We start from the raw sequence: 119,155 nt of genomic DNA, 5'->3' as shown, positions 1-119,155 counted from the left end.
TTCAATTAGGTTATTTGTTTTAAATATTTCTTTTGCAAACAGGATTGTTTACCTACTATTTGTGACAGTGTGTACAGAATACAGATTTGTACCCTTTCAAAACTCAGGCCTCTGGGCGCACTTTAGCTTTCAGAGAATTTTTAGCTGAAGACCATGGAACTGTTTGCATTACCTCACGCAGTGCCATGTGGACAGACTTTCCTCTGAAATGGGAAAGTGAAGGCTGGAGGTTGGGAACAGCAAGTTGAAAGGACGCCTGCTGCTCCCCTACTTGCTTCCTTGGAGGAGTAAAGAGGACCGGGGGAACTAGAGTATATGTCTGAAAGAGGAATATGGCACCTGCATGGGCCCAAAAAGGTAGATGGGCATGGGGATTAAAAAGCAAGAGGGCCTGGATGATATAGAGTGGCAGGCAAAGCATAACCAAAAAAGACATGGAAAGGACCAGAAAGCGGAGCAAATGGGATCGTTTCTCAGGAATAGTGTGGCTGAAAAGAGGCTTTTTTGGCTTACTGCACAGCAAGTCAAAGTAAATGGCCAGTAAGAACAGAAAGGGCAGGATGAAGACGGTCATTCCATGAACGTAGATGATGAACTGTGGGCTGAGGATAGCATCAGGAGCGCACACCCCCCAGTGGCTGCTGTGGATCTCTGCATAGGTGAAGTTGCTCATGTCCTCCACATAGAACTTTGACAAGAAACCTCCATATGGGAGGAACTTCCCAATTACCTCACGGTCATGAAAGTACCTTGGTACAGGAGTTGTTGTAAGAGGGGGTGAGGAGGTGGTCCAGTTGGATTTTAGCCCATGACTTTCGTTGCTGAGACCAGAGTCATCACTTCTGGAGGAGCTGAGGACATCTGAGCCTATGAACTGGGCGAAGGACGAGAGAACTGACCCCAACCAGCACAACAGGACCACACACAGAGCTCTCCGACGGGTCACCACTGAAGAGTATCTGCCAAGAAGTTATGAAAACATTAGAGTAAGTTCTGAAATTAGACTCTAGTCTATAATAAAGATATCTGGATGACTTGACTTGTGACTTGAAATAGCTCTAATGGCGTCAGTGTCAACAACTGACGTCTCAATTAATATGCAACATCCTTTAGGGGAGTGCATTGTAACTGTTCAAATAACTTGTGAAACGCAAACCATTTGGGCAAAACAAATGCTTAATTGTCCCCTAAAGAGAATTTCAGGAAGAGTTTCATTTTTGCCAATTTGTGTCATTTCCGGATCAGGGTGGACTTGCTACGAAACCATGGGGCAAATCCTCTGCAGGACAGTGCAAATCTTTGGCCATTTCTGTATGAGTTTCAGAACGACAGCACACACAGCAGCCTCTCATGCTCCAGGAAAACAATGTATATGCTTTTCTCTATGCACCATAACAGAGACAGCTTTTTCTGTCTGCTTTATATGGAGACAGGGTAGGCATTCAATTTTGCATAGAGGATTGTGGATGGCTTTGTGTGAAGGAGTGTGCTGTGTCGCCAAGTGCTGAGCAGGGCAACCCAGTTGGCCGAATTGACTGAGTGAAGACTGGCATAATCCAGGATTGTGCTTGAAGGAAAGCTGGGCAGCAGAGGTGTTTTCCTTGCATGGCTTAGAGCCGATCTGCTGGAAACAACAACATCTATGCTTTTCCTGCTAATGTTTGTCCTCTGGATAACTCGATGAATTATTCACAGCTGCAAATACACGAGCAGCATGTACGCCAGGATCGTAAGGCAAAGCTGTGTTTTTGTTTATGATTTCATAAAGATGGACATTTTTTTCCCCAACCTCTTTTGTACTGTTGTATTTTGAACACTTTGACTTTGGCACATGAGGCTTACAGTGATTTAGATGTTGTTCAAGGTCATTTTGTGACTTAGTGGATGAGATGTGCATTGGCTGGTCACTCCAGGGAAAATTCAGAGCTGTGAAATTGTTCTGCATTTATGGACAATGGTTCTTACTGTGGCACACTAGAGTCTCAGACTCTTAAAAATGGCTTGGTACCCCTTTACAGACTGATGGACAATAACTGTGTTTCTCACCTGTTCAGCGCCCAGTGTGTTCAATGTCAGACAGATTTGATTTAAGTGATTTCTTGATTCTACAGGTCTGGTAGTAATCAGGGCTGAGTGTGGCTGGTGAAGTAAAACAACAGTTTCATTAGTGCCTAATTAATGATTCAACAAAAGAGGTTGGGGATATAAAAGCTGCATTTTTATTTAGTCAGACTGTATTTATTTGAGGTTTGCGTGCTTAGCTGGGTCCTCTCCAGTCTAACAATATGTTAATTTGTTATTCTGAACTGCGTTTTGCCTCTCTTGCCCAATGATCGCTAGACACAGGCACTCATTTTGAATTATTAATGACACTGTCATGTCTGTTGGATTTTAGAGTAAAGTTTCTAATCTAAATCAAATTGATACAAGAGTACATCCAAAATGTTTGTCTTCATTTGTGTTGATTTATTTTGAACAGAGTTGTTGATGTTGGTACCTAGATTTTAAGCTTTTTCACACTAAGGAGAAGCACCACAACCCACTTGTTTGCTTCTTTAATGAGAATATTTCATGTGTAACATCTGACAATATGTGTAACATATTTTCCAATTTGGAAGTTTTTTATGCTCAGTTTTGACGTGAATTCTTCCACTTATCAGACTCACCTGTCTGCCAAATGATGCTGAAGGTGGGTGTCCAGTGTGAGCAGCATTAACAGGAACATGGTAAACTGTCGGATCAGCAAAGGGCAACACACAAGCGTCATGCATGTGTAGAGACAGTGGGGAGTTCGCAGGTTGAGCAGCAGAGTTACAGGAACTCCCACTGCTCCACCCACGGCCCCCACACAGCCCAGGCACAGCCGGAGACAGGATGAAACACTTCCAGGTTGTACCCCGCCACCCCGTGCTTCCTGGTGGACATCAGCCACAGCTCTGCTGCTGCTGACTGCCATGCACAATCTCACACTGACCACAATCAGAAATAAAGAAAGACTGCACTGGCAAAGGGAGTATAGCCAAATGAACTCCATTTCTGAAAGAAAATAAACGAAAAGAGAAAAAAAGGTTATTTAAAAGTCGAAAAATAGATTAGGAAAACTTTAAGTTTAAGAAAAAGTTAAGGAAATGTTTTTATATCAGTGCTTATGCAAATGCAGCTTTGTTTACTCCTACAGTAGCTGCTGGCAGCGCCCTGAGTTCCCGCAGAGGTCTTCCACAAGAATTGCTCAAGCAGCATAGACTGTTAAAAGAACGGTCAAACACAAATAGAAAGCCAAAGGAGAGAAGGAATATAAATGAGAAAAGAGTGACAAAGAGTTGAGGAAATACCGAGGTTAAGCACACTGGGTTCATGTGCAGAATACTTAAAACATCTGGCAAGAGTGCAGGAGAAAGTATTGAAAGATGCAAGTTTGGGCTCCCAACGCAAAGAGAGTAGATTTTTTGATAGGTATTGGAGAACTGGAAGCGTGCCCGGGGAGTGAAAAGGTCAGGCTGGACCACACTTGACAGAGCTTCTCCTCTGAGGATGTGAGCTCCATGCAAACATGCAACAACAAGCACCAAGCTGTGTGGCAACACAATGCCAACACTGCCTTTTCCATTTTCCTTTCTTTCATAGTGTTGACCTTGTTTCACTTCTCCTGTGCAGTGTAGCCATTCTTTCACTTACTATCTCTCAGACACAAATAGGCCCAAACATTTAAAGTGCCTTGCAAAAGTATTCATACAATACGAAGTTCTACACAATTCGTCTCACATTTTATCAAGCTATCTTCACAAAATCTTCCATGTGTTCCACTGATATTTCATGCAGTAGACCCACATAGTTGATAAGTTGAAGGAAAAGCACACAAGGTTTTCAAAATGTTTGACAAATCAAAGTGTAATTAACTCCTTTCACTCTGATACCCCTAAATAAAACACAGTAAGTCAATTTGCCTTCAGAAGGTTAGTGAGATAGCAACCTAATGAAGTCCAAGAGACACAGTCGACATTTCAGTTGGATATTTCTAAACTAACAAGCAGCCGGAGTGGAATGGAATATAAAAGTATTTTCAGGTGTTAGACCTAAAGTCCAGACCTAAACCAACTTCAGAATCTGTGGCAAGACTTGAAAACTGCTGTTAAGAGAAGCTCTCCATTGCAATCTGACTGTGTTTAAGGTAGTTTGCAAACAATCGTGGGAAGAAATGTCAGTCTTTTGACATGAAAAGCTTGAAGATATTTGTAGCATTAGAAGGAGCAAAAGGTAATTCAGTAACATATTATACATGGGGCATGGAACAGCACATCACCCTTTTCCCATGTATAATTTTCCTTCTACTTTACAATTATGTACAAATTTCACATACAGCAGAATCCCTCAAACATGCATTAACATTTGTGGTTGTTACAGAACAAAATGTGAAAAAGTCATGAGGTGGTGTGAGTACTTTTTAGGGTGCTGCATGCACAACAGTCAATTACACCAGTTCACTTCTCCACCTCGATAAGTAATTTTCAACATTCACAATGATTGGCAGCAAGGTTTAGTACAATTTCCAAACAAATGTTAAAGAAAAATAAAATAAAAAAAAGGCAAAGTGGAGGAAAATTCAAACAGCAGATTTGCTGCCTCGTTATGCGACCTGTCTGTTCAATGTAATTAGTTTGACCTTTTCGAAACATTTGCAGTTAGACATCACTTCAATAGTAGTCATGGTTCGAATAACTCCTATATTCCACTTCATAATCACTTTATACAGTCGTCTCCTGTCTCGCCATCTGAAGTGCTTGGGCAGAATTGATTTACAGACCTAATTATTAAGGTTTAATCCTCTTTGTCTGAATTTTCAATTCAAATTGTAAGTTGGAGTCTTGGAGTGTAATTAATTGTCTGCATTCGTCCATCGATCTCTTACAATTTATGGGGTCAAACTTTTCAGCAACTGGTTAAAAAGATATAAAAAGGTCATAGTTACCCAGATGTTTGTGTGATTTCAGGAAGGCAATCAGAAGAAAAAGAAAAGGACTATTACCTGTTTAAGGCCCTGTGATGAGGCTGATACAATATACAAGGCTCTTATCTGTCTTCTTTAAGTCTAAGCTGTCTTTTTTTATTTCCCTTCCTCACGCTGCCTGCACCCTCACTGACACAATGAACCTGATTTATAAACCTCCTGCTTATCAACCCGACTTCTATCTCTCTCCTGTCTCTGCAAACATATCAATTGTGTCAATGTTGGAGCACAGCTGCCCTTTCCATCTAAGATGTGCAAAGGGCAACAGCACCTCTGCCATCCAGACAACTATGCAAATAAAGAAGCACAGGCACCACACTAAAATAAGGTGAAGCAAAGAGAAGCCATAATCACTCAATTCTCACTCTTTTTTTTCTTTCTTAGTTTGGTTCAGTTTGTGTGGGATGGTGGAGATAAGAGCTCTTAATCAGTATGCCTTTTTGTAGGTGGAATGAATGAAGAATCAAATTAAGAACACCTATGCTGTATTCGGCAAAATCTGTCACATTGAAGAGGCTAGAAAATATGTTTGTGTGTTGTAATCCTGATCAAACTTTTGAAACTCATATTTCAATTTGCTGAATTAAAAAAAAACAACAAAAAAACAAAAGAGAAAACAAATACAGTACGAAATTTATTGAAAGTGACCATAAAACTCCAAACAGGCTGTTTATCAGATAACCGGAAGTTTTGCAATGACAAAAAAAAAAAAAAAAAGAACTAATAATGTTTAAAAAGACTCAGTTGTGAGTAGGACTGAGCTTTGTTTAAAGTGAGTGTTTCCACTGGCGGGAGCATTGCTCCATGTGAGGACGGCTTCAAGAACATCATCACTAGGTTGAAATTCTGTTAATGTAAATCTCCCCTCTCATTCGTCCCAAAAAAACTTCTATGAGTTTTTGAGGTGTTTCTTTAAGCACCTCTTTAATGGATACAGCCCCGTTTTTATTGGACAATCTTAGTGATCTAAGAGTCTAAATTTCACCTGTATCCAAATACACTTTTGAGGTTAGTGATCCTACATTTTTAATTGACTGATGAACAGCCTGTTTGAGTTTAAATGGTGTTTTCCATCATTTGACAACTTGCATATTTATCCTCTTTCTTCTTTTTGCATTATAAAACTACAAACAAAATTCAAAACATTGTAAATTCCTTAATTTCTAATTCCCCAGTCTCAAGATTTTCAGTAGTGTATTTCAAGAGGATAATTAACTGAAATCAACACTATAATTAATTCACACTTCACTTGCAGCAATCAGCCTAAACAAGAGGTAAATTTATTATAAATCACAGTAATATCCGCTTTGTAATAACTAATTAAGTAAAAGAAACACAATTATGTAAAAAAAAAAAAAAAGAAAGAAAGAAAAAAAAAATTATATTCTAAAACGAAGTAATGTCCAGCATAATGTAAAGAAAAACATTTGTCACAATCAAATCTCAAAAAGGTAAGCAGTCCTCTTTCACTTACTTTTCAAGCAAAATCCTCTTGGTGGATTCTAAGATTCATTTTTCATCTCCAGACTCTGCAGAGCTCCTGAAAGCAGCATGGACTGCATGAGACGTCTCACAGGACCGATCAACCAATCAGAAGTGGATTTGGAGAAATTTAAGAACTATGTCACATGAGACAGCCAAAAAAAAATGTCATTTTTATATATCTTGTTTAGACTAACAAACTAGCACTTTAGTTATAGTCCAATCTCATGACTAAGATCAATACGTAACAAATAATGATCAATTATTTTAAATGTTAAAAATATTCTAAATTACATTTATTAAAACTACTTTAACTTGTATTGACAGACATTCTGACAAAGCTTTTTGAAAATAAACATCTAGCAAGGCTATCTGCTCCTGAAATTTTCAGATCTCAGGTGTCCATTTATTTAAAACAAGGTTAATTTGATTATATCTAAATGAAGGGCATTTTTGAAAAGATTGAAGAAAAGCATTTCTTGTAGGTTGAAAGGATAACTCGAAAGTGTTCACATGCACTATAACTCTATGTAAGCACTTTAAATTATGGCAAATTAATCCATTAATCCACTGATTAATTCAGACAAATAATTTAAAAAAGCACCTTTAAAACAACAACTAAGGAATAAAGCCCGAAGCTATTGCAATTCTTTATTTATACTTTAGGAATGTTCATCTTTCATTTTAATGTAATGCAAATGATTTTTCTTGAACTGCAGAGTGAAGCCTTTAATGCTCAAAGCCCAAGTCTGTGCGCAAATTATTCTACCAACAGCACCATGCTCCAGGCAGGGGCACACTGACCTGAATCAACAAACTGCCTTTCACAAAAACACATATCCATCGTGGAAATGAGGTACAGAAATCAGAATCCTGATGGAGTCTTAAATGTAAGTACTGTTTATTTTGGAATTAGGTTCTAAAACGAGCCTTGTTGAAAAAATGTAATTTAATTTAATGAGCAGTAAAAATAACAATGAATTGTGTTTATAGACTTTCACTTTAAAGCCCTATAACGACAAGATGGAGCAACTAAATAAATAATCCCCTTTCAACTGTTTTTTTATTATTATTATTATTTGTTTATGCTCCTAACTGTGGTTGTTGACAGATTATATGTAATTGGTTTATGAAGTCAGAGATTACCGTACATAGAAATGAATTACATTTTGATGACATCTATTAAAGACTGCAACAACAATTAACAACTTTGCAACTAAACAGAAAATGAAAAACAAATTCAAATATTTAATATAAACTGCCTGGATATTATTATATTACAAACTAAAGGCTTGCAAGATGGAAAAAATAGTGTTCAACAAATAGAGGTGCACAGAATTATGAATCACAATGTCAATATGTACAGTGCCACATTTGCATGACAACCGGATGATGAGTTAATACTCTGCTTTTCTATATTTACATCTGGAAATCTTTGATTTAGCCTATTTTTCTTAGTTCAAACTGTGATTGGATGGTTAACAGTTACTTTCAAGTGTTGTAACACATTCTCATTTTAATTTCAGTCTATACTTTGACTGGGCCATTGTAGCACATCAGTATATTTTGAATTAAATACCACAATTCCACTGTAGTTCTGGCTAAGTGTTTAGTGAGCATCCATCCCAGCTTCAAGCCTTGCTGAAGAACGGAAAAGCATCTTGAAAAGCATCACCACCATGATTCACAGTGGAGGTGATGTGTTCATTTCACTATTTAGGTGAATATTGAAGACACGTTTACTCTATTTATTTCCATATCATAAACGGGATTGAACACAATAGGCATGGTAAATAAAGAAGAACAACTGTCAACTTTCCGTCTTTATGTGCCTATTTCACTTTCTGTTTTTTTTTTTCTTTTTATTTTATTAATTATATCTCAATTGTTACTTTATTTTATTTTTCGTAAACAGTTGCAACAGTTGCAAGAGGAAGCACTTAAGTCTCGCGAGAAAAAACAAGATTTGCCCGTTTCAACACGGGTGGGAAACCCCGTTCCTCCCTCTTCCCTCCGCTGTCCACAAGCGAGGTAAAGCGCTGTTTTTCTCTTATCACATTTATGTTCATAAATATCTTCAGAACTTATAAGTTTGATTTTCAGACGCACCTTACTGTGGTATAATGCCTATTTCATTTAAGTGTTTGGTCGTTGTCGTAAATAGTTGAATGTGACTCTTAGTTTTTAAGTATTTAAGAGCGCTGATTTTCAGTGTGGTGGTAGTAATGGCTGCCCCCATGCTGCCTCATTTGGCCTGCTACAGCATTTGACTATTTTATACTCTTAATATATTACGTGGTTACACTATATGGGTATCATAGCTTATTTGGTGAAGTATATTGGTTTATAAGCTTTACTGTATAGTGTTTTACGCCAAGTGTGGTAGTAAGCTAACATGCGACTTTGAAGCTAACATGCCGGCTACATCTGTTGGCTTCTGTAAGTGTACTAGATCTGACTTTGTGTATAGGCTATAATGCATCTTTGTTTTAAGTTCGCTTTTTAATTAAACTCATAAATATATTTCCCACACATGTGTCTAATACTGGATAAGCACAATAAAGGGACGTGATCGGCAAATTAGCCGGTAGCTATAAAGCTAATGCACAGATACTCGTAATATTGTGCGCTTTTTGTCCCTGGTGAAATAAAATTGAATTAAATATTACAATTAAAATCACACTATTCTTGTTGTTTTCCAGCATTCACGTGAAGATGATAAAAATTAATTTCACTGCAGTTGATGGCAGCACATGGAGCTTCTTGAACTGTGTATTCTGTTGAACCTTAATGGCTTCAGAAGATTGGACATAATCATTTAATGAAACATTTGAACTAAAAACAAAGAAATAACTTATTGAGCCAACTTCAGATTATAAATCTTATGATTTTTCTGTCATTTAAAAAATATCATCCTTAAGTCAGTTATGCATCTTGAACCTACATGAAATCACTTGCTATATTGTAATTCCATTGGTTGTCAAATATGCACACTTTTGTTGACCCTAATGCAAAAATTAAGAGCAGTGGAGTTGAGGTGGAATCAAGTAGGGGTAAAGTGTTTATATATATATTGTTGAATATTATTCTAGATTTTATATCACACAGCCATTGCCTTGTAGCTCCATGTCTAATTCACACCCTGAAGAACATTGCTAATGCATATATTGTGTGCAGTCTAGTGTTGCATGTGGATGGACCTTTGTTGTTCATAGCATTGTTTCAAATGTGATCACTAATGTACTTATGACTACTTACTATTTTCTTCTGCAGTTTGTGATATTCTCAAATTGCTTTTACATTTAATAATAGTCCTAATCGCTGTAAATAACATTTTATTGTATAGAAATGTTGATTTTTATTTTGTATGCTGTTTTTTTATTTGTGTTGAATGTATTGTCTGTGTCCTGTATTTTTGTGATACTGCTATCCGATTTCCTAATTCTTGGATAAAAGACATGCATATCTTATCCAGACTGATCTAACATTGTACTGTCATGTGTAATGCCGTGATGTTTAATCTCTTGCAGATGCCTGGTGTTACAGTGAAAGACGTCAACCAGCAGGAGTTTGTCCGTGCCCTTGCGGCTTTCCTGAAGAAGTCAGTATTATTTACCTGTTAATAAGATATGCTTATAGATTGTTACTAAATTGTATTTTGCATCTGTTTTTTATAACTTGTACAGTGTCTTTGTTCTTGTCTTCCTTCTATACTATCATTTGTGGGTTAATTTCCTCTGATTTCTTTGTATGTTTGAATTACTTGGGTTGTTGGAAACTGCTGATGTGAATTTTGAGTTGTTGGCTCCATTAAAAAGTAGATGTATCAGATTATTTGATCCTGATGTTTTTCTCCTCTCCAGGTCAGGAAAGCTGAAGGTGCCTGACTGGGTGGACCTGGTCAAGCTGGGTAAGCACAAGGAGCTTTCTCCCAGCGATGAGAACTGGTTCTACATCAGAGCTGGTAAGTCTGAATATCTTTTATGATTAAAATCATTTTCTGTACTGTAGGAGAGCAGTAATTTGCATGATTGCTTTTTATGCGGAACAACTTGACTTTTGTTTTAATTTGCCACTGCATGGGGCTAACAATACCTGATTTATTATTTTTAATCTTTCTCTGCAGCATCTACAGTTCGCCACCTGTATCTCAGAGGGGGTGCTGGTGTTGGCTCCATGACCAAGATTTATGGTGGTCGCAAGAGGAACGGTGTGTGCCCTGCCCACTACAGCGTTGGATCAAAAAATGTGGCTCGCAAGGTGCTGCAGTCTCTTGAGCTCCTCAAGATGATTGAGAAGGATCCCAATGGGTAAGTGATGTTATGCATCAGCTTCTCTTACAAAAATCTGTGAATAGGGAGTTCTATTCGGCCTTGGCTGCACCTGTCTGTATTTAACATTTTGAAGAGTTTGTGGATAAAAGGATAAGTGTTTTACGACGGGTTGTTCTGATCACTTTCAATGTGGAGTATTTATTTTTGCTTCAGGCAATATTTTAGTTCAAAGAGATGAAAGCGTAGATTATAGATCCTAAGCCTGTCCTAGGTTGCCTTAAAGTTTTGATTCCACATGATGTACAATTCTATGTAGGATGGATTTATTTTATTTTCACTTTTTGCAGTGAAAGGCACCATTTTCATCAATATATTATTGTAGCTTGGTTGACGTTATGGTGATGAGACACAGCCTCCAAATGTTTTTATTTTACAACATTTTGCTTGCTCTGCGTTGTTGACTTAGTTTCTCGGTAATTAAAGGACATTAGTCTAGTTTAAAACTTGAGCTGGTGTCTAAATGCTTAAATAACTTAAGATTACACCAAATATACTGATTAATTTTCCTCTGGAGATAATCCAGTGGATTCTCCATTTGCTGAGGTGAGACTTGGTCTCATTTTGTCAACTTGTATTTTTAACATTGAATCGACTTTCAAAAGTATTTATTCTGGCAACTAAACCAGTCCTGATGATGATTACGTTGACTTTGAAGATGCTTTTGCACTCTATGAAATTGAATTGAAAACCTCAGTATGTTATGAGCCAGACAGTTGCAAAACTAGGCTTCACAATAAGAGGAATAAATTAATAATAAAGGTTTATTTGGCTTCAAGCTTGCATATACATATTTGAATAAATATTTAATTGTTTATTGCAAATGTAGGTTTTAATTAAATGTACTAAGCCCTTGATTAAAACTGTTGGCATTTCAAACTAAAACAAAAGCCAAAAATGTCCAACAGTGTTGTTATTGTCATTCTCGGATGTGTGAAGTTTGGTGGCGAGGAAATGATTGGGTTGTTTTCAGTAGCTGGTGTCGGCCTCTTGGTTTCTGTGAATGAGCTCCTGATGATTTTCATTCACTCTGCCTCAGTATGTGGGAGCCGGGTCATGTTTTGTCACAGTGCTCCATAACTGCTGAAAAATAAAAAGACATAAAGTAAAAGGGGAAAATGACTTTTGCTTAAGATGAAATTGTGGATAAAATACTTCCAGTTTGACAGTATTTTGGACATTTAAAACAAAAGACTAATCCTGACATCAACTGACAGGAAATGCTCACATTGTGATACGTTTTTCACCCAGGCCTAGTTTGTATCTTCAAAGCTCCTTATAAATAAGCACTTGGGTTTTTTTCAGTTGTCTGCTTAATAACTGAACATTCTGTCAGTTTTTACAGCTCTCAGAAGAAGAAAAAATCTGTGAATTCAAAGGAAATGCTTTTTTTACTTTCCATTTCTGACTTTTGCTATATTGAGAAAGAATTCTTCAGCTTGGAACAGAGTTGCATTTTAGAGCAGCAAATGGGAACACAGATTACACATGAGCAAAACGCAGCTTGTTAACAAAACAGCCTTTGGTTAATGACTGTCTGGCTCTTGATGTTTTTTAATGAAAGCAAAACGGCTTGAAACGAGACGGTAAAAACCAACATTTTATTAATGACTCTGGAGGCAAGTGAAAACAAAATCTAGATTGGACGTCTTGGGGAAAACCCAGAATGCCTCTTCAAACATTTCTGTCCTAACAACCATTTCTCCTTTCCGTTGTGCCTTCATTGAAGCTAATGCTGCCCTCTGGAAACACTGTTGATGTTCTTTGACATAAACTGCCAGCTAACTGCCTGTTAAGCAGACACCAATTCTCATCCTTTCTCTTTGAAACTTTTTCTTTCAAAACGGTGATTAAAAACTGCTGTGTTTTTTTTTTTTTTTTTACTGCAGCACAGCAATTGAGATGTAATTACTCTGTAAAAACAAAACAATTGATTGTTGTTTGTTTTAAAGTGCACCTGAAGCATAATTGTAAATTAGCCTTTTGAGGTTTTTTGTTCCCTCCCTAGTTTTGCATCTCTTATTGGAGAATTGATCAGTAGTTTACTCGTGTCACTTGGTCTGTGGCGTATAAATAAATTCAGAGATTGATCATTCTTTTTCTTCCTGTTTAGTGGCCGAAGGCTGACCCCCCAGGGAACAAGAGACCTGGACAGAATTGCTGGCCAGGTGAGAAACAGTTTTCTGCATTAATTGTCCCGCAATTGACCAAACTCATAAAAAACAATCCAAGAACATAATTTGGTTTTTGTTTTATGCTAAAACTATAGTGATTGCATCTCTAATTTTACTTTTATAGCAGTAAAATGATTTTATTTTAGTTTTTTCTCTAATGCATTTTACTAAGTTTCTGGGGGGAAAATACATTTAAATCAAAATCAGAGCAGGAAACGTTTTCTGTAATAATTTCTATAAAATGACCTTCACACTAGGACTCCAGCTAATGATGTCGACTAATTTATCCAAAAATGTCTTCAATTAGTCAACAGTAATTTTAATCAAGCGCAGCTGTCTGTAGGTGAGAAATGTGTCAGAACCAGTCCTTGTATAACTGGACCTTCTCATGCCTGTACCACAGTGGATACATCACCCTGATGCTTCAGCATTACCATATAAATTAAAATTAGGCCACCAGATGCCCAGAGATCCTTTTTCTTGAACTAGCTCATTTTTGTTTTGATGATCTTCAGCACATCCACCAATAGAGAGAACCTATTGGTGTAAATTTACTCCAATCAGTTGTACTGCTGTTTAGATGCTCATTCATTGTAGTTGTGCTAGTGGTTAAAACCTTGTTGTCCAAACAACTTCCTGTTTTGCATCACACTTTCTGGAGTCTTTAAAATCTGGAACATATTGAATTTGCTTTTTTTCTGTCTGGTTAACTATGAGTAAAATAATTTTCACCTGGATTAACTCAGTTAGTGAAGAATGGAAATTTGTCAAATTTATTTAAATATTGAATGGACAGATATTAGAAATCAAAAATAGTCCATTTGGAAGCTTTCTAGCCTCCTTTAGACCAGGTTTTAAAACAGGTGCTTTGGCATTTAAATTGGGCCAAATTTAGATTTCAAAACAAATTCTGCTCACTCTGCAACAAATAAAAGGTCTCATATTATGAACTGTGCTTTAAAGAATCTGCTTCTAGTGAGGGATAATGTAATCCAGATTGAACAAGAGTGGAGAATTTTAAAAGGATTGATGTGAGTTGGTCCAGATGCCAACCAAGCAGTGAAAAGCCCGTTATCACACTGCATGACCCGAGGCCAACTTCACGGTGTGTGGTTTTATCTTATGTGCGACATGCAGACTATAAAGCTCAACAATCGTTTAGGCTCTAATGCCAAATATGTTATAAAACCAGCTATAGATGTGTAACATAGTTGATGGATCCAGTAGGAATTCTCATTTGCTTAAAATTTGATTTGGTTATGATTTCTCCAGATGTGACCTAGCCTGTGAGAGAACAATGTGTGTTATGGGTTTGCAAGTCAGACTCATTGCTGAAATAAAAAGCTTCAATCTTGAACTTCTAAGCATTTTAATGTTATTCCAACCTCAGTTTTTTCAGTAGCTCAATTTAGTGACAAACGGAGTGAAGCGTTAAGCTTTTGAAATCATCACAAGGTTGCTGTTGTGGCTTTGATGCTGCGTCGTGTCAACGGCAGGAAGACGCCAGCCCTCTGTGTCACTTTGACATGCAAAGCTTTTCTGGAGGCGCTTGTCCTGGGGCAGATTTTCTTCTGCAGCACGTTATTAGAATCGTTGCCCTTCGTTTAAAAACAAACCCTCACAGTTGGGCCTTGTCAAAAAATCAAGAGAAGCAGCAACGTCTTGACAAGCCAAGGGTAAAAAGGGGTAAACATGAGGAGGGAATTTCATGCTTGGCGAGTTTGCCGTATGGCACCAGTTTTCTCCTTGTTTACCCATACTAATGAGCAGTATGCAGATGAGCAGACCTGAGCCGCCCCGCCTTCCTGCCTGCTGCACTAAACTTGGCAAGATGTTGGCGCGGCTCAACTTAACTCTCGTTATGTAGCTTCTAATGGCTTATTCGTCCATCGCGACTCTTCTGCTCTGTATTATAGTATTAATGTTGATATTACCCACAACTGTGACAGAACGATTTCTTTTCCAAGATCTGTTCCTCTTAAATCCTTGTGAATTGATGGCAAGTCACTCCCATGTGTTGCAGGCGCTGTTTGAAACACTATTGCAGAAACTGAAATGGGTGAAAATTAGAAGTAAAAGATGAACAAATGGGAGATTAAGCAGATGGGAAGTTTGATTAGATTGGTGTTGAAGGAGATTAAATGGTTAGCCATTTGTACCAACCATATGCCCCACTTCTCCAAACTCACACATTTGTAGTAGCAGAGAACTGAAATTAAAAATCTAATAACATATTGTTTTCTTCTCCACAGGTTGCAGCTGCAAACAAAAAGTCTGTTTAATAAACATTTTTTTCTGCACAAAGTCAAAATTGGTGTGTGTATTATTTGAGAAAAAATGAGCCTTTTAAAATCATTCTCAGCATAGTTTTTTTTGTTTTTGTTTTTTTAAGCAGTAAGCTAAGTGCATGGCATGTCATTTTTGTGATCAAACATGAACCTTCACTCAAAAGCCTAATTGTGGGTGCTGTATTCATGAAATATTTAAGAAGTGAACAGAGAGCTGCTCCTTCGCTGAGCCACTGCAGGCTCCAGAAAATGGCCAGACATGATTGTTAAAGCGCCCTCCCTTTCTGTCACATCAGAGCTCTATTGTTGCCACTGTGTTCACGTGTTGCCTTTTTTCAGCTTGTAGAGATTTGGTTGTCATCCCATGATGAGCAAATGTTTTAAAAACGATAATGGCAGATGATTAGATTTTCAGTAGCAGCTCAGTTTATCTGCAAGTAAAATATACAGGGGACCACAGTGCCACCTGGAGGTTAAAATTACACTTAATTTATTTTAACAAAAGAAATAATTATTTGCTATGTTGGACTTGAAACTAATTTTATTTCAAATTTTCAAAAACATCTTTTATAGCAAACTTAAATCCATTTATTCATAAAACAGACATGAACATTTTAGCAGTAGAAAAGTTTTTATTTTTTTATATATATATATATCATTGCAATGTTTCCTTTTTGTTTTGGTTGAGCCATTGTCTGGGTTTGCTTAAGCGTCTGTCTGCACTGCTAATTAAAGCTTATTGAGACGAGACACCAGACGCTTAATTTAGCTGAGTGTCTACAATCCTGTAGAGGGTGCCAAAGCCTGCAGAATATGAATCATCTTGGACAGATGCCTCCATTTTCTTTTTAATTATAAAAGCTGTTACTCTTGAACCACATTTTTATGCAGTGGTTATTTATAAGGCTTTTTAAAAATTTGGAAACCAAAACTGGATTAAAAGTATAAAAGCTGTCAAGATTGGCTGAATATAATGGAAATGAACTGCAGCAGCTTCAAGGGGTGTGGGAAATGCACAAAGTACAGATGAATGTCAGCAAAAAGGTTGGTTTGGAAATTAAACTCTTACAGGAAATGAATTACTCTTGGTGCTCTATTTAGTTTGTTTGTGACTTGCAGCTATTTTAAAGTCGACTCAAATTTGAATAGAATTAGAATTTTAATGCTGAAAATTTAGCCAACTGAATACAACATCCTTGTATTATAGCGTATACACACATCTTGGTTGGGGCTTCTTTTTCATGAATTACATTAATGTGAAGAGGCATAAAGCAGCTTTTAGTTCATTGCATTGTTTTCTGACGGGTCTCCTTCACAATACTACATTGATTCTCTATTGGCTTCAGGTCTGGCAGTTTGCTAGTCCATCAAGCTTGGTGATAACAGCCATCTGCAACTCTTGGATGTCTCTAAGCCTGAACTAAATAATTAGGCAATTGATTGAACTCTGGAGAACTTGCCTGCATACTATGGAGGTAGTTTAGCCATTTGATTCAGGTGTGTTGAACCAGGGATGCATAGAAAAGTTGCAGGACAGCAGCCCCAGGTTCACACTGGTTGTGTGTCAAGGTTTCAATTATTTTGAAACCTTGACACAAAGTGTTTTTCCTTCCTCTCAATTTTTAGCTAATATTATTGGATAAAGCTTAAACATTTTTAAAGTAGTGAGCTTTAAAAAATAAACAGCCGAAATGCATCACTTGGTAATGAAAGCAAATCCTTGAAAACCCATTTCAATGTTTGAATTTAATTAGAATAACCAGGGTGAAGGTTGTTAAATTAGCATTTGGCATGTATTTATCATCACTAATCTTCCTCATCTGGACTTGAAGACGGAGTTGTAAAGCGCTAGTTTGCATGTGTATGTGGACGTAATGATCTTACAAACGGCTTATTTAGTTAATTTGAGTGAATTTTGGAGGATCTGTACTGTGAAGCTCAGCCCTCTGCTCACTCCGTCTGCAAAGCCAGTATTTTCTGACTCCTGTGTTTGGAAGATATTTTATTTGTTGACAGTAAGCCTCACTGTGTTTCCCAGTCTGTCAACTTCTCTATCAATGTGTGTACAGTACACAGTGCATTGTGTGCTGTCCTGCTGGACTGAGTGTACAGCTGTCTTTTTTTATTTTTTTTCCCCCTATATCAGTCATAACAGTCTCCAATTATTCTGCACTTCTCTGAGAATACATTGTAGTCTTTTCATGCTGCTATCCGAGCTCCCTCATCCTTCAATCTTCCCTTCTTTCGGGCCTCTGTCCGCCCACTCCCTGCTGTTTTTATTTGGAGAACAGCTGTTTCTAAACACCTGAACCCATCATTGCTTCCTACCTTGTCCATTCCCCCTCCTCTGGTTCTCGCTCCCCTGCCCCCCCCATCCTGATTGTGCTTTTTTTTCCCTTCTACCCTGTAATTTAGAGGAGAGAAGAAGCAACATGTCCTTGAGTGGAAGATAGAAATGTGTGGAATCTCGACACACTTATTTCTGTTTGCTCCACACTGTCCATGGATGTGGCTGTAGATTTTATCTATATATAGGGAGAGTATATTCCTTCTTTCCAGGCAATTTCCTTTGCAGTCAGTCAACTTGTTTGTGCACCATTTGTCATTATCAGCAGGCTTCGCTGCTGCTGAGCAATTACCACATTTAACAAATGCACACTCAAGTGGTTAGTCGGGGCCCTGCGCTGGTATGGGGGTGGCTGCACCTTCTCGCTCGCCCTCTCTCCCTCTCTCAGCCAGGTCTCTGGCAGCCGGGAGCCTGATCACTCCGGGAATGGATGCAGACCTGCCTCTCACCTCCTCGGGGCTGGAAGGTGTAGATAACTAAGAAATGCCTCGCTGCAGCTCAGGCCTCTCCAAATAGAACCACTATCAGGACAGCCTACACACACTGTCAGCCCACAGCTTCATGCCCTGTGGCATGTTTTCTCTGAAGACATGACATTCCCCAGAAAGTTTTCCCGGCATTCCCAGAGCCCTGTCACATTGAGTCAACGGAGCAGTGGGGGAATGCATATACAGCCCGCCCAGTAAGGATAACAACTATGCTTCCTGTTTGGGGAATGCGAGGTTTTCTCATAATCTGCATTGTTTTCATATTTGAAGAATGTTTCAATTTACTTAGTCGTTTGAAAAACAAATCATATTTGAGAAGAAAGATAAATCTTCCCCGTGCGCTTGATATTGAATCTTAAGCCGTTGGTGGTGATCTAATCTCGAATCGGCATGCTGTGTGTTTCATGCCGTCCGCAGTGGGTTTGACCTCGTTTGCTGGGCTGTGTACGGAAATTATGGGCTAAAAGGTCAAAGCTGTTTCACTGAAGAGGTGAGCTTCACTAAGAAAACATCCCATGTGGTAAAAGTAGGCAATGGTTGGCATGAAATTAAAAATTCAATAAAAAAAATATAGTCATACTTTGAAAGTGAAAATCAAGTATGTAATATGATCTAAATTGTTTACTTAAGAAATTATTTATTCCTACTGTGGCCAAAGTTATTTACAATTACTCCAGTTTGTTAGTTTATTTTTATTTTAGTTTTATGCAGAAATACACGTTTGTCTCAACCATAAAACCACTGATAATGTTAAATCAGTTCAAAAATTGAAACATTTAGATCCATTATATATATTTTAGGCATTTTCGATGGTTATGGCTCACAACTAACAAAAACCCAGCATTCACTTTACCAGATGATTTGATTACTAAATTAAACCAATTAAAGATGTTTAAAATAAAAATGTCATGTTGTGACCTAAACTTTATGGAGATTTCTGACTTGACAGCTGTTTGCCAAACATTCATTGACACTCACCACAAGAGGGGTTAGCTACAAAAGGTGATTAACAAATAAGGGGGCTTTTTCCAAAGCATGCTAAAGTTGGAAAGCTTTGTGGAAGGAAAAAAGAGTGGCAAAGAATACACAAGCCATAAGGAAACTAGTCCACAAGAGTTTGGAGGAGGATCGGATGGTTTGGACGGTGGCTGGAGGCGTTGCTTCAGGAATCACAGGACACAGTCTAGAAAACACAACTGTTGCTTCAATGTCACATTCCTTGTGTTGCGCCGTGACTGAGCTAGACATCAGAATGGTTTTACCTCCAAACTAAATTCTGCATTCCATTTGGAAAATCAATGTTTTACAGTCAAAAGAAAAAGTGGAGAAACGCCAGAATCCAGCTGGTCTGCTATGAAGCTACACTATGCTACTGTACATACAGCTGGAAAAAAAAAAAAACTCCAACAATTTTGAACCTTTTTCACTGCAAGAAAAGAACATTATAATTGTAAGAATGGTCCAGCAGAAAACTTTTGCTCCTCCACGCTGGCAACTTTTTCAAATCTTTACCTTGATATCAGTAACTGACCCCCTCCTGGACAGAAGTCAGGGTCACACACTCCTCTGCTGCTTCATTTAAGAGCAGCTGATAGATGGATGGTGTTTTATTTTGTGTGTGAAAGAAAGACTTGACAGTCAGAGGGTGCTATGTACATCTGTCTTCTATATGTGTGTTGCTGTTCATCTGTGTGCTGTCAACTCTAATTCCTCATCCTGTTTGGCCTGAGAGCAGGTGGTGTAAACATGCAACGTGCCGCTCAGTCTGCCTGGCACCACACGGCGCTGTTGCACGGCCCCTAGCAGGTGTGTTTGCACGCTTGTGTGTGTGTGTGTGTGTGTGTGTGTGTGTGTGTGTGTGTGTGGCTGCTTAGCTTTTGAGTCTGAATCCCCTCCACCTGTCACACAGGGTGGGGTACAAAGGGAGGATGACGGGGTGCAGAACAGATGCTGTCTGCTCAGCCAGCCGAACTGTCTCAATTGCACGGTGTGCACTATGTGCACGTGTGTATGTGGAAAGCCTGTATCATTTCTTCAACACGCTCAGAAGCTTAAAAGTCAGTCATACTTTGATGCCTTGGGTGCACGGCTTCTTCGGTGCAGAACAAAAGAGCGACAGAGAGAGACGGCGTGACACCGAACGGGTGTGGGGATACTGGACACTGCAGCTGAATGTTATGGAAGAAACTGTGTTTTTCCAGCCTTGCATTTCTCTACCACTTCCTCTATCTGTGTCTGTGGGTGAGATGGCATGTCTTCAAAGAAATGCCAAGTAAGTGTCAGAGAGTGTCCAAGTCTTTTAAGAACTCGGCCAACAGAGCAGCTTCCACCAGATTCCTGGATGCTCAGCCTAAAAACCCACACATCTCAGATCGAGGTCACTTAACTGGAAAAAGGAAGAAAAAAAAAAGGTTTAAAAATTGTGCGAATGTGAAGATGTTAGAGATACTCACTCCTTGGGATGAAACTGTCGACTCAACTTGCATTTTAAGACCCTCTGTTGAGATTGATTCCATGTGGAGTTTAGCATGAACATAAAACTTTTGCCTCACAAATTGCTCAATTTTTTTTGCAGAGATAAATTTAGGACAAAGAAAGCTTCCAATCTCTAACAAAATTAATGTTTTTTTTTCCTATTTGCCATTCAGAACTGGTTTGTGTGCTAGGTTAACATTCTTGATGGCTGCATAAATTTCAAAATCTCTTTTAAGTGATATGGTAATAACTAAGCAAGACCAGAAGCGGCACATAACTATTTTTGAAGGATATTATATTTCATACATTTTAAGAAATTATCACGGTTCTTAGGACTGGCTCTCTTTTGTATTAAATAAGCAAATAATCAAACCAATATAATCTACTAAAAGCACAATAAAAAAACTTAATCATAGCAAAATGTTACCATATCAGGGTCTGCTGTGTCCCTCTCCTGATTCTGTCTGGTATCATACAGCACTGCGCCACATGGACACATTTTTATTTTATTTTTTTTAATTGCCTGCATTCATTCTCACTAACATTATTCAGCCTGGGATTTGTGTCTTCCTTCTCACGTCTGTATCTTTACGAGAGGTTTTGCTTCTAAGGACGGCGGAGAATCCGGTGGGGATATTTAAAAAGATCCAGGTTGATAGCAAGCTCACTGCTGCTGCGTAGTGTCCGTCTCTAGGTAACCGTGACAACAGCGTTGGTCCGTAGCGTTCTGGGGTCCTTTAGCTCTTGCAACGAGAATTTAGCTGACCTTAATATTTCCTGTTTTATTTTGGTCATTATTGTTACACTTAGTAACAATGTGTGTGATAGGCATGTCTATCGGACATTTATATAAATACGGAACAAATCGCGTCCTGTATTGGTTCAATACGGGACGCAACATTTAACAGCCAAATACGGGATGATTTTAAGGGACAGGTGGCAACCCTACATGATGGACGTCGGAAGTGAGGGATTGGAGTATTGAACAGAGCGACGAATTGTTTTTCAAAGTTGTTTGGAGTTGGTGTGTTTTTTTTTTTAATTATGAAAAAAAAAATGAATAGCTATGATAGCTGCTCGAACGAGGTTTCCAGCAAAAAGGCGTGAAAATCTGTTAAGTATTTAGCGATTTATGATTAATTAAATGTGCTGATACTTGATTCTAACAGCACCGAGTGGAGCGGGCCACTCCAAGATGGCGGCTCTACATGATGTCAGCAACAATGGGCCAGAAGGGTCCATGAGGCGTCTATTCTTTATATATGCCCATAGTTTCTTTGCTAGCTCTTTGGACATTTTCTGCTCTATTATATAATGAACAGTGACACCGATGGTCTGCGGAAAAATAATTAGCACTTCGCTCAGTTTGCTTTCAAATACTTTGGCAGTTGTTTGTTAAAAAAATAAAAAAATACCTGGGTTTTAACAACTATGGGAAAATTAAGAAGGAAAAAGCTTTTTACCACTGCTATCAGTGGGTAAAACTGAAGCCCAGGTTGGTGATAGTTAGCCCACCAACCTGGGCTAATTCTGGTGAGAATTAGCTTTGTGTCTAATTCTCACCAACCATCTCCAGAGAAACTTCTGACTCTTGTTTTGCATTAAACCATTTGCAACTAATAACTGAACCAATTATGTTATGCACATTCAGAAACATTGTGATTGTATACTTCAAACAGTGCTGTTGCTGTGCCCATGGCCAGAAGGCACTGCATGTTAATATATTTAAATGAACATTTTTGAAGCATGTCAATAGATATAAGCAATACCCACCCAGCCCTGCCTCCGAGTCGACCATTCTGTTGTGTTTCAATCTTGTATTTAAAAAACATCTCGAGAAAGAGCGCTCAGAGCAGTTTTATATGCCGTCTTGTCATGGCTGGGAGGGTGAGTAGCAGGATGACATATATTTAAACAAATTTAAACAGAAGCAAAACATGAAAATCTGTAACTATAAAAGCAACCAAGACATGAGAAATGAAGTGTTCTGCTCCAAAATGACTTATTTTGAACAGCAGTCTTAGTCTGTTAACCTAAAAAATCACAAAACATTTGACTTTAAGGCACCCAAATGGTTATCAATGTTCCTGCCTGCATATAACAATCGTGGGAAAATTGAGAAACAGAAACCTTGTTAACCACTTGTTAGCCATCAAAGCTTCCTGTGTCTAATTGTCAACAACCATCTCTAGAGAAACTTCTGACTCTGTTTTTCATTTACAACATAAGCAATTTGCGTCAAATAACTGAACCATTTATGCAATAATATGATTATTTTTCAATAATAGGTGACCATCTCGGTTTTTTTTTTATTATTTTGCTTCTGGTTCTTTCTGGGACTAAATTGGGTTACATTTATATATCAGGAGGAACTAAAAATAAGATATGTGTTTGATTGCTGACAACAGTAGAAATTGTATTTTTCCCACTGTTGGAAATCCAAGCACTCCACAGAGACCAGTCTTCTAAGAGTGCATTTCATATTGCAGCCAGGTCCAGCTGGGTTTGATGCAACATTCAGCTAACACTGTGCGCTCGCCTTAGGGCCTGACCAAAGTGGGTGGCGTGTAATGCACATACAGCGTTTCGCCTGTCTGGCTTCTGTTTTCTCTGTTAAATTATTTCTCCCAAATACAGTTCTCTCACCATCTCGCTCAATATCGCCCTCCCTTTCTCCCCATCTGGCCGTTCCAGCTGAGGTTAACAAACGCCACTCCGCTGTGGCACCGGGACGCAGGAATCTCATGAATAGCAATGCAGCGCACCCGCAGGCCTCTGACATTTGAAAAGTGGGTGTTGAATTTAGATTCATTTCAATATTCAGATTGTAATCTGAAGAGGATCTGTCATTTTTTTTTGCTGCCAGTTCTGATAAAGCGCTGGATTTTCTGACGAACATTCGTATTTTCTGAGCTGACAGGAACCGCTCCCATTTTTTGACAACTCATTGTTAAAAATGTCCTGCAGTTTTGCAAATAACATTCAACTAAACTTTGCACATTTATCAGACAAGAGATGTGCATTTCTGTTTGGCAGTACACAGTGTTACCTACACACATGTACAAACTACAAACCAACCCTTTCAGAGATTGCATGTCTGCTCCTTCAGCTGCCCCGGTTCAAGGTCTGGCCATGTCTCAGGCCAGTCTAAGTTTGTTCACATGAATCTTGTCTCATCCATTAGACTGTGTGTGTGTGTGCATGAAGAGCACCTTTGTATCTGTATCAGACAGTGAGAGAAGTTCTTGATCTACTGTTTCAGTAGTTTAGGCATCGTCTGCATTCCCTCTCAATCTCCTTTTGGTGCTTAAGTTTCCAAAATTTCTCCCATAGTTATTACCTTTCTCTCTCTGCTGGGCTGGTTGTCAGTTGGGAGCCTGTGTATGTGTTTGAGGAGCATTGCTGTGCTTTCTCCCCTTCCCAATTTCCATTTCAATCCTTCATTCACAGCTGGAACCAAGATGCTCAGCATGCAGATGAGCAGGGGGTTTCTCTACATTCAGAGATGCGATTGGAAAGATAAAAAGGAGAAAGGGGGGGTGCCAAAGGCGCAAGAATGATCCTACGATAAAAAGAGAAATGTTACTGACAGATGGGAAATTCATTTAATTCAATCATTTAACCTTACATAAGCACAGAGAGGAAGCTGACATGTGTTGTGCGTTGCAGGCGTCCCTCTCAAAAGCCCAAAGGCTCATATAAAGGTTGTGATGCGGTAATGTATTCATTTAAATCTTGAGGTTGTGGCTCTATTTTATGGAAAATTAGCCACTTGACGTAATCGCTTGATGTTTGATAAGGTAATGCAGTCTAGAGCAAAGAGAAAAGGGTAGGGCCAAGGCCCCCACATACTCAGGCGTACTTCACAATGCAAATGTCCACATGCACTCAAAGCAGACGTCCAATGGACACATCCGCACAAAGGTAATTTTTTGCAATTGAAAACTTTGTGTTGCACAGTAAACTACTGAGGCTATCTGATGACATGGGAAAAACAAAAAACCAACTTGTGGCCACGACTTGTTAAGTTGTGGCCACAAGTAGTGAAGTTCTCAGGAGGGGGGGGGGATGTTCACATTGAACAGTTTTGTATGTGACACTATTGGCACAAGTGTGTCAGCCAGGCTGCCACTTTGTGCCACACCAACAGTGCACACTTCACAAATCTTGCAGTGACAGAAGAGGCACAAGAAGAAAACCATTGTTGATTTAACACCATTGGGGGTGAAGTTTAACCTAACACATGTAAGGGGGACAGAAAACATGTAGAAGAAGGAGCTCTGGTCAGATGAGACCAAAACTGAACTGTTTGGCCTTCATGTAAAACATATGTGGAAGAAAACTATCCCTGCACATCCTAATGAACAAACTGGTGACGTGTGGATGCTAAAAACAAGGCAATCATAGAAGAAAACAAGTTAAAGGCAGCAAAATGCAGATTGTATCAGAGTTTCACCAGCAGCTCCCCTGTGCTTCCTAATGACTCACCAAAGCAAAGCGTGCTCTCTGATCACGAGTCTATCAGCTTTCCCATTGTCCATTTCTGCATCAGCACTCCCCCTCCTCCCCCCACATTCTGAAAGTGATGACGAATGACCTCAAGGTCACGATGATACATGACGATAAAGACATTGCGAGTTCATTTCTCTTTATATGAGTCATGCTTAACTCACAAAGGAATGAGTATGGAGTATGGTTTTGCCTCGAATGAACTCAGAGGGCTCATGAACATGTGATCTGCCAGGAGTGTGAGCGGATGCAGAAACACCCACAGACACGGGCACTAATTGATGCTTTTGTTTTGGGCCGGGGCCTCAAATGCACTCTGCTTAAGTGGCACACAGCTGACCACTCATGTTTCAGCTGAATTCCTTACTAGCTGTAACCATCTGCTGCCAATTGATTACAGTAACAAGTATTGATTCAAACAGACAACCTTAGCCAACGGCGCCTTTAAGCAGCCACCCAGTACATATCGACTTCATTCCTTTTAAAATATATTGTTAAATTTACTAAACAAATCCCCTTTCTGCACAACGCTGCTTCTTTAGCTGCTCATGCAGCCGTCTCGTCTTGTGCTGCTAAAGCAGCGTGATGTACAGCTCAGCCACCAGTCACATTCCCACTGGCAGCTCGCTACAGAGTTGCATTAAATCTCATCATGCCAAGCATTCTGCCCAGCCCTTCAAGTCAAGCTAAACAAAGTACACAGACAGCCACAGGGAGCCCGTCGGCTTGCAAACACTCCCTCTTGCTTTTATTGACAGAAACCACCTCTTTCTGTTCTCTCTTCTTTTCCGGTCGTTCTCTCTATCTCCTGCCCCAAGTTGATTTGGCACTGTCTGAAATACATTAGTCTGCTTCTCTGTTTCCAGTCAGTCAATCCTTTCCTGTAGATGTACTGTTTATTCTTTTTTTTTTTATTATCATACTGTCTGCAGGAGTTACAACCCATTACATGAAGATAGTGTTTTTGTCCTTCTCGTTCTTCTACTTGCAATAATTAACTCTCCACACCAAATCGTATTTTACCCCAACCTATTCTGACTCCACCCAGCCCTAATGCCCCCCCGCAGTCGGCCTTAATGTATGATCAAGTGTTGCAGTTCCTCGGACCCCCGTTGTGGCTGTAATAAGGTAATTACCCCCACTTTATAGACAAGATGGGGAGAGATGGGAGTTGGTTTCAGCTGGAAAGAGAAAGTGACAGAATGCAGAATGAGATGGCAGAATCGATCAGGCGGTCCAGGTCGATTGAGCAGAGGGATGACTGGGAGAAAGTAAAGGGTGAAATATTTGACAGTCAGCATGATGTACAGGAGATCATCCAGTCTTTTTTTTTTGTGCTCAGTGTGTGTGTGTGTGTGTGTGCTCCGTGAGAAACACCGTCTGGAGCACCGTGTTTCAGAGGGGCATGCTTTTCTGCACCCTGTGGTGGGGGATGGGGGTGGGCACATCAATAAAGATGTTCAGGCTTCATTGGACACGCACAGATGGGGCCCTTTTGTTGGACCACAAAATGCACACATTGCCATGTAAAAGCTAACTGATATGGGCAGCCAATCATGATCTGCTGATTGAATTCTGATTATCAGTGGTTGGCAAAACCACGTCCGTCATTACATTTTTTTTTTATTTACTAATTATACACTCATGGGCCACTTTATTAGGTACATCTGTTCAGGTTCCTGTACACGAAAATGGCTTCCCATCACACGTTCCGTTATTGTAAAGCATCTGCTTGAATTTCAAATTACAGTTACACCCAGATAGATGGAAATTAAGTTAAAGTGTAATATCATACAAAAGTTAGGGTGTGAAAATGTTATTTGATCACACTTTTAGGTATGTTTGAGATTGTTTTAGACAATCACCTGAACCTGTCCTTCTTTGACTAGATTCAAGGTCTGGCGATCCGGCCGTCCGTAAATTAAACCCTTTACGGACGGCCGGATCGCCGGCTGAGTGTCCTAGAATTATCCCTCATCTGGGACAACAGATGAGGGATAATGAACTCCTAACTTATGGAGGTATTGTCATTCTGTAACTGGTGGATTGCTGGTTTGAACCCCTGCTTCATCTATCAGTCAGTGTGTCCTTGTTTCACTTCTGTCAGAGGTTGTGGCTGCAGTATAGTTTACCACCAACAGTGTGTGAATGACTAAGATAAGCCACAGACTAGCTGGGTGCTCTAAAAGTACAGACCATTTATCTTTAAGACTAAGGTTGCTCTGGCTGCTGTTTATAGCAGGTAAATGATGAGATCGCATGTTTTTGACCTAGTTGTTGCTCTTTAAAAGCTGACATCCACAGCAACTTTGACTCCACTGTTTACACAACCATTAGTGTGTCTTTTGGGGGATATTACCCATCAAAAGCGAATCAGAATGCTGCGTGTAATCATAGCAAGCCCACCCCCACCCCCCAAGAAGGTCTCAACATGCAAATAAGAATGTGTGCACATAAATACACCATTTAAGTTTGACAGAGGTGGGAACACTTTCATATTTCAGCTGTAACCGCTGGGGAGGACACAGATAAATTGCTCTTGCTTGCAATTCATTCAGAGGCAAAGGATGATTAATATTCCGGAAAATAGTTTATGAATTCCCATTGAAAGCCTGAGGGTCTGAATATGAGCACGACGCAAACGTTGAGTTGGTGTAGGGTTGATAAAGTCCACAAAGCCCAGCAGGCATGCCGGATTGTGAATGTGTGTTAATGCGCAACATAAAGTGCAGCGCTGGATGCGCTGGGGACTTTGAAGGCGAAAGAGCTGATTCCTAATTAATTTTCCTCTGAAAGCGACATTAACATCCTTTGCTAAAAACATTTCTGAAGGGAAGCCAGTTGTAGTTTTTGAGAATAAAAGCTGCTTAGAATTTACATTTGGAGTTTATGGAAAAGTCATATGTTCTTGTTTTCTCTCTATTCCCGCTTCTCTTTTTTCCTTTCAGCTTATTACTTTTCATGAAGGATGCAAGCTTTTTTTAAAAAATTGTTTATTTCGATTAGCCAAAATATACAAAGAATTAACAGACATCGTATTGGAAAACGGTCATAAGAGAAGACGTCATGTAATTTAATAATACAAAAGCCTGCTTGTTCACTTTATACTGAAATGGATTTATAGTAGCAAAATTAGATTTTATGCCATAACTCTACGTAGAGCATGCTCAATCACAAGTAATGATTTAAGTTTAGTTGTTGACAATATATGAGCACAAAAATAAAAAAAGGTTCCCCAGGCTTTTTGGATAATGTTTTATAGATGAGGAAGAAAACAAATGGTTGCTTTTCACATAAAAAAACTCACAAAACAATTATTTTTTCTCATTTCAAAGAGAGAAAGGGTTTTTAATACTCCATCAATAATGCTCAGAAAAGAATTAAAAAAATAACAAGATGATCCAAAACAGAAATTCATAGAATTAGAATTTCCCTATAGAGAGTGACTCATGTAAAGTTGAACAAAATAGATGCTGTTCTGAAGTTTATTCTTTGCACTGTGATGAAAATAATGTTTGGTGAGGCTTTGGACCATCTCTGTGGCACTGAACTATTCAGGGGGTTCAAAGTATTTGTGAGAGATTTATTTGAATGACACGTGGAGGTGAATCAAACCCGCTTTCCATATCCCAGTTTAATCACAAAGCTTCTTTTTGTAACGGTGCTGCAAAGGTATTTTCCTTTCTGTTCATAATGTTTGGAAATGACACCATAATGATCGTCCCCTGCTGCAGAGAGATTCTTTATAGACAAAGTGCAATTTGAATATGTTTTAGGTAAGGCTCTATTGGAAAATGCGGATGCAGAAATGCGTCTCGTTAAATTAGAATGTCAAAGGTTTGTTACTGTTTCATTCAAAAGGGAACATTATAGATTTATGTCATAGATGTTTTGAGTGCTTATTTTAGACTGTTGCATATAACCAATAATGCAGAAAAAAGTAATTGCTAAATTGCTTTAAAAGTTAAGTGAAAAGTTAGGTGGAAGAAAAAACTTTCGTAGAAAAACAATGCGGCAAACAAAACCCTATTTTCAAGAAGACTGTGATGCAAAGCCCTGTTGAGTTTAGGGAAGACCCAGAAGGTGTAGACTGTGTTGTTTAGGGCATGTAATCGCTTTTTGCTGTACCATAATGTTTTTTCAAGACTAAAGTCAGCACATCCATCCTCCAGGATATGTTTGAGAACTTCATGCTTTCCGACTCGTGATGCTGTACAGCAGGACTTGATAACTGACCACACTGCTAAAAGCACCAGCATCTGGTTTCATTAACGTGGTATCACTACGTTTGACTGGCTTGACCTAAATTCACCAGAAAATCTTTGGAGATTTGTCTTCAGGAAGATGAGACCCAAGAGCCAACTGTAAAGATGTGCTGAAGGCCACTATAGCAACCTGGGCTTCCATGCCACGCTGCTTAGAGACAGAAAGCCATGCAGCAGAAGCCCTTGCCAGGTATTAAGTATTGATATCCATTCTCTACGCAGTTCACGGCTGTGCAGGCTGACATTTCCAAATTAACACCCTTTTTGTTGGTCTCATGTAATGTTCTAATTTTCTAAGAAACGAGTATTAGTATTTTTATTAGCTGTAAGCCATAGTCATCAATAATTGCTCAGTTATATGCTTGCAATACATTCCTCTGTGCGCAACGAACGAGTTTCACTTTTTCAATTATACCGCTGAAATAAATCAATTTGTTGATGATATTTTAACAATTCCAAAGTACCCATGAATGAGAATCACTTTTCCACAAACATGACCTTAACCTGTAGGCTCAGAAGTGTCAGGGCAACTCCCATATTCTCCTGTATATTCCTCTCAGAGTGACAGATCCACCCAGGAAGCCACTCTGGGAGTGGGTGGCATCATGACAGGCTTACTGTCCTCTGTGACACTTTTCAGGAAACAAAGACAGCTATGTTGGCGCTCGGTTCCTGTCATTAAAACCTTTCTGTTGTTTCTTCCGTTTCACATCAAACCACATCGCATCTGGGATAAAAAAACAAAAAAACGATGCTGTGGTTAATCATATTAGGTTAATTTCAGTGACAACACTGCTGGCTGTACAGACCATCAACACCAGTTGGCAGGAAACCCAAGTAATACGACAAGAATGTGCGTGTAATGCTGAGTTCCCTGGGAATGGATTCTTCACAGCGCATTGTCCGTCATCGTGACTTAGGTTTCACGTGACTCACGGCCCACTGTGCATCAGTGCCCAGAAATCTGTAATGACTTTGTCTGTGGCCCTGCCAAAAAGTCAGCGAGAGTGGGGACATATAGGAGAGAAACAAAGGGTGAGATCAAAGCGTCATGAGGGAAACGAAGGATGGAGCCTCAGCATATCATTCTTTGCCACAACGTTGGGACATGAGAATTAATATGAGATTACAGCTACCTTCACTTTTCATCTTTCCTCTTCTTATTTCTCTGTGCTTTTATTCCCCGGGGCTACGTGTTACCCATCCTCTGACTTTGGAATTAAAGCTCTCTCCTCCTCTTCCTCTCCTAATCTGCTCTCTTCATTATTCTTTCATTACACATCCCTGTTCCCTTTGTAGCTCCCCCATGTCTCTATTTCTCTTTATCCTCTCGCTTTAGGGCCAGTGTGTCAAATATTCCCTCTGTCAGGTAACCTCATTTCTGACAAGGGGTGGGGGTGGAAATCATATTAAACAGGGGACTAAAAAATAGGCTGATTTGTAATTTTGACAGTCTAACACTCAACTTACACTCAGGTTCAACGCACGTCAAACCATGTTGACAACTCTGTGTTGGCAGAGCTGCCATGTAGTGTGATGTTCTGCATGTCATTGTTTTAGTGAAAGCAATTAAGATGAAGCACATCTCCTCTGAAAGGACGAGAGGTATAGAATGGATCTGTCAAAATATCATTCTGACAGGTTGCTCCATAAGCTCTACAGTGCGCATCTGTTGCACTATGGCTCGGCCACGCTGAAAAAAAAATTCTTATGTGCTGATGTGTTTACTTGAAAAAAAGAAACAAAACAAGGCTATGATTTGCAGCTTCCCTGAAATGGGCTCTAAAACCATTATGCATCTGCCTCATGTTGTTTTGGCCAGAGATTTACTCGTCATTGTCGTGAATGTCATATAAAATGTGGTCGGTCTCAAGGTGGAACGAGTGTTTGACGCACGGCTCTGGTGATTTTTAATAGCAAGAGTTGGGGAAGCAGTTTTATGAAATAATTACACATACAGGTGTAGTAAAACAAACACCCTCACTGAAATTTGGTTAGCAGTTTTTACAGCTACCAACAGTCTTGTGGCATAATTAGGGCTGATATTTGACCACTTTTCTTATAAATAATGATGGATGTCACTTAAATTGGCAGAGACCCAACATTAAAGTAACAGGGCGTAACTATTAACAGGACTGATATTGGACCCAGTTCACAAGCTAATTGTTTAAGATTGTTGTCTTCTTACAACATCAAGTTGTTTTAACCATCAGTGTTTAATTATAATGCTATCACAACATTAGCGTTGCAGGTTTACTGGAGTCCTCCAAACAGAACTCTAGTTATTGTTGCCAAACTGCTGAATCTCTTCTAATGATAAAACTTTTCCCCAGAAGCCATTTGGCTTGTTTAAGAGGGCAGCAGCAAATTCCAGTACTTTTTTTTTTGAACAAATGCTTCTTTCTTTGCTAGCAACCTCTCAGTCTCTGATTGTATCTAACTTGTAGTACTTAAAAACCATAAACAAATTCATTCACTCTGAGGGTGATGGTATTAATCAGATGCTTGGATGCAGCTGGTTGTTTTAACAGGAGAATGGTCCCAAACAAATCAAACATTATGCTTTGCTTGATATCCGACATCAGTCTTACTGGAAATGTGTAGATTATTCTGAAAAACTGCATCCATATCAACCTACTATTTGATTTAAATGTTCTTCACCAAAAATCCAGCCTGGATTATGCCAGATGTTTAACAGCTGCAACATATGTGGTTGAGGTGCGACTTGCCAAGACATTTGCTCAAATAATACTAAAGCTATATTAACATATTTAAGCCTGTATAATCATTCCAAACAGGAATGATGATGATTAAAAGCACAAATTAAATATATGCTCACCATGAGAATAAACTGCTGACTTAAACTGCAAACAAGTTAAGCTGAGAATCTCATTGACTTGAGTCTGGCTGCTTCAGAAAACTTGTAAGACTGTAGCTGAATGTGAAGCAACTGGGTGAAAACACCCTTAGAGCCCATTATGTATTTCTGAGAATTAGAGGATTTTCCCTCCTCGGCTTGGAAGCCCCCAGGAGAGGGAGATCAAATACCACATAGTCTTACTCATCACTGATGGGAAGATGAAGCCTGACATTTACGAGCAGGTTGTTGTGACTTCAGCGCTGATGCAATGCACCTGACTGTTGAACTGAAGCTAAAAGCAAAACTTTAAACCATTCAGCCGATCTGCATTCTGAACACGTCCTGTGCATAAGAACTCTGTAGAAAAACAACACGATCTACTAGCTCAACTGGGTCAAATTTATTTTAAAGAGAGACTAGCCTGAACATACATCACTCGGAGCAGGATAGATCCTTTTTCGCGTTAGAAGATGTAAGCTGCATAGACATGGGATTTCAAGTAGAATGCCCTCTGGATCTACCTCAACTGGAGATATTCAGGACATGTCTGTTTGAAGGAAACTGAGGTGATTAAACCCCACCTGCCCTGGGAACATACCAAGGCAGAGAGGCATGTGGAATGACTCGGTGTGGTACAGCTGCAGCCTGGTTCTGTGTCAGCAGAAGAGAAATGGATGGAATGAGGAGGAAAACAGAACTCAGGCAACTTTTAGAGACAAAGGCACCTGGTTAGATTTAAAAGGCAAGAAAGCAAGCAAAGCCAAAAGAAAGCAAGCAAACCAATGCACTTTGGTAGCAGTGTCAGTGGAAGAAAGTTACAATACAGATTTTTGTAGAATGCACATTGTGGTGTTAAATACTTTTGATCAAGATAAAAAGAATCAGTACCTTTAATTTGTACTTGTAGAAGTTCAACACTACAAAAAAACATCTTACAAAGTAGTTTTAATCTTCTGAAAATAGTGGCAATTAAATTCAGTTTCACAAATGTCATCTGCAGACGCTTTACATAGAAAAAAGTCAATTTAATCTAGTTATCAAACAATGCAGTCCAATTCAGTTTATTATTCAAATTGCTTAAAAACAGTTTTCCATCAAAGGAGACCTGGGAGATTGCATCGAGTCAAAAGTAGGAAGTTAGTGGTAGTGGTGGCTCCTTCAGTGGCTTCTTCTAGAAGAGAAACTCATCTTAACAGACTAACTAGTTACATTGACTGTTATATTTACTTGAGTAACTTTAAAAAAAAATATATATAGTTTTACTACACTGTACTTTTTAGTTTAGAGTATTATAATACTTGAGTAAAACCTCTTGATAATCTCCTGACTGTAAATAACTTCACTGAATGAGGAGCAAACATGTTTAAACCAAAAATGTACTTGTTCTAAACCTGGAGCTTAAATTAAAGTGAACTTTCTTGTTTGCACACAATCTTTGTTGTTCTAAAGCTATTTTCTGTCTGCTGAACCGGTTATACTGCCATGTGGAAGTGAATATACCGTAAACACTATACATTGTAACTGCAAGCACTTTACCCTTTTCTCATATATATCTATTACCTAGTGGAAGCTGTCGAAATGGGATAAATCTGGATAAATAAAGGTTATTATTGATATTCGTCATTGATTTGTATTCATTTTTTTCATTTTAGTCTATCCGACTTTGCACATAATTATGTTTTTGTCTGTTGACATTATAAAATATCAAATCAGATGTTATGATCATTTACTCAGTAGGGTTTTTTAAGAATACTCCTGAAGTACATTTATTTTACTTTGTGCTAGTCTCAACATAAACCCTCCAAAACTATGTTGAACTTTGTGTTTGCGAGATTTGGAGGTTGCAAATACTTTCACAAGGCCCTTTACACAGACAGCCGTTTCCCTGAAGAAGCATTCCCTCTGTGACATTATGAAATGCCGCATGACTAGCATAATTAAATTGTTAGCTTCTTCCTTTTGATGTCTTAACTTTGCTTCACGTGCCTCACCAGACAAGCCTGAGAAAGTGACTTGGAACGTCCGTGTTTACGTCCCTCTTTTAATCAGTCTGTGTCCTCTATTATCGTGTACATTTTCCCTTCATTTCTCCTTCGCTGTTACATCTACAATCCAATTCCATTCCCAGCTCTGTCCTCATCACTCCTCTCCACTACTGCAGATCCATTAGGTAATGAACCAGCTCAGTAAATCACTGCTACTGTACGTATGACTAAAAGCCTTACATAAAAAAACAAAAAAAAATCTCCCATGCTTGGCTAAATCAGCATTCTCCACAGCGATGCAGCATGATGCAGGGGTCTTACGTAAGGCAGAAAAAAAAGGACCATGCTGTGCTAAGTCCTTCACCACAGGACAGGACACTTGTTAGTGGATCTTATGTCTCAACAGCACGGAGAGATGATTATGAGTGGGTCAATATTAGGAATCACTGGCTGTATTGATGTTCGGAGGCTGCTGGGAAGACTTGCCTCTTTCTCCTGCTGTTAAATCCAAGAATAGATGGGATGAACAACTTTTAGAGAAAGAGAGGGCTTTAGATGCTCCTCTCGTCTATGTCCCAATAAACTCTCAGTAGATTTATACTCTCCTCCCAGTGTCCTCTATGTGAAGAGCAGCTGTGAGTGCACATTCTTGGGAGCTCAGCTAACAGATCCCATCCTAAGATGTGACTGCTGTGTGCGCTTGGTGACATGGAACAGGTTGCTGGTATAGCTTTTCTTCAAACAGGGCTGAGAAAATATTAACCAGCTGTTATGGGCCAGCTATGTTAGGAATGCATGTCTTTGAACGCAACTGCTCTTTGTAGGATTTTTATAACCTGAAGGCCACGTCGATGCTTTAGTGTGCCATAGCGTCCGGCTGACGGAAACTACAATGAGATATATATTTGCGTTGTCCACTGAAGTGTACGCTGGTTTTATTACACTGGGTGATGCTGGAATAATTGCCAGTTGTGTTGTCCAGTCTCAAGCTTATAGGATTTGCTGTGTCCAAGTACTGAGACATAAATGCAGCATTGTAAATAAGATAAACTAAGCTTGTTGGACCTTCTGGACACACCCTGTAAATACCCCAACAAATTCAGGGGGGATTACGTGTCTAGGAATGAATAGTATGTCAGACAATGACAGACAGCTTAACATGCTTTGAAGAGCTTTGTGTCCAGTTGATCCAACAATCTTTCTGAATAACATCTGGGGGAAAAAGGTTGATGTTGTTAAAAGTGTAACAAACGAGATTCCTTATTTTGTGGGATAAAATGATTGAAAATAAACAGATTATTTTGCCAAACATCATTTCTCTCTCTCTCTCTTTATATNACCCCCAAACTGGAGCAGTGGCTAAAACAGATCCCAGGAACAACATCAGACATCTCAGTCCAGAAATGTGCAGTTCTAGGCACAGCCAAGATACTGCGCAGAACCCTCAAGCTCCCAGRCCTCTGGTAGAGGACCCGAGCTCAGAGGATGAAACAGACCACCCACGGAGGGTGAGAAGGGAATTTTTTTTTTTTTTTGATCCCTCCAACAGTAAGAGTACCTGGAAAAATTCACTTTCCTCCAACCATTATTAGATGGAGATGATTTCCCATGTGTACACATGCAAAATGGTCTCTTTTCCAATTTCATACTTAATCAGCAGTTAATCGGCTCACATCTCCATATATAATTTGCAACAGTGTTTTTCACTTTACTGTCTCGCTATTACATAAATAACTTCCAAGTAAAACATATACTTCAAAATAATAAAACGATCAAAATATATTAATAGATAACAGTAATTAATAGAATTGTAGGCTCTTTGCAGCAGTACTGCATCATTATTAAACTCTGCAACAATATATTGCCGTGATATTGTCCTCTGTCTGACTCTTGGGAACTTAAGAGTTATCTTTTTAGCTAATATCATCACTTAAATGCTTTTTTTTATTATTATACCAAGTTGGTCCACCAGGCAGGCTTTATAAGATGAGTTACAATTTATGTTTTTAAAACAGCATTCATTATTGCTATACTTGAAACAAAGGCAAATGAAGTAAAAACACTTTCCAACATACTGTCAGTGGCTTCTATTCCCATGTTTGTAATAATAAAATAGCAACTAACTATTCTTTTCTATTTCATATTTTCTCAATGTGAAGGTAAAGTTGAGACTATGTTTATTGTTTGTATCTTCCATAAGACCGTAATGTGGTCCAGGTGAACGTGGGCTCCCTCCAACATGTTTTACACACAGATTCCAGAATTGCATGCTTTGCATATTTAGGAGGGGGCTTGCCCAGGGCGTCATTCACGCAAGAACCGCACTTATCTTCCACTTCTCAGTTCCATGAGTGCATTTAATGTGATGTTAAGATGTTAGCAGCAGCAGCGAACTAATTTCTGATTTACACAATCTAGATCTTCTCCGAGAAGCTTAGTTATTAATAATTTAAGCGCAGCTACAGTTCTGGGGTTTGCTATGAGTCACCCAGCCTCATGATAAAATCACTTTTAACTTTCTTTAAAGCAGTCCCGCGGGCCCCCAGCAGACCTACGCGATTAGTCAACCAAGTCTTTTCATTGCAACTGAGGTGGAGAGCCTGGCAGGGGAGGAGGCAGGGAGGAAAAGAGAGGAGGGGGCTGTATTTGGAGAAGAGGGGGTCACCTTTTGTGCAAATATATCAGCCAACTAGACTGCCACTCGAATCAGGTTTCTGAGAGGGAGAGAAACACAGAGAGAGAGAGAGAGGAGGAGAGAGAGAGAGGCGTTCATTTCGCAGGGAGAGAGAGATACGGAGAGGGAAAACATCGTTGGAGCATTGAAAGAAGCGAAAGACTTACTACTGGGTCAAATTTACAGATTCTTCATCTCCCCCAAAATAAATAAAAACAAAGTGAGGACTTTGTTCTAAAAAAAAAAAGTTGAAGACGCAGTCATGACCGGAATAAGGTTGGGACGCAGAACACCGCTGTGCACCTTGCTCCTCTGGATAATTCAAGGTAAGTCCGCTACTTAAAAAAAAACAACAAAAAAACATACACATAACTTTAACTTGCTGTGAACTGGTGCAGGTTGGATTTTCGTGCCTGCAGGCTGTAAGTTCCCCACTTCTCTGCTCCGCTGACTCCGACTTTGAGAGCCACACCGAACCTGTCTGCACACGCCGCGTTGCGTTTCGCCCGCGGTTTGTGGGCAACTTCTTTTCCACTCGCTGTGGTTTGGTTTGGTTTGGTTCGGTTCCCAGTTTTTTTCACCGTTAAACAACCTGTTCGGTTTTGGAGTTTATACAAAAGACAAAAAAGAACAAGTGGAGAAGCAGGCACATTTGGGCGTTGGACGGAACTTATTTATTTCAACTCGGAATTGGCAATAAAAAGTCGCTGCAGTTGCGCAGCCGCTGAGCGTGAAGTGATTGGTCGAAGTGTGAAAGGTGACTCTCGGTGGAAGTGCTTGGAGTTTTCACATGCTACTCCTGCTACTTCAGAGGGCTTCAGCTAAAGAACACCTAGTAGTGTCTAAATTAAAAATCATAATGTTGTATAAATGTTTTTTTTTTAAATCCCTCATAATTTTTAATTGCTAAAAAAAATACCACAAACCCATAAAGAAAATGCTCCCAAATCCTAAAATCTCCTCAGTAAACCTCTCCCTTCGGATTTAGGAGTCCCTTTCATTGTGAAGACCATACCTCTGGATCAAGATCAGGCTGTTTTCCAGCTCTTTGATGTCTGATCTTTGGGATTTATGTCTCCCTTGCTGGCACTGAGCCTCCACCCTCAGCTCTGCTTTGGTGCTGCCAGAAACACTTAGTTCTAAAATCTAACCTGTATTTCTCCTTATTTGATCCGTATTAAACACACTTTGGTCATGGCTTACCCATAGAGGACTATTTATATAGTGCGCTTGATGCTCATCTTTAATGGTCCAGTTGTTATTTTTTGTTGTCTTTTCATCCTGGGGAATATAATTTTATTTTTTAATCATCACAATAATCTAGAATCTTTGCATGCACATTGCTTAGTTCCATTTGTATGACATTGAAATATATGTAAACACACACACACACACACACATACAGAATCCTGGAAGTTGAGAATTACAGCTCTGCCTTTTACCTTTTTGGAGGGAGGGGGTGAAGGGTGGAGCCTGAGTCTCTTTCTGTGCTTTCCTTCCTTCACCAGCAGCTCTGTCTCACAGCAGACATTTAAACCTGAACTATGGTGCCTTGTGAAAGTATTCACACCCCATGACCTTTCACACGTATTGCAGCATTTGTTATTATTTAGTGTGATAGCTCAAATATCAATTAGCACATATTTATGGAGTAGTTTTCAACATTTTCACTTACAAATCTGAAAAGTGTGGTGTGTATTTAGACTTGCAGTTGTCAACTAGTACTTGGCATTTTCCTTATTCTCCATTGGATTTGTATGTAACTCCACCTATCTTTCCTTTTGACAAGCTGCCCTTTACTTACTGAAGAAAACAATCCCAAAGCATGATACTGCCACTACAGCAATAAAAAGGGCATATTAATGAGGGCTGTGTTTCACCTGGGAAAAGTTCCAGCTTCCAAGACAGAAATTGAATTCAACCTCAACAACCTGAGCTAATTGTGTCACTTTCAGTTCTTGTGAAAGTGACATGGTTCTTCCATTGTTTTTCTTTTTGTTGCTTCCTTTCTGTATCCACCTCAATGTTGCTTTTGGTTTTCTCAGTTCTCATTCTTTTTCATTCTAATATTTCTTTAAAATATCCTGGTTGGGTCTGTTGTTTGGAAGTGACAAAGTTATCATGCGCTGCTGTTTCCCTGGAGCTTACAGTCCAACCCATAATGTGTCCTGTAATTGATAGAACTGGGTGCAGTGTGCAGCATATCACACAGCTGCGCTGCGTTGATTAAAAGGCTCGGTTCCAGGTGCTAAGAGCTTATCTCCGCCCAATTCCCCCCCCCATCCCTCCCTCCATCCATGCTGCCCCACACCCTGGTAATGTTGCTCTAAAGAAGAAAAAAAAACAAAAAAACTTTGTCTTCTTCTTTTTGGGAGTCTCATATTTTTCAGTCTCCCTTGAGCGTCTTTTTGTTGTTGTCTAACAATAGCAGCTCTTGTTGACTTTCACAGGTTGCTGGTCTCATGCTTGCTGCTTCCAACTATGTCAATGTTGAGCACAGATGAGAAAAAATATACAAACACAGACCACCCAGATGTTTGCTGTCACTTAAGTGGGTTAAAAACTCTGTCAGTAGTTTGTGAAAGAAAGCTTTTACTACCTAGTCATTCTTGTTCATTAAAGCACCAACTACTGGCTGCTGAGCTCTGAGTCTTTAGCCATTATAAGATTAAAGTCCAAATAGGCATAAAATTCTTTTGGTATGAACAAAAAATACCACAGTACCTTAGTGTGTGCACTGAAATATAATGATGAAAAACTGACTTATTTAAGGTAAAAAAAAAGGTCTCTATTGCTGCTAAATAATTTATTGATATAATTCAACATATATTTCTTCCATTGATCAGCTCCTATCAGTGATCTGTCACATACAGTACTGAAAAAAATCCCCATTCTCTAGATCTAGACATTTTTGTAAAATGTGTAGTTCTGAAACTACATTTGTAAGAAAATAAAATTGCATATCATCTGCATAGCAGTGATAGTAGAGATTTTTAAAAGACAACAGTGAGGGACCAAATGGGAGCACATTAAGCAAAAACAACAATGGCTCCAAAACTGAACCCTGGGGAACTCCAAATTAAGCAAGATTTGAATTTGATTTGTAAGCATGTAGCCAGGAAGATTAATCTGTCATGCAAGTATGAGGACAACCATTTTAAAGCAAAACCTGAAACACCAGTAAATACTTTCGCCTTTTTAGCAGAGATGGGTGGTTAATAATATCAAAAGCAGAGGACTGAGGAAAATTTACCTGCGTTACTCTGCATCAAAATATCATTTGAGACTCTAAGAAGAAACATTTCAGTTGAATGGGATTTACAAAAACCTGCCTGAAAGTAGTCCAGAATACTACACTGATCAAGAGAAGCGGTTATCTACTTGACTAGAAGCGGTTATCTACTTGACTACAACCTTCTCTAAAATCTTGGCCAGGAAAGGAAGCTTTGATTTGGGTTTGTAACAGCTGAAAAGAGAAGAATCCAAACCAACATTGGGTGTAAAGAATCATTTTGACAAGGCTCCGTTCAGATCAAGGTGTCGGCCTCTGACACATAGAGTTGGCCTTTTTGTCTAAGGCTGCCTTAATTCCCCATACTCATTTCCTCACTGTTTAATTTCTGTTCCCCCTGCCAGCGACGCATCAGAAATGCACCCCCTGCAGCCGTGGGTAATTATTATGGTATTAGGCCAGAAAAAGAGTCATTTAAGCCAAAGGAAGATAAAATCCAGTGGACCTCCTTTAACAGCTGCCCTCGGGCACTTTGGGTCTCAGGTTTGTAAAGCCACACACTGAGGTATGCACAGATGCCATCTACTCAGTGATCTATAGCTGTGCAGGCACGCAACCTTTAATTGTCCTGCGAACATGTATATGACTAATGGGGATTCCTGATGTTAAGCAATACCTAAAACCGTATAGATGAATTGTCAGTGGCACAATGCTTGGGAATGCATGGGGCAAGTTGGCCCCCTCTACCATTTCCAGTCCATAACAAAAATATCCACACTACTCGAACTTTTTTAACAGTTTGTCCAGAGGTAGTGGAATAGTTTAGATGAAAGCATATTCATTTGTTAGAATGGCCTAATCAAACCCCAGACCTAAACCCAGGTAGGAATTTGTGTCACATATTCTCTGTCCAGTCTTACTGGGCTTAAACTTTTTTGCAAGAAAAAATAGGCATAAATTTCAGTCTCTAGATGTGTAAAGTTGGTGGAAACATACAGCAAAAGACTCTGAGCTGTAATTTCAGCGAAAGGTTTGTCACAATGTGTTGAGTCTGGGGATGAATAGAAATGCAAAACTGTGGAACATCAATGTAAATCCATAAAACCTCCACTTCAAGGCAGTACTCTACTTTGAGTTGGTCTATCAATAAAATCCCAGTAAAGTACTTTAAAATTAGTACTGTGAAAACGTTAAAAAGTTTAAGGGGCATGAATTTGCAAGGGACTGTAACTGAATTTTGAGTTAGTCACTGCTTGGAAATGCAAGCACATGTTTGCCCCCACTCCCATTTGGGTCTGTAGGGGGAGTAGGGATTGAAACGGAGGATTCAGAATGGTTGTGTTTGAGGATATGTGTGACTGAGATAATGACTGAGTAAATCACTGAGTTGGAATAAGTGGCATTCCTCTGAGCATGCTGTTACCTGCCATGTAATATGTGTTTTAGTTTGTCATCAGCTCAAACTCTACAGAAAGAGGGCTTCTTTTCTCACTTTATAGCCCCCTCCAACCACATTTCTTAGGCAGTAATCCATGCACAAACAAGCATCCACAATGTACTTTTTATCTCCCTCATTGACGTAGTATTATAGATAAGATGATGTTTTAAGTAAGGTTTAAAAAAACTCTGAAAAGCTCTGCAGTCCATTTAAAATGCCCAGTGCAGTTTGTGATTTCCTCTGAACACCATGTTAAGCCATTTCATCAAAGTGACAGGACACTGATGTTGGCGGGTGAGCTGGCAGCAAGCCCCAGACAACTGGGCATCAGCACATGGTACAGTGCACACACGTGCTTAATTCTCCAAAGTTCGTTAATAGGCTGAATGTGGTTCAGAGAGCAGATGAAAGAAAGTTTTCCTCTTCATTTTTTGTCTTTTCCTACAGGCTTGTAGGCTTAAAGCCGCAGTATGTAACTTTTATATATACATATTTTACACTAATGTTGAAATTATCTTTATTTTGTGAGAGTATACTATAAGACATACAGTCTGTGACAAAAATCAATCACTCTTCTGTACTTACCATTCGCCCCCTTCCCTTGTTCTCTGCTAGGCTACAGCTAGTTCACCAAAACGTAGCCTTCCACGAATGCTAGGGTCAGTTAGCATGGTCAAGGATGACAGTGGAATTGTGAGTTGTTTCCCCGCAATTAGCACATTTAGCAGCGTACATGAGCCTGATTGACAGTGCTAAGACCCTCCTCCTGCCTCTTGTTGCAGTGTATTTCTTCATACGGTGGAGCAGCTCCATCTTTTCACAGATTATACTGTCACAACATGGGGGCTGTTTAAACAAACATTGAAAGAACATATTTATGTAAAAGTTGTGTACTACTTTAAAAAGAGGTGACTACACAAGCCTCCACAAGTTTAATCTACAGGTGGAACTTACCAGATTATCTTCGTCAATGTTCACCGTCACTGTCCTTATCATCTCATCTGATTCGTCCCTTTATTTTGTTTTTTTTTCTGTCTGTTTATGTTGTTTCCATTATGATGAGAGATTTACTGCACTTATCTTCTTCCTATTGTTGCTACGTGCGATCGCTTGCTGTGATTTAACATGTAGCCTTTGCCTGTACAAACTGCTGTGCTCTAATGTGTGGCTAACTGTTAATGACCCCGCCAAGCTTCAGGAAGACAGCCTGCTGGTTTTCAGAGGGCGAGAGGTCTGTTTGCTTTTACGCCCGTCCCTAGAGCCCTTTCACAATGGATTTATGGAACACTATTAATGATTTTTCAAATAAGACTGACCATCCTCCCCCCTACTTGACCTGCCCACTTGTTTTTCATTATGAAAAGCACTTTGTCTACTTTTGTATCCATCAACGCCATGGTTGGTATTTCAATTGGGTTTTTACCGCCCACATTACTTCATGTTTTGTAGAGCACAAAACAATTTTGAAAAATATAAAAAAATATTTCTGAAACAAAAAGAGCTTTTTGAAAAAAAAAAAAACATACATGTGTGATAACGGGTTGTCCGGAACCCCATTGTGTGATTCTCCCATGTTAATATATTAATTGCTTGATAAACATATTTTCCAAATCCACTGAAAAACGTCCTTTCTGCTGGAATCAGTTTTGGCCAAAGAAGGATAAAACGAAGACATATTGAAGCCAGGAACAACCCAAGCCTGAGGAAAGAAAAAACAACAGTTTATGACTCGACCATTAGAGATGGTTCAAGAAAAGTCAGACTGCATGGGCGACTGTAGCTGTTGTTTATGAGCCGGATAAAATGTATCCAGTGTTTATCTGAATCTGAACCAAATGAAGGAGAGAACGTTTTACCTTGGATCCATCTGTAGTAAAACATGTTTTATCTTACAACCGACAGATGAGTCGTGTTAGCTTGAAGCACCTGTTATGGCTGAATTACATGTTTTGGCTAAAGTAAGTTGACAAATGGATCATTGAGGGTGTGGCAGACGATGTCTTTAGCTTAAGGCTACATTCTTGATGAACTGTTAAATGTTAATTATGTGGAGAAAGATGAGATGAAACTACCTATAATGTAAAATGTTTTGGTGACTGTAGTTTGGAGTGTTGTTTGTGCCCAAAATAAGAACTGGATCAAAAACTGCAGCATTTTAACCTAAATAATGCCAGAATTTCAGTGTTTCAAATTAAGAGTTTTCATCCCATGCGATCATTCCCTGCTGAAGTAAAATACAAGAAGACTGCATTTGCCACAGAGCACTTTTGAATCTCTGCAAAAGATACTGATTTGTTGAGTCTCTAAAATAATTTTCTCTTAACTTTTTCAACCCGTCTGAATAAATCACCTTCTAAATCATAAACCCAAATTTGAGCTGGAAACTTTAGTATCACTACTTGTGCCTTTGGTGTTTCAGACCTGACATTATGTCTTTATGACAACTTGCAGTGGTGTTCTAGTGCTGCTTTTCTTTCTCTCAAGCTATTGAAAATCAACACAGCTATTGTAAGCTATCAGCCCACAAAAAGGAAAAAAAATATGACACATGCCCTTTAATTGCTTGAAAACTAACATGCATTGTTTAAAAATGAAAAATGGAAAAGTGAGGTGAATAAGAGGCTTCTAAAATTGCTGAGCGTTGTTTTTTTTTGTTTTTTTTACTTTTTTTACTTTGAAGCAGTGCTGCCGTGAAATTAGTGGGAGTTGCTTCCAGGAAAGGAAGGAAGCAGGGTGGAAGGGATGGACATGGTTACATCAAGGAGTGGGATGAGAGAGTGATTAGAGCAGAGCGTTGTTCTGCTACTGTGGACTTTTATTGTTCTCGACTCTGGGGAGGAAGTTGGTGTTGATGTGTAATTTTGAATGCAGCCTTGAACAGAGACTGCATGTCTCTGCATGTGTGTCCTTGCTGCTGCAAGTTGGCAAATTGGGTTGGGGGGTGGGCGATGCAGCTTGGGTTGGAACAAAATTGAAAATTCACAAAGCTCTTTCAGGATACGGGGTTAAGAGCCAACCCATTTAGATAGAGCGTGCAGCAGAAAGATGAGAGGAAGAACCTCTGTGCCTCAGTCCATTTTTCATTAGAATACACAAAGAAAGGCAGGATTTGCTTGAGCTCTTTCAACAATTCCATATTTAACCCAGACGCATTAAACCGAGAGGTAAAATACGATGATTTTGTTGGGATTTTCAGTACTTAATTCATGTCGTTGCCATTTAATTTAATCAAATATTATTAAAAATAAATCTACGGCTGCAGGAATAAAGATACGACAGGCGGGATAACGACAGGATTGAGGAATACCAATTAAGAACGGGGAATGCCATGCAGAATCCCTGGATCTGTGGCCAAGGAGATCATTTTCCTGGCAAGCAGGGAAGAAATCCTAACCCCTGTGCCCCTCCAACCCTAAACCCACCATCTGACTGCTGGCTGGGAGAGGGCCCGCTGGGAGCCCCGCAAGCTGTTGCCTCTCAGACATCAACAGTTGCCTCAGCAGCAGTTGTTGAATGCATCCCTCGATTGAAGCCTCACAACAGCCACTTTCTTTTAGCACGTACAGAAACACACACTGGGGTTTCATTAGCACCTTCTGTCTTTCCACATTGCTGGTTTTGACTTGTGTGTGAAAGACAAAACACACAAGAATTGTGTGAGTTAGAAATGCACAATTCTAACTCACAATTCAGTTTTTTCCCCGCTATTACTTTAAGAATTGGCTTGAGACGTACCCATCTATTATTTTATAGTCAATCACCTATTTTGTAAACCTGAGTCCAATGTCTTTTTAAGGAAATATGAAGATATGTTTTTGTCCTAATTTCTTGATAAGCTGAGCATGGAAAGATTTTAGTAGTAAAATATTTATCTTACAATTTCAGTCTTAATCTAGGATGGCAAAATCCCAAGAAAAAACAAAACAAAACAAAACAATTATAGCAAAATCTAGACTTATTTCATGTGACAGAGGTCAAACTGTTGTGTCCACAGCCAAACAGACTTTAAAAAGAAACTGGAAGAAGAGTTAAAAGAAAATGAACGATATAAAAAAAAATCTAAGAAATAAGTGGCAACAATTTATCCAGAAGTTAATATAAACAAACCACTATTATAATATTTATTATTCTTTCAAAAAACAAAGACAATGTCACATCCAAAAATCACATGAAATTCTCTTTCTTTTACACAATTTTTCATGGTCAGTTTTCCGTATGTCAGAGCACTCCTGATGAGACCTCAACTTTAATCTAGTTAATGGTTAAGCTTCTGCGTTAACCTCCCCAGTGAGGCTGGTCACTGTTTGACAATGAGATCGTATTGCTTTAACTGGGCCAGGGGGACCTGGGAGACAAGCGAGGCAACATTAATCCTCTGCGGTAGAAAGAAAAAGGAGGAGGGGAGTGCTAGTTGTAGTGTTTGTGTGTGAGGAACAGAGGTGGTATACATATATGTGCGTGTGCTGCATCACCTGCATGCAATTGTTTGCTTTTGAAGTTCATAGTTTCCTGTGACTTGATGCATGTTAGTGAGGAAGGCGTTGCACCTGAAGTCCTGTGAGAACAAGTCCGCATTGACCAAATCTAGTATCAGTTTTCAGGCCGTTGACTCAGTCCTGTTGCCTGAGGAGATAACTCACCTTTGTTTTATGGATTTGTTTTCTTACCAGAGCCCCTCTCAAACTATAGCCAAAGACTTCAGTTTCCTTTGCTGCTTTCTGCTTGTGTGAACTTGACTTTGAAAGAGAAGAGTTCCTATGCTCTGAATGTTAATTTTCTCCTCAAGTCACACCAGGTTCCTAACTTTAGAGCAAGTCTTTTTGCTCTAAAGTTTTTTTTTTTCTTTTCCTTAGGAAGTTTTTCAGTCTCCATCCTCTTCATATGAAGATTTCTGCCAATCACAGTTTTGATATGCTTCAGTGATTAGAATTTGGTGGTTGCTTTTGTAAAGTCACTTCTAATTTCTGTTTAAGGAATCATATTATATTAGAAGATATATCAGTCTTCTACCTTCTGTTATTGGTCATTAAGTCTGTCTGTTAGAATCATATGTGACATGATGGTTTGTTTTAGAGCTGTTGCCGTAAAACGGGGTTTTACTATTTTGAAACAACAAAATTATTCCAGAGGTTACATTTTTAATTCTCTACACTGTCATTATTAAACTAGTCTGTATTTGTATTTTCTAAAAAAAAAAACACAAAAAACCCACATTCAGCATATTCTATGATTCACAGAGATTAAAAAAATTAAAATGATAAAGTAGAACTTTGTAGTATGCTTTAAGTCTTGCTCTCTCTCGTTGTCTCGTAGCCTGAATAAACCACAGAGATGTCTTGACATACTGTAGCTTCTTGCATTTTTTGTTCTTCTTCTGAAGAACTTTGGATCTTCTCAGTATTAGCGTCCACATTGAAATGTAATGTTTAATGTGACCTTGTAGTTGCATGTTCATGGATAAAATAAAGATTGGATTTTTGTACTTCCTGCTTTCCAGTCAGGGCTGATAATGCTGAAGATCATTCAGTTCAAGTCAATAGACAACTTACTTCCCAACTGCGCTATTTTTTGTTTCTCCCCTTTGAGTAAAAAATAATTCAATTAATTACTTCACATAAATAAGCTCAAAGGTGCTTGTCCCACCGACATTTACAGCTACTGTTACATTTACTGTATTTATAAAATAGAGTGCATTAGGCTAAGTAAAGGGCTGCACAGTGGCGCAGTTGGTAGAGCTGTTGCCCTTCAGCAAGAAGGTTCTGGGTTCGATTCCCGGGTCTCTCTGCATGGAGTTTGCATGTTCTCCCTGTGCATGGTGGGTTTTCTCCGGGTACTCCGGTTTCCTCCCACAGTCCAAAAACATGACTGTTAGGTTAATTGGCCTCTCCAAATTGCCCCTAGGTGTGAGTATGTGTGTGCATGGTTGTGTGCCCTGCGACAGATTGGCGACTTGTCCAGGGTGACCCCGCCTCTCGCCTGGTACGCTAGCTGGAGATGGGCACCAGCACCCCTCCCGACCCCACCGAGGGACAAGGGTGTAAGAAAATGGATGGATGGATGGATAGGCTAAGTAACAGATACTGTGTGTTATGCATTATTTTCATTTTTGTTGTGTTATTTGTGGACATATTTCTGTCATAGAAGTAGAGTCAAATTTCTTTCTGTCATTTCTTTTGTCCATTTAGTGGAAAAATATTGCAAGTTTCCGTCGGGCCAATATAAATATTGAATTCAAAATCAATAGCTTTCCATTGTGTTATGGCTCCATCAGACTAAATGACTCCCAATTACATGTCTGCAGTGCAGAAAAACACATGTGATGGATAGTTATTGTTACAAAGTACTTAACTGGTTTAGAGACTTGTTATTAGGAACTAAAGTAATTACTTTCCAAATCTTTGCCTTGAGAGCATCTTGCGTTTTGCTCCTGCGGCTTGTTGCAACATTATGATCAAATGTTCTAAATAAAGTTTGAATGTGTTTTTAAGTGGAAGTGGGAATATATTGTATTCTGTGCTTGTAAAGGTTGGGAAGGGAAGGGCATGTGCTCGCTGCCACAATGTGTCCTGAGAGAGGTGTGAAGGTCCAGGACAGCTGAGTGGATCCCTTTGATCCGGTTCCCTACACACATACACACTCGTTTTGAAGATTGTGTTTGTGGAGAATGATTAAAGATGCACCAACTACTCATGTCAATTAGCAGTCCAGGCGTTTGCACTGCTCGTTGTGTCGCTCCATATTCCTGTGAATCGAAAGCAATGTGTGATGGGGGGGGGACGGGTTAATGACACAGGCAGAGTGGACACATGTTTAATAATAAGTCCTGACAAAGAGGGACAAGCAGAGGGGAGGGTTTGCAGCACGGTGGGAGGATGATGGAGCATTTAACGTGTCACCGCTTTTCATTATGTCTCACTTCTAGTTAGAACTAGAAATTAATATCCTTATATAAATGAAAACATTTTAACCAGGTTTAATTATAATAATAATAAGGAATTTATAGTTCTGAAGAAACAATGAGAGTAATTTGGATTTATCTGTTTATACAATTGAGGCTGAAAGGTAAATTTGGAAGCGTATATGCTGAAGCTCAAATGGTAACGTCAATAATAATTGACCAAACATTTCAAATGAAATGTACTAAAAGTAGAATGAAGCAAACTAAAGCTGAACACAGCTAAAAATGCTGAGCTTCAGCAGACTGTTGTTGAAGAGTACAGATTAGCTGACAGATAAGAAATGTACAGGAAAAAAATATTGAAAACCACAAAAAACTAAGAATCCAAAGCAGGCAGATGATCACAAAAGAAAAGCTAAACATCTAAAGGATTAAATCCATTGACAGAGTTAAAAAGGTGTGCTAGAGATGCAAACATAGAAGACTTGTTAAATCCTGAAAAAACAGCATTTTACCTGTAATTAGCGAAATCTAACTACACTAGATTATATGGTATGCTAACAGCAACTATTATTTTCTAAAATACTAGCATTGGCTAAGGTGCTAGGCCTTGCATGTTGGATAGCTAGCAGTTTGGATAACTAACTTTTCTCTACTTCCATATCATTTGTTTTGTAAAATGATAAAGGTATTTTGAAGCAAATGTAAGACAGGAAAGTAAATAGAGTATTTATTCAACCATGTGGTTGAATACACCATCATTTTGCTTCAACTAATTATTTATTAACAGACCTGCAACAAACTTTTTTTTTCCCTACATAAATCATGTTTGTTGAAATTGTTTAAGTCAAACTGTATTTCAGTCCAATTGTATATTCAATGAGTCAGAGGACTGAGTTAAAAACAGACATGAAAGAAAGCAGGAGTTCTCTGGTTTTAAGTTCATTGCCAAAAACAAAGTTATTATTTAATATCTTAATATGAATTATACTGTGATGGAACTGATGTATGAGTTAAATTACTGAAATAAACGTTCAAATATAACTTTTCAAGTGAACCTGTATTTTTTCCTGTATATTTTCAACTAGGCCCTCCTCTGTTTGCACCTGAACAATGCTACATTGTAAGGGCATTCCTTCAGTCTGTTGGAATGCAGGTATTAAAACTGGGCTGATTACACACATTGCACAGACAGACATAGGAGGGTTTAGTGGGGGGGGGGGGGGGGCAGGAAAGGAATGGGAGAGGAGGTGCAGAGAGAAGGGAGTGAAGGAAGGCAGCATGAAAGGGAGAGTCCGATGAAAGATTGTACTTGGTACTACTCAAAATTCATGTGCAATTATGCACACATGGTTGGATACTTGTACACATGTATGAACGTGTGCGAGGACAGATCTGTAGCTGCAGGTGTGGGGTTTTACAGATGTTTGCTTGAAATGTTTACTGCGTTAATGTAACTAACACCAATCATATATGTGTGTGTGTGTGTGTGTGTGTGTATGTTAGGGAGAGAGAGAGAGGGAGAGAGAGAGAAGGAGTAAGAAATTGAGAGAGAGACAAACAAAGGGGAGTGTTAGCAGTTGGTGTGGAACCAGCCTTTGCTGCGTGTGTGGGCATTCATCACTTGGGGCAGTCAGGGCTGTTAAAAGCATGTGAACATGGAACCCCAACACAACCTGGAATCTGGACTTAACAGAGGTTATAAATAAGTGTGTGTGCGAGTGCGTGTGTGTGTGTGTGTGTCCAATCCCACTTCAAGAAGGAGTACCAGTGAGCGATAGGACAGCAGTAGGTTTGCTCCAAAGCCAATTCTTTGCTGACTGCACAAGAACAGAACAACCTCTTTTTTTTTTTTCCTTTGATTTGCTTTTGTCATTATGTCTCATTAGCTTTGGCTTTGTCCTTTGCATTGCCTCATTCCCATTTTAAAAAACTCATCATTAAAAATGTTTGCAAGTTCAAATGTTGATTAAATAATTTTATTTTTTTACGTGTTAGCAAAAATAAGCTGCTCTAATTTAGATTATTTTAGCACTTTGTAGCTATATTGCTTGTTAGCTTGTTCCATTCTGTGGCCTCTCGCTTAACAGCTGGCAATATATAATCCAGGCTGTCAGAGTTAAACCTGTTCTCCTTGGCAAGGATGTTGGTGAAGTAAAGCTGGCCAAAAAAAAATCGACCATTGAGGGTCCGCACCCTTTTCAGGAGCCCTTCACCCACACACACACACACACACACACACACACACACACACACACACACACACACACACACACACACACCCCACGTTGCCCCATCTGCTCGTGGGGGTGTGCGGACGTGTGTGTGTGTTTGGCTGTGCTTATGGGGCAGTTGGTAGAACGGTTGAGGATAGCACCAAAGCCAAGCCCACCATCGGCATGGCAGCATAGAAGGCACTCAGGCGTCAGCGTGCTGCAGAAACACCAAGCTAAAGCTAACTCTACACTCAGATTACCTGAAAAAAGCTTCATGCTCAGAGCAATTGGAAAAGAGGTGGACCTGATGGTTACGCTGATAGCCAGTCGAGTTACGACACACTTGTTCTCCTGGGGCTGTGCACCTGTTTTCTCTCTGACCTTTCTGTGGTTGTGTCCTTCTGTCTGTCCTTTACTACACCCAGTGTAGTAAAGTGAACTTTACTAGACTAGTTAATGAAGGTAAAAAGTTTAACATTTGACCATCTTTCACATCCTATGTACCATTTAAAGATTTAAATGGTAAATTTGAATCTTAAAAATTAAAGATTCTTTATGTTTCCTATATTTTCAATATAGAGGTGATATTTTACTGTATAATCAGTATAATCCTCATCCTGTTTCAAATGAGACATTGTCTTTTTTTTGTTTAATCTGGTTATTTTTTATACAGAATTTAATTTAAAACACATCTTCTTGTATTAGTTCAATCCAGAGTTAGATTGGTCAATTTATGACACATTTCTATCTTAACAAAAAAAAAAAAAACTTCAATCTGGGTCATTTCTATTCCCAGGGTTTTAGAGTGTTGGTTGCGATATTGTTTGTGCATTTTTATGTCTGTATTTGATTTCATATCATTTCACAACCAATTGCCAGTTGCTGTTTTTGCAGTTTCTTTATTCAAGTCTCCCTTTGCTCTCACTCTGCCATGTGGTCAGAGCCCCTGCTGTGGATTATCAGTCAGTCGACTCGCAGAGGGCAGACCAGGCTTCCAGTACAAACATGAGACAATATCCAAATCGTTGGCTACTTGGCTCCAGACTGAGGAAACAAGCAACCATATCAGACTGAGCCAGGCTCAGTCCATGAACCATATTAGCCAGTGATACTATACACTGCTGTGCCTCTGTTTGTTTGCTTCAGCTGGTGTTTAGTGTAGTTCAGTCCAACATGGAACAAATGGCCAGAAGCTATTACTGTTTGTTTAACATGTGGGTGTGAAGAGGAGTTGCGCTTAAAAAAACAGTGTTATGTAATGTTAATAAGCTTAAAGCCCTAGGAGCTTTTGCTCTTAGATTTATTTTCCAAGTGATTGGTGATGGGTCAATGCAGTATTCCAGCTTCGCAAGTTTTACTTTTACTTTAGTTAGAATGTGTTCATATTTCATTTATAAAGTTTTTCTTATTTATTTAAACTGTGCAAACATTAACCTCAGTCATAGCTTTTCAATATTGCAGACTCACACAAAACACAGTTCTGACTGGATCTACTGTTTGTCCATCCAACCATCCCTCGTCTACTCTACACCCATCTATACATGCGGGGTTGTTGAGGTACGCTGCCTATCTCAGAGTCGATGAGCGATAGTCGGGATGCACCCATTACAGGTCGGCAGCCCATCACAGGAAAACTGGAACTACTATGATATGGAAACCCTTTTTTTCCATATCAATTAATGGGGTGCTTAAGCCCAAGTTGAACAAGGATTTTCTTCTTCTTTTTTTTTTACAAGCTGAAAACATTGGTATTTGCTCATTGTTATGGGCTTATTGTTTGTTCCTTGGAGTAACTACGGATAAAAGGTGATAATGTAATTCTCTCAATTTTATAAATTGAGAGAATTATTTAATCAATAATTTGTTGAATCAAGGACTAAATGCAGGCAGGAACAAGGCAGTCTGGATGCAAAGAATACCCTAAATCCGGAAGAGCGCAGTCCAAGGAACAGCTAAGATATTGCAAAGAACTCAACCCGAAAACTATGAACAAAAGTCTAAAAAAAGAGCTAATCAGAACTATCGTAACAGTACTATTCCAACTTGCTGCCACCATAAATGACTCTTTTCCAGGATCAGTGAGAAACAGGTGAGACTGCTTAACTGAGTTAATTTATCTGACTGCATGTCCGTTTTTTACTCAAACAATTTATTCTGTGTGCTTTCTGGGGCATAGCTTCTAAATATAACCACGTGCTGTTTTTGTGAAACCTATTAGATGGAACAAGCACTTGGTTTGATTTATAACGGAGGATGCTGAGCATCTGGGTGCTGGTACGCTGAACACAAACAGGAACGCCTCTTTAATCATGGGGGATACATCTGAACACATTGGTTCTTTCTGCTTTCACTTAGGAGTGGCTAAAGCTGAAGTTCGAATGTTTCCTCCCAGCATTCTATCTTCCATCTCCACCTCTGGTTCATAGCTCATTATAGGGAGACAGGGTTGGCTTTTTTGCCCTGCAGCAACATCTCTACTTGGAGTGTTGGAGTCATGGAAAATTCTGGAGCGGCCCGTGACAGACAGTTTCCACATCTCGTGTCCGTCAACTTGGCTGACTTCTTTTCCACATTCCTCTGGTGACACTTCGTCAGCCTTCTCACATCTTCCAGTTTATGACAGACTCCCCACTCATTCCACTTCCTTCTTTGCCCTCATTCTCCCGCTTGAACTTGAATGGACAAGCTCTAGCTTGCCTCTGCTAGCCACCGGAAAATGCTGTTTTGCCCTCCTCACCATAAATGTCAAAGTTTGCCCCGGGCCTGCTAATCCATCTGCAAAATGGGTCTAATTCTAACCTTAGCTAAGTCATTTCTTAATGGCATTTTGTGCCTCAGAGGACTTTCTTTGAGAAAGTTACATGGAAATCTCAACTTGAGATTTTAGCATGAAGCTTTCATTTTGATCACATTGGGGAAAATATTACATGATGCTCAGCGCAGTGGTACAGGCCACTTCCTTACTGGTTCATCTAATTGAAACAAGCTCAGTAACATCTGGTTGGTTTTCATTTTTTCCTATTTTTCCTCCTCTTGCTACTCCCGTTGACATTGATGGATACAATCTTAAGACAGCACCACAATGATAATATACAGGAGCGTTCCATCTTGTTATTTTCTTGCAGACAGTTAAATTCTTTTCTATCTGCTCTCTCCTTAATTTCCTCTGGTTTTCTCTAGTCCACTAACCTCTGTTTAACCCCACTTTTCTATCCTGGTTCAGTGCCACTTCCTTCCTCCTCCTCCGTCTCCATCCTGTCTCACCCATGATGTTTTACTGTTTCCCTATTATTACCAGATTTTGGAGACAGAGGAGGTTGATGAGATGATGCCAGACTAGTCGAGGCTCTGATAGCCGTGCTTCATCAACCAAGCAAAATCAGACCCCCCCCCCCACCCCCTCTTCCAAATACACACAAACACATACGGCCGTCCTTTTTGGCTCCCAACCATAAGATGAGTTTTTCTCCATCTCCATTCTTGTAAACAAACAGCTTTTGCAACGCCTACCTGGACCATCTGCTTCGGTAAACATTCACTCTGAGCCTTATCTGCAAGGTCAAAAAGCAGGAAGTTTTTCTAGCAGATGAAAGTCTGTTTTAGCTTTAATGTTATTCCTATATAAAGTGTAGTATGTGTTTACAAGCATGGACGGTTATATAATGCATATACAGCACTGGTGAGAAGTTCATATTTACTAATCATGTGTTATTTATTTCCAGGGTGAAATGATAACACAACAAACAGCTTTTAAAAATAGCTTTGAATTCTGCTTTTATTAACTGTTAGGCATGATGATAGCATCATAATGAGGCTCGGTTGAACCAGCACCTCTGGCTGGTGGTTGAAATATTGATGGAGGAGATCATGTAATTTGGAAATCCCACCTGGACATAGTGCCCAAACACACTGAAGCTGGTATTGGAATGGAAAAATTAGGCACAATAAGCTTGTGAAATGACTGTGACACATTGATCCTATTGTAAGTTTGGCTTATTCATACACAAATGTTAAATCGGGGGCAGGAAACCAATCAAAATGCATGAGCTCCGATATTCTAAAATGTTAGAATGGACAAATATCCGTAAGTATGTAGTTTCTCTGTAACTTGCAGGATTTTTATCTAAATATTATTAGGGCTTCCTGTGCATTTTTGAGCCTGTAGTTAATATTAAAAAAAATCCACCAGAAATTTAAACTTGTGCGCTAACGGTTGTTGTAAAGTTTCAATGAATAATTACTTGCTGGAAAAGAACCGTTTCATTGCATCATCAAAAGCCCCAAATTAATAGGGTTTTTTGCCAGTGATAAGTGAACACAAACGTTTGCTGACATTGTAGGTTTCCTCTTGTAAATGGATTCAAAGTTAAGCTTAACCCAGAATATAGAGCAGAACCCGCTCTCTGCACTGACAGATTAGCATTTAATTACATTGCAATTGTTACCCAGACCAGTTCAGCCCTGATACATTTTGGAACAAAACCTCCTGCACACTGTGTGCCTCTGTGGTATGCAGGAGCCACGATTGAAGCTGTACAAGGACACACTGACGTGCTTCGTTCTTATGCTTCATCTTTTCTTTCATCTTGGTGTGCCTTCATTTGGCTTTGTGTCTCTCTGCCTGTTTTGTCACTTGCATGCTTTTCTTTTAACACTCTCCCGCCTTCAGTGTCTGTCGCGCTTCTCATCTATACCGTCTAGACTCACATGATCATTTGTGTTTTTCAGACTTTGTAAATGCATTGTTTCCCTCATTGTGGTATCTCCAAGAGACACCTGAGTTTTGACTGATGAATCATTATCTTTTAAATCTGTCTTCTAACAAGGAGTCATCAGATTGGTATTTTAAAAGCTCAGAATAGATTTTGCTTTAATTGATCAGTCAGCCATGAACATGGTGACACAAACACACTTTATTTGAAATCGAGACAAAAATACACAAAGTCAAAGCTGCCAAAGTGTGATGATGTTGCATCAGGAACGGCAAACTCGGCTAACTCTGTTCAACTATTTTTGCTACAAGGTACCTGTGAAAACATTGTCTTTCACATCCCAAAATCTCCATCAATCCATCTGCAGTTAGTTTGTCATAAACACCCTAAAACATCCCTTCAGGTCTGGGTACATAGCAACACAGTTTACAAAGGTCTCTTCAGAAGGTGTTTATTACTTGATAAAATAGCATTGAATGATGTGAATGTGAACATTTGCACCTTAAATTGTTCTAAATAGTTCAAATTCATTTTTTGTGTGGGTACGTTGAACTGTTAGTCATTTACAACTCTGCATTATGGATTTTTTTTTCTACTTTTCTACAAACTCGCCGTTACATTAACCTTTCCGCTACAGATAAGGGAACTATTATTGATAACTTTGCAGAACCTCTCAAAACGAATCTGAACTCTCCCTTTAACACGCTTCATTAAAGAGGCATGAGCTTAGCTTTCTAGGGGCACCACAAGAGGAACATTTCTGACGTTTTGTATTGACAAAACGTCAGTGCAAAATGTGAACCTTGCAGAAGGTTGTATTTATTTCCTTTTGTTCGTCAGGATGAATTATTGCCTGCGCATGTGTGGGTGCAAAAGTAGGCATAATTCACAGGGTCACAGGCCAATCTGTGGCGGGACCTCAGGGGAGACCACATGTGAGCATATGGCCTGAATTTGCACTCAGGGGTAGGGAAATAATTGATAACAGTTTTTTTTATTCTTTGCTTTTTGCCAACAAAACATACGTGCTGTCCGAGCAGTAGACAAGATTTAATTATTGACTCAAACCTAATGTGTTTACTTTAAGGGGAACTGCAGAACTCTGTTGGTTCCAAGGATTTGAATTCATCCAGTCATAATAATCTCCCAAGCCTCCTCACTCCTTCTTTCACTCCTCATTGTCTCTTTCTCAAAGCGTAGCGACACCCCACTGTTTCTGTCTGCCTTTTCTTCCACTAACCCGTGCAGTCATCACCTGCAACACCTCCCCCATCACATACCTCACATCTTCTTTAGCTGCCCCCCACCCCCTCCACTAAGGTATCTCTGTCATCGTTTCTCCTGTAGCTGCACGTCGGCGCAGGTCAGGACATGTGATGTGTGACCATGTTTTGTCTTTGGTTTCAGTTTGATGCATTCCAGATTATATCTCCAAAGTTCCAGTTAACTATCTTGTCTGATAGCTGTCTTGATGGGAGTGCGGTCAGTCGCACAGCAGTGGGTGACGCATGTTGCCCTCCGAGTTAGGCCTGATGCCAAGAGACGATGACAAGCCACTCCTTAGATGTGTCCTTGTCATGTCGGGGCAGTCGTGTGGTTATCCTTGCAGCTAACCTCACGCCCCTATCAGACGCTTCATTTCCAATGCGCTCAGACTCCCAAGACGTGTGTCCCTGAAATCAGCTTAAATGAAACTGAACATTGAATATTTATATCGTAGCTTCATTTGCCTAATTATTTCATCTGTTGTCTTCCATTTCTTTTCTAATATCATCATCAGTCATGCTATGAATAATGATTAAACGAAGATTTAATGAATGTGGAAATGTTCTGGGGTAGCAGATTGGAATTTTATGAGGCTTGGAATAATGCACCTTCGCAGAAGTCTCTGGTGAGCCTTGATGTGTCAGTGAATAAGACACAGTTGTATGAAAAGTGTTGAATTTATAAAAAGTGACTTCCTAAGGAATCAAAGCGTGGAGCTGGAATTTTCCACGGTTGACATTTCCTCCTGTTACGCTGTGCCATTTTCCGTTTCATGCTCAGTCTTTACCTTTATTTTATCAGGTAACTGGCGGACAGTGATCTCATTGTCTGTTTATTTTTGTGCCTCTCTCTCTTTCTCACTCTCTGTGGGCTTGAGAGGTATGTATCCACCTCTAATCCAGCGCTGGGTAGCTCCTGTCCCCTGCAGGCTCAGTGTCAGCAGCTTGACTTTGATGTCAAGCCACAATTTATTCCACTGTCTCTGTGGACTCCCATGTTGTCCTCATAATGTCTGGCAATCAATAATAATGTGACCCACAGAGCCATAGCCTGCCTCCCCGCTGCTTTAGTTATTCGCCCCCTGGCTTGCAATATTCCAGTGTCTGACCCGCCTATGCCCCAGAAAAGACCCTTTCTTCCTCAGTTATTTCTACTTTTACAAAGTGTAATGCCTGTCTTGCTGTGACAATAACCTCTACGTCTATTACTGTGGTAACATGCAATCCCTTGAAGCAAAAGCCAAGCCACTGCCTGTAATGGATTCATAATTAAAGTTAAAATTAACAGACGGTGTGAAACAGATATTAGTCCCTGAATAAGCTTAATTTAATTTGACTCTGTGTTTCTGTGCCTTGCCAAACTATTTCATTGCCCCTCAAACTTTTCCATGTTTTACGACAACATAACCACAAACACCAGTTTATTCTATTTTGATTTTATGGTAAACCAACACAAAGTACTACATAATTGTGAAATGAAATAAAAAAGCATAATTTTTTTTAATGATTCATAAACAATGTGTTGCACTCATTTGTAGCCTCTCCCTCCCCATTTACTCTGATACTCCTAAGTAAAGCCCTGTGCTACCAATTGTCTTCCAAAATATTATAATTTGTAAAGAGAATTAATTAGCATCTTTTTATTATCTCATTATGTAAGAGAAGCTTAAACCCTAAGATTTAAGCATTAATCAGAAGTTCATTTTTCCTTATGAACACACAACCAGAAAACCTTATTATAAATTACTTTGTCATGTCACATGATACAATCTTCTGAGACCTGTGTGCTTTCAGCTCATTTTCCTTTGACTGCAGAATCAAAGGGGGTTCGACCTAAAACTGGCAGTCTTATTCTGCAGGGAATTTTCCCTGGGAGATTTCCCTAGTGTTGAGTTCTGTGTCACCATCCTCATACATGATGTCCACATGTATTCAGGGCTTTAATTGTGAGCAAAGTTATCATCTTCATCCGATTCTGCAGAGCCAGAAAATTATATCTGAATCTTTTATCACCCCTTAAAGAACTTCATGAAGGTTCATAGTGGTAATGGACACAACCTGAACTGGGTCAGGGGTATAATATTTGCCTGATGGTTACAGAGACCCACAGCTCAGGTGGAAGAATTTGCCGTCAGGACAACTATGAAACATGAACTCCATCAATCTGACTTATGAAAGTGTGGCAAGAAGAAATCCATTATTGAAAGACAGTCAGAAGAAGTTCTATTTGCAGTTTGCTCCAAGTGCTGGCACAACCTAACAACCCCAAAAAGACAAATCAAAACACATTCATGACTTGTTGTCCAGTTAAAAATGTATGGCAATTTGACCATAAAGTGAGACTCATCTTGAGATTTTATTTGCAAACAGGGATTGAAAAATTAATCGGTCTGAACCGAGACACCCCTGAAAACCTTAACAACTGTATTAGCAATGAGAGGTAGTTCTACAAAATACTGATACTGCACACTAATGCATTCCACTTTTAAGATTTCCAATTACTTCACAATAATGCACCTCTTTGTGTTAGTCTATCACATAAAATCCCTGAAAAATAGATTGAAGTTTGTGGTTGTAATGAGACAAATGTTTGGGCACTTCTGCAAGGCACTGTAATTGAGTTTAGGAGAAGGCAGGTGTGCCATTATGTTGCAAATTATCCAGGAATGCTGGAAGGTTAAATCAAGTGTGTATAGCAAGCAGTTATTACCTGGAGTGTGTTTTACAGAATGTACCTATACCATGATGAATGACTGGGCAAATACCTTGACTCTCTTCCATTTCTTGTGGTGTGTGTGTGTGCGCGTGTGTGTGTGTCGCCCGTACCTGTGCACAGGTAACAGCTATTTACCCCAGTACTCCATTTCCTCGTCTCTATCTTATCTTCTTGCTTGTCTTGGTGCAGAAAATAGTAACAGGGAGTTGCAAATTATTTTTTCAATATGTTTCTTAAAACAGGTAGAGCCCATGCAACAAAATGCCAGATGAGACATGAGATAATGCAGAGGAATGAGAGTGAGAATGCAGCACACTTTCAGTTATAAATTAGGTTAAATTATAAGGTTGCGCTTTATCTCTTTAATGAGCTATCTGCTCAGGAATACCGCTGGCGTCGGTTTGAGGCATAAGGATTGTTTTGAAAGCACACACTGCATACAAATGAGAGTGCAGCTACTGTGTCTACAGCTATAACTGCTGGTTGCTTGTGTGCATATTTTTTTTTGCTTTACAGCTAGCATCTCACAGTGTGGTGGTTGTTAGTGGGCCTCTCCACCCCTCAGCCGCTCAGCCAGTCTTACCAGGAAGTCAACCATCCATGTGGTGCCTCTCTCCACTCTAATTAAACTCTCTGTGGTTCCCAACTCCAACCAGAAAGACACAACCTCGATGCCAGACTCAGCATTTGCCTTTTGCCAAGACCCTCTACGTGGGTTTGGGTGTGTGCGTGTGTGTATGTGTGTGTCAGAAGGCAGGAATTGAAAGAGAGAGAGGGCCCGTAACCATTTTTGCTTCTCATTTCACTCAGTCAAGACAAAGTGTTGAAGAGTCTGCCAAGGCACAAGGCGAGCAGCAGGGGGAAAATAAATACAATTGTAGAGCCGAGACAAAGAAGGATCTACTGTAGACAGCATATTTGAATGGTTGCCTCATGGATGGAAGAGGGACTTTAGTGGATTTAGAAATCAAGGAGAAAAAAAAGAGGCAAAGCAGGAGAATAGTAATTAACTCTGAATTATTCCATCTCTGAGGGATCATAGGGATTAATTGAGGCTTTGGTTTGGATTTTGCACCTTTCTTTCTGTTGTGGCATGGCAGTCTGGTTCCTGTGTGTATACCCGCATGCGTGTGTTTGCGTGTTCATGCCTGCATGTGTCTCACCATAGACCAGAAGGCTCCATGTGTGTGTGCCAGCAGTCCTGTGACCATATCAGCCTGCCTGCCTGCCAGCGATGGTATCGAGGTGTGACTTTGTACCCCCCACTTACTGAAGTTCATCCAAGCATTACAAGTTAATCCACCATAATAGGCAAAAAGAGCGTGTGGGGGTAGTGGTAGTTTGCTAGGAAGGAACTGAAGGTGGGATGAAGGGTATTAAAAGGTATCTTTGCATGTGTTATAGTCTGCAGTGTGCTCTGTGTGGCAATCAGGAGGATGTAGATTTAGGGTCCACAGACAGCTCTTAATGTTGGTGGTGCTAGTGTTTATAGCCAAGAAGTCAGCTCATGTGACTGAGATTAAATCTCAGCACTAGCTGCCTGTATGCCCCGACTATAAATATGTCTTTGTATGATAAGAACACATTGATTTAGGAAGAAGCATGCTAATGAATCATTGAGGAAGTGAGAAAGTTAAGCTGCAAATCATACCAGGAGGAAAGTTGAAGCCATCAATCTTTGCTGCTTAGAGACAAAAAGGCAAGTGCCTCGTTTTCAGCACTATAAGGCGCACCTATAAACCTTCAATTTCCTCAAAAGTCGACAGTGCGCCTTATAATCTGGTGCGCCTTATATTGAGCCACAACAGGTCTAGCAACTACGGTAAGCTGCCGCCGACTTCATTTTCACCCGTAGAAGAAGAAGCATTGCATGCTGGGATAGTTGTCAGAATGTTGGTTTGTAAATAAAGTTTGACTGACCCATCTACCTACCGACCATCTAGAATCAGGTCGTCTGCAGGTCATTTAGCACCACATTCTCCACGAACATGCTGTGCGCGAGCGGAGAACTGTGACCATCGTCTGGCCACGCCCCGGCCCAGTAACGCAAGGCTCTCCTCACCGACCAGAGTCGGACTGTTTTGTTGATATTCACTTTAGTGCAGCTCCATCTAGTAGATGCATAACGTAAGTCCAGCCTCTACTGTAGCGTCTATTCCATGCCCCTTATACTTCGGTGCACCTTGTAGTGCGGAAAATGCGGTACTTGAAATTTTTGTGTTTTGTCATGTTTTTAAATGCTGTAGAAGCAAAAATGTGAGGGGTGCATTTCTATTCAAACCTTCTGCATCAATGCACATATTACCAGTGTATAGTCACACAATATCTTGGGAAATGTGTGATTATGCTTTTCTTTTTTGTAACTTCATAATAATGTTCCCACTACTCTCTGTGAGCTGTTGCACTTTGGTCACAAAAAAAAAAAAATTTAAATCTGAAAATCAAGTGTTGGCATCCAAGGAGTCTGTTTATATATTTTTGTATTGCAGACAATGCTATTATAGCATATTATAACAAGCTAGATACAGTTATTTGTTATATTTTTTCTACCAGCTTTGCACATCTAGAGACTGATGTTTTGGGAAATTCTTTTTTCACAAATAGCTCAAGTTTAGTCAGAATAAGTGGACTAATATACATTTTCAAGTGCTTCTTTAGTTAGGCCTGGACTTTGACTTGGCAATGCTATCACATGTATGTGTTAATCTATTTAGTTAGAGGTTGTGGGTTGTTGTTCATCTGGAACATGGATTTCACCAGTCTCGAATCTTTTACAGCCCGTATGTTGTCTTACAGAGTTGAACTGGTTTTGACCGATTCAGCTCCTTACATCTCTCCATCAACTCTGACCGGCTTTGCTGCAGAAAAGCCTTGCCACAGCATGACGCATCTACCACCACATTCATTTGTTGATTACATGCTATTGCAGTTTTTTTCCACATACAGCTTTTCATAGGTGGGCCAGTTTTGTTGCACTCTTTAGGAAAAGTCTATCATAATTAATCTTAATATGCTACACATTAACTCATGTGGTTGTACTGCGATACAATCTGAAAACTTTCAAGCCACTGTAGGTGGTGTCAAAAGCTGAAAGCCATATTTCTAGCACACAGTGAACAGGTTCAGTGTCGAACGGGGATTTCCAGTATCTCTCTACCTCCCACCGAGTGTTGCCACTGTTAACACCGTAAAGGTCTGCTTGGGCAAGGCAGGGAGAGTTGAGGGTGAGGGGAGAGATGTGAGGGCTGGGGGGCTGGGGGGCTGGTACAGTGGTAAATCTCTGATGTCTGAGGATTGAAGGTTGGCTTTGCTCAGCCTTCACAGAGCTGGTGACTGCATACCCGTCATATGTCTGTCTCTTGATTACACCTATCTCCCTTCTTTGAATTTAAGATTTCCGAGCTCTTATCATTTGCTCGGGTATATTTCCAGAAATGCACACACACAAAGGGGCATGCTCCTTCTCAAGCTCTAACTTTCACACCCCTGTGCCCTTGTCTTTCCCCTTCACCCTATCTCCCTGCCACTGGGTTTACCCATTCCTCTTTATCCCTCTATCTGTCCCTTACACACAGGCTTTACCAGCCTGCTGAGCATGATGGCCTGTTTTGAAAAAATAGAGCAATGGGTGGATAAGAAAACAGCAAAAGGATAAGGGATGTAGAGAAAGAAAAGAAAGGAGGAATGAATCAAGGCGTACACCAGTGGCCTGTTATCTCATTACAGCGGCACTGGCTTGTCATGCCCGACTGACTGGGCCCCTAAGGAGGACCCTCACCCCCTTATAAGACCCTCTTTATTCAGCAAGCGCTCTCGCATTTCAGCTTGGGCACAAAGAAGGGCAATTCACTCTGGTTTCTGAGCTGTCCGCACCAGATTTGTGTATCCTGGTCCAACTGAGGCGCACAATTGAACCTACAACACTGGCACAGGCACATCCACTGCGGCCTTGTTAGTCACTAGTTATGAAATGATGCTTCCAGATAATGGAGGCTAATGGGGAAGAGTGGATATCCATTTGTTCCACCATTTTCCCCCTATTCCAGCTCTCTAACATAATCCCATGTGGGTATTAGAAAAGAAACTCAAGAGGGAACTGCTGTCAGCCGAAGAAGTGGAAATGGGTTTCCTCTCTCTGCCTTTTCTCCCTTTTCTGCCAAGCTGAAGCCTCATTAGACGAGAAGGGAGGGCTGCTTCTAAATGAGATGGGCAGAGTGCTACTCAGCACTGCAACAGACAGTGAATGAGAGACAAGCAAGGGGAGGAGAGAGATCCTGGAAGAGGATGCAACGGATACAGAAAATGCAGACAGAGCAATTCTAACTGAAGTAGAGTCAAAATGATTTATGGAAAATACATACAATCTGGAGCAGAGCTGCAATTGTAATTAGGGCCAAGGTGGGTAGAATTATACTAAATAGGATAATTTTTAGTCTTGTTCGTGAAAATAAGCTTCAAATTGGCCTTTGGAAAGATTATAGATCATAGTAAAACTGAAAACCAAAAAGAAGAACTGAATATTAGAACATATAAAACTTTGGGGCAGTTGGCAGTTTTTTTTTTACCTGTGATACCCTCAGTAGAAGGTAGACTGCAAACGCTCGCAGTCTTTCCATTAGTGGGAAGCCATGGCAATCAAAATTAACAGAAATAAACACAATAAGAGTTTTTATTTCTATAAAAGCGTTTATTTCTACACTATAAAAGTGAGATATATCATTTCGAGGAATTAATCTGTGTGAATTTCCCTTTTTGAATGGATGTTTATCTGGTTTGGTGATGCTTAAATGTTGCTTAAATGTTGATATGTATGAGACAGGACAGGAAGTCATCAGATCCTCCTCCTGCTTTTCATTTGGAAGAAATTGGCATGTCAACTGGCATGACTATTTGTCTTATTATTTCTCTTCTGTTTTCACTTTGTTTTAGTTATCTAGTTTATTTAAACACACCTGCAGGTCTTAAAGCAATTTCCTGTTGCAGTACAGTGCTGAACATGTCATATATTATTTTAATCTTAAGCTTACAGCCACAACTTAGTCTGTGTTTACGTGATAACAATCACAACTTAGTCATTTTCACCATCAGCTACTTTGTCCTGTCTTATGAAACCAGCGCTGATGAATTGTTACACCTTCATCCCATGTAAACATGATTGATGACCTGCAGAATGAGAAGAAGCAGGAAGCAGTCATCTTTACAATTCTGTCATATTGCTCCCTGAGAGATGGTTAGAAAGCCAGAAAACATTTTTGTTATTTACCTATAGGCCCTCACTATGTTTACCTCATCTCACATTGTTTGTGTAACCCATCCATGCAGGGAGAGACCCCTTTGTCAGACCAACCAAACACTTCGGCGCTACAATTCAGCAAGAGGTGAGAGCTGGGAAAAAAAAAAAGAAAGAAAGAAAAGATGACAGATGGAGGCTATAGTTGAGAAAGAGATGTTGAGAGGTGAAAGGCAGATGTGTATGTTTGTATGTGTATTTTAGCTGTTTGGAGTTGGAGCAGCATGAGCTGGTAAATAGGTTACTGTAAATATACCCTCAGATATTCATCTCCAGTCTCATCAGTATTAAAATACACTGAGATTTGGCAGCACAGCCGGTGATATTTGACCTACAGAGAAACACGTAATGCACCTTGTCCATTTCCTCACTCTACTGCCTATCGCAAATCTCACTTTCTCTATCACAGTGTCTGTCTTTTTTTAATTTATTTTTTTATTTTCTACCTAACACAACTTGTCCTGTGATATTTTTGGAAACACACTCACATATGGACATCCGCTAATGGAGTTGGTTTTTATTACATCAAATGGACTAAAGAGCTATTTTAATGCAGAGTATTTATCTGCACAGCATGTTTGGAAATGGCTTGCAGAATGAATTGATTCAAGGATAGATCTATTGGGGAAGCGAGAGCGACAGCAGAGGCAGCAGCACTTTGTCCTAACCCTTTTAGTGAGATTAGCTGTAATGTCTACCCACTCATTTCTATTAAGTCAGCTCTGCTATCCTTTTTATCCTTCCTGACTTCAGGGTTCTGTCTATACTTTGAGCGCAAATCAGTTTTTTTTATATATGCTGAGGTTGTATACCAACTGGCCGTATAAAGTCAGAGAAGGGGAAATAAAGGGAAACAGGAATGCAAATTAAACCCAATCTTTGCAAACTGCATCCAAAACCCATTAAAGTTTTTTATTTGAGGTTTTTTGTTTGTGTGGTTTGCATTCATATGCTGTTGCAGAGCCTGAACCTGGGCTTTAATGTATTTAAAAAAAAAATCTTTAAATGTCTTGCTTTACACTCAATATCAAATTCAACCTCATATTATGATTGACAACATTGCAAAGTTGAATCACAATGCCTCCTGGCAAAGTAGTTTGTTAACGAAGACTTGTTGAATCTATAAATTTGCACCACCAGTGTAGCTTTGTAGCTTTGGTTCTAAACTCCACATAGTTACCACTGAAACCACATTGGAGGCTGTAATGCTCTGCGGATAGATGATGTCAGGATGGAGATGCTTAGCTGCGTCTAATCAGTTAATAATAAAACTGCCAAACTCTTAACCAAGCTTCAAGCTGCAGTGTCAGTTCTCATTTTGACTGGTGGAGATGATTATGTGGGAAATTGGACTGTGATGAATGTTCAAGTGAGTTTCCCAAAAAAAAATAAATCCTGTCAGATTGTAAACCCAGTTTGTTCTAATTCATTTCAAAAAACACAAAATCTGCATGAGAAATGAATGCATATTTTGATGTTTACTGAATGTTTCCAATTTTAGAGAAAGGTAATCACTGAAATTATAGTAAGGAACAGATGGTTGTCCAATTCTGGGCAGTAGAGAAATGGAAACTAATACACTTAGATGCTGTTAAGGACAATATGACTGAAGATTATTTTACCTCAGAACATTTTCCTTCCTGTCTCTGCACTCCAGCTACTCGTCTATGAAATCATCCCAAAATAAAAGGTTTTCAATATTGAAGACACTAACCTTTATAGATGTACTCAAATGTTTTTATTCTAGAAATATTTGAGAATTGCAGCTCCTTTCCTTTTGTGATCCATTTAATCAAAACGTAAAATCGCAGAAACATTGACCTTTCAGAACATCTCACAAACTGAATTTAAACTACTCCACAGTAAATAGAAGCATTAAGGCTTACACAGTAAAAGCATTAACCACCAAGGCTTATGCCTCATTTCAAACTGAGAGGTTAGACAGGGGCGGTGCATTTTGATGTGATATTTTGTATGTTTCTATTGTAAAACGGCCCATACAACTGACCAGTTTCACAACATTGATGGGCCGAATTCAGTTGTAGGTCCCTAAGACAACTGCACAGTAAGGTTAGTGTAAATCTATTGGTGTTACACAACACAGTCCATTGGATGTGGGATAGGAGAACGTCACAGCTTGCAGCAAACACTAGACATACAAGTGCGTCATGTTTATCATTGCACTAGAATGACGCAACATTAGCCATTTGGGTTGAACTCCAGATAAACCCAATGTAAACATTTTCCTGAATTTGTTGTATCATAAAATAGCACACTGCACAAACTCAGTGGAAACTAGGCATTAGAAAGTACCATTCATTTTTAGAAGAAAAATACTGGAACTAGCAGTGAGTACAGTTTTATCCAGTATAAAATAAAACCCCTGTACTTCTACCACAAAAATAAATTCAAAACATTGCCTTAAAAAACTTTGAAATAGGTTCAAATGTAACTCTTATGTGGTCATGTATAATCCATTTCAGTCCAAATGTAAACTTAATTGAATACAAATAATAACTGTAACACAATACAATCATAATCATGTAGCCAGATTTGGATCAAATTGGACAGTCTAAATGCATTTTAATTATTGTGCAATGCAGTCGAGTTCAGTTGATCATTTAATAAATGTAGCTGATGGCTTTTAGTTCTTGACTCGTATCAGTTTAACACCCTGAACAAACCTGCATCTGCAGTGGAGAAAAAAAAAATCATAATTTTTGACAAGAAAAAGTCGGATTTATTAGCATCAGTGACCGTCTGCAGGGAGTGACTCAAGGTTGAGAGGACTAAAATCACATACAGGAAAAAAGCACTGTAAAGTGAGTGAGAGTATTACCTTCACCAATGTCTCTTACCAGAAAAGAGATCCATCTAAACACAGAGTCACTAAACCAGGGTTAATATTAATGGGGAAAATAAAGGTAGAAATTGCACCCATTGCTGTGTTTGTCATGGCTTCTTCCATGAAAAAGACCCAACTAGACATAAAAATACTAGACCAGGGGTACAGTCTCTAGAAAGAAGAAAAACAGAAAACATAAATTGGCAGTAATAATTCCAATTATATGCAGATAACTTGAGAATATACATATATATTTATATATCTATGCATAACAGCAGTTATTTTAATAGTTTCACTGATTTTTAACATTATTCAATGAAAGAACAACATACTTAATGGCTAGGAGAGTTGTTGACATTTTTCTCAAAATGTGAGAGATAAATAAACCAGTTTTCTCCTTTTGATTTGCAATTCCTTCCTCTATCATCTTCCCTTTGCTGTCTTACCTTTTATTTTGGTCCTGTGGGCAATTTATAGTGTTTTCCACCACTTCCATCACTGAATGCAACTCATTAGGACAGCCCATTATAGGCACCAGCAAGATTAGCGGCAACATATGCAAGCAGATTACCTCTGCCAAACACTGCATATTATTGTGGCCCATTAAGGCAAGTCATTTACTTTGATAAATGGATAGAGGCAGAGTGGAATTGAAAACGCACAGGGGACTCTCTTATTCTCTCACTTCATCTTCCTCCTTATTGTTTGTTTCAGTTTCGTTTTCTCATTTCTCTTCTGCATATGTTTGCAGTCTTGCGAAACCTTCTGGCTACCTTACCTTGGTCTCTAAAAAAAAACCTTGTTCAACAAACTATTCCTGTCATTTTTTTTCTTTTCATCCTCTCCATTCCTTGGTCCTTTCTCATCCTTTTTTGCTTGTGGATGCGTTTCAGGGAAGGAGAGTAATAGCGAGAAAGAGATAGTGTGGGTAGTACAGGACAGAATATGGTAATTGGAGGGCCTGCGGCAAAAGAGAGAGGAGGCCCTGATTCTGGGGCCCCCAAAACATTAAATATTAACACGTTTTCTCATCTCTGCCCCTTTAGTGACATCCACTGATTGGGTTCTTTCTAGGTCGGTCAGGACACACACACAGACACACTTTTTCGTCCTGTTCAATCTTTTTCCAAATTGAATTCTCCCTAAAAATGAAAGCCAGCCAAGACTAGATGGTTTGCTGTAATTGGAGATGCTTTATGTTTGGTTCACTTTGATTTACAGACTTATAAAATTCTAGTTTATATTTTAATCCATTCTTGCATATTATTCACATGCATGCAGTCACCAGCCACTTTATTAGGTACACCTTCATCACACTGGGTTGCACTCCCTTTCGCCATAATTTGCAGAGGCACAAAAACAACAACGTGAATCATTCCTTGTTTTAATTTCGCTTCATATTGTCTTCATTTCATCAGATTGTTTGGTTGCAAATTTAAAATGTTAATCTCATTTTGAACCACATGTTAAAGAGGCATGGACTGAGACTGAGTGACAGTGGAGATCATTGGGTTGTCAGTTCTATGCAGCCTGGAGTGTATCATGAAAATATCCTCCACACCAGAGCACTGCTGTCGTCTGTACTGAAAGCAATGGTTAAGAGGAATCTACGCTTTCTTGCTGAATGTCACGACTCAAATCAATACTCATCACGCCAGGAAACTTTTAATTGTTTCTGTCATTGTCTAGTTTTGGAGACCACATGCACATTGGAGCTTCAGTTTATTTTAGCTGACAGAAGTGGTTTCCTGCAGCTGTTGTCCATCCGATTCGTTTTAAGGTAATTCACGCAACTTGTCATAAAGTGGTGGTTGGAGAGTGGTGAGGATGAACGCGGAGACCCATCATGAAGATGATGACGAATTTAATGAAAGAAGCTCAAAACAGTCCAGAACAGGCGGCACAGCAGAGAGTTTAGCAAACAGCTAAATACAGGTAGCAACTGATAACTGAAGACTGAAAAACAAGAGCTAAGCAAACCAGGACTTAACAGTTCTACTGGAGAGACGTGAAACAACAACTGACATTAGACGACAGTAGATGAGAACCCGAGAAGAGACAAAGACAACAGGTGGGTTTAAATACACAGGGCGGGTAATCAGGTAACTAGACAAACCTGGGAAGCCAACAGGGAGGACAGGACATCACAGAGACTCATGGGGGACACAGAACTAAAACACAGAAAAACTTCAAAACTAACTACACAGAAAACACAGATTGTAACAGTCGCAAGATATGTGGATTATGCATCTTGTATCTTCTTCTTACGAAAAGTGATTATTTGAGCTATTTTCTATAATCTTATAGTCTTCTCAGACTTCTGACATCAAGAAGACTATTTTCATCAAACACAACTGCTGCTCGTTGGATACTTTTTCTTTTTCAGGCAATTCTCTGTAAACCTGATGGATGCTTGTGTGCAAACATCCCAGCAGATCAGCAGTTCCTGATGTAGTCAGATGAGCTCATTTTGCACCAACAGCCACGACGCATTTAAAGTCACTTAAATCTCCCTCGGTCCTCATTCTGATCCTCTGTTTCAACTTCAGATAACTATGTTTACTATGTTCATTAGACTTGAATTACTGAAGTTACTGTCATATGAGTGACTGATTCACTATTTGAGCATGAGCAATTGAATAAGTGTACTTAACTAAGTAACTGGTGAGTGTATCTTTTCTCCCTCTGCCTTTTGGAAAAAATTAGTCACTATAAATGGAGTCAGTCAGTGCGTGCAGATTGCATTAACTGAAATGTATTAGCATTATGAATGACTTAGAAATCCAGTGTGAGAGATGAGCGGGGTTTTACATAGCTAATTCAAATGATGAAGGACACTTTGCTCTTTCACTAAGGCGATATATCAAAGCAACCTTTCCAGGAGTGCTGACACGGCACTAAAATTCCCCCAGACTCATACATTCTTCTCTCTATTTTTAATCTCTTACTTGAGTCTATTTCTTTTGTTTTATTTTTTCTTTTACAACTGTTGCTTGCTCCAGGGAGGACAGTAGGCTGCAGTGTCAGCAGGCAGATTTATCTTCTTCTTGTGGACTCTTTCTCCCTGTCTCCCATCTCTCCTTGTCCAGACTTTCCCCTTCCCACTTGCACGCTTATGTCCGAAGAGGGCAAACACTCCCTCTCCCACGCACGTACAAATCCTCTTATTTACGGCGTCGCTCCAAACTCTTCTGTTTGAATGGAGTTGACTTCTCACCCCGTTGCCAGGGCAGCAAGACTGATGAGGGGGAATTTCTCAGTGGACAAAAGGGTGCGTGACGGGCCGACCTTGTAGCCCACTTCACACTGTTTGTCTTGAGCTCCTAAACCACCATGAGATGATACAGCGCACAAGTCGTAAAGCTGTGATTTATCTGTCACAGTGACACACGCTGTGATCTTACCTCTTTGCCCTCTACTGCAGTGCAGACCCAGTGCCAATCCCTACTGCCTACAGGAAACAAAACCCACACTCCTAAATCATGTCACTGAAGTCAGAGATCTGGGAATGACGTTTTACTGAGCTCCACAGTATTTCAGGTTCGATTTGGAAAACAAGGACTATTTAGTGATGGCCATCTAGTGATGGCATGTCTTACCTTGCAACACTGCAACAACATTCTCACTAATAGAGGCCATACATCATTGTGTTACCAAGTTAGTAAAATTCAAACCGACAGCACAACTTTATGACTAAAACTAAGAACCCTGTTTGCCACAGGCAGCCATATTTATTTTGGACCTGGAAGTAGTGAAAACCTTGGCGATTCTAAATTTCTACACGAATGCATGACTGGATTGACATCTGGAAAATTTGGATCCCAAGTTAATACCTAAAAAATGTGAAAAAAATATAGCAAATTTATATTTATAAATATAGCAAATTCTACCAAATTTGCTATTTTTAAAATATATTTTTGGATTTTTAAATAAAACAACATTGTAAAAATGTTGCAAAAAGAGAAGAGATAAAAACTTCTTCTGTGGGATGTAAAAAAAAAGACCACATACAATTGTTTCAAACCTGATAAGAAAAATACATCTAAAAAAATACTAGTGTTACTTTCTGTGCCGTTTTGTTGCAGAAATCAAATGGATCCATTCCATGAATTAAAAACTGTTGAAACCTGAAAACCTTTGTTACCATAACTTTGTTAAAAAATGTTGTCAAAATCCAGTTAGCTCTGGAGCCTCACGTGGCAGAAGCCTGTTTGAAGTGAAAACATGATTCGTTAGACCAGGACACCTTCCTCCTTTCTACATGCTCCATTTATTGTGCTCATACTTTTTGTTGGCATGTCGTCAGTGAACAAGGGTCAACATAGGGCACCTTGATTAGTCCGTGGCTATGTAGCCTCATATTTCATAAACTGTTATGAACTGTTTAATCTGACAATGAGGTTCCTCAGCAATGTGAGCTACACTGGACCATTGGTCAGCCTTCGCTTCACTTGTTCACCACTGAGCCTCTTTGGGGCCGGTGTATCACTGAACTACCTTTGGTRCGATGAATAGACAGTCAGGTCATATTTCAGTCATCAGTGCACACGATCGTTGTTGCTGGGTTTTTTTTGGGGTGGTTATTACTACTTCTGTAGCCTCATGTCATTGTTTTTGTACATCTGTTTGTCAAAGTGAAGTCACCAAATTTTTTGGGAAAAACCCCTAAAATTGCAGACATATGAAATCGCATCTGATCAGATTTACTGAGCTACAGGGAATATTTAAAAATCTTCTTGCCTTATGGTACCGTATGGGGGGGTACTGCTGTTCACTCATTTGCAGAGTCATTAAACACTGCATTGCCTTTTCGCCCTGCTTTACAGCATTGATGCAGATGTGAAAGTCGTGGAGCCTTATGGCAGTAGGGGGAGACTACTGATGCAATCTCAGCCCATTGCAAATTGGCTTGTGTTTGACTCAGCTGCATTACGTCAACATCAAGTCCCCGAGAAGATCCGACCTTCCAAACTAATGTCTGTGTTCTCCCCATCCTGCTCCATTCTGCCCCATCCTTTCATCTCATTTCACTTGTTTAAAAGGAAGCTCGACCTCTAAATCCACATAAAGTGAAACGTGTTTTAAGTGTTAATCAAATTGGTGCCATTGAAAGTGTGTTTTGCACTTCAGACACAGAAGATGAAACAGATTTTAACCAAGGGGATTGATCTAAGAGCTATAAAAGTGCAGCCTAAGAGAATAGACAAATTAAGTTAACATTAAACCCTAACATTAAAAGGATACCGAAGCCTTAACTTATATGGGATTGAATCTTGAGGCATATCAGGTTTTATCTTCTGTGTTTGTGAAGACATCACTTTTTAACTTATTCAAATATCAATATACTAAAAGAAAACAGGATACAAAGTCTGATGGCCTTCAGGTATAACTGTGAATTTGTGTGTTACTGCAGGGTCCCAGGTGTGAATTTTATTTTTACTTGAAGCAGCGTCGGTACAAGCAGAGACAGGAAGACGAGCAGACCGTCATTTATCCTGTAATTGTGGGGGGGTTAGCAGGTGGCATCAGAATAATAGCTGGTATCCTTGTATTGCACCTTTAATCAACAATCCTCCTTCTGAAGACATACGGATATGACACTTCGCCCTCATAAAATACAGGAAATCCACTGAAAATGAGGGTACCTCTATTCGACATGCAAGAACTAAACATGTAATCCTGTTTGACTCCAATTAGAGGCCCAGATATCGTCTATGACGGACATTAAATCTCTGCCATCCAGTCAAAGTTATGAGAAGAGAGGCTTTTAAAGGGCCTGTGGGGATCAGATAAGATTCATAAATCTGAAGCTGAATTTCAGATTGCTGTAATTGGGACTTTAGAGTGCTGCTGTCAATGCTCTACTTAGCCAAGATCTTCAAAAAAAAAAAAAGTTTTCGTCTCCACAAGGGTTCTGATGATCACTTTAGTTAATCCGTGGGTGTTTGAGTGAACAAGTTTATACGGATTTACTGGATGTTCAGAGAGTCTTAAGATTCAGAACTTCAATTTTCTGTTTTTGGAGAAGAAGCAGGGAATTTTACACATTGTCCTAAATTACAGTTTACCATAAAACATCAAATTAAAATAATATTTACAACCATCATAACAAGATTCATAACTTTTTTTCTTGCAGTTTGACATGAAATCAGTATAAAAGTTTTTTGTTGATGTTTTATGTTCAGTTAAGACTTCCACAAATTATTTATATTTGCTAAATTTCAGAATAACAACATAAATGTTTAGACAAGTATTGTTACTTTTCTAAGCTGTAGAAGTTTACGTATAGTTTTGTAGCATTTGATAGAAATGCCCTATAAATCGATGTGGAGCAAATCAAATTACAATATTGTGTCACATTAATGAATGTTGGCAATTAACTCATCAGAAGTTTACATGACTTCATAATCTTACCTTTCTTAAAGTAAKGTCAGTGTAAACTTCTGATGCTGTTTTGGAAAATGAATGTTAGTTTTACCAAATATTTCTGACATTTAGCCAGCAGAAATAGTTTAGTTGTCCTAATTTAGATGGAAAAGAAAATAAACTCAGATTTAGTGTCAAACATTGTGTTATGTGCTTGGGCACAATATGATTTATGTTTATTTATTTATGTTTATGGAGACGTTAGGATCTTTTGTTAATACGATAGGGCTTGCGTAATGTTTTGTTTTGTATTAATTAGTTATGTTAATTAGGGGCGCTGTTGGCCCGCCTATATATAGGTGGGCTGATGGCATCGTGGGAGAGCTGCCTTCCCTCTCGCTTGTTTGTTTGTCTCAGACCCCGGAACGATGCCGACCGGTCTGGCGGCCGCTGGCCACAGCCGTTTAGGGTATTTTTGTTAGTTTTGTTCTTTTTTGGTTTTGGCCTGGTGTGAYCGGTTGTCCTGTTTTCGATTCTTTTTTTTGAAGTAGATTCTYTTCTTTTTCTTAGTCCGGTATCCGCAGAGGCTTCGACGGCCCTGTATAGGGTTGGCCCTCTGCGGTACCGTTTTGTTTCTTTTGACTGGCTCACCAGGTCCACCTTTTCGTTGCTACTTTTGAGTTTCTTTTATTTTTATAGGACACGGGATTTGAGGGTTGTTTTTTTCTTAACCCTTGTCTTCTCCACAGGAGACAAAAGACCCAGGAGGAAGAAAGAAATTATAAATAAAATCCTGTTTAACCCTCATTTTCGTTTGTCTCGTGTCCCTAAATATGTTGAGTCTCTGGGGGACGTAACACATTGTAAAAACAAAGTTGCACCCTTTCATAAAGTGTTTAGTATTTGGTTATATGAGATCATTTGGTCTCAGCTGTGCATGAATCTGTTATGAGGAAGGTTTGCAAAGGGCTTCTGTATAAAACGCATAGGAAACAGCTGAGAAACTGTAGCCATAGTTACTGTAATTGTCTGCCAAAATGGAGAAATTTATGTTATTGTTTACTGTGTATGGAATCTACGTAAAGAACTGGATGAGGCTCTAAGTGCTTCAGGATATTGGACATTTTATTAGATCAGTGGTCAGACTTGACATTTTCATTTTTATGGTCTGACAAATGTATGACTATTTTTATCAACAAACATCTTTTATGATGGCCTGAGTTTTACATTTTCTTTCTCCTTGTTTTCCTTACAGTCGATGGTACAATTTTCAGTGTAATTTTACAGGCATTTGGCAAAACATGATTTTAAGAAATATCAATTACACTTTAACACTTTTAGAATTATTTTATTTTGTAGTTTTAGTCATAATGAAAAGCTAAAAATGAGTCATTAATATTCCTTATTAATACTTTTGGTGAATTGGCACATTGAATGCAAATGTGTTGCTAAGGCTTAGCATTAATATTCCTCTATTAAGTTCATGTCAGATTAGTTTATCTATATGACAACAAATTTAATCTCAGCGTACTTTACAAGACAAGCAGGTCCAGATCATGTTGAGTTATACAGTATCTAAGTCTGCTACAACCGATTTTAAATAAGTTCAGTTCATATAAATCAAATTAAGTCATATAGTTAGAGCCAGATCTAATGATCCCAGTTCAAACCAACTTAAAATACAATACAGTCATATTCAGTTGATCATTTATTGCCAATATGATAAAAAAAATCTATCCCTGCTGGGTAGAAATGACAGAAAAGACATAAATAAACCTAAAAGTAAAACAAAGAAAAAGCACAAGGTTAATGGTATGAATGGATACAAGTAATCCGGTGGTTTGTATGTTGGGGCAGAGTTTTCAGTGTGTTTAAGGTTCAAACAAGCATGGTGGCAGATCGCAGAAGTTGATCAGTTACATTATTTCTTTCAGAAAAAAAAGAACCTTCCTAGTTTTCCTCAGCAGACTACACATTCAACCTGCCATCTACTAATGACTATACTTTGTTTAGCTAAGTATAAGGTGCAATTGATGTTTACCATGTGACAGCATTTTTTGATAGATGATTCCTTCATTTCCTTTGTCCTTTAAAAAGCTCAATCAGAAGTACTTTCTATGTTCAAGGAAAGTGAAATCTATTAATATTATTATTACTTTTGATTATTTTTAATACATTGAACTGACAACCCTCAATATCTGCATGCATCATGTTAGGATGCAATTACCTTCACACCCTTCCATGGGGCCAGACGTCTAGCTTGTTTTCATGAGCTGTGTCTTTGTCTCCTTGGTCACTAAAAGCCTTATTCTCCAAACGGTTTGACTTTTTTTTTTCCAACCATGTTACTTGCCGTCTTACTGCTTGTCTGTCATCTGTGTGACTCGTGGTTTCTCACTCTCTCCCATGCTGCTCTCTATGTGGCCCTCATTGTTGGTTTGCCGATTGAGTCTGGCGCTCGCAGCAGCTGCCGTTCCCCAGCGCTGCACCTGTTCCTGCCTCATCACTCAGGCGTTGATGGACTCCATGCCTTACAAGGTCCCACCCTGACAGAGGGAGTCTGCCCCTGAAAGGCTCTGACCCACACACACACAGACCCAGCTCACATGCTGGGTTTGTGCCATGTGGTGTAAACCCATGCTTATTTCTGTCTCAAACTGTCACCCACTCAAACTTTAGGAGATTCAAGAGGAAATCACTAACAAAGTTTTAATTTGTTTCCGGATACTTACACACTACATAATAACAATTCCTTTTTTATTCTTTCTTATCTGTAAATACAGTAAACAACCATCTTTGGGATGCTGTGTGTTTTTGCAACTTAAAGAAAAATCACCGCATTTACTTAGAGAACACCCACAGGGACACTTTCCTATTTGTTTTACTCCATTATGTCTCCACCTTTGGGAAAAATGTCTGAGATTGATCAAGTTTGGCTGCAGAAATGAAACTCCCTAAACAAACTGTATTGTCATACTGTTGCAATATGGCATGGCAAGCAGATTGATGTGAGCACTTAGTGAAGGAGGCCCATAAAGACAAGATTTGAATCTGCTCCAGTCCTTAATATTTACAGGAAATTGTCAGTGCTAGCCAGATGAGGGGAAGATGACTTAATCCTTAGCTAAAAAACTTTGTCCACACAGGCGATGCTAGCGTTTTGTTTGTGGAAGTGAAACTGCATTGTTCTTCTGCTACTTTCTTTGTTAGAATAAATAGATAGTCTTACAATCAATTTCATCCCCTGATGGCTTCAAATCAAAAATATTCTAGGCTTTCTTGCTTAAAGATAAGCCAGAGGAACGTGTTTCGTCTCAGTTCCAACTGAGTGCACCTCCGAATATTATTTTTCATTAGGCAAATCTATTTAAATGGAAAAGGAAAGGACGCTATTTACAGCTGTAAGAAATACAACATATGCATTCCAAAAAAGAGAATAGCTGGAACAACATGGAAGAAGCATGATAAAAAATGCAAAGCACAGCAAACTGAGTGAAATCTAGAAGAAACAGCTGCGATGTCATAGAGAGCTGAGTGGATTTCAGCATGTGGTAATCAGCAAAGCATGATGCAACTTCCAGAATTCAACGCTTTCGACTGATCAGCACCTCTTTCAGTATATTTAGAATGATTTTTCCATCTATTAATAGTTGATGAACAATTGCAAAGACCTCAAAAGAGACTTGCACTCTTAGACTTTTTACTTATTCAACCAAAGAGATTTTTCAAGCAACCAGTTCTTCGTCAAAGTTGCAACAAAAATCTTAACCTATTATTACCCAATGTTGCAACGCTCTAGTCAAAATTCAGGCCACAGTTGACAGTTTGAAATTTTGTTCAACAAAATATTGACATTGATTTGCCAAATATGAAGGAGCTTCCATCAGTTTCATTTGTAACAGAATATGAAAACCATGTCTTAATGTTCTTCTTCTTCACAGTTATGTAGTATTTGCTTTGATTTGTCACATAATTTCCCAATGAAATGCATTGAAGCTTCTGGTTGACATCATGTGAAAATGTCTGCAAGTTGCCTGTGTTTTTGCTGTGAGCCTCATTACCTCATACTGTAGGTGATTAAGTCCTTCATGACATTGAAGCTGTGTCTCCCAGCACTGTTTGCTTTGCCAACTTTCAAAGCCACTAATCCTGTCTGAGTTTTGGACCACACACGCACACTCACCCCCACACACGCACGCACACACACACACGCACCCCGTCACGCCCACACACACACACACACACGCACGCACGCACACTGACATTCATCGTTCATCAGGTGCCACGTTGTGTGTGTGCTGCACTTCCCTATGTTTGGCTCAGAATAATCTTCTGTACACTTCCTGTGGCAGTGTTGATGTGGGGTTTTATGATCCATCACTGTAATATATGCAGTCTGAAGTCTAAGTCACCTCTCTTGGACCCCTAGCTGTATTATGCAGAGGTAAACACTTCTCTGAGTTACATCAATCACCTATCACTTTTTACAAGAACTGTGTTTGGATTAGCAAGATAGCTATATATATAAATATATATATAAAAAGAGTATATGGTGACTTAAAAAACTTTGGTTATAGCTGACTGTCATACAGCACAGTGTTTTTCTTTTCTTCTCTCCCTCCGTCCCTCTTTCTTCTTTGGTTTATTATATCGCCAACTTGCAAATCTTAAGCTTCTGTTGTAAATAAAAGACTTGAGCACTGGGTATTAAAAGATGCTCTTTGAGATTCAGGGATAAAAGGAGGCATGCCAAAGAGAAAGGGCTCCCGGTATGATGTCCAGAATATGACAGTAGGTGAGACAAAAACAAAAGAAAAAGAGGACAAGAGAGCGAGAGGCTCCAGCTGGCTCTTTTCATAATGAGAGGCTCCCTCTTTTCTCTCTTCGTGTGTGCGTGGGTGTGTGTGCATGTGTGTGTGTGTGTGAGAGAGAGAGAGAAAGAGAGGAGAAAAAAGAAAGAGATGCAGCAGAGAGAGGAGGCAGACAGGAGGGTTTTAAAGTTCGTTTCACATTAACTTTTCAGTAGATGTGGGACTGACACAACCCTCTGGGTCTCCTCCTCTCTGCTTCTGCTGCAGACTTTGGATGCTTTTCCTCACACAGCGTACTTAGCCAGAGCTTTTTTAAAGGAGTTAGGATGCTCATAAATATCACATGCATTATAGATGTACTGTAAGGGTGTGTGTGTGTTTATGTTTTATGTGTGCAGGTCACAATCTGACCATATTGTTCCCATCTGCCTTTCTACCCGCTCAAACACACCTCACACACACTTTCCCTCTCTTTAACAAAATCCGATTATCTAGCCTGCATCAGCTAACGAGGCCCCTCCGCCACCGTTCCCCCCCATCCCTCCCTACGCTCCAGTAGCCCCCACTGCTCCTCCTTGTTTCTTTTTCTCGCTCTCACACAATATGATAGCCATCAGCCTGTTTCTGTAAATACACAAACACTGCAGCACACACCCACAAGCTGCTCCAGGCTCAGATTGGATGGAAGACTCCCTAATTATTCTTTAATTGCCCATCTCTGACTGTCCAGCTGCCCCGAGTGTATAAAACACAGAGCGGTGGCCCGATTGATCACTCCGGACTCAGCGTGTTGCGAATTGCACCAAAAGATACGTCTGAGAGGGAGACAGAAAATAAAATCAGTGAGCAGCAATTTGGCCGAAGAAGCAGGATGTGATGTAGATGGACTCTGCTGATTTAGACTTTTATGCCTTTTAATTGAGTCCTACCAGACGTCAGCGCCACCTAATCGTCCTCAGTGGGTTGTTTGTTCTGTAAATTATGGTAACAGTCTTTCACCGAATGCTTCAACTCATAACAGTTTTACATCATTATAAAATAAAAGTAAAATAAAAAAAGGGGGGGGCTTTAACAGTTGTGGAAGTGAGAGGGGATCGGTTGTAAACACATTATGTTTGGCAAATTTGCACCAGTGGTTGAAAAATGGGGCTGCACAGTGGCGCAGTTGGTAGAGCTGTTGCCTTGCAGCAAGAAGGTTCTGGGTTCGATTCCCGGCCTGGGGTCTTTCTGCATGGAGTTTGCATGTTCTCCCTGTGCATGGTGGGTTTTCTCCGGGTACTCCGGTTTCCTCCCACAGTCCAAAAACATGACTGTCAGGTTAATTGGCCTCTCCAAATTGCCCCTAGGTATGAGTGTGTGTGTGCATGGTTGTGTGTCCTGTGTGTCTCTGTGTTGCCCTGCGACAGACTGGCGACCTGTCCAGGGTGTACCCCGCCTCTCGCCCGAAACGTTGGCTGGATATGGGCACCAGCACCCCTCCCGACCCCACTGAGGGAAAAAGGGTGCAAGAAAATGGATGGATGGATGGATGGTTGAAAAATGTTCTTAATGTGTGATGCAAGAATGAGACACAGATGTTACAGTATTTCCTCCTGAGTTGAAATAGGATTGCTTTAGTGTGACTTGCATGGCTCAAAATCAACTGTCAGCCAATGTGATTTGAATCTTTAATCTGCATCCTCAAATAATCAGTGAAGAGGCTTCACATTTGCTGTGGAAAAGGCTACATCTCCCTTTTACTCTTGTGCGTTATTGTTACAAGAAGAGTCTTCTTTCCCCTTATTGCATCAATGCTCAAGGTTTTCTGACAAACCTTTATTTATTTTAATTTTTCTCAATGTATTCTGCTCATGTGACATCAGTGGCAGTCAGAAATACTAAGCGGTCAGGACAAGGTTGTCCAATCTGAGTTCTAACAGATGGCTCAAACACTAGTGAGGAAACTGAAAATATTCTTTGCTTTCAGGGTTGGAATTTGAAATCCAGTCTTTAAGCCATCTAAAGTAAGCTGCAGTATAAAGTATTACAACTTATTGTCAAAGAATGTGTGTCGCCTTCTAAATTAAATCATTTTAGTTATTTGTAGCATATTTGCAAACCTTTTTAAAGATTATAATTGGAACCATTTTCTCATGCAGCTGCAACTAGATAATGCACTTTTCAGAGTTCAGTCCCATTTCTGATCTGCCACTTTGGATTTTAGATGATTTTAGATGAAGACGTCACTTCAAAACCTGTAATACGGGTAGATATGGGAAAATAGTTCAACAAGTTTCTAGCTTTCGCGCTTTGACAAGCCATGAATTATGATTTCTAATCAAGTTTGAGACTTCCCAAATCTCATTAACGTTTAATCATGTCTAAACTGGGAATGTGGCAAAGTTTTAACCTCTGAAGACCCAACTGGAAGTTTTCTTGCAGCAAACACGTCAAGTAGCAGGTGTTGTGCTTCCACAGGCGACTCTTCCACTGCTTATTCTAGGACAGCATGTCCCACTACATCTGGTGAAACACTTTTAAATGAAAATACACTTTTTAATACAAATGTACTGCTCTTCCTGCTTTTATCACTGAAGAGAAAAATAATTCTGCACTCATACAGAACATGAACACAAACCCAATTGCACAGTTTGAACTTATCTGTCCACATTTGCATCAGTTAAAACAGAGTTTGAAAACAGCAATCAAAGCAAAGCAGTGTTGCTTTTAGATTTCCTGGGTGGTCTGATTACAGCGTCTCACCACCCAAGCATAGTTTCTTGTAGCTTAAAAAAGTTTTAGCAAAAGTTGCAATTATTAGTACCATAATTACTGTAAATCTAAAAGAACTCCAATTACTGTATCTCACCTGGTAAAGAGTAAAACATCCTGCACATGTGCCAAAAGGTCTTTTACTTTAATGTTTTGTGTGCGACAATGTGTGTTTTTCCCATGTAGCACTCAGCGGGACGCTTAAACCTTAAGTGCTGTTGAAAAGCTCTGTGCTTCATTTGCGCAAACATTCCCGTACATTTGCTTGGCTGCTTTGTTGTTTGTTTTGGCGTAAAAGTAGAGGATACTTTTAGCGGCGTTCCCCCCTTTACAAACATAGGCCATGAGTATCAGTTTGTAAAACCAGTCCTCTTGAGATTGAAAAATTTTATGAGGAGGAGTGGGGGGAAAAAAAGAGAAGCAAGATTAAAAATAGAGACAAGGGAAGTGAAAAAGTAACCGAGCAAAGTAAGCGAGAGGGTAAAATGTTGGACAGAGACGTGAGATCGTTTTATCAAATGTCAGCACCTCACTGGTCTTTGACCCCTCTGTGGTTTGTGGGTTGTGGTGAATCGCAGCGACTGACCACAGTGGAATGTGTCTCACTAACAACTCAAAGCTAAAATAGTACTTCATTTTGACAGCACACCCTGTTATTTCCTCCCAAATTTTTTAATGCTCCGTGTCTTCCCTTCTATTCTTCAGACTGATAACGAGACGTCCATCACTTAGCTCCTCTCATCTCTCTGCAGACATTTTATAAAAACTCCCTTTCATCCTCTCCTTCTCCGTCTCTCTGCCTCCTTAATAAAACTAGCCTGTCAAGCCGCTACGGTTCCCAGAAGTCTATATTCTCTCCACTCTTGGCAGATTTTCACAACAAATAAATTATTCAGAGGTGGATTTTGTAGTCTAGAAATTAATGGTATGATTAATTTATGTGATCATACAGAATATTGGGTCTGTGTATTTCATTAGCCATATGCATGCCTGCAGTTTAAATATTAACTTCAGTTTATATATAAGGGTGTTTTTGAAGCGTTTCGGATTAACTACTTTGGTTCAATGCTTTATTTTATCACAAACACGACTGACTTCTTAAAAACTTTGGTCTATTTCCCGACGTGTTGAATAAGTCTGACATAAGTAATATTGACAAGCCCTGAAATTGCACATCTAAATTGGGAACGACAAAGACCGGTCATGGTTATCGACAGATTTCTAATTAAATATAGCATGATAAATATATTAACCCTTTGTAGTACTGCCTTTTTCCTGCAGCTTTTTGTCATTTTGATTGAAAACATGTGGAACTTACACATTGTGTTTGCAGGAATTGAGCTCTTTTGCTTCCCCCAGCTCTCCATCCTGTTTCTCAGCAGCTCGAATTGTAATTCAGTCTTCTTGGGGAATAAGTTGTCTGTCCCTGGAGAAAGTAGCCAAGGCCCATTTTGTTCCTCAGCTGCATTGTCTTGCATGGAAATCTGGGACACTGGGTGCATCCTAATGTCTGTTGAAATGGGAGCACACCAGTCCCAAGGGCTGCACTGCTTCTCCTGGGGTACCTTAACAATGTGGATGTGCTGCTCTTGCATTAAAGAACAGCTGTGGTCCTAATATACAGTTTCCATAACCGATTCAAGAATGATTAGATACTTAAAAGATGTTTCACCTTCTGACATTGTCTTACCACCAGAAAGATTTACCTGTATGTCTTTCTTTGTCTCTTACATTCTTGCTATTGAGGTTCAGCATTGTTTTCAAACAGATGTGTTGAAAGAATATTTTTTGGAGAGCTGAAATGAAATTCATCTTTTAACAAACAAAGGAATCCTTGGGAAAAAGAAATTGTAACTTTTCAAACCAGCCTGACTTAACTTAATTAGCTCTTTAGCCTTATAAATAATTGTCAACATGGGCGGAATAGATCTCAAGTGTTGACAACAGGGAAGGTCATCTTTTAAGCAGCTAAGGAGGAAGATTTGCCCACCTGTTTTAAAGAGTTCATTTATTTCTTGGAGGGTTTTCCAGCCTGAATATCCTGTTTGAACTGATGTCACAGGATCTCAATCAGAGGTCCAAACACCCAAAAAAACAAAAACTAAATGAAGGTTTTGGAGAAGCCCAGTCATTCCTATGTAGAGTTAATGGTGTGCTTTGGAACATTGTTCTGCTACTTACCCAAATAGATGTAAGCTTAAGGCCAGTTATCGATATTACCCTTTAGGATTTTCATGTAGACAGCAGAATGCCAGGTTCAATCAATTACAGCAAGTCACAAAGCAGCTCCAGACATCACAACACTCCCACCATGTTTTTTTTTTCCTAAATCTTAAATATCTTGCCTTTAATAGCTGTAATCAGAGAGATGATCATATTAGCAAAATAAATGCAAGAAAACTTTATTCTGTGTGTAATTAATTTACATAATGTTTCTTTCTTTGTGAATTGAATTACAGAAATAAAATAACCTTTCAATAATATTCAAATGTATTAAATAGGTCTGTGTAAACAGGATGACACGTATGATCAACTTTTTTGTTTTTGCTTTTCTTTTTCCAGTTTGCTGTGGCGCTGTAACTGTGAAGGTGACTCCGAAGGTGGAGGCGGACGGAGGAACAACAGCCAAACTGCCCTGTACATTTTCTGGCACAGCCTTGCCAAGTTTTGTTGTTGGTTGGCACATTGTAAGTGGATTATATACTGTGTCAAAATATTTACACATAAGAAGCATTTTTACATTGAAGTTCCTAAAGTACAAAGCGCACTGTCAGAGATTCAGCTTTTTGTTTTTTTGTTTGTTCTCTTTAAATCTTTTTCAGGAGATTGATAATCAAAGAATAAGAGTGGCCTATCGTACAAATTCTGGCGAGCGAATGAGCGACCCCGGTACTCCTCTGGTTGGTCGAGTCACTCTCGAAGAAGACCTCACCTTGACCATCAAGTCTGTGAAACCCTCAGATCCAAACAAATACTACTGCCAGGTCACTGCCGGCAAGGACGGGTCTGGAGAAGGCGAAACCATTCTTGAAGTGTTTGGTACGTAGGCCAGTTCTCCTTAACGCATCAAACATTCCTACTGAACTTCAAAAGTAACTTATGCTGAGTTTTTTTGTGTCACTTTCAAAAAGGTTTCAAAATTGTGAGATTTATGTGTGTCCATTTATGCTTGTCTTAAGCACCTAATGCATATTGAATTGATTTGAGACATGTATGCGTTTACACTTAAGTCTCCTAAATGAGATGTAGAGAGATTTGTTGCAATAGTCTGGACCTTTCAAGAACCAAAACATTTGTGTGATGTTTTTTTATTTTTATGTGTTATAATTTTAGGCTTTCGCTGATCCCAAATTCCTTTGACAAGTTCCCCAGAGGTCAATTAACCACAGTTTAATGGCACTAGGCATAATTGATGAATAGTTCAATCATACTTGTCACGTCTCATATATCTCTTCCTAATAAGAGTCAAGATTTATCACCGTCATGCGAAGGCCTGACCCTGGTGCAGAGCGATGTTTCCTTGCTCCTTCCTTACCATGTAATCTTAAATGAGAAGCACTTACTTCTGTCTTGTATTGGACTTTCAGTTGTTCTTATTTTTGTTATTTTGTTCTTATTTTTTTAAATACTGAATAACAACCATATAGTCAGGTAGCATCTAAAAAAAATGCTACATGACTAAACAATGAGATTGTTATATGCGTGTTATCACAATAACTAGACATTTCTGCTAAATAATATCTGAAATGCAAACCAGCAATTACTTTGTGAAAAGGCATCAGGTATGATATTCAAACAGTAACTTTGAGGGAAAATATTATAGTGACAGTGTGTAATAGTTTTTTGTCAAAAACGCTACAATAACACGACACATTATAGCATAAAAAACATAATGCATAATGTAATATTGATTATCACGCTTTCTGATAAAAATCACAGGCATAATATTGCAACAATAATGTAATAGCACTTATTTATTGTTTATGCTCATACCCAGGATTTAAGAGTGCCAATCTACTACCAATAACTGAATAAGCCTCGGAGTAACTCTTTTATGCTTGAATGTGTAACTTTGGCTACTGCATAGCTACTAAATCTGAATACAGACAACAGAAAAGAAGGAGTTAGAGGAGCACAACAGAACTCAGGACATCAAGCTTTTGCTTAAAGATCTTTGGCTTTACTGTGGTGCGGTAGATGTCTCAAAAGCCACTATATCCAACAAAATCACTCTGTAACAGTATAAAACTTTATTTGAATTTTAGAGTGAGAGAAGTTGTGACAGTTCTTGATTTCAAACAGACTCGAAACATTTCCAATCAGACAATATTTTTGTAAACGAGGAAATAGTGTGTTTCCCATTGTCTGAGGACAATGGGACAGTGAGAAGACAATGCTGCATTTCTGTACTCTACACATCTGGAGAAAGCATCAGCCACTCCTGCACTGTCTCTGGCATTTTATGAAAAAAGTCTTTAGACCATCAGAATTACTTCAAAATCCTACTTTTTGAAACATTTGAATACTGTAATACTGGTTACCAGCATAATTTATTTTATGCTGTTTTTTCTCCTCCTCTAGCCAAGTTTTCATAAATTACAATCAGCTACAGAAAACCAAATAGTTTTTTGCTGAAAACATTGCTTTATATGTGGGAGGGAAGAGAAGATAAATCTGGTTACACTGCTATTGTCCAGAATATAAACAGTTCTCAAGGGAATTTGGAACCGTGTTACAAAAGAAAAACAACTCTCAGTTTCCCGTTCCCTTGGCCTGCCAGTACTTTTAGAAAGTCCTTGAGAGGGTAGAGGTCCTTCACCATGGAGCTACGAAGGACAGAAACTCCATCTGGAGGGTTTAATTTCAAAAAAAAAAATATAGTCTCTTTCTCTCCAAACACTCCACACGTATGTGGACAAGGAGGGGATTGAAAATTGTAGATCTCTGTGAAGGATTGAGAAAAAGAAACACCCATCTATTGTTTATTTCCATGCACAGTCGACAGCTGCAGGAGGAGATAAAATGACCTTGGACAAGTCAGCTTGGGAATAAAGGAGAGAAATAAATGGGGGAGCTCACACCTGTGGCTGAATGTGTGTGTTTGTGTTAAGCAGGGAGTAGGAAGTGGGAGTTTCTTCCCTGTCTGACTCTTATCTACGCAGATGAACCCGGTTTGCAAAGGAATACTATGAGCAAGGTTATTTACTACTAGATTTAATTAACAGGGTCAGAGGGCGTGTGGTTTGAAATACAAATGTGGGAAGTCAGTGATTGTGAGCACTTGCATATGATATCTAAAAACCCCTTTCTCTTGATGATTAATAGTTGTTTTCTTTTTCATTTCAGTTGCTCCCCAGAAACCAGAAATCCAAAAACCGTCTCAGGCCATCTCAGTGACACAACAGTTCAGCTCAGAGGTTTGTATTTCATCTTGTGTACATGTTACCTTATTTTATTTCCTCTAAAGCTTATACATTTATACACTGCTCAAAAAAATAAAGGGAACACTTTAACATTTAAGTGAACACTGAAGTGTTCCCTTTATTTTTTTGAGCAGTATATTTTATGTATATACACTGTGAACACTTGAAACCCCCAGTAAAATCCCTTGTTTGGCCAATAAGGCTGATTCTGATTTTGATTTTTGTTGGATTCAAAAGTTTTATTTGTCGATGCTGAAAATTTTTAACATTGTGTTGGATGGTGATTGTTATTATCCAAGATTTTAGGGTTGTTGTTTTGTAATCAAATATTCAGAATGGAATGTAAATTACTACAAAAAAATAATCCTTGTTTTTTTTTTGTTTGTTTGGGGTTTTTTTTCCCCTGGAGAATAAACTTAGTTTTTTGTCTTTGTTTTGAGACAGTGGCCATTATTAGTGCTGATGTCACAAAATGGCTTAAGGACAACAAAAGCAATGTCTTAACATGGCCATTTAAAGTCTAATTTAAGTCCAGATGAAAATTTGGATGTGATATCATCTCACTGATATTGAAAATAGCTATTTTGTCTTCCTACAGTTAAAGAGTGTTGTGGTGCAAAACGTTAGTGTTAGGGTACGATGCACTCTCCGATTGAAAATAAGATCAGATTTCTGCATTTCAAACCGTTTCTCACCAGTCAGAGCTGGACCAGTTGGAAAACCTTCCAAATCCTTTCAGCAAATAGTTTGTCAACTGATATCACTTTGTAATTTCTGTTTTCTCAAATTGGAATCAGGTCGGCACTTGCGAAGCAAAGAATGGATTCCCCTCTCCAAGGATCATTTGGTTCAAAGACAACCAGCCTCTTCCTGAGATCAAAGACAGAAGGGAAAGTATGTGTCCTCTGGACGATGGAGCTTGATACTGTTTTGCTTAAGACACTCAAAGGCGTTTATGTCATGATTAATGGTTTTACTAATCTCTGTCAGAGACCTACATGATTCTTTCTACGGTGAAGGAGACTACGGGTCTTTACACCATAAAGAACACACTGTACATGCAGCCCACGAAGGCCGACAAGGACTCTACGTTTCATTGTACTGTGGAGTACAGCCTGGCAGGAGAGAAGAACAAGAACATCCAGAAGAAGTCTGAACCCATGAAAATTGATCTTAACTGTGAGTGAAAATCTGGGAGCTGAATGTTTGAGTGAATACAGAAAGACTGGTGCTTGGGTGTTTTTAATGGGGGTTTGTTTCATTTTTTTTATACAAACAGAACACATTTTCAGCAAATTTAGATTTACTTGTTAGTGTGACATGAGTGCATTTGGACAGTGACAGGAATCGGAACGTTTGGACACTCGTTCTGCCTCAGATAGAACATGGAAACGGCAGATAACAAAGCAATTTCCAATAAAGATTATGCTGCTTCCCAGCAAAATAGTATAAATAGAATAGTTAAAAATGCAAAATTGCCAAAGCTCCAGTCAGAGCAGAGAACAATACATTTGAAGTCTTGCCTCAATTTTTTTTCCCAGTATTTTGACTGTTGTAAGACATAACAATACTTTCTTCGAAACCATTCAGTTATCGTACTGGCTGTACGATAAGAGTCATTTGTTGCTGCTTTTAGGCAAACCTCCACCTTATAGTCTCAAGTCCTTTGCAGTGTCTAATAAGTTGTCTTCCATCTTAGCCCTGGGCAAAGGACATGAAAGGAGTGGATGAAAATTGTCTTTTTAGTAAAAACAATTTTAAGTACAGTTGTTGGTCAACTGTGCTTAATAAAATCCAAAGCAAAAGCAGCCATCTACCTGGTTAATTTAGATAAGGAGGGCTTATGACTATTCTGATTCCATTTGCATTGGTTGAATCACCATGGTATTTCCATACTTGACTGACCCCTAACCTGCGGGTTAAAAAGCACATAAAAACCTGTCCAAATATCTCAGGTGCTGTTACAGACAATAATTATCTCAACTCCAATGGTTGTAGATTGTAATGTAATGTCATGCTCATCTTTTTATGTAAAGTATAACTGTAGCTTTAACCACTGATTGAATTTTCAACCTGTTCCACATCTGCTCTTGTCGTCATCCAGATCCTTTTGAAAACATTATGTTTAATCTGTTCAACCCAACTGTGGTCAAAGAGGGTGATACTGTCACCCTAAAATGTGAAACGGATGGAAACCCACAGCCTGAGTTTGACTTTTCGAAAGATGTATGTAAACACGTCAAGATTATCGATCTTTCACATCATATTTAGCTGGCTTCATCATTCAGGTGTTAAATCTGTGATTCAATTTACAGGAAAAGAATATTCCTGGTGCGGACGGTTCTCTGATACTGAGGAATGTCAAGCGTACGGATTCCGGTACATACAAGTGCTCTACGTACGACTACGACTCAGACGTGATTGAGAAGTTTAACACCACGGTCCTTACTGTCAACTGTGAGTGAGACAGACACATACACAAATGCACATCAAAGTACAATGCATAAAAAAAATAATTTCAACCTAACAGTGAATCATTCTTTTAAGATTTTTTTTTTTTCACATTTGAGTCATAAATCCTTAAATTTAAAAGTCTTGCATGGAATTAGCGATAATAAAATCCTTTCAGGGTTTCAATATCTGCTTCACTTCTTCACAGTTCATCTGCTGCTTTAATGCTATCTCCACCACAGTGTCTAATTTGATCTCATCACACACATTAAGCGTTGATAGCCTTGAAAAATTGTTAACTCTGGCTTCAGAATTGGATTAAATTAAGAGTAAGTTTAAGATTCAATACTCTGTTATGTACTGTAATTTCTGGAGTCTTATTACATGGATGTTAAATGGATGAGCAGGTTTTTTTTTATTTAAAATTTTTTCCTTACCCTCTCTGTACCAAACCTCAGATTTCAAGGTGTCTCAATCCATGTTGCTAAGCGTCTGTTTGTTTTCTTTTCTCTAGACATTGACGAGATGAGCGTCACTCCCGCTGGGAATCAGATTATCGATTTGGGAAAGCAGGTTCAGTGGCAGTGTAAGACCAAGGCGTCTAAAATTCACACCGTGCTGTGGAAGAAGGTACATTAAGGCTGAACCAGCTTTCTTATTGGTGGAAGAATACAGCTAGACTCTTTATGACTCTGATGTTTAATAGTCAAAATAGAAAGAGGATGGTGTAGAGCTGCTGTGGGTATTAGTCCTCAATAAATAGGCTTTCAATAAATACTATTTGCTACATTATTTTTCTCAGATATTATAAACCTAAGCTGATAATACATGAAACAAGTCAACTTTATCAAAATTATTATTTTTATTTTACCTTACTTATATTCTTCAAAACAGACAAAAAGTGAAAGCAAGAAAAAATAAAAGCTAAAGCGAATTTTCATGCCCATTAACATGCAATTTAGCATTTTCATTATTCAAACACAAAATTATTTAAACTTCAAAGTTTTTTTGGTTACATATTAAATAACTTACAAGGTAGTAATATACATCTGAGGTCAGTATTGGTCAGTACTTTGAAAACTCTTATGACCAGAGATCATTTTTCTGTGTTTATACTAAAGCATGGAATGACATTCCACAACATATAAAGTCCATCTCGGCACTGGCACTAAGACGACTCATGCACGTCATCTGTTCCACAACACTGTTTGTGATCACCGTTATTTTGTAAATTAGTATCTCTGTGTGTCTTACAGTATATGTTGTTGTGATGTTATGTTGCATATCTTTGTGTTTTGCGTGGAACAGTAACGTGCTCTAAAACAGCAATTATGCTGAGTCTTTCATTTAATCTTTTCCTGCTTAAAAATCAAATAAATAAATAAATAGGTATCTTTAGATTATATGTTCTCGACTCAATACTGTCAGTTTTTTCTCAAATTATACTGATTTTGTTCAGTAATTATTTCCTGTGACTAACCTATTAAGTTAATATGTTCTTTTTCTTACACTATTTGAAGCATCTCTATTTACATACGATCATACTTTAATGTTTTGCTATTTACCCCAGCATCTGCTCTTGTTATGTGTGTGATGCTCCTGCAGCGTTAGGCCTGTTGTTCCAGTCTTATTATCTGTTGTTGTGTCTCGTGGGTACGGTAGAAACTGTGTTGGGAATATGTTGTTTCCGAGTTGGAAGGATTCCTATGAGAAGAAGAGGAGAAGAATTGCAAACGAAAGGTTTATCACCGAGGATGACCTGTTATCACTGCACTGTCAAACAGTGTGTGTGAAGATTGCTCCCCTGCTTTCCCAGCACAACACCAAGCCCTCCGTCTAGATTTTCTCTGTGCTGTTCTGTTTTCAATTTTAAACAGACGGAGCATAAAGAAAGTATGAAAGGGGTGATACTGTGAATCCAACCGGTTTTATTACAGCATTTCTCTCTTCCTCAGGGCGACGTAGTGCTTTCTCAGGATGGCACTCTATCAATTGCAAGTGTTGCCTATAAAGATGCTGGCGAGTACGTGTGTTTTGGCGGCGTTCCAGAAGTCCCGGGACTGACAGCTCAGGCCAGTGTAAACCTGACGGTGAAAGGTAACACACCCAGATGATTTCTAAATATTCATCCAAACCTTGCACATCCTATCTGAGAAAAAGTAAGAGAAGAAAGTTACTTTTATTCGCTCTGTCTTTAAAAAAGTTTTGAGAGAAGTGGATGGACACGTACTTCCATATTTTTTAATAATAAACAAACCAAAGAGGGAGAAGGATGATCCTGTTGACCAAATGCAGAGTTGGACCAGCAATTTGAGAGTTTTATTTCTTTGTGTCAGCTCTTTCTTCATCACATCAGAATACAGCAATACTCACATTGTGGCACATTATACCCCATATCTCTCTAACCATGTGCCACACATTCCTGCTATCACTTTTTAACAAAACACTAAGATACTTGAACTGCTCAGCTTGAGGCTCACCATCAATATGCATTCTTTCGTTGTTCCTTCACATAGAAGCCAAAAAATACATTGCAGTTTGTGGTTTATAATGGTGGCGTCAATAAAATATGTTTTCATCACATTTGGTGTTCAACAGATCTAAAAAAAAAAAAACTACACAGTCATTTTATCAAGCTTAAATATCCGAAGTATACCCTATTGTTAGAGAATAGTAGTGAACAGTGGAGCAATGCTAATGTTTCAGCATTGTTCCAGTTAAAGGAAGCATGTTGTATGTTTGATGGAAGCACTGCAGAGGAAATGTGGCTATCACTTCCTGTCATTCGTTAAATCACAAAATTCAACAGTGTGTGTTTGGTTTGAAACATTCCTTTATTGTTTGCATTGCTTAATCACAACTTTCTCTCACCCTCCCCAGGAAAACCAGAGATTGACACCCCTCATGCTGGGGAGGTGGCAAAAGAAGGAGATGAATTGACCCTGAAGTGTTCGGCCAACGGTTTTCCCAAACCTCAGTTTACCTGGTCAACCCAAGGAAAGCAGGTAACCACTTCAAAAAAAGACAGAAGCAAAATGAATCAGCTCTTTATCCTTTGCATCTACTTTCTGTTGTACCACTTCCAAATCTGAAAACACAGCAGGGTTCCTGGAAAATAAATGTTTCTTTCCATGTGTCAGAATGGAATTTAAAATTTTTCATTACATTATCACATTTTTATTCTTGATTCTTCTAAAAAAAAAAAAAGCCCCGATAAAGAACTCAGTGAATATTCCCCAAGAAGCAGCAAAAAAGATTTTACACAGGGAGTTTGGCTTTTATCATAAGATTAAATTTTAATGAACATTCAGAAAAACTGGATAATTTTAGGTGAAAATAATGATGCATGTTAGATCAAAGTTACGAGAACCTTTAACTTGCTCGAGTGATAATTTGTAAGAGCATAGGGAAAATGAAGGAATCACACTCTGGCATTAAGTACAAAACGTAACAAGCAGGACTTAGTTCACTGACTTGACTTAACTTTACAGCAAGTCTTAGTCAGAGGTTCTTAAATGTATTATAACAAGTACCACCTACCCTTAATCCACTGATATCCACAGGAAGTCATAGAAGGGAGGTATCCTGCATATATTTGATGTTTCCCTGGCTCAACAAACTTAATTCAAACTTTATCTGACCAGGTGAGATGACTGAGAACTAGTTCTCCTTTTAACATCAACCTAAGCGACAGTGGTAAAAAAAACAGTTTTGCCAATGATTGTCTTGTAATTAAATTGTTTTGGTACCAATGGAGCAACTTGTCAACTGGACAGTTGGCAAGAAGGTAGAGTTTAAAGTGCTGAAAGCTGAACGAGGCACATGGGAAAAAACAAAAACAGTCCATTAACTGGAGATCATCTCCAGTTAATGGAAACATTCCTGTAAATAATATCACCATAAGCTACAATAGGATTCATTTATTAATTTATTAAGATGCAGCCTATTTAAAAAAAAAAAAACAATACTTATTTACACATTTTTGCACTGACATAGTAATCACACACACTCATGTATTAAACCTCATGTAATAAATATTTAGTGACTGTGTTTGAAAATAAAAATAAAATGCAACATGTTAGTTGCTTTTACCAGTGGTAGCTGTTAGCCTGGTAGTGTTTACTACTACAGAGTTAAAATTGACGTAAACTGAACAACTATTACATGTTTTTTGACCTGGAAATGCAAGAAGGTTAAGTTTTATTTCATATCCTTCCCAGATCCAAGTTTCTGCTACAGCATAAGTAGCTGTTTCTGGTTGTCTGTCATCAATTACATCCTAGTTATTATTAAGCTTGCAAATAATTAATAGCAATATTTCCTCTGAGTACATTTAAAACCAGCCCAAGTACCAACAGTGGGATCATAGTTTGGGAACCTTGGGGCTTGGTAAAACAATTCATTTAAATTTTAATAGTGCATTCCCCTCACTGCTTTCTTTCTTCCATTTTTTTTTACCAGTCTGTCTCAGTGGAAGAGAACAAGGTGGTAGGCTCTCTGACCCTAAAAGCCACTCCTGAGATCATAAAGAGCGGTGTGAAGTGCGAGGTCTCCAACGAGTTCGGAAAAGATAGCAAGGACTTCCCTGTAGCTGTCAAACGAGGTCAGTGTGAAAATTGTCTTTCCCTCTTTCAACACAATTTATTTTATAAAAAAACAACCAAGATATCTTACATTTACCATACATTTCACTGCAATTTCAGAGAACAGAGTGTGCATTTTCAGTAGATTACTTTTACAGTCTAGTGGATGGAAAAATAACAGGAAATTCTGAGCACCGCTGAAAATGACTGACACATTTCATGAGGGTCAGACTCTCTTAGGCTATCTAGGGTTGCCACATTGCATGTAGAAAAGTAAAGAAGGTCTCACAGGTCTGGACCTATTGTTACTTTAAGTGAAACCACAATCACATTGTATCAAGTGTTTTTCCAGTGCTGGCTTAACATGACTGACATCTTGGTCTCAGTAGAGTATTACAGTTCAAACATAAGGTTGGTTTGAATAGCTGTTATTCTTTAGTAAAATAAATCATCATGTAAAAAACTTTATTTTTCAATTTACTCAAGTTGTCATTCAAATTAAATTTATCTGAAGCATGAGTATAATAAACAGAATATTTACTACTACTAAAGAGTTAAAATTGACGTAAATGTTGCAACTAAACTGTAATCTCTTGGTGTTTTTATTGCTTCTTTTCATGTGAGAGTGTCTGTAACTTGCACAAACGTTAACAGACTCTGTATTAATCCAGAACCTATGCCAGAGTGGTTTCGCAGCTTAGCTTCTTTCCTCCACTACATCACTTCTGACATTTGTGTATCTATAATCCAGCAAGGTATCACAAACTTGGGAGTTGATTTACTAACAGTTGCCGCCACCTAATTGCAGCCAGCCATGCTGCAGCAACATAACTCCGAATCTCTCTTCTGTTCTCTTGTTCTCTCTTGCAGCAAACACAGCTGAAGGTAGAGCCTTCTCCCTCCTTCTCCTCCTCTCCTCACTTCTTCTCTCAGGACTCTTTGTTGTATAGACCCTGTAATCTAGAAACCTCCCATCCATCCATCTCCTCTTGCCCCAGCCCCACCATCTTTCACAAACACACACATACACATTCAGAATACGCATCTTCCTCTGTCGTACTGTAATCTTGTATATTTGCCCTCTTGCTACCGAACACTGTGGATATTGTATATTGTTCTTTTTCTTCTTCTTCTTCTTCTTCTTCTCTTGTCACCTTTGTATGATGTCTGTCCAATATTTCCTGGATGCAACTAAGTTTTTGTGGCCCTTTGGGGACAATAAAGAATTTTATTCTATTCTATTCCTTCCATTCCTCTCTTTGTTTCCTGACTGTGTCTTCTTGGTCACCCCTTTTTTCCAACTGCACTTCTATTTTCTGCTTTTCTCCTTTTCCTGGCGCTGTATGTAGATAGAGTAGCTTTGGCTTTTTTGTGCGAATGCTATCAGTGGTGTGTGTGTCATTTGTGGTTGTTGCTTTGCTATGCAATGGGACTGAAAACTCTCTTTCTTTCAAAGTGCTGCTCTCTGGAAACCCTGTGCTTACGTCAGGTCTGTATGGCTAACCCTACTGACATGTCGTGTCTCTGGTGTTTGTCTAGAGCTGCAAGTTACTGTGTGTGTATTGATGTCTGTTTACACACACAGGTTAATGTATTTATGTTTAGAGCAGTTGTTGTTTTCGTGTATTTGCAGCCTATTTGTTTTACTATAGTTGCGAGGACAAAAGAAATGGGACGTTATAAGAAGGATAAATAGCTTTTTGCTTGCACAATGCACAGCCCAAAGTTTTCTTAAACTGACTTTTAGTTATTTAGCTTTACTATTTATAGTCATGCAGTCAAATAATTATTTCATCTAAAATTTCCTTACTGCAAATACAGAAAAGTTTTATATATTTTTTAAAAGCTTTTCTCAATATTTCATGTCTTTTAACAACATACTGTATTAGTATTATAATATAAAGGTTAAATAAAATTGCATAAAATCCCGTGGATAACAAAATAAGCCTGAAAATGATGTCTTCCACATTTTATTGGCATACCTGACAAAGATGAACGAAGGTCGTTTGTCCTAGCGAAATCTTTTATGGTAGTAGCATGACCTCAAACTGAAAAACTTGTGCAAAATTAGTGCAAATTTTGGCACTTCTAACAATTCCTATAATATAAGCATATCAAAGTGTCTGGGAGCTGATAGTTAATAATACGTGTCTTATTATTTCCCTGGCGTATGAAAACAATGTGACAGAATCTTCAGAATGGGAACGACAAGAAAACATGCTTTAAGTCAGATTTATCCTCATAAGTCAGGAAATAAATACAAAAAACATGCAACTAGGTTTCACTAGCCAATATCTGCAGGGTGAGCAACAATTTGCCCCTGTGAGAATCAAGGCTGGACGGGGTGCAGTTTTTATCTGACAGCTGAGAGGTGGATGGAGACGATGGAAAATATCATCTTCAAACAGTACAATTAGAGAATTGAAACAGATGTTTTGCTGCGTGATTATGCCGCTGCTTTGGAAGCATTGACTTACACATTTTTACCAATATGATGATGATAAACCATCATATTATCTTAAATTATCTTAGTTTTGCATCTCCATTTTATGGTCTGACACTAGAATAAAATGTTTTAGACTATATTATTTTTGATACAAAACATAAACATGAGGGTTTTCTTGCCTTATTTCACAGTAAATCAATCTGGATTTTGGAAAATTTTGTTTTCCAACTTTTGAGATTTTTATTTTTATTTTAGTTTTTTTATGAAAACATTTGTCATTTTACTTTCTAGGATAAATAACCAAAATAAGTTCTAACCTTCACTTGAAAAATTATTTTAAAATAAAAAATACACCTAAAAGTACATTTCCACTGCTGGAGCCTTTTCAAGGAATCTGCCAATTTGAATAGCTTTTATTCTTTGTTCTTGTTTTTTAACCACCATTTACACTGAGCCAGGACTAAATCTGTTTCGAGGAGTAGAAATGTTTTCCAAAAAACATTTCCAGAGGATAGTTGGTACTTTAAGGATGGAATCTTAAGAATAGGTGAGGTTTTGAAACTTTCTTGCTGGTTAAATTTCCCAGCGTGATGTTTCAGTCCTCTCCCAGTTAGATTCCTTCAAAAATCACAACCTCCAGGACTGCTATGCATTTGTGTCATTATTGATTCTTATAGATGTGATACATAGGCTTTAATTAAGTGTTTATGATGGCTACAAACTTTTTCTGAGTATTGAAGTAGGTGTAGAAAGTATCTGCTATGAAACATTCAATTTATGACTATGCTATGTAGGGTTATAATCCGAGTTTATAGAGCTCCTCTTGCTTCAAAATGAGTACATTTCTCAAAATGTGTTAAATGTGCAACTTTTCTAAAAATTTGAAGAATTTCTTCATAAGCAATGAAGGGTAATCGCTATGAAAGAGAAGTCATTTGCCAAAAATCACAGCTTTTTTTGGATCTGAAATTCCTTCATTCCTTCTGTGACTCAGGCAGTTAGCTTAAAATCTGTTGTAGTTAATAATTTAGGTTTGGAGTGAATTCACCTAGCTAGTAAGTAGAGATGTGTCGATCAGGTTTTTTCCTGCCCATTCCAATCACCCATGAGGGCCGATCACCAATACCGATCACCAATACCGATCACAGATACCGATCACATAATTATTTTTTTAATCATAAGCACTACCGGTTACATTATGTGGAAAAAGTAACTATGAATTCACCTTAATTTAGACAAAAACTTGTTTTTAATAACTTTTCCCAAGAAAAAAACAAAACAGGCATTCTGCAAATTGTACTGCTATCAATAATACTATCTTTAACAGACTGATAACATATGAAGGCTATGAAGAGGCTAAATAATGCAAAGAGCCAAAATAAAACCTCTCAACATTCCCCAAAAAATTCAAGTATAAAACTTAACATTCAAAGGCAAATACAGGATCCATTAAAATAAACAATCCTGAGTTACTGAATGAAAACTTCCTGCTAGCATGGTGGCTAGCTGATTACTGCTAGTTTTGATTGGCTGTTTCTGACTGAGCGGAGTAATTATGCAGAACAGGGAGGAGATTGATTATTTTTTCAGAGATTATCTGTCTCATGTTAGGACAGCGAAAGATGCATTTTGATATGCTTCACCCCATGTGCTTCAGTTTTCTGCTGCAACGCGCAAACTTCCCCATTCACTCAGTGCGTTATAGTTCCACATCGCTTAGGATTTGTTGCTGCGCGTTTGCGCAGTGTGAAGGAAAGAGGAGACCAGCTGCACAGACAGGCTGCGAAATGAGATGCAGGTGATCGGTATCGGCAACAAGAGACCGTGGATCGGCGATCACCGATCATACACTTTTTCACGGACGTCGGCCGATTATGATCGGTGGCCGATCGATCGGCACACCTCTACTAGTAAGCCATGACTGCTGTGAAAAAGTCTAGTTTTATTGCTGTGTTAATCTGACTTCACTGTTTTCAATTACATTCTGGCTGTAGTGTCGTAGTTGGTGGACAGCATTTACCTAAATAGCCTGGTTTTGGATCTCACAGTGAAAAAGCACATGGTTTATTGCAAGAGTAAAATAAAAGGTACTGGGAAATTATCTTCCTTTAATAAAACATTTTAGGTTTCCAAGTTGAAATACAGTCTACAATACACTTTTTTTTCCTTTTGATTGTTGCTTTTAATACATTTTTTTTACAGAAATAAGTCCCATAATTGACAGATGTCTTGTGTTATGTTAAAAGTGACTTCATTAGTTAAGAATTTACAACATATCTGATTCATCTCACAACAATTCACAATGCCACTAACTTGTTTCTGGTTTGTTCATAAGGGAAAGTTGTAAAAAAAAGGTTCTGGAGGTAGGACTGACTCTAAGAAAGCCCACAAAACCTAATAAAGAGTCTCATAATGTTTCACAACCAGAAGCAAAAATTTAGCTAGAGTCTTGTGTTTAATGTGTGGTTGCCAGGCAAACAGATGAGATGCCAGAATGTCAGCACTGCAAGCCAAGAAACGGTCTATCATCAAACCTCCTATTAAACTGCTCCATAAAAGAAAGCATGTTTCTTCATTTACCAGGAGAAAAAATATAAAAGCAGTTATAATAACCATAAAATCCCATTTTTGCTTTTGCCCTTACAGGGCAAAGTCAGTTCAAAAACACGTCTGTCATGTCATGTCTTGTCCTCAAAATTATAGTAATACAAGTGTGAAGCGATGGGTGAGTATGTTCAGTGTTGTTTTCTGGCTCTGGTCAGTTGTGTGTTTTCTCCTTGAGGAACTTGGCCCTGTGTTTGGGTCCCATCACATTTCAACCATTGCATTCAGAAGTTAGTCTAACTCCACATCCCAACCCCCACTCCCTTATTATCTCCTCCCTCCTACCTGTCCACCTATTAACTCTCTTCACCTGGATCCCACCAACTCCCATCCTTTCCCTTTTTAATCCTTCCCAAATCAAATCAACACCCCTCCACCAATCCTTCCCTATGCCCCCCATCAACTCACAAATCAAACACCCCCCACGCACTTCTTCTCTCCCCCTGCAAATCAAAAACTCCCCTCTTTTCCATCCCCACTCCCCCACCTCTTCACTTTGATCATCCCTCCCTTCCCCCCCGCTCCCTTAAATCTGCTCCCCACTGTCCCACCAACCCCTCACCCCACCCTCCTCCTTCCCCTCCATCATTCCCTCTATTGTGGCGCTGTAGCTGAGAAGCAGCAGGAAGGCTCCAGCGCTGTGGTGATTGCCGTGGTGGTCTGCGTTCTTCTTCTTCTGCTGCTGGTAGCTTTCATCTACTGCCTGAGCAAGAAGACCACGATTTGCGGCGAGAAGGATAAGAAGGAAGCGTGAGTAGATGACATGAGGAGACAGATGGCATGAACTCTGACAGTACTGAGCTCATGCTTTGTCTGTTTTGAGCAAAATAAAAAGCACAGTCTTCTGTGGTTGGTTAGATTAACCAGTAAACCGATTGCACCAAATATGTCATCTCTGTAGTTGTTGACTTGTAGTCAGTGATTTTCGTGTTTTCTTTTCAGGGCTGCTACACCGGTGAACAACATTGTGGTGGAGATGAAGACGGAAAAGGCCAACGAAGAGGCCGGACTCCTCAACAAAAAGATGAACACAGAACAGGTTAGAACAGGCTGAAACTACAGTTCTCTAGGCCCACTGATCTGTTATGCAGGGCCAGCTACCTTTAGTGGTAAAAACAGAAATAAGGAATAAGATCCCTAAGTTATTGTCATCTTCCACAATAACTTGTCAAAACATTTGGAAGAGGATTAGGGCCACTGAAAAAAATAATAATTCTGACTTTAATCTCAGAAACCTGAGATAAGAATTAGGAGAAAAAAGTCAGATTTTTTTTAGCTGCCCAATCTGTTCAGCTGACCCAGGACGGTAAATTGTGAGACTGAGTGAAAAAGCAGTGGTGCTCAAAACATGATGGGGGTTTTTTTATACTTAATTTATAGGAACTCAGTATTTTTATTTTTTTTTTCAATTTTCTGGATGTTTGTCACAAATTAGTAGAGCATAGAAACTGAATGTTGGTTCTGATTCTGGGGATGCAGAGTAAGCTTGAACCAGAAGACCTGAGTGGTCTGAAAGGTTCATCTAACAACAACAACAATAGCTCTTTAAAGTATTTTGGTGCTGAGCCATTCAGTGATTTAGAAACTAACAAAATTATTTTGAGGTCTATTCTCTAAGGGAATAGCCAGGGTAAGGGGTTTGCTTCATTATTAATGGGGCTGTGGCTTTGCATTAAGTTCTTGAATAATGACAAATTATGAGCATTCTCTCCAAATTCATCAACTTTATAGCAGCTAGATGAATGAAACTTGGCATAACTTGGTGTTCAGTCAGGACAAACACACATCAGACTCAAATCACAACTAAAAGCCCAAAACTATTATATCATTAAAGATGAGGTGAGTGTGTAAACTGAATGGAAGTGTATGTATTTTCAGTGTTAATACATTACAAGTTCATTCATGCATTTGAATCTTGTAGCCTTTGACAAATCTTTATTTATTATTTATGTTGACTGGAACATGTATGGAAACCCTAAAGGGACATTGAAGGGGAAAAAATGGGGGAAAAAATTCTCATAAGCATTTGAGCATCAGAGCGTTTTTGGGTTTTTTTTTTTTGTTTGTTTGTTCTTTTCCTTCAGTGTCCCTTTGTGGCTCCATAGACATGAAAAGAAAGAGCAGATTTTTCTAAAAACACTAATAATAAATATCAGAGTATATTTTAAGAAAAAAAATTTTTATTTAGTCTGTAACTGCTAGACATATTTCCAATAATTTTGTGTTTCACTTGTTTGTTTGTTTTCAGTAATCAACCCAGATGATTAAATAACTCTGAGGGACGAAGGACAGAAGAGGACAGTTTTGAGGACAGCAGGGCTTTTTTGGTTTCTGATTTGTGATTGTGAGGGGGGTGACCTGGGTGGTGCTGGGGATGTGTGCATGCTCATAGCTTCAAGGATCACCATGATTAACTTTGGCTAAGCTTGTTTTCCAACCTGGGCTACAGCAGCTGGGTGGAGATTTTTACCTTTCTTGCTCAATAAAATTGTTTAAAACTCCATCTAACTCACAGCATCAAAACAATTCACACAAAAAATAAATTGCTTCACTGGATAACATGATTTTTTATTTTTTATTTTTGCAATCAAATCATTTCATTAACCCATGGTGTCTTGTTTTGTTTGGCGTCTTAATTCAGTGATTAAGCAGTAAGCTTTTCTGTTTTGTAATATGTGTTTAATTTGTTTTCTGTCTGCTGGGGATAGTGGGAAAAACTATAATCTATTATCTCACTCACTTCTGTGGAGAATTTCCTCTCTTATAAGGTTATCCTTCAAGCAAACCGTTTCTGTTAAATCTTTGCTTCAGAGTTTGTATTTGATTTGTTTTACATTATTGTTGCCAGCTGCTTGTGTTTGGCATAAAATTTATTTTCAAAATCCAAAACTTTTAATAGAATCAGGCCAGGTACTTAATCACTCTCTCTAGAATCCCAAATGGTGTTAAATTCATTTGAAAAAACAATAAACAAGCCAGAATTTTTGGTTGTACTTTTTTTTTTTTGTGTTTTCATTTACATTTATGTATATGATGTCAGTTTCTGGGAGTTTTGTTGTTTCTGTTTTTGTTTGTTTTACTTTTTGCTTTGCTGTTATCCTTCCCTGCAAGTTCAGAGAGAGTTTTTCTTGTGAGAGAACATGGTGAAATTGGCTCCTACTCTTGTGTTTGATGTATCTTGATATCTAGGAAGGACTTCAGTCTCGAATTAAGTGAGTTCTGGTAGCAAGTTGGGAAAAACTGTGGAATTAGCTTGGAACTAGCGTTAGATACTAGCTATTAAAAGTGTGTTTTTTTTCCCTCTATTTTTATGCATGTAAACTTAAATCTGTTCCCAAATAGTAGCTGCACTGTTTCAAGTTACAAGCTCTCAAAAGTGAAAGTAAACAGTAATTCCCACAGCTTCAGCTGTGTTTCATTTATGCGCAGCAGCCATATTGAATATAAGCTCAAGCTGGCTTGGGATCTTTGACTTTACAAGTGAAACTTCCAAATTTAATGAACATTCAATTACATTTTTCAGATGGGGAACTACAAATTATGACATCAGAAAAAGCTGCTGTGTGACATCAGAAAAAGCTGCTGTGTTTCATTTGTTACAATTAGAGCATATTTGGATGTCCACCTCTCACATCTTTATGATCTCCATGTTAAACTATAAATGGAGTCTTAAACATTAGCTTTTTTTTCTATTACAGAAAAATGGGATTTTCAGGAGGTGCAGCAGCGCAGTCATAACGTCACCTGTTAGAAGTAAAACTAGTTTGGAGCACGCAGGGAAGAGAGAAAACAAGATTTGGGGTTGTTTCTGGAATATATGAGGTGTGTCTTTATTTTCTATTTTTTACCAGTTTAAATGTGGCGACAGACACATCAGATTGTCAGTGTTCAGGTACGTAATTCAGACATTCTTCTTTCACTGTCAGCAGGCCAGAAAAGGTTGGGTAGCAGGTTGATTCCATATTTTTTTACTTTGTTATACACTGGAACCAATTACCTTAATAGATTTCCTGAGAAAAGGTCACATCAAACCACTGTCTGTGGCCAGAAACCTATTATTTTATTTTTTTCAATGTCAGTTGTAATTATTCAGCAGAAATGATCGTTGTCCTTGCTTTTTTTTTTGCCATGTTTTATATAATAATGTTGTCATATATAATTTGTTTTTTGTTTTGTTTTTGTTTTGTTTTTCTAGAAAGGGGATTCTTAATTTTGGAACTACTGAGTTTTATTGTTTCCACACTTTTTCCGCTTGCCGAGAAAAGATAGAATTGTTTGGGACATTTTGCGTTACTTTTGATTTTATTTTGTCAAATGAGATATTCTCAGTGCTTTACTTCTTTCTCTTTTTATTGTATGCTGTATATTTTGTGGTACACTGTTTGTGATCATTGTGATGTGTTTTTACTTTTTTTTTTCCAGTTGTTTAGAATTTATAATGAAACAAACAAAAAAAAAAACTCAAGAAAGCCAATCACACCCCAATACTCTGTGGTTTTATTTCTCTCTGAGTTAATTGTGGTTTTATAACTATAGAAACATTTGTGCAGTAAAACCCACATGACATCATTATACCTGAAGCACAGATGCATCTAAATAGATTAAGACCATGAATAGACTAATTACTTTCAAAGTATCTTACAGATATGTGGTTATTCATATTAATTTTGGGTATTAATTTTAACATTTCTTCCACTTTAAATGAACCAGAGTTTGTTTCCCCTGTTGGACCAGCACTCTCTTTTTCAGGTGGTCCTGGTCCACTTCCAGACGAACTGGAAGTGGACCAGTTCGCTTCTGGTGTGAATACACCAGACCGGCCTTGATACTAACCAACTACAGGAAATATACATCTTTTTGAACTTCATGAGCTGCTGTGGGTGGGCATCATGGTAAAAATCAGCCCTTCTGTGTTGCCAACACTACTATTCAATGTATTGATTGTACTGAAATCGTACCTGATTCCCAGTTTTCTGCTTATCGATGCTGCTGTCACCATGTTGTAGATCAGAACACGCAGAGCCTCCGGTCTCATTCAGCATGCAGCACACATTTTTGCAGACACTGTTTCAAAGTTAGGAAAACCACATTGTAAAATCTGTGTTGCATGAGCTGCTCTTGACGTTCAAAATGATATTTAAGTCGCAATTAGAACACAAACGTGCATGACAGAAATGCAGAGTGCAGGATTTACACAGTTTCTTTTTTCCGTGTGTGTGTTCTCTCCTGCCCACGTAATTTTAAGTCAAATGGGAGCAATGATGGTCGTCGGTTTTGTTTACAAATTATAGTCCGCTTGCAAAAAAGTACAACGTGGGACCAAAATGCAACAAAAAAAGAAAGCTCGCCAAACTTATTCCTTCCTTACAACTTTCCATTAAAATGCACACTAAAATACATCACTTTATGAACAACCCATTTTGTTAGCACTTGTACATCCACATACATTTTCAGCAAACACCTTCAAGTTAATTGCCAAGTCAAGAGCATTTACAGTAACTGAAAGGGCCTTAAAATTACATTTTTATATGAAAAATCCTTTTTATTTCTATTACACCATCTTCCAATTTTCTGATAATTTAATTTGAGTGAATATTAGCTGCAAACCACAATAATTTTTTGAAAGTAGATCACTCAAAATCTGATTTTCAGGTTTGTTTGTTTTTTTTTTAATTGAACTACGAAATAAAATTTGATTCAATAATATTCTTGCATAACATTCATCATTCCAGAAGGTCTGTCCTGCCAGCAGCCACCACAATCTTCAATAACTCTAAAGAATCTAAATTAATGAGTTACAACAAGATTTAATTTCCCTTTGGGATTAATAAAGTATTTTTGAATTGATTTGAATTTGAATATTAAGATGCGCCCGTATGCGCCCTACATTCACATGCCAGCCATCAAATCCCTCTTGATGTAATTCAGTTTTTTTCATTTGCTTTCTAGAAATAATATATCTAACTATATTTCAACCACCCACCACATTATGCAAATCTTTATGTACATCGGCTGATCTCATGATTTATTCTGACAGAACGGAAAAATGGAGGAACACGTTTCGCATCTGTGATGCGTTTATGGATTTTCTCTCTGCTAAATTTTACGATGCTGGTTACTTTCATCACACCATTGTTTCCTGAAATTAGTTCCATCAATCATGAGCAAATTGCTCAGTTGCTTTGTGCACAGATCAGTACAAGTCAGTGGGATGACGTTAGGAAATCATGACTTGCCTCCCAATCTGATGCTTCCATCAAAAGCAACAGCAATCACTACACAAAATGAACAAAACCTTCAGAATTTGGAAATTGTGTTTGATACTTTTAGCTTCTAACTTTGTACCAGAACAGTGAGATTTACCCAACACCTTCATATGCAGCTTATGCACACATACATTACGGCCAAAATGGGAAAACATATTAATTTTAGACTTTACTCCAACTTTCTTTGCTAGAGTAGAAAAGAAGAATTGAGTCCACATGATTCAATTTAAAGTGGATCCTCTCTAATCCACTCTAGGTGAGAACAGGGTATCAAGAAACCCACATCGGATGCTTAATGTAACCAAAACCAGATTTGATGTGTGTTTCTGGGATGTGTGAGGTGCTGTGGAGAGATGTTAGTAGCCATTTTCCTGACCTTGGAGGAAGAAAGGTCAGCCCTGATGACCCTTCCTGCAGTTTAACTCAGCTGGTTGGAGGTGTGTAAATGTGCAACCTGAATAAATTCTGTTGAACATTTTTATGGTCAGACAAAACAAACTTAGAGCCATTAAACCACAATGACAAGATGTATGTTGGAGAGGTTCAGGTAAGACTTTCAAACCCAGTGGTGGCATCATGAACTGAGGGATTTTTAACTAAATATTAGGAGAAGCTTATGCACATATTTGACTGTGTGGATTACTGGAAATTAAGAGGAATACAAACAATCTAATTTGTGGATCTAATTTGTATTTAAAATATTTACTCATTGTAGTTCAAATAATAGATAAAACCTAAAAAAAAAAAAAAAAAATCATGCTGAGGATGTGTTTGTGTAAACCTTTTACTGGAATCATGCTCTGCCGTTCTGGTTGGAGTCATTGTAGCGACACACGCCCACTGCACTGCTGGAACTCCATTAGGAAATTAAAAGTCTCTTGTCAAAGTGACCCAGTCAAATCAATGTGTGCTTTGAATACAAAGCAGCAAAACGGGAAGCAAACGGCCAAAGAGGGAGAAGACACAAGCATTTCACCAAAAACACTTACTGTCCCTTTGCGTCTGTCGATGTGGCTACATTTGCTCTTTATGAGCTTTTTTCAAATTATTGAATTGACAGTGAGCATTTTGAAGGATTAAGAAAAAAAAAGAATGCTGTTTTCAAATGTTCTTTAGAAGTTACTAGGTTTTCTATTAGCAATTAAAATGTTGAATAATCATTGAAATACTATATCAGAGGCAAATCCTCGATTAAAGCTCTGCAGTGTTTGAAGAATATAACAAGGGTTTAGAAGTGGGATATGAATCAAGAGAGTGTGTATTTATGAGCATGTGATTTTCTCAAGCTTTGTTTTAGAAAGAATGAGGGGGATCAGAGCATTTTCAGTCTCTCTGACTATGACACGGATTACTGTCATTCACACCAAAGTCCTTCCTTCTTTCCCTCGACCCGCTGGGAGCCTTCCTTCTCCCTTCAATGGGTTTTAAGCTGCAGTAGCTTTAAACTGATTTAGCCATTTTCTGTCAGCCTATTGAGAAATGACAGCCACTGTCTGTCCCCTTCTTCCTCTTCAGCCCACGTCCGGTCGTTACTCAGCAGCTCTTGGCTCAACCTCTATAACAGAGAGTAGCAGGGGCTGCACAGAAAAAAAACGCAAGCTGTTAAAATTTAACCAGCGGAAAGCAAAGCATGTAAATACCCTATCAACCTAGAATAAAATGTGCATATTTTAAAATAGTAATACACATTTTAAATCTGTTCCAAGGAGATGGCGTGTAAATTTTTGTTTCCTTGACAACCGCAGCTAAAATATGTTAATCACTGGGATGTCTACCTCGTAGGTAAAACGTTCACCATGCTAGCAAGCTTGACTCATTAGCCTCATCAATAAGGTATTGTAATCAAATGAAAACTATTTAAATGTATTCTCTCACGGTGGTATACAAGTGTTTTGCTTTAATTTGTTTACCTCATTAAGCAATAAATCTAAGGTAAAAAAAAAAAAAAAACTCAACTCAGATTTATTTACTGATCAGTTTAAAATTTCATACAGGAGACAAATTACAAACCAAAACGTAATTGATTTCATATTGTTGATATTATTGCTATGGAAATTTTTGTATTTTTATTTCCGAATGAAGAATAAAAAGGAACAGGATAACTGTAAAGACAGATTTACATATGTGTACACTTGAGGACGAAAACAATAAACAATTTTATCTTAAGTGTTTCCAAAAGCTCAATTAGTGCAGGTTGTTCTTTGAAAATAAGAGACTTTCTGTATCATGACACTAAATTTGTGTCATTTTCGCATAAACAAAATGTAATCTGTTCAGTATAAATCATAATTTCCAACTGGAGCTATTAAACTCTCATATAGACTCAGCAGCTCTAAGCCTTCTAAGTTAAGTCGTTAATTCAGCCTTGTAAAGGTGATGATGCAGCACTGATGTTACTAAGCCAAATGAGGAATGGAGTTTAATTCACGCAAAAAAAAAAAAAAAAGTCAGTGTGCTTTTAGATGTGCAATCCCAACACATGAAGCTACGGTGAACCTCTCCCTATTTGCAATTCAGTATTCATAGATTCACCCATTCTATTTTTTTCTGTGGAACATAACTCCAAATTATTCCCACAAAGTCTGCCTGCTCACAGATTTATTTGGATATTTGTATCTAAAATATTCAAAAGAAAATGCCTCTTGGGAAGGTGAAACACCTTGGCACAGTTCTACTTGACATGCTGTTGGCTTGCATTTGCAAAGCAGCCAATCCAGGAGCCGAATTTGTTTTTCTTTTCACTGACTGTACAGGAATGGATATAAGGAAAAATGTAGATATTATCATCTGTGATGGTGCTAGAGTGGTTTCCACTGTGTGCATTAATGCATGTTAAGGTAGGTAGGTATATTTGGTGTTTGACCTATTAAGGTAGTTGTAAGCGTTACTAGAGGGGGTTTCAATTATTTGTGTTTTTTGTAGGTGGCTGTGGTTCCTAATCCCCATGAGTCCATCCACTCTGCAGGTTCACTGTATTGTAGTTCAGTTTTTCTTAAAACGTTTGGCTACAACATGTTTACATTTAGCCCACTAATCAACATCTAAAAACTTGATTTATATACTATGTCAATTTCATACCAAATATCCCAATTTTAGCCTAGATGTCCTATATTTTTTTTACGTTCACATATAGTTTAAACATATCAGTGGACGTAGCTAACATGCCATTCATTAGCAAGCACAGCTTGCTAGTTTCTATGGCTAAATGCTTAGCCTATAGCATGCTAGTTAGTTGGAAGCCATGTCCCAACATTATGACAAGGTGGAAAGCAAACTTCTTTCCTTCTTACTGATAACCACAGCTAGCTACAGAGCTCGCCTGGTGACATGGGAAAAAAAGACATAAAAATTCGTGCTCACAACTTAATAACTTGTGGGAACAATTTGTTTACCACGACTTAATTACTCACGACCTCAACTTATTTATTTTGTGGGAATTACCTAAAATAACAAGTTGTGGTCATAAGTAATTAAGTAGTGGCCACGAATTAAACAAATACTTCTCACGAGTTTTTATTTTTCCTCCCAATGTCACCATGGGTCCATATCTAATGGGCCACTGATTACTAACAATTCCTCCTAGTCTAAGGCTTTAGCATTAGCTCTGTTGCTAAAATAGCTAAACCTTTTGTTGGGCTAGACTCATCGCAGTTCTTAACGTTTAAAGAATTTAGATTTTCATTGGTAACATAACCCATATTCCCATAACAGCCTTAATGTTCTCCGCTGGACACTGAACACAACAAATATGATTCATGTTTAACATTTAACATCGTTGAATTCTAATTAAAATTTAGCTAAACTTGTTGAAATGCAACCAATTACTAAATCATACATTCACAAACTGCTCTGCAAGAATTATTTAAACCGCAAATAATTACATGACTAATATTTTAAAGCACGTAGCATTCCTTTCTAGAGAGTACTAGACTTTATGTGCATTGGGATGGAGATGATTCCATGTCAGACAAGTTCCTAGAGACACCATGTGATCCATCATCCTGCATAACGAGCAGCACACAGAACCCCAGTGAATAAACAAGGCAAGATAAAGATCTGCATGTGTGTAGAGATTAATAACAGGCTGCTTATGTCAGGGGAAGAATATTATTGATGCAGAGGCTCTAGAAAAGTAGCAAGCTAAGAAGGGAAGGGAGGAGGAACACCTGTCAGGATGGCAGGAAATGAAAGTAGTGATTGTTGTTAAATATTTGTTAATATGTCATAAATCTGCGTTACTCAAATAGAGGCTGGGGAGGAAGTTGGATGGAGGAAAGGAGAGAGGGGAGGTGTGTTGAGCAAAGATAAAGAATGAAAGAACCTGTGATAAATGTGTTTATCTGCTTTCTTCTTTAGGTTTCATATCCTGTGTGGGCCCAACTGTGTTTGCTGCTTGCATATGATGCAGGGAAGCTGGTGTCTGTGTATCTTGCGTCTGCGTTTTCTATATCTACATTGTGGAGATCTGTTATATCACCAAGCATGTCGGTCAGACAAGCAGTGTCTGATTTCCCGCAGCCAGAGTTTTATCGAACATGTGAGTGGGTGTCAGTCAGGACTTCCAGACCACCTGTGGGACGGTTGGTTATTAAGGCACAGCTGGGTGTGCTCTCATTTTAATTGGCAATGTTACATTGTGCTGTGTCTGAAGGAATGAGAAACGAATGCAGGGAATAGAGATACATTTCCAGAAGGGGTTTAAAGATAAAAGCAATAAAAATGTAAACGTATTGTTGCTTAAAACTTGGAAAACTGTAAAACGTGTCAGTTTAAGAGCCTTTTATAGTGCATACCTAGTGTGTAACACAAAAGTATTCATGCCATGTTATAGTCACATGCTAAAAGGCTTTAAAATGGGATTTTATCTGATGGCTGACACATTTAAGTTCAAAGGAGAATGTTAGCAGACCTCACCTATTAATGAACTCTACTAATTAGCTATATCTGTACTAAAAATATCTGTATTGTACAGATGTTTTGTATAGATGTTTATGTTAGATAATCTCAGAGAGCTAATAACATAATTGTGTCAAAGAACACAGAGAATTTAAATTTATAAAAATGTCTATTTTAAGTTTTCCGATGCCCTTTTAGGATACAAGTCGTAAGAAGAAGGTACTCTGGTCAGATGAGACAAAAGAGTAACTTTTTGACCCATACAGAAATATTTTTAAGTTGTAAGCAAACAGTCTTATCTCTGAAACGTTGGCGGCGCCATCATGCCTTTCAAAACTAGACCTAAATCCAGTTGAGAATCTGTTGAAAAGACAATGTTTGTCATGCAGACACTCAATCAAATCTCACTGAGTTTGAGATATTTTGCAAACAAGAACGAGCAAAAAAAAAAGAAAAAAAAACAGAAAAAATAAGTTGTCCCCAAAGACCTGCAGCTGTCATTGGAGAAAAAGTTATTTCTGGAAATTATTGACTCAAGTGGTTGAATATAAATGTTTACATATTTTTATTTGCAAGAAAATGTGACGCATGTATCCTTTGTGTTTTTCAATAGATCCCAATAAACAGCCTGAAACTTGTTGAATCTTTAACTGTGAAAAGGTTCATGCATGCTGTTGTAAAGCACTGTTGAATGTGGCTCAGGTGTTTGTCACTTCACGAAGGTAAAAGGTCACCTTTTCTCAGAATCAGGTCAACTTTATGGCAGTAATTAGATTTTTAGGAAACTGTTCTGCCAACTACATCCTGCACAGTTGCATGACGTTGAAGCTTTGAAGTCTTGTGCACAATATGCAAATTTGTACAACACTGATGCAAATATGTTGCCATCCTGATTTCTTTATTAGAGTTAACAGTAATTGTCTGAAGATAAATTAATGAAGCTTGGCTTGGTCAGCACACGCTGCCAATCAGTTATATTCTCTACTATTGTAACAATTTCAATGATAGAACATCAAAGGACTTGCAGGGAAAGCATAATGGCAAATGACTTAAAAATAATTAAATAAAATAAACAGTAAGAGTGAACCAAGAATGACATACCTGGCAGTGCTCAGCATGCCTCAAAAATAAAGTACTGCAAGAAGTGCAGGAGAAAGGTTGTTTTTTGTTGTTTTTTTCATGGTAGCACCAGTTCCCTGACGCAAAGATTATTGGAAATCGGAGACAAACCTCAAAAGAACAGAGCATCAAAGGCTTGAAAATTTCACTGAACAGGAAAAGAAAAAGTGAAAATCCACTAAGTCAGAACCTGAAGTCTCATGGAGCCTTTCAACAGCACCCATATTCCTGGAACATTTCCACAAAGCGTATTATATCGGGGTGCTATGTGACAAAGCAAATACGAGCAATTTCATGGCTGTTAAGTGGAAGGAAAATGATTCATGGTTTTCAGATTTTTTTTAACTCAAGCATCTGAAAACTGTGTGACATATTTCCATGCAGCCCTCCTGAGTCAAATCCTTATAGAACCACATTTTGGTGAACAAAGCTGAAAGACCTTTGGGCTGTGTCATCACCAGCTTTGCAAACTGAGAGGCAGAATAGTTTACTAATTCTTTGTTGAAAGTGCTCAGACAGATTGAGCTCTGCTCATGTCAGTTGATTTGCAGACTGTAATTCCAGGATCGTCGTGTATTTATTTACATTAATCTTCCCTGTTCTTATATAAAATCTCTCCCACAACATGACACCATGTATTAGTTTCCTCCAAACAAAAGAATACCTTAAAATAACTTCAACTTCAACCAAGGCACCTCCTTGCAGACATTGCTCTGATTTGTGGAGGACTAGCATTTGTCCTGCCAACGTGTGACTTCTGAAGTTAATGCACAAATAAACATGAAAAGCATGTCTTTTCCTTTCACTTATGCACTTTATTGTATTGGTCTTCCTTTTAAGTCTTTGCAAGTTTATCGAGGATATTTATAAGTTGCCTGAAATTTTAACTTTAATAGAAACTGCTGTCTGAGCTGAAATGTGACAATTTAAACCTACTGCGACTTTTGCAATTAAAGCGATGTGTTCTATTTGTTACATTACTTTGATCTTATCATTTTAAGGGACTTATTTTTTGTTTGGCTGTCCTCTCAAAGCATAACCATGCAATTAAACTCTAGATAAACTGCAATACTTATCTGAACACCAGTAAAGCCATAAAGTCTGGTATAAAATACTCCGATTCCTCTCATATTCGCAGACATTCTGAGCTGGATTTTAAAGCACCGCCAAAAGCATAAAAAAGTCCCCTGGGGTCTGAAAGAGAGATAGCGAAAAGAAAGGATCAGAGAAGAAAGTTGGAGTTTAAAGTGGAGGAATGAGCAGGAGAAAGAAGCCTGCAGGAAGGAAGAGCAGCTGTTGAGCGTTGCTCCCTCCTCTGAGAACTTCTATAGCTACGTGCTACAGGCTCCTGCAACTGGCTAACGTTACTTTACAGCAGCTGTCTGAAAAAAAAAATACACTGTAGTGTCTTTCTTGATTATCTACACTTTAAAACACATTATCCACACATTTAAAAAAAAAAAAACACCTCTGCTCCTGTCTTTAACATATATGATAAATCAAGACGAACAGAAATGGCGCACATAGCTGGGAGCGTGTTGAGCTCTGCAGCATAATGAAAGAGTATAGCACATTCTTCGCAGTTGACCTTTGTTTCCCAACTCTCACAGCAAAAAAAAATGAATAAAAAATACATTTTAAAACATGCCCAACTGCCTGAGGTTAGACACACACAGGTGCCAGAAAAAACATGTTTACATCATGGCGGTGATGCCTGCATCCCTCCTACGCCTCTCTATGTCCCGTCTTTCTCTGTGCGCTCCCTCGTGTGTTGTAATAGTAATAGCGGTGACAGTTAGAGCAACTTAGAGACGTCCCAGGAGTGCACCTGATAATTACTATCTTATGCTCCACTGATTTACTAATGGGGCTGTTCCATTGTAGCCGAGCTTGTCCTCCTTTTTCTCTTCCTCGCACTCAGGTATTCACTCCCTTCTCTCCAGCTGGTGGAGTAAACAGGGTTTGAGGTGCATTTTCATTGTTTTGTTCAACAAGGATGAGCACACATGGAGAGATGTTTTTTTTTTTTTTTACTTTTGCTTTTATTTTATGTCTCTTCTGAACTTTTTTTTTTACGAAGAAACAAAAAAGAAATCCTTCTAGTGATGATTATTATGAGACCAGAAGGGTCTTCATGTGCTGTAACGGAAAAAAAGAGCAACTGCAGCTTCCTGGCATGTCAGTCTCCTGACTATTTATGTGTGAGTAAGGAGCTCTGGTACTTCTCTCAGACGGATCCTTATCGGCTTATCAGGCCTGTCCACTTTATTTGACGCGAGATCTGAGAGCATAGCTCTGTAAAATATCTCTGTTACACATATAGGATGAAAAATGTAAGAGCATTCATGCATGAGAAAGAGCAAGTGTATCGTTCCATATTCTCAGTTACTTAAATTATTTACCTCCATAACTCCCCTTCTGCCTCTCAGTGCTGCCTGGCTGCATTTTTCTAATACTGCAGAACAGTAGAGTGACTTGCAAAAATAAGTAAATTCAGTACATTTTACTGGAAATGCATTCAGTTGATGGTACAAAGGAATCATAGTTTTTTTTATATTTTATTACAAATGAAAGTAGAAATAGTTTGATGTATTCGTTCACTACAGCAAAAGCAGAGCTCATTACATGCATTACTTCCCAGTGCAAAAATGTTGCTAAAGGGTTAATGAAGGAGCAATTTCAAGTCATCTTTGATATATACAGCATTTTTATAACAACATAGCTACTTGATTGTGCTATAAAATGATACAACGTGCCTGGAAAACACACAGTAGTGCCCCTTTAACACTATTTAGACCAGATTTGTGCAGTGCACGATTAATGGCTTTCAGGTCGACAGACTCTCGGATCTGACATGTGGATCTCTGCAGCTACAATTGGTCTCTCAGCTGCTTCTCTTATTTAAATCTCTTCTTGTGCAACCTATCAGATTAGAGAACCATAAAGTATTTGTAGTTTTATCTCTTTCCCCTTTTAGATGGTGGATTGAACAGTGTTCTGTGAAATATTCCAAGTTTGGGATATTGCTTTGTAACTTAACCCTGTTATTAATTCGTCACAGCTTGTCGGATATGTTCTTTTTTTCTTCATAATGCTGTTTTTTTCCCCCACTAATATATTCCTTAATTATTATTTTTATGTCAAACTGAAGGTTTTGCTAAACATAAAATAATGGCAGTGCTGTTTTGAATGATGTGAAACTTGACTGATTGAGTATTTGCTTTAACAATATTTATGTTTGAATATAGACTTCCATGATCGAAAGCTTTAGCGAATATGTTCCCTGAATGTGGGCAAAAAATGTCTCGCATTTAATGAGGACAGATGAGGTCGATTTAGGACTCACACACACTACGATGCATATCTAATAGTGGCTGCTGATTTGGTGTTCTTCCAAATGTGATTTGGATTTCAGGAGAAAGAGACTTTTTCGCATCTTTATGTCATCAGAGCTCCTCACTTCAACAAGCAGGCGCCGTCTGTGGGACCAACGACTCTCACTTGATGGTTTGGGAAACACTATATGTGTTAATTAGTTCTGTCTACTCTTCATTCCCTGCCCTCCTGAAGAAAGAGCCTTTCTGTTTTTGCCAAAAAATTGTCTCCTTTTGTTTGATAGCCACGACTCACCAAGTGTGGCCTCCAGCTAAAACCACCCGTGCTGAGGGAGGATCATTAACCAAAAGCTAGAGATGGTGGTGAGAGTTGGAAGAAGAGAGACAGAAGCCTCCTGCCACACAGCTGGGATTGTTCATGTTACTGACCACAGTACGATTCAAAGTCACAGAAACTACTGGGATGGACTGTAGTTTCTCTTTTTGCTTGCGGAATCAGAAAAGGCAGGGATATCTTTCAGATAGGGTTGAAGAAAAGTCTGAAAGGTCTCATGGAGTTTTAATCGGTTAATTGATAAGTCATCAAAGGTCTTCTCATTGTTTTCGCCAAAGCCCTTCAAATTCTGGTCAGCAGAATTAGATTGTGCTTTTCGTTTTTCATTGTTTGTCTTTGATTTTGTAATTTCTGTTTGTTGATTAAGTTTCTTGTCAGAAATATCTCTCTATATAAACACATAATAAAGTTACATTTTGATTCAAACCATAACCCCAAAGGATTTTTTTTCCCGTCCCCTGGGTGACACGGCCTTATCTCTGATCGAAAGAAACAGATTAAGTCCTCGTTGCTTTAAATGCATAGTAATTGATCATTTAATGAGAACGGAAAAAAAGGAAGTTCGTTAAAATAAATCAACAATTTAAGTAATCATATGAAATAATTAATGGGGAAACACACAAAACTGAATTAGCGATTGAATTGTATAGCAGTGTAATTTAATCTACGCTGCACTTCAGTGTTCATTCCTATTTTAATTTGCAGATAATTTCAAAAATTGTGTTTCTTTTTCCCTCCACCTTACCTATGCGATGCTTTGTGACTTCAGACAGAAGCTCCACTCAATATATTAAAGTTTCTGTTGTAATGTAATGTATTCACCTCTGAGCTGTAAAATGAAATGTCTTTTTTTTTTAAACTGAGAGGATTGAGAAGTCGGAGAGGGGAGCAAACATTCCTGACTAATTGTATGTGCCCTACATCCCACTCTTCTCCCAGCGTGTGCTTGTATGTTTGCGTCATTGTGTTGAAAAGTTTGGAAAGCTGCCACCAAGACATGCATATGGGAAGTTGACCTTTGCCATGCAGGGGTCAGAGCTGGGGTCATATATTATGTTACAAAGTTTAGCTGTTAAGCTGCATCTGCAGTCTCTCTGGATTTATATACAACCAATACTGCAAATAATGAAGCTCAATATTGATTTAATCAATTTTCACATTATGACGGATTTTACTTTTCTTTCCTAGCGTGCAGGAAATTATGTATTGAAGAGAAGACGTCTTGCACAGAAAATGATCCATACCATGATTGTAGCAACAGCACCAGACGCTGAACTGCTATTTTTTAGTTCATAAAAACAAGAAATGCCATAGAAAAGTAATCCATGAATGCAAATATGATAAATATGCTTTGTGTGAATAGCATAATAACATACATCAAAATAGTTTACAGCTGAGTGTGAGATAGTCAGGCACGATTAAGCTCCTCCAAGTCTGAAACCATAGTTCTCGACCTCTGAAAGGTAAATTTCTCCCTCCAGGTCAGAGGTATGTCTTTGCTTCAAGCCAAGGAGTTCAAGTATCTAAGTTTCTTGTTCAGAAGTGATGGCTTAATGGAGTGGGAGACCAATTGGGTCTCATCTGCAGTAATGGTGGTGCTGCTAAAAGTCATATGGCTGAAGAGGGAGTGTAGGATGAGGAGCTACATAAGAGACTTTGAAGGTTTTTCCACCTTGTTTCAGAGTCAGTTCTCCAGTTCTGCCTTCTGAGTTTGTGAGGAGAGTTGCAGTGAAATCAGAGTATTTTTCGCACTTTCCCTACAATAAAATGTCCTACTATGTCTGGGTAAAGGTTTATTTATTAAGTGTGTTTCAAACAAGTGTTTGCGAATGCTTCACAGCCCTGGCATGATCAGCAGTACTGCAACTGCAGCGTCTACAGCAGGATTTACCACAACCTGGCAACATTTAAATGGCCAACGGTCTTTATGAACTGCGGTGGAATTTTTTTTATGGATTCAGTTTAAAATATAATCTGTAAGAGCAGTTTATGCAGCCCATAGAACAAATCAAACTCTGTGACGGGTGATATGGAAATAAAGAGCGAGGAGAAGCAGAGAGCCTAGATTATTCCACTGCTTATTGATTTCTATTTATTTATTTTTTTAGTGCTGCTGAGGTGTGATGTTTTTAGATGTTTTTCTCACCTTAAATTTGGAAGATGAAAGACTAAAATAACTCAACTTTACACATGACCGTCAAATGATGGCTTGTTGGCCTCCTTTCATCAGGAGCTTTTAGCAGCTCTTTCCTCTGGCCCAGTTCCAGTTGGAGCGAGGGTAGCACCAGTTCATCTGAGGAACAGCCTGCGATTGCAGGAAAAGAACCAGAACGAACTGGTACTAAATAAGCACTTGCACCAGTTTAATACTGGAACCAGTTTGAGGGAAAGCCAGGAAACACTTTGAGATCTTTAAGAAAGCGTGGGATAGAAGGATAACAATAATTTACAGAAAAACAATTATCTTTTTAAGATTTGTTCTCCCATTCAGACTGGATGGTTTTTTGATGTTACAGTTGAAATGGTGGCGCCTGCTGTTCAACATTCTTAGATGTTTCATAGCTGCTGACTTTGTTATCGTGGTTGTAATTCATTTGCCTCCTAACTGTCAGATTAGAGTCGTATCCCACAGGTTTTCATTTATCCTCCCTGCTTTCCCATCCACATTTTTTAGGACTAAGCTAAAAATGCTATAAAATGAAGGCGGCAGCATGACCATGAAGGTGGACATGATTTTGGAGGCTCTTTCAGTAAATCAGCTGCTCCCTGCACAGACTGGATCAATTATTTTTAAGTGTGTTTTTTTTTTGTTGCTGTTGTTATTTTCTGAGCAATACGATCCCAAGTAATTCAATATTTATGCATCCGTGTCAAATCCTTTTTTTACAGCAGAACCGCTGACATTAAATAAGCATTGACTGGCTAAACATTCAACCAGAGTTGCTTTGGTTAGCTCTCAGATAAGTAAAACTGTTTGTGGTGTCATTTTCAATCTTTTGTGGACGACTTTTCCCTGCAGGTGGGGACTTTTCAGGTTTGCTGTGATATACGAGTCGACTGCTGTGTGACAGACCTATCAGTGAGTCGCAGCTTAGCTTGGGGGGGAGTTTGTCAAGCTCGCCTGGTGTTAGCTGTGGGACATCTCACTCTGAAACGAGCCGGAGACGTTTTTTGTGAAAGACGTGCATCCGACTCTGTCTGATCACTGCGGTTAGAAACAGTGCTCTAGTGTGTTTAGATAGCATCACTGTTGTCTTCTCTGTCTCTGAGGTGTGAAGAATCCCCTCAAGGTAATGTTTTTACATCGCATTCTTCTTTGCTCAAACTCATACATTTCAAAGACGCACAACGCATTCTTTCGTACAAGAAACAACATGTTGCAGCGTGCAGAATGTTTGGTATCAAACTTTCCAGAGCAACATATCTGAACGGAAAGAATTTAAGCATAAAGCTGGTGAGTTAATTCTCAAGCAAGCACAGCAGTGGCATCTGTCAATAAAAGCTGTGGTAGAGACTGTAAAGGAAACCAAATTGAATCCTGCTGGGGTCACAGCTTTGATGCTGTAGCTGGAGCTAGCATTGCGATGAATAGTACTTGTCAGGATTCATTGTCATTTCTCTTGATTCACCTGAAATAGTCAGATGGATGTATTCCAATTATTGCCTGCAAGTTTCAACTTACAAGTTTCAAACTGTCTGCTTTGGGATTTATTAGAAAAACATTCTGTTTAGAAACAGTTTCTTCATGATTGAAAAGATAAGTAACAGGTAACGAAACAAAAGTCCCACATGTGCGCTCATCCATGGAAAACAGATCCCGCAGATTGCCTGAATGATTCTCAATGGAAACAAATGATCTCCAATTATGCACATTTGTCATTTGAAATCAGTTTGTGATTTTGACTTCAGATTGTAGGTTGGTTTTGTGACCATTTTATTCTTCTTCTCAGTTTTTTTGCACATCTTTGCATCTCTCTGGGATCATTTTTGTCCATTTAGATGATGATTCTTTGTTGCCTCTGGTTCTTATGTGTTTTGGGGCCTTTATTATTATTTCCATCTTCTGAAACTCTCTTTATTGCTATTTTTTCTCTCGTTGATACAGAAATGAAGATTGTTAAGGACTCTGTTAGACTAAGAAAACAAAATATGCTTACTCATTGATCTTCGGCTACCTATCAGGTAGAAGGTTGCCTGTTTTTGTCTCTTTTCTGTGTGTTTATATATATATATATATATATATATATATATATATGTGATGAAATTCATCTTAAA

At 38.7% G+C, this 119,155-nt stretch overlaps 2 protein-coding genes and 1 long non-coding RNA gene across 7 annotated transcripts; 2 read left to right on the top strand and 1 right to left on the bottom strand.

Moving 5' to 3' along the window:
* Positions 1-8,485: 8,485 nt before the first annotated feature.
* Positions 8,486-15,358, top strand: rps19 (ribosomal protein S19). Of its 2 annotated transcripts, none has more exons than XM_008431159.2 (6): positions 8,486-8,518; positions 10,018-10,088; positions 10,351-10,451; positions 10,614-10,797; positions 12,932-12,986; positions 15,245-15,358. In XM_008431159.2, the coding sequence occupies exons 2-6, from the start codon at positions 10,018-10,020 to the stop codon at positions 15,272-15,274; spliced, it is 441 nt and encodes a 146-aa protein (XP_008429381.1). In that variant the 5' UTR covers positions 8,486-8,518; the 3' UTR covers positions 15,275-15,358. The 2 variants fall into 2 exon arrangements, with proteins under 2 accessions (XP_008429381.1, XP_008429378.1); XM_008431156.2 differs by lacking the exon at positions 8,486-8,518 and adding an exon at positions 9,481-9,540.
* A 21,559-nt stretch (positions 15,359-36,917) lies between these two features.
* On the top strand, positions 36,918-104,329 carry bcam (basal cell adhesion molecule (Lutheran blood group)). Of its 3 annotated transcripts, XM_008431160.2 has the most exons (17): positions 36,918-37,209; positions 83,986-84,110; positions 84,246-84,462; positions 86,770-86,840; positions 87,644-87,740; positions 87,837-88,025; positions 88,951-89,072; positions 89,162-89,303; positions 89,812-89,927; positions 91,253-91,394; positions 92,178-92,302; positions 93,759-93,900; positions 94,751-94,765; positions 95,337-95,369; positions 99,542-99,680; positions 99,873-99,969; positions 101,179-104,329. In XM_008431160.2, the coding sequence occupies exons 1-17, from the start codon at positions 37,146-37,148 to the stop codon at positions 101,179-101,181; spliced, it is 1,839 nt and encodes a 612-aa protein (XP_008429382.1). In that variant the 5' UTR covers positions 36,918-37,145; the 3' UTR covers positions 101,182-104,329. The 3 variants fall into 3 exon arrangements, with proteins under 3 accessions (XP_008429382.1, XP_008429383.1, XP_008429384.1); XM_008431161.2 differs by lacking the exon at positions 95,337-95,369; XM_008431162.2 differs by lacking the exons at positions 94,751-94,765; positions 95,337-95,369.
* On the bottom strand, positions 64,107-76,287 carry LOC103477841 (uncharacterized). 2 transcript variants are annotated; one of them, XR_535703.1, is made up of 3 exons: positions 76,089-76,287; positions 64,624-64,745; positions 64,107-64,523 (listed from the first exon to the last, which is right to left on the bottom strand). It is a non-coding gene; the product is annotated as an uncharacterized LOC103477841 (long non-coding RNA). The 2 variants fall into 2 exon arrangements; XR_535704.1 differs by having other exon boundaries at positions 64,647-64,745.
* Positions 104,330-119,155: the final 14,826 nt, after the last annotated feature.

The sequence above is a fragment of the Poecilia reticulata genome, linkage group LG16 (genome assembly GCF_000633615.1).
Source record: "Poecilia reticulata strain Guanapo linkage group LG16, Guppy_female_1.0+MT, whole genome shotgun sequence".
Taxonomy (NCBI): Eukaryota; Metazoa; Chordata; class Actinopteri; order Cyprinodontiformes; family Poeciliidae; genus Poecilia; species Poecilia reticulata.
This window is presented reverse-complemented; position numbering and strand designations above follow the sequence as displayed.

Excerpts from the sequence above, each read along its gene's own strand:
- rps19 (XM_008431156.2), top strand. The coding sequence starts at position 9,496 with ATGCAAAAATTAAGAGCAGTGGAGTTGAGGTGGAATCAAGTAGGG. Across the intron at positions 9,541-10,017 it reads TGAGGTGGAATCAAGTAGGG|ATGCCTGGTGTTACAGTGAA; the intron begins GTAAAGTGTTTA and ends AATCTCTTGCAG. Across the intron at positions 10,452-10,613 it reads CTGGTTCTACATCAGAGCTG|CATCTACAGTTCGCCACCTG; the intron begins GTAAGTCTGAAT and ends CTTTCTCTGCAG.
- bcam (XM_008431160.2), top strand. The coding sequence starts at position 37,146 with ATGACCGGAATAAGGTTGGGACGCAGAACACCGCTGTGCACCTTGCTC. Across the intron at positions 92,303-93,758 it reads GGTCAACCCAAGGAAAGCAG|TCTGTCTCAGTGGAAGAGAA; the intron begins GTAACCACTTCA and ends TTTTTTTACCAG. Across the intron at positions 99,681-99,872 it reads GAGAAGGATAAGAAGGAAGC|GGCTGCTACACCGGTGAACA; the intron begins GTGAGTAGATGA and ends TTTTCTTTTCAG.